The 144,179-nt window shown below is 36.0% G+C and overlaps 1 pseudogene; it reads left to right on the top strand.

Annotated features, from left to right (window-relative positions):
• Nucleotides 1–21,521: 21,521 nt before the first annotated feature.
• Nucleotides 21,522–22,754, top strand: LOC140523899 (phosphoglycerate kinase 1-like; annotated as a pseudogene).
• The last annotated feature ends 121,425 nt before the right edge of the window (nt 22,755–144,179 follow it).

The following is a 144,179-nucleotide window of genomic DNA, read 5'->3' on the forward strand; positions in this document are numbered from 1 at the left end:
TGGCAGGTGGCTGCAGAAGCAGCCTGGGTCCATTGTCCCAGTGGCTCACCTTAAAGCATTGGGTAGAATTGAACAGCTGATCTGAACCTCAGCCCTGAGCATCGTCCTGGGGGGAGGAAGAGCACTAGGATGCTTCTCTTGGCAAAGGATTCAGAAGTCAAGTAATTGGCTGGGAAAATGGTCAAAAAAAGGGGACAAATAAGACCATAGAAGGTTACTTTCTTGGTGAACAGATATTTCTTTCTATCCTTTCAGATGAAGAAGAACAATGCATACTGTCAGAGGAAGTCAAGGCTTCTGCCTCCAGTACTTCCAAAATGAATATGAAATGGGATCAGACCATAAAAGAACGTGAAAAGTGTGTTAGCAGCTTTCTAAAGGAGAACCAAAAAATGCTAAGGAAAACAACACCTTTAGAAATAGGCTAACTCAAGTGGAAAAAGTGATCAAAAAAGCCAATGAAGAGAAGAAGGCTTTAAAAAGCAGAGTTAGACAAATAGAAAAGGAGGTTCAAAAGCTCACTGAACAAAATAGTTCTTTAAAAATGAGAGTGGAGTTCAGGGAAGTTAATGACTATACAATAAACCAAGAAGTTGAAAAACAAAACCAAATGATTGAAGAAATAGAAGATAAGGTGAAACATGTCATTGGAAAAAACTGACCTGGAAAATAGATCCAAGAGAGACAATTGAAAAATTATGGGACTTCTTGACAGTCATGATGAAAAATAGAGGCCTAGACATTATCTTTCATGAAATTAACAAGGAAGCCTGCTCTGATATTCTAGAACTAGAGGGCAAAATAAATATTGAAAGAATCCACAGATAACTTCCTGAAAGAGTTCCAAAAAGAAAAACTCCTAGGAATATTGTAGTTAAATTCCAGAGTTCCCAGGTCAAGGAGAAAATTTTGCAAGTAGCTAGAAACAATTCGAGTATTATGGAAATGCAATCAGAATAACATAGGATCTGGTAGCTTCTACATTCAGTGGTTTAAGACCTTGGAATAGTATGTTCCAGAAACTAAAGGAACTGGGATTAAAACAAAGAATCACCTACGCAGCAAAACTGAGTATAATACTTCAAGGGAAAAATGGTCATTCGATGATATAGAGGACTTTCAAGAACTCATGATGAAAAGACCAGAACTGAATAGAAAGTTTAACTTTCAAACACAAGAATCAGGAGAAGTATGAAAAGGTAAACAGGAAAGAGAAATCATAAAGGACTTTCTAAAGCTGAACTGTTTACATTCCTACATGGAAAGATAATATTTGTAACTTTTGAGACTTTTCTCAGTATTTGGGTAGCTGGAGAAATTATACACATGCGCACCTCCCCCACCCCTCCACATATATATAGACAGAGAATACACGTTGAGTTGAATCAGAAGAGATGATATCCATAAAAAAATAAAATAAAATTAAGGGGTAAGAGAGGAAAATATTGGGAGGAGAAAGGGTGAAATGGAATGGGGTAGACTATCACTCATAAAAGAGATAAGAAAAACATTTTTCAATGGAGGAGAAAAGAGAGGAGGTGAGAGGGGAAAAGTGAAGCTTACTCTCTTCACATATGGCTTAAGGAGGGAAGAATACACTCACTAAATTTGGTATGAAAATCTATCTTACACTATAGGAAAGTAGAGGAGGAGGGGACAAGTGGTGTGAGGGGGCAGTAGAAGGGAGGGCAAATGGGAGAAGGGAGTAAGTAGAAGTAAACACTTTTAAGGAGGGACAAGGTCTAATGAGAGAATAGAAAAAAAGACAGGGCACAGGGTAGGATGGAGGACAATATAGTTAGTCTTACACAACATGACTATTATGGAAGCCTTTTGCAAAACGACACATATATAGGCTGTATTGAATTGCTTGCCTTCTCAGCAGTGATGGGTGTGGAGGGAGGGAAGGAGCGAAGTTGGAATTCAAAGTATTAGAAATCAAAGTTGAGAATTGTTACTGCATATAACTGGGAAATAAGAAATACAGGTAATGGGGTATAGAAATTTATCTTGCCCTGCAAGAAAAGAGAGAAGGTGAGGATAAGGGAAAGGTGGGGTGTGATAGAAGGGAGGGTACACTGAGGGAAGGAGAAATCAGAATGCAAGGAGTTATGGGGTGAGGGAGGGGAGAGATGGGAAGAAAAATTGGAACTCAAAATTTTGGGGAAATGAATGTTGAAATCTAAAAATAAATAAATAAAACTAAAAATGATATTTAGCATTTTATTTTCCCCCAGTTACATGTAAAAACAATTTTAACATCATTTGAAAAACTTTGCATTACAAATTCTCTCCTTGCTTCTCTTCCCCCCCACTACCATTGAGAAAGCAAGCAAATCAATACAGGCTTTACATTTATCATCAGGTAAAACATTTCCTTATTAGTCATATTGTGAAAGAAAATATAGATTTAAAAATCCTCCAGAAAAAAATAAAGTAAAAAAAAGAAAAACATAAGCTTCAAAAATTATGCTGCAATTGTATTCGGACACCATCAGGTCTTTGTCTGGGGATGGATAGCATTTTTTATCATAAGTCCTTCAGAATTTTCTTGGATCATTGTATTGCTAATAGTTGTTATTCATTGCTTATCATTTTAAAATATCGCTGTTACTTTGTACACAATACATTTCAGTTTTTATCAGCTCATGCAAATCTTTTCAGGTTTTTCTGAGAGAATTCTGTTCATCATTTTTTACAGTACAATAATATTCCATCATATTCACATACCTCAACTTATTTAGCCTTTCCCCAGTTGATGGGAGTCCCCACAATTTCCTCTTTTTGCCACCAGAAAAAAAGTTGATGTAAGTATTTTTGTGCATGAACGTCCTTTTCCTTTTTGTTTTAAATCTTTTTTGCAAGATAGACCTAGTAGTGGTATTGCTAGGTCAAAGGGTGTGCCTGGCTTTGTAGCACTTTGGGAATAGTTTCAAATTGCTCTACAGAAAGTTTGAATAAATTTACAACTCTACCAACAGTGTATTAATGTTTCATTTTTGCCACATCCTCTCCATCAATTGCCATTTTCTTTTTATGTCCTATTAGTCAATCTAATTGATATGAGGTAGTTCCTCAGAATTGCATTAATTCATTAGTATATTTAATCCATTATCCTAAAGTGTAGTTTATGTGGGCTAGGTGACTTAAATTCATCATTCCTCTGTTTTCTATCTTGAGTGTCACTCTCCCATTAACCACATTTATTTTGTGTCTTCCAGTACAAAGATCCTTTATCTAAATAAAGAAAAACCAATATAAATTTTGAAAATGAGTATCTCTATCCTCTTTCAAAATTGTTTTAATTTGCATTTCTCCAATCAATAGTGACTTACAGCATTTGTCAGACAGCTATAACTAGCTCTGATTGCTTCTTTCAAAAATTGTTCATAGCTTTTGATCATGTATCCATTGGACAATATTTCTTATTTTTATAAATTGAACTCAGTTCTGTCTATATTGGAGAAATGAGGCCTTTATCATAGAAATTTGTTTCAGGAGTTTTTTTCATAGTTTGTACTACTAACTGTACTTCCCTCCATCATATTCCTTCACCCCAAATTTTATTTGATTACTTTTTTCCTTTTACCCTGTCCCTCATCAAAATTGTTTTGCTTCTGCCTACAGCATCCCACAATGACCCCTCCCTTCTATCACTCTCTGTCTCTTATTCCCTTCCTCTTCTACATTCCTGTAAGGTAAGATAGATTTTTATACCCAACTGAACGTGCTTCTTATTCCCTCCTTGAGCCAATGTTGATAAGAATAAGGTTCACTCACTCCCTTCACCTCCCCCAATTTCTACTCCACTGCAAAAACTTTTCACAATGCTTTTATTTATGATAATTTACCCTATTCTCCCTTTCCCTTTCTCTCTCTCCCAGTAAATTCCTCTTTCTTACTCTTTCACTTTATTTTTGTGGATATCATCCTTTTATATTCAATTCACAGCTCACCTTCTTTCTAGACATGACCCAATTGTGAGAAAGTTCTTATGGGTTACAAGTACCCCATGTGCAATGTAAGCAGTTTAACCTTATTATGATTTCCTTTTTCTGTTTACCTTTTTGTGCTTTTCTTGAGTCTTGAATTTGAAAGTTAAATTTTCTATTCAGCTCTAGTGTTTTCATCAAGAATGTCAGAAAGTCCTCTATTTCACTGAATGGTAATTTTTCCCCTTGAAGGGTTATACTCAGTTTTGCTGGGTAGGTGATTCTTCGTGGTGATCATACCTTCTTTGCCCTCCATAGTATCACATTCCAAGCTCTTTGACCCTATAATTTAGAAGCTGCTAAACTGTGTTATCCTGACTGTGTCTCCATGATACTTTAATTGTTTCTTCCTTTTTAATTGCAATATTTTCTCCTTGACCAGGGAGCTATGAAATTTGAGTATAATATTCCTGGGAATTTTCATTCTGGGATTTCTTCAGGAGGTGATTTCTGGATTCTTTCAATGTCTATTTTACCCTCTGGTTCTAGAATACTGGGGCAATTTTCCTTGATGATTTCTTGAAAGATTGTGTCTAGGTCTTTTTTGATAATGGCTTTTAGGTGTTTAAATAATTTTAAAATGATCTCTCATACACACACGTATATATATATGTATGTATATATATATTCCAGGCCAATTGTTTTTAAAATGAGATATTTTACATTGGCTTCTGTTTTCTGTTTAATTGTTTTGGTTTTCTTTCACAGTTTTTTGACTTCTCATAAAGTCATTAGCTTCAATTATCTCAATTCTAATTTTTAAGGAATTATTTCCTTCAGTGAGCTTTTGTACCTCCTTTTCCTTTTGACCAATTTTACTTTTTAAAAAACATTTTTATTTAAATAAAATTATTTGTTTGCATTTTTCTGCAATCACTTCCATAAGTCTTAGATTTTTCTCCCCTTCCTTTTCTCCCCAAGACAACATGCAATATTATATGGGTTCTGTTCATAAATTCTTATTAACCACATTTTCATATTAGTCATGTTGCATGGAGGAATTAAAATGAATGATATAAACCATGAGAAAAAAACAAAAGAAAACATAACATAAGAGAAAATTGTACGCTTCATTCTGGGTTCCACTTCCACTATTGTTTCTCTGGATGTGGATGGCATTTTTGCCTCAAGTCTTTTGGGAATATTTTAAGTCCCTGCATGGCTGTGAAGGGCTAAGTTTACCAGAAAAATTCCTCACATACTGTGATTGTTGCTTTTTTCAAAGTTCTCTTGGTTCTGCTCTTTTCACTCAGCATCAATTCATATATATCCTTTCAGGCCTCTCTAAAGTCTTCTAGTTGAACATTTCTTACAGCAAAGTAGTATTTCATCACATTCACATACCAAAGGTTGTTCAGTCATTTTCCAATTGATGGGCATCTCTATGATTTCCAGTCCTTGATCATCAAAAAGAGAGCTACTGTAATTATTTTTGTACATGCGGGACCCTTTCCCATTTCTATGATCCCTTTTGGGGTACAGTCCTAGAAGCAAATATTGCTGGGTCAAAGGGTATGCATATTGTTGTAGCCCTTTGGGTATAGTTCTAAATTACTCTCCAGAATGGTTGCATCAGCTCACAGCTCTACCAACAATGAATTAGTGTTCCAACTCTCCCATATCTTCTCCATTTATCATCTTCCTGTTCTGTCATGTTAGCCAGTCTGATAGGTGTGATGTGGTACCTCAGAGTTGTTTTGATTTACATTTCTCTAATCAATAGTGATTTAGAGCATTTTTTCATATGACTATAGATAGTCATAATTTCTTCCTCTGAAAACTGCCTGTTCATGTCCTTTGATCATTAATCATTTGGGAAATGGCTTGTATTCTTGTAAATTTGACTTAGTTCTCAATGTATTTTAGAAATGAGTCTTTATCATAGACACTAGTTGTAACATTTCTTTTCTAGTTTTCTGCTTCCCTCCTAGTATTGGATGCAGTGGGTTTGTTTGTACAAAAACTTTTCAATTTAATGTAATCAAAATTGTCCATTTTGCACTTTATAATGTTCTGTATCTCTTGTTTGGTCATAAATTTCTCCATAAATCTGACAAGTAAACTATTCCTTGCTCTCCTAAATTGTTTATAATATTAGCCTTTATAACCAGATTATTTATCCATTTGGACTTAATTCTTATGTACTGTGTCAGGCATTGGTCTATGCCCAGTTTCCATCACACTGTTAGTTTACCAAGCAGTTTTTGTTAAGCAGTGAGTACTCATCACAGAAGGTGGGGTCCTTGAGTTTATTAAACAGTAGACTTCTATATTCATTGACTTCTTTGTCTTGTGTACCCATCCTATTCCACTGATATGCCCCTCTATTTCTTATCTAGTGCCAAGTAGTTTGATGACTGCTGCTTTATATGAAAATGTGAGCTTTGGTAGGGCTAGGTCACCTTCCCTAGCATTTCTTTTCATTAATTCTCTTGATATTTTTACCTTTTGTTCTTCCAGATGAAGTTTGTTATTGTGTTTCCTAGCTCTAGAAAATAATTTTCTGGAGGTTTGACTGATATGACAATGAATAAGTAAATTAATTTAGGTAGAAGTGTCATTTTTATTATATTAGCTTTGCTACCTATGAGCAACTGATGTTTTTCTGATTACTTACATCTGACTTCATTTGTGCAAAAGTGATTTGTAATTGTATTCATATAGTCTCTGTGTTTGTTTTGGTAGGTAGACACCCAGATATTTTATATTCTCTACCATAGATTGAAATGAGATTTCTTTTTCTATCCCTTGTTGTTGGGCTCTGATAGTAATATATAGAAACACAGATGATTTACATGGGTTTATTTTGTAAGATGTAACTGTCAAATTTGCTTATTATTGTAAGTATTTTTTTTTTTGATTCTCTAGGATTCTCTAAGTATATCATCATATCATCTGGAAAGAATGACAACTTAGTTTCTTCTTTCCCTGTTCTAATTCCTTCAATTTCTTTTTCTTCTTTTCTTGCTAAACTAACATTTCTAGTAACGTATTTCATAACAATGGCAATAATTGACATCCTTGTTTCACCCCTGATTTTATTGGAAATGCATCTAGCCTCTACCCTAGCTTCTTCCAAGTAAATAATGATTGCTGATTGTTTTAGGTAGATATGGCTTATTATTTTTAGGAAGGCTCCGTTTATTCTTGTGCTCTCCAGGGTTTTCAATGGAAATGGGTGTTGTACTTTGTCAAAAGTTTCTTCTGCATCTAATGAGATAATCATATGGCTTCTGTTAGATTTGATGTTGATACGATCAATAATGTTGACAGTTTTCCCAATATTGAACCAGTCCTGCATTCCTAGTATACATACTACCCAATCATAATGTGTTGCTCTATCATGATAAGTTGCTGTATTCTTTCTGCTAATGCCTTATTTAAAAATTTTGCTTCTATATTCATTAGAAAAATTGGTCTATAATTTCCTTTCTCTACTTTGACTTTTCCTGGTTTAGGTAACAGAACCATATTTGTATCATAAAAAGATTTTTGTAGGACTCCTTCAGCAATTTTCCCAAATAATCTATATAATATTGGAATTAACTGTTTCTTAAATGCTTGCTATAATTCACTTGTAAATCAATCATGCCCTGCCTAGGAAGTTCATTCGTGGCTTGTTCAGTTTCATTTTCTGAGATGGGGTTATTTAAGTATTTAACTTCCTCTTCTGTTTATTTGGACAATTTATTTTTTTAACATTCATTCATTGCACTTGGATTGTCATATTCATGGGCATACAGTTGGATAAAGCAATTTCTAATTATTGTTTTAATTTCTTCCTCATTGGGGGTGTATTCACCCTTTTGATTTTTGATATTAGTAATTTGATTTTGTCTTTTTTTGAATCAAATTTACCAAAGGTCTATCACTTTTATTGTTTTGTTTTCTTAAAACCAACTCTTAGTTTCATTTATTACTTCAATTGTTTTTCAATTCCAATTTTGTTAATCTCTCCTTTGTATTTCATTGTTTCTAATTTGGTATTTACTTGGGGATTTTCAATTCGTCCTTTCTCTACCTTTTTCAGCTGCATGAGCAATTCATTGATCTCCTTTTTCTCTATTTGATTCATGCAGGCATTCAATGATATAAAAGTTCCCCTTAGAAGTGCTTTTGCAGCATCCCGTGAGTTTTGGTAGGTGGTCTCCTTATTCTTATTCTCTCGAATGAAGTTATTGATTGTTTCTATGATTTGTTGTTTAACCTACTCATTCTTTAGGATAAGATTATTCAGTTTCCAATTAATTTTTGGTCTATCTTTCCATTGCTTTTCATTACATATGATTTTTATTGCATTATGACCTGAAAAGGATGCATTGACAATTTCTGCCTTTCTGCCCTAGATTGTTAGATTTTTATGCCTCAGTCAATTTTTGTATCTGTGCCACATGCCACCGAGAAAAAGGTATATTCTTTTCTACCTTCATTCAATTTTCTCCAGAGTTCTATTCACTTCCTTAACTTCTTTCTTGTTTGTTTTGAGGTTATATTTATCAGGTTCAGAGAGAGGGAGGTTGAGGTACCCTACTATTATAGTTTTGCTGTCTGTTTCTTCCTGTAACTACCTTAACTTCTCCTCTAAGAATCTCAATGCTAAAACACTTGCAGCTTATATGTTTAGTAATGAAATTGCTTCATTGTCTGTGGTGACTTTAGCAGGATATAATTTCCTTCCTCATCTCTTTTAATTGAATCTATTTCTGCTTTTGCTTTGGCTGAGATCAGGATTGCTACCCCTTCCTTTTCTACATCAGCTGAAGCATAATATATTCTACTCCAACCTTTTACCTTTATCCTATGTGTATTCCCCCTGTTTCAAGTGTGTTTACTGTAAACAACTGTAGGGAGAACTTTACTTTCAGTTCGGATTTGCTCCCACAAATGACACGTTCAGTCACAATAATAGGGAAAATAGATTTTAATATTCAAATGCAGCAGTATAAAGGCTTCTTACAGTAACATATCCAGCAACATGCAATAAACACTATACACATGACTATAATCAGAATAATAATCAAATAAGCATTAAATGAAAGAAAGAGAAAACATCACCAATTCAGGGAAGCACCAACACCTGAATTTTCTCAGCTGAGGAATCCCGGGATACAGCTTTCAGGGTCTGAATTGGGAGCAAGTAGTCCAAGGCAGAGCATCCTCTCCATGGGTGAGATTCCGAGGACTTACACTAATCAAGGAGAGTTTATAGGGACCTAGACAAAGAAGGCTTTTGGCCAACGGCTCCACACACTGTTCCAAGATGGTCGGGCACATGACCATGGGAATACAGATGTTTGTCCATCAAGGAGATATCATACGGGGGCCACAAGATATAAGTTAATTAATCATATACTGGAAGGATTAGCCAAATCTTCCAAGTATTATCTACGTGTTCCGGGAGTGGCTAGTTCCCGGAACATTAATACATGGCCAACTCACATATGTTATATTCCTTGAGAGGCCATCAAAAGTTCAGAGTGAACTTCAAGGGATATGAAATATTCCTTCAACAACATATTGTTAAATTATAGTTTTTAATCAATTCTACTCTCTGTCTCTGTTTTATGGAAGAGTTTATTCTATTCAAATTCACAGTTATGATTACTATTTGTTTATTTCTCTCCATCCTATTTCCTCCCATTTATGCTTTTAGTTTTCCCTTCTCCCTTCCCCTCCACAATAGACTTTTAATTTTTGGCCATCACATCCCTCTGTTTCCCTTCCCTTCTATTAGCCCCTCTCCCTTTTATTTCCCTTTTCCTTTGATTCTTCTCCTCTCTCTTTTCTTTCCCCTTTCGGCTCCTACTGCATATAGGGCAATTTAGATTTCTATACTTAATTGAATTTGTTGTTCCTTCTTTGAACTAAATTAGATGAGAGTAAATCTCAAATAATGCTCATCTACCACACCGTCTTTCCCTCTAAAATAATATGCATTTTTGTGTCTCTTCCTGTGATATAATTTAGCTTTTTCTTCCTCCTCCTTTTCACTCTCCCATTATAATCCTTTCTGACCTGTAAATCACATTTTTTATCATCACATCATTTATTTTATATCCACTCCATCTATCTATGTATATCCCTTTTAAATATCATAATAGATATACAGTTCTCTAGATTAACAAGTATTGTCTTCCCTTATAGGGATGTAAACAGTTTGCCCATAGTGAATAACAAGATTTTTTTCCCCTTTTACCTTTTTATGCCTCAATTGAAACTTGTATTTGAAGATCAAATTTTTTATTAATCTTTGTCCTTTTCATCAAGACAGTCTGGAAACTTCTTGTTTCATTGAATGTCCATCTCCTTGCCTGAAATGTTATGCTCATATTTGCTGGATAATTGATCCTTGGTTGCAGTCCAAGTTCCTTTGTATTGTGAAATATCATATTCCAGTCCCTCCAGTCTTTTAATGTAGAAGTTGCAAGGTACTGTGTGCTCTGGAATGCAGTTCCTCATTATTTGATTTGATACTTTTTAGCTCCTTGCAGTATTTTCTCCTTAGCTAGATAGTTCTGGAATTTTGCAACAATATGCCTTGGTGTTTTCAATTTGGGTTCTCTTTCAAGAGGTGAGCAGAGGATTCTTTTTATGATCTAGGACCTCATGGCAGTTTTCCTTGATGATTTCTTGTAAGACACTGCCCAGGCTGTTTTTTTTTTTTCATTATGGCTTTCTGGGAGACTGATAATTCCTAGATTTTTGTCTCCTGAATCTATTCTCCAGGTCAATTATTTTAAAAATGAAATATTTTACATTTTATTCTATTTTTTTTTTCATTTTTTAGATTTGGTTTCACTGATCCTTGATGTCTCAGAGAGTCATTAGCTTCTACTTGTCCAATTCAAATTTTTAATAAATTGCTTTTTAAGTTAACTTTGGTGTCTCCTTTTCTATTTGTCCAGTTGTTCCTCTTAAAAAGTCTTTTTCTCCATTTAGGTTTTGTACCGCCTTTTCCACTTGTCCAGCTTTCCTTTTTATTTTTGTTTTTTTTTTTTAATTTAACTTTTAACATTTATTTTCACAAAATTTTGGGTTACAAATTTTCTCCCATTTTATCCCCTCCCCCCCCATACCCAAGCATTCTAGTTGCCCCTGTGACCAATCTGCTCTCTCCTCTATCCTCCCTCCCTGCCCTTGTCTCCGTCTTCTCTTTTGTCCTGTAAGGCCAGATAGCTTTCTTAACCGCTTAACCTGTATTTCTTATTTCCCAGTGGTAAGAACATTACATTTGATCCTAACACTTTGAGTTCCAACTTCTTTAGCTCCCTCCCTCTCCACCCCTTCCCCTTGGAAGACAAGCAATTCAATATAGGCCAAATCTGTGTAGTTTTGCAAATGATTTCCATACTAGTTGTGTTGTATGGGACTAACTATATTTCCCTCCATCCTATCCTGTCCCCCATTACTTCTATTCTCTTAAGATCCTTTCCCTCCCCATGAGTGTCGGCCTCGGATTGCATTCTCCTCCCCATTCCCTCCCCTCCATCCTCCCCCCCACCCTGCTTGTGGCCCTGTCCCCCACTCTCCTGTATTATGAGATAGGTTTTCCTATCAAAATGAGTGTGCATTTTATTCTTTCCTTTCATGGAATGTGATGAGAGTAGACCTCATGTTTTTCTCTTGCCTCCCCTCTTTATCCCTCCACTAATAAGTCTTTTGCTTGCCTCTTTTATGAGAGATAATTTGCCCCATTCAACTTCTCCCTTTCTCCTCCCAATATTTCTCTCTCACTGCTTGATTTCATTTTTTTTTTAAGATATGATCCCATCCTCTTCAAATCACTCTGTGCACTCTGTCTCTATGTATGTGTGCGTGTGTGCATGTGTGTGTGTGTGTACTCCCACCCAGTACCCAGATACTGAAATGTTTCAAGAGTTACAAAAATTGTCTTTCCATGAAGGAATGTAAACATTTCAACATTAGTAAATCCCTTATGACTTCTCTTTGCTGTTCACCTTTTCATGGTTCTCTTCATTCTTGTGTTAGAAAGTCAAATTTTCTTTCCAGCTCTGGTCTTTTCATCAAGAAAATTTGAAAATCCTCTATTTCATTGAAAGACCATTTTTTCTCCTGAAGTATTATACTCAGTTTTGCTGGGTAGGTGATTCTTGGTTTTAGTCCTAGTTCCTTTGACTTCTGAAATATTCTATTCCATTCCCTTCGATTCCTTAATGTAGAGGGTGCTAGATCTTGTGTTATCCTGATTGTATTTCCACAATACTTGAATTGTTTCTTTCTAGCTGCTTGCAATATTTTCTCTTTCACCTGGAAATTCTGGAATTTGGCCACAATGTTCCTAGGAGTTTCTCTTTTTGGATCTCTTTCATGCGGTCTTCTGCGGATTCCTTGAATATTTATTTTACCCTCTGGTTCTAGAATCTCAGGGCAGTTTTCCTTGATAATTTCATGGAAGATGATGTCTAGGCTCTTCTTTTGATCATGGTTTTCAGGTAGTCCCAGAATTTTTACATTGTCTCTCCTGATTCTATTTTCCAGGTCAGTTGTTTTTCCAATAAGATATTTCACATTATCTTCCATTTCTCGAATCTTCTCGCTATGTTCTGTGATATCTGTCTTTCCCATAAATTCCTTAGCGTCCATCTGTACCATTCCAGTTTTGAAAGATCTATTTTCTTCAGTGAGCTTTTGAATCTCCTTTTCCATTTGACTAATTCTGCTTTTGAAAGCATTCTTCTCCTCATGGGCTTTTTGAACCTCTTTTGCCAATTGAGTTAGGCTAGTTTTCAAGGTGTTAATTTCTTCACCATTTTTTTGGTTCTCCTTTAGCAGGAAGCTGATCTGCTTTTCATGCTTCTCTTTCATCCCTCTCATTTCTCTTCCCAGTTTTTCCTCCACCTCTCTAACTTGATTTTCAAAATTCTTTTTGAGCTCTTCCATGGCCTGAGCCCATTGGGTGGGCTGGGGCACAGAATCCTTGATTTCTGTGTCTTTGCCTGATGTTAAGCACTGTTCTTCCTCATCAGAAAGGAAGGGAGGAGGTGTCTTTTCTCCGAGAAAGTACCCTTCAATAATTTTATTTCTTTTCCCTTTTCTGGGCATTCTCCCCAGCCAGTGGCTTGACCTCTGAATATTCTCCTCACACCCACCTCGCCTCCTGATCCTCCCAGCCAGCGTTTGGGGACTGGGATTCAAATGCTGCTTCCCGCCTTAGGGCTTTTGGCGGGGGCAGGGCTGCTATTCAGTGTGAGAATTAATTTCAGATGGTTAGGTTGGGGCAGGGCCGCCTCTCAGGCACCGTTCCCTCAGGGGGTTTATGCACAGACCTTCCCCAATGGATCCATGCTCCCGCCCGCTTGGGGAGCCCCTGTCTGCAGCCGCCTCTCAGCTTCTATCTCCCGGGGGGGCCTGAGCCATGGGGACACCCCACTCCCCTCTCAACCCGCCAAAGAGACTCTCTCACTGACCCCCATTACCTGTGGGTGGAGGGATTTGTGCAGTTGCTGGATATCCCGTCCCTAAAGCCTGCTCAGATCTGTACCTCTCGGAGCCGCGGCCACCGCAGGGCTGGGCTCTGCGTCTGCAGCGCGACGGACCTTTTGCGAGAGGTTTGCAGGTCCCTCTGAGGGTGGAGGGACCGGCATGGCTGCTGGAGATCCCGTCTCCGCAGCCCGCCCCAATCCCTTCTCCACAGTGTCGCGGCGGCCGCAGCGCTGCACTCAGCTCCCAGTCCCGGCGCCCAGTCCACAGCGCGAAGGAACCCCTGCGAGAGGTTTGCAGGTCTCTCCGGAACAGAAATCTCCCTCGCTCCAATATTCCATGGCCTCTGGGTGCAGAATTCGCCGTGAGTTACTCCCCTCTAGCCGTTCTGTGGGTTGTGGGTTCGGAGCTATGTGTATGTGCGTCTTTCTACTCTGCCATCTTGGCTCCGCCCCCCAGCTTTCCTTTTTAAGGAGCTGTTCTCTTCAGTAAATTTTTTCCATATCTTTAAAGTCGTTGGACATTTTTACTTCTATTTCTCCAATTTAGCTTTTGAAACCTTCTTGAGCTCTTCCCAAGAGTGCTCTTTGGGCTTCAGACCAGTTAATATTTCGTTCTGTGTTTTCAGATGGCAGTTCATTCTCAATATTGACTACTTCTGTATTTGTGTTTTAGTCTTTATTCCCATTATAAGATTCCATGGTCTCTTCTTTTCTGGTTTGCTTCTTGCTCATGATGATGGCTTTTGTTTTCTGGCTTTTAAAGTGGATCTCTTTTTCTGGGCAACAAGGTGCTCTGCCCAATAATTCTTTTACTGAGAACTTGAGGTTTTGTGTTTTGTGGCCTCTGGTTCTTTCAGCTAGAATTTAGAATGCTGAAACTTACCTGGTGCTGAGATGGCCTGTGTGCCAACGCAGAAACCAGGTGAAATTTTCTGAGTTTCCCCACACTGGAGCTTGCTGGCTGAGGTGTGGGGGAGGGGTGGTCTGGCTACAAGATGTCTCCTCTCTTGATCTAGAGCACAGGTAGGCTCAGTGGTTGGTGAATCCTGTCTGTAGTAATGTTTTCAGGTTCCCCTTCCTGTGATAAAGGACACTTGGGGATCTGGTATTGGTGCTTAGGGCTCTACCCCCTGAGGTTCAGAATCTCATCCTGGTTCACTGAGGTGGGACTGTTTGTGACAGCTTCTGTCCTGAACTGGCCCCCTTCAACCATAACAAGAGGGTCTCTCCTTAATTATTTTCCTGGCCTCTTGAGTTGTGTCTGTTTACCCATTTGGCTGATCCTGCTATTTCAGGATTTTCCTGGGGAAATATTCTCTGGATTATTCAAGGATACAAGGGAATGGGGAGGAGCACTTATAGATCATTCCACTTTCTTGGCTCCTGGAAGTTCAAGTAGGTGACTTCCACACATTTAAACTGTGGGCTGATCATCTCAGGAGTGGCTGCTACTATTGTGGAACATCCTGCACTTCTCTTTCATTGAGTTCTGCTGGACTCTTGTCCTTAACTGATATGTTTGAGGATCTGCACTGCTCCATCTGCTTTAGTCTACTTTGATGGTTCTGTTCAGCTCTGCTATGGCATCTGTGCTAGTGCAGACTGTGTGCTCTGCACTTTCCAGCCTCATGTAACAAATCCTTCCTTCAACCTTTCACTGTGTCCTGGGCTGGAAATCTGCCATACTCTGTCTCTTAGTGGATTCTGCCACTCTAAAATTTGTTCAGATTCTCCTTTTAGAGCTACCTAAAGGATTTTGTGGTAGAGCTTAGGTGAATATGTGCTCTCACCCCCCCATCTTGGCTCCACTCCCAATTCTACTTTTTAAGGACAGTTTTCATGCCTCTTTTTCTGTGTAGCCAATTCTACTTTTTAAGGCATTCTTCTCCTTGTTGGCTTTTTGGATGTTTTAGCCTAGGCTGTTTTTTAAGGTGTGTTTTTCTTCAGTGTGTGTGTATGTGTATGTGTGTTTTTGTGTGTGTGTGTGTCCTTTACCAAGCTGCTGATTTGTTTTTCATGATTTTCTTGCATCACTCTCATTTCCCATCCCAATTTGTCCTCTACCACTCTTACTTGATTTTCAAAATCAATTTTGAGTTCTTCCACGACCTGAGTCCAATCCTTATTTTTCTTGGAGGCTTTGGATGTAGGAGCTCTGACTTTGTTGTCTTCTGAGTGTGTATTTTGATCTTCCTTGTCACCATAATATCTTTCTGGGCTCAGAAATTTTTTTATTTTTTGTTGTTTGCTTATTTTCTTTGCCTTATGCTTGTCTTTCAAACTCTTTGTTAAAGTAGTGCTCTGCTTCCAGAGTACAGAGTATACTGTCCCATGTTTTAGGGTTTTTGTATAGCTGTTCTGAGATAATTATAGGGACCTGTAAGTTTTTAGTTCTTCCAATTTGGTATGATGTAAGGAGAGGTCTTTACTAATCTCTGGCCTGCGATCTCTTCTGTGAGTGACCACAAGCTTTATTTTCTTCCCTGGAACTGTGAGAAAGGTGCCCCTCTACCGTGGCCACAATCTCTGGTGTTCCAGTGCTCCTCCTTGCCCTGGAACTGCCCCCTAGGACTGTGAACTGGACCCAGGTATGGGCACAGCAATAGAGTTCTGTCTCAGTGCTAACAATCATATCTCTGTAATTTCCTTCTGACCAGTTGTTTCACCCCCTTACCATCTGTGGGCTGAGAGTCCTGGAAGTAGCTAGTGTTGCTCTTGATTCAGTGACTCCTAAAGACTGCTCCTGGTTTGCTGGACTAGGGCTATGCTGACATGGCCTGCACTAAATTTTGTTCCACTCTCACCCTGGTGCGACACTTCTTTCATGTTGAATCTCCAAGTTACTTTTGATATCTGTGGGATAAGAAGTCTGGAAAGTGCTACCGTTGCCACTGATTCAGTCATCCTGAGGCCTGCTGCTGGTTTGCTGAGACCAGGTCTGCCCTGGCTCCAGCCTGTGTTCCTCTCTCACCCTGGTGCATCTGATCTTTTTTGCTGAACTTTTAAGTTGTTGTGGGATGGAAATTTGTATCACTCTATCTTTTTCTGGGTTCTGCTATTGTAGAATTTGTTCAGCCATTATTTAAAGGTATTTGGAATAGGTTGGGGAAAATCTCAGGCTAATCCCTGCCTTTCCTGGATTGTCTTGGCTTCACCTCAGTGAAAGGCTTTAAATACTAGCCTTATTTTTTTGTACTTAAAACTAGAGGTAGTTTGGAGTCATTTAGATTTCTTTCAAGAAGAATGAGACACTCAGATGAGTCTTTTAGGTATATTGGATAGTCATTGTTTGAAAGTTAGATTGAAGAGAGGAATGCCTGGAAACATATTTTCTCTTCTCTAGATTGTCATGACACTATTCTCTTCCAGTTCTTTTTCCTGCCAGCTTAATTCTCAGTCTCTTTTGCTGGATTTTCCTTCAGAGAATCCTCACTAAGAGTAGGTCTTCCCCACCCTTCCCTTTCTTTTTTTTCCTCTCTACTTTCTCATTATTGATATCATCACCTCCCATAGATTCAATTATTATAACCATGGAGATAATTTTCAGATCTATTTATCTAACCCCAAATCCTCTTCCTACATCTAGTTTTACATAACCAACTACTTTTTGGATTTCTTGAATTGTTGAATCTTCTAGAACTGAAATTTGCTATGTAGAGAACAGAATTTATCTTCAAAACAAACCCTCCTCTCTTTTGACTTTGACTTTTATTGTACAGTGCAACATTGTCCTTCCATAATCCAAGCTTACAGTCTGAGTATCATGGTGGATTCCTAACACAGCCCACACCTCCAATTTGTTACTGAGTTTTGTCAAAATATCTTTGTATATATCCCCTTTTTTCCCACTTACACAGCCATCAGCCTGGTATGGTCATCAATTCGCATTTGTATTATTAAAGTATGCTTGTAGTTCCTCCCTGTCTCAGGTCTCCTACCACCACAGTCTATCCTCCAGTTCATGCTCTCTACCCAAAAAATTGCTATGGTTCCCCATTACCTCCAGAATAAAATATAAAGTCCTTTTTGGTTTTTAAAACTTTTCAAATTCTGGCATTTTTTTTTTCTTTTTCAGTTGTCTTCCACTTTATTCCTTTCCAAGTGCTCTTGGATCCAGCAGTATTAACTTTTACTGTTCCTCATTCATTTCTCTTCATCTCCTAAATTTGTGCTTTTTCACTGGCTCTCACATGCCTGTAATGCTCTCCTTACAGAACTGTACCTCTTAAATCCTCTTTTTTTTTTTTCAAAACTTATATCAAACCCTACTTTCTACTGGAGGACATTCCCACTCCAACCCCATCTCAGTTGCTAGTGTCTTTTTCCTTCCACTTATACTATACTCATCTAATATTTTTATATGTTGTCTTCTCCCTTTGAACATGAGCTCCTTGAAAACATGGGAAATGTTTTTGTATTTATTTGTACAATATCTAACAATTGAGAGAGTGTAAGAATGAGGTAGTAGTTGATAAATCCTGCTGACATTTTTAAGGTGTTCTGCCTGAGAGAGAGAAGATATATAAGATAACATGTTATTAGAGAAGGAGGATTAAGTAAAAAATATATGTTTTTGTTTAATTAAATGTGGACAAGATATGAGTATATGCATAGGCTTCAGTGAAGGAACCATTGGATAAGGAGAAACTGAAGGTGAGAGAAAGAGGGGAATGATAAAGACTATACATTGGAAAAGATAGAAGGAGATAAAATAATGAAATCAAGTGAAATGGTTAACTTTGGCCAGAGAAAGGATATTTTTTTCCCTCCACAGACTGAAGCAAGGAAAAGAAAATGTTGATCAGGATTTTGAAGCCCAAAAGTATAGGATAGGTTCATTATGTTGGAAGAGGTTCTTCATGAGTTCCTGTAACCAATTTCCTGGTGATATGTCAAAGCACTCTAGATTCTAGAATCTGGATACCCTAGTTAATGCAAGATTCCAGATCTAGAAATCCAGATTCTAGAGTAGTTGGTTATATGACAGAAACAGTGACATTGGGCTGGTCTTGAAAATAAATAATTAAATCTGATCTTACAGGACTTGTCAAAGCTGGTCCTTTCTGCAAGCATAGCTTTAAGAAACTCAAGGTCACTTCCATATTGCAGTAAGATAGCAATGGGAGACTTACTCAGAAGCATATGGTGATTTGCATGCTTTTATTCATTATTCTTCCCAGGTAAAAATGTAAGCCCAATGGAAATGTTAGTTTGCATTTCAGGGGACCCAAAGAAGTCAATTTCTAGGTAAAGTGAGTAGAATGAAATCTTTTGTATCATTTTTTTGCTACTAGAAATAAAAATATTTAACCAAACTACTTTCTAAGAAAAAATAATCTGTGACAGAATCTGCATGCTATTTCTTGTGTATAGAACTAGAGAGGTGCCTCGTTAGGAGGAGGGGAGGAAAAGTTAAATGAAAAGAGAATGATCACAGTGTTACCTAAATTATTGATACTTAGGCTAAATTATGGCATGTATTTCTTAGTTTTCAATTATTTAAGGTGCAATAATGGGAAAATTAAAAAAAAATAATCATTCCTTGAATTAATTTTACATTTTGCAAGGAAACCAAGTTCAAGTTAGCTGGTATTTAATAACACCTTTGCTTGTCTTATTTGCTTATTTTGGATGAATCATTTTTTAAAATATTGTTGTAGATTGTGGATTCAAAATTTATGGGACTTTACCAATGTGTCAGTCAGTCCATTCAGTTTTATTGCTAAGAGATAGCATAGCAACATGATCTGTTCTTCCATGGCGATCTATGAAGTGAATAGAATAATTACATCTTCTGTGTTTTGGTCTGTTCTATAAACATATTATTTTTGTAAAATAATAGTTTTCAAAGCATAAGTATTATAAGTATTATCTCAGTTTATCCTCCCAAGAAACCTGGGAGATAGGTACTATGGCTTCCTCATTTATATATAAGAAAACTGACGAACACAGGTTAAGTGATTTGCTAAAGGTCAAATTGCTATTATCTGAGGGCACATTTGAACTCAGGTCTTCCTGGCTCCAACAGTGCCCCATCCATGTTGCTAGCTAATTGCTATACAATGCATAGATACAGACAATTCTATTCATTAATATAGCCATTCTTGACAATATCTCTCCTAAATGAGATTTTATTTTGGATTGATTTTTGCAGTCTGAAAATTATTGGGACTAGCTGTCAACAGTTTGAAATTACAAGATAATTGTTAACTCATCACTTTAGTTTTGGAGTAATTGAAACAAAGTTCATACCTACTAGTTTAAAATAAACTTTTCCCTTAAAACAACCAATGCAAATTTAAATTAATGGTAATATAACTGATATTTTCAGTGTGACTCAGTGATGAAAGCCAGTCTCTAAATTGGATGATTTCAAGTTCAATCACTTATAAATACTGTGTCACTCTGGCCCAGTCACTTAACTTCTCAAGACTATAAAATTCAGGTTAAGTGTTAACCTACATTGATAGAGGGAGTTTCCTCACTTCAGAGTTTCCTATACTCATAAAATCACTGGTCTGGTCCATAACATTCACAAGGAGGCATCATGATTTGGTGGATAAAGACCACCTTTAGAGTCAGGAATAGCCTTGTTCCAGAATTCCTCCCCACTGCAAACCTGCCCTCCACCCCACCAACTGTATATTGGCTGTATAACCCTGGCCAACTCACTAAAATTTTCAGAGTTCCAGGCAACTCACTATGACTATAGCCTCCAGAATAATTAAGGATAAACATTAGTAGAGTGAGTTTCCTCACTGAGAGTTCCCCACAAATTGTAGGTGCACACTTTCCCCCTGAAAATAATAATAATTAGGGTGTCAAGTTGTAGTCGATAGAAAGTTAGCCTTATAGTTAAGAAGTCTTTTGTTCAGTATCTACCTCTGACACATATTGTCTCTGATTATAGGTGTCTTTTTAATACCTTATTCCCTCACATACTCTTTAGTGTAGTGGTACTGGTTTTCTTGCTATTCCAAAAACAAGAGACTCCTTTACCTCTCTCAAATCTGGGCATTTTCTCTGCCTGTTTTACATGCTCGGAATGTGCTTTATCCTCATATCTATCTCCTGGTATCCTTCAACTTCTACCTAGAATTCCATCTTCTACAGGAAGACTTTCTCAGTTCTTCTTAATTCTAGTGTGTTCCTTCTGATAATTATTTCTTATTTATCTTGCAGACAGCTTGTTTGTAAATATTTGATTGCATGTTGTTTCCCTTATAGTTTGTGAGATCTATGGGAACTGATCTTTCTTGTAGCCCTCCTCCTTACCCCAGTGCTGGCACATAGTGTGCCTTTAACAAATGCTTATTGCCTGACTTACTGATTTATGTCTCAGCAGACCAGACAACTCCTTAAATATTAGCATTTCAGATGAATTGCCAATCTTTCTTGGTGGAAAGCTTTTCAACATTATTATTTTCATATACAGATGAAATCCCAAGCCTGACCTAAACAATAATGCTACTACTAATAATGAGGAAAATATATTCCAGTTGGTTGCATTGTGAAATTGGAAAATGATTACATAGAAATATGAATCCACCAAACCTTTTCAACAAGATTTTAAAATGTTGAGTATGAAAAAACCCTCTTTATCTCTTTTTCCTCATTTCTATTTAAAAGCTATCATTTACTCAATGACTCTTAGACTCTTTCTACTTGAGCATTCCTGCCACTGGACCTTATAAAATCAAATCTATTTTTTTTTCTCTGCCTCCTTTAGTCTTCTTCATCAGCACTCTTATTTGACATATGCCCTGCCCATCATTCTGTTACTGACTTACACTGCCTACAAAATGCATTATACTATAATCCACTATAGTGTGCAAATAGATTCTCCAATAAATTTATTCTCATTCAAGTGTCACTACAACATCATTTTGGAACAAATCTTAAATTGCTTTTCTTATATTGTGACCCTTACCTTAAACTCAAAATCCTTTCAGATGTAAATACTTATAAAAATTGGTTCTTGGCAGTAGGCGCTGACCCTGGTGTGCAGAGCACTTCCTAACTCCAGAAAGCTGAGCTCCAGCCACCGCCACCACCCTGCCTAGCCCTTCATCTCCTCACCGCCAACATGTTTCTTTCTAGCAAACTGACCTTGGACAAGGTGGACCTGAAGGGGAAAAGGGTCACCATGAGGGTGGATTTTAATATTCCTATGAAGAACAAAGAGATAACTAACAACCAGAGAATCAAGGCTGCTCTTCCTAGCATCAATTACTGCTTGGATAATGGAGCCAAGTCTGTTCTGATGAGCCACTTGGGCTGACCTGATGGTGTCCCCATGTCTGACAAATACTCCTTGGAACCTGTGGCTGTGGAGTTCAAATCCTTGATGGGCAAAGATGTTCTGTTCCTGAAAGATTGTGTGGGTCCAGAAGTGGAGCAAGCCTGTGCTAACCCACCTAATGGTTCTATCATTTTGCTGGAGAATCTTCACTTCCGTGTAGAAGAAGAAGGAAAAGGCAAAGATGCTTCTGGGAGCAAGATCAAAGCTGAGCCAGCCAAAATGGAAGCCTTCCAAGCATCCCTCTCCAAGCTGGGGGACGTCTATGTCCATGACGCTTTTGGAACTGCTCACCGTGCCCACAGTTCCAAGGTGGGAGTGAATCTGCCCCAGAAGGCATGTGGTTTCCCCATGAAAAAGTAGCTGACCTACTTTGCCAAGGCTCTGGAGATCCCTGAGAGGCCCTTCCTGGCCAGCTTGGGTGTAGCTAAAGTTTCCAACAAAATCCAGTTGATCAACAATATGCTAGACAAAGTCAATGAGATGATCATTGGTGGTGGGATGGGTTTCACCTTCCTCAAGATGCTCAACAACATGGAGATCAGAACTTCTCTTTTTGATGAAGAGGGGGCCAAGACTGTCAAGGACCTGATGGCCAAGACTGAGAAGAACGATGTCAAGATTACATTGCCTGTTGACTTCGTCACAGCAGACAAGTTTGATGAATATGCCAAGACTGCCAAGCCACACTGGCCTCTGGCATCCCTGCCAGATGGGTGAGTTTGGACTGCGGCCCTGAGAGCAGCAAGAAGTATGCAGAAGCCATGGCCCAGGCAAAACAGATTGTATGGAACAGCTCTGTTGGAGCCTTTGCTCGAGGAACCAAATTGCTAATGAATAATCTGGTGGAGGCCAATAAGAAGGGCTGCATCACTCATTGGTGGTGGGGATACTGCCACTTGCTATGCCAAATGGAACACTGAGGACAAAGTCAGCCATGTGAGCACTGGGGGTGTTGCCAGTCTGGAGCTGCTGGAGGGCGAAGTCCTTCCTGGGGTGTCCGCCCTGAGCAATGTCTAATGGATGCCACTTTCCTGCCTGCTGGTTCCTGTACACAGACCTTCCAACATGACCCTGCAGTGCTTCCAGTCCCTTTCCTTGGCATTAGGCAAGTTTCTCCCTCAAGACTCAACCAGTGGCCAGAAGATGGGGCAATGAGAACCCCAGAAGCAGCTCAACTCACCTTGTTGGTTCCTGGGTGTGCCTGTTGTCAGATCTCACTTGAACTTCCTTAGTGTGTGTAAACAATTGTTGTGATCTGTAGAGTATATATGTATATATATACATATATATGTATATATACACATACATATATATGTATATATATATATATAAATTTTGCCTTTAGAAAGAAAAATCAAAGCTAAAACCACTGTTAGCCATACTGTCTTGAAATAGTCTGTTCTGTTCAGCTTTCTTAGCAGATGTTTTTGTCATTACACACACACAGTATGGAAACAAGAAGAAGTTCCAGTTTGGGGTGGGGGAGAAGGTTGACCTGTTAAATAAACATTTCATAAAAGTGCCAGCTCAAAAATAAATAAATAAAAAGTGGTCCTTGTGAATTCTTTGTGTTTTATTTGCTCAATAATGCACTAATTTCATATTTGTAATAGTAATTTAAATGAAAAGATCTTTCTCATTCATTAATAGCTTCATATGATCTGCTTAAATTACCTGGAAGCCTAAGTCACATGTGGTGGGAGGAGCTTGCTGAACAGTCAGAACAGGAAAGGTAGAGCAGAACTGGGGGGAAGTGAGTGAGCATGGTTAGGCACAGGGGAGAGGCAGGCATAGCAAGGCTCAGGCTCCTGAATGTTTGCTTGTGAGGAGGTCCCAGCAGAGGGGAAATGTGGAGAGGCTTGAGAAGGGCTTTGTTCCCTGCAGTGGTCATTAACTTATTGTTTGCTGTGATGGATATAGTTTGCTGGCTCTGGAATTTGGCTTTCTGGTGTCTAAATAAATGTTTTTCTTCTGCCTTCTGTGTGGAGAGTATGTTATACTTTGTTTGAGAACTATGCTGGCATATTCATAGTCACCACCAGTGCTGTGAATATTGCTTTGGCAAAATGATAGTGTTTGTTGGTCCCTTAAGACAGAAAACCAAATGACAGTTGAATTAGCTTGGCCACCCCTGGAGGACTAGTGTATAATCTTTTGGGGAAGGAAATGCAGCTTATTCTAAGAAGACAAGCAGAGTAGGGTGAGGAATAAGTCATTTTGAGTAGAACATCAGTGTTCATAACCTACTTTTGAAAGTTCCAAAAGAGAGAACTTAAAGAAATAGATTTTTCATCTTGGCGAGAAATACTATTTGGTTATTAGTGGTCTGGATGTTCAGTGTCAATGTACAGTGATTGAAAATGTATACTGCATTGAAAGAAGGAAGGCATAATATGTAGGATTAGGAAGATGATAGTACCACTGTACTCTTTCCTGAGCACATCACATTTGAAATATTTGGTTCAGATTTGGGATGAAAGGGGGTTGAGAGGCATTGATAGCCATTCAGAAGAGAGTTACCCTTATTTTCAAATCCCAACAGCATGTAATGTGTAGATTTGAAGATTGTAGAAATTGAAAGATTTCTGGGGGAGGGGTTTCTTAAACTGACAAAATAATTTGTGAGAGACATGATAATTGCTTTCAAGTATCTAACAAGGGACACAGCGTGCCTTGGTCATGTTGGGTTTCATTTTTAATGATATTGTACTGAAATAAAACAACAAAATCAGATGATGAGTGATAGATAGATAGATAGATAGATAGATAGATAGATAGACAGATAGATAGACAGATAGATAAAGCAAGCATATGGAATACTAGTTATGTGCTATTCACTGTCATAACCAAAGGTAATAATTCAAGGGATAATTATAGTTGATATACATAATATTTTATGGCTTTTCAAAGAGAGATAAGCCTGCACCCAAAAAGGTCATTGTGTCTTCTATGCTGAGAATGGAGAGGGACGTGTCTTAATATATTCATACTGAGGCGGGGTAGAAAGGGGATGTGAAACCCCTACAAAGATCAGGGTACCAGGGGAAGGTTGTCTGGACAAGAATTCATGGACTCAAGCACTGTTGAGGTCAAGGGAAAGGTTTATTATGCTTTTTAGCAGGCAGGAGTTCTTAGGGAACCTGCAACCTTAGAGGAGTACAGGTAAAGGTTATATAGCATATTCTATAGTGAAACATGTGCCAAATATGCTAACTAGGGGTTTTAAGGTAGGATTAGGGAGTGGTTAAGGAGTGGCTAGTTCTTACAGGAACATGTATTTTACCTAGAATTCATTGGGAAATAGCCCAAGTGGGGGCTTCCTGGAGGTAAGGTTTTAGGCCTGAAACGTCACTAAGTCAACCAACAGTCAGTGCTGTCTCAGAAATACCAGATTGCTCTCATCAATATCTTGTTAGACAAGATAAATGTAAGGGAGTATAGGTATGCCTAAGTCTAGGATGCATATGAATGGTCAGTGAGTAGTGAATGTTGTTATGACCCAGTGCACAAATAATTATATAAGTTGTACAAATTCTTAGAACACAATGGCTTGAATAATACAAAACCCTTTTTCCTAAGCAGTTAGGTGACCTTGTGGATAGACCAACACATGTGGGTCAGGAAGATTTCATTTCAAACTCTGACTCTATGACCATAAACAAGAATCTTCATATCTGTTACTATCTGCTTCCTCTTCTATAAAAATGGTCTAATTGTAGCAGACACTTGTAACAACAACGACCCCAGCAAACACAGAAGGGCCTGCTGTACAGGTTCTTAGATCTGCTTTTCTAAAAGGAAAGCAGCTTTTGAGGGGTCAAAAATCACTTTATTTTTTTATGATGTTTTTTTAAAAAATATTTATTTATTTTTAGTTTTCGACATTCATTTCCACGACATTTTGAATTCTGAATTTTCTCCCCATCTCTCCTCTCCCCCATCCCAAACAGCAGGCATTCTGATTACCCTTTCCCCAATCTGCCCTTCCTTGTATCACACCCCTCCCTTGTCTTATCCACATCTTCTCTCTTTTCTTGTATGGCAAGATAGATTTCTATACTCCATTACCTGTATTTCTTATTTCCCAGTTGTGTGCAAAAAAAAAATTCTCAACATTCATTCTTTAAATTGAGTTCCAACTATTTCCCTTTCTCCCTTCCCACCTATCCTGACTGAAAAGGCAAGCAACTCAATATAGGCTTTATATGTGTAGTTTTGCTAAAGACTTCCGTAATACTCCTTTTGTGTAAGACTAACTATATTTCCCTCCTTCCTATTCTGCCCCTTATTTATACTAATCTTTCTTTAGACCTTGACCCTCCAATAAAATGTCTACTTCTAATTAGTCCCTCCTCCCATTTGCCCTCCCTTCCATCATCCCCTCGCCCCACTTATCCTCTTTTCTCCTACTTTCCTGTAGTGTAAGACAGATTTTCATACCAAATTGAGTGTGCATGTTATTCCCTCCTTAAGCCAAATATGATGAGAGTAACCTTCACTTTTTCCCTCTCACCTCCCCACTTTTCCCCTCTGTTGCAAAAGCTTTTCCTTGCCTCTTTTATTAGAAATAATTTGCCCTATTTCATTTCTCTCTTTCTTCTCCCAATATATTACTCTCTCACGGTTCATTTAATTTTATTTTTGTGGATATTGTCTCTTCCTATTCAACTCACTCTGTGCTCTATGTCATCTATATGTGTGTGTGTGTGTGTGTGTGTGTGTGTGTGTGTGTATAATCCCTCCAACTACCCAAATACTGAGAAAAGTTTCAAAAGTTAGAAATATTATCTTTCCATGTAGGAATGTAAACAGTTAACTTTAGTAAGTCACTTATGATTTCTCTTCCCTGTTTACCTTTTTATGCTTCTCTTAATTCTTGTGTTTGAAAGTCAAATTTTCAATTCAGCTCTGGTCTTTTCATCAAGAATGTTTGAAAGTCTTCTATTTCATTGAATGACCATTTTTTCCCTTGAAGTATTATACTCAGTTTTTCTGGGTAGGTGATTTAATACTAGTTCCTTTGACTTCTGGAATGTCATATTCTAAGCCCTTTGATCCCTTAAAGTACAAGCTGTTAAATCTTGTGTTATCCTTATTGTATTGCCACGATACTTGAATTGTTTCTTTCTGACTGCTTGCAATATTTTCTTCTGAACTTTGGAATTCTTGAATTTGACTACAGTATTCCTAGGAGTTGTTCTTTTCGAGTCTCTTTCAGCAGATGATCAAATGGATTCTTTCAATATTTATTTTACCCTTTGGTTCTAGAATATCAGGGCAGTTTTCCTTGATAATTTTATGAAATGTGATGTGTAGGCTCTTTTTTTATCATGGCTTTCAGGTAGATGCATAATTTTTAAATTGTCTCTCCTGGATCTATTTTCCAGGTCAGTTGTTTTTCCAATTAGATATTTCATATTGTCTTCTATTTTTTCATTCTTTTGGTTGTTTGTAATTTCTTGATTTCTCATAAAGTCATTACCTTACCTCTGCTCCATTCTAATTTTTAAAGAATTATTTTCTTCAGTGAGCTTTTGAATGTTCTTTTGTGTTTGGCTAATTCTGCTTTATAAAGCCTTCTTCTCCTCATTGGCTTTTTGGGTCTTTTCTGCCAATTGAGTTAGTCTATGTTTAAAGGTGTTATTTTCTTCAACATTTTTTGGTCTCCTTTAGCAAGTTGTTGACTCACTTTTTATAATATTCTTGCATCACTCTCATTTCTCTTCCCAATTTTTCCTCCACCTCTCTTACTTGAATTCCAAAATCCTTTTTGAGCTCTTCCATGACCTGAGAACACTGCAGATTTATTTTGGAGGTTTTAGATGCAGAAGCCTTGACTTTTATGTCTTCCTCTGATTGTATGCGTTTTTTTTCTTCCTCATTTGAAAGGATGGAAGTAAATACCTGTTCACCAAGAAAGTAACCTTCTATAGTTTTATTTTTTCCCTTTTTGGGGCATTTTCCCTGCCAGTTACTTGACTTTTGAGTCCTCTGTCAAGAGGAGGGTATACTCTATGGACCTGTAAATTCTCAATTCCTCCAAAGTGGCATAATCAAGGGAGAGGAGTTTGCTTCTCTCCTGGCCTGTACTCTTGTCTGTGAGAAGGATTCCCTCTCCAGAGCCTCCAGTAGCTCCACAATACCAGTCAGTGCTCCTCCTCACCCCAGGGCCACCACTCAGGGCAGTGACCCAGATCAACAGTTCGACTTTAGGCTGAGGGCTCCAAAAATGGACTCGGCAGCCACCTAGGTCTGGGGCTAGGGTTGGAGAGCACCCTGCTCCCTTCTTTTCTAGGTGAAAGAACTTTCTCACTGTCCTTTGAAGCTGTCTCTGGCATTTGTGGGTTGAGGGTTCTGGGTAACCCAGCTGCTGCAGGTGGTGCCCTGAAAACTCTTGCAGTCCTATCTCTATTGCACCACATGACCAAGGCTGGGTTGCACTTCACTCTGAGTCTGGTGCAATAGGCCTTTCCTGTCTGCCATCCAGGTGGCCTTGGGCTGGAAATCTCTTTCACTCTGTCGTTTTGTGGCTTCTGCTGCTCTAGAATTTGTTTAGAGTCATTTTCACAGGTATTTTATGGACTGTGAGGGGAGGGCTCTTACAGGTCATCCTTCTACTTTCCTATTGCTTTCAAAGGAAATCACCATTCTCATGCTCACCCAGGCTTATAATTTCATCATCATCTTCAACTTTTTTCTCACAATCACTCCACAGTATCCAATTCTTTGTGAAATCTTGTGTCTAACTCCAGAATATCTCTTGTATATTCCCCCATCTTTTCACTCACACAGCCATCCTCAACAATCACTTTAATGAAATATGTATACCAACAGAGAAAATACAAGCAGAGAAATACAGACCAACAGATAGGGCTTCCAACTGTCTGACCTTAAACAATACATACATTACAGATCAACAGATGTATCCAGCTATCTGACCATTACATACATGCATAGTTACTAAAGAGAGAATCAACAATATCTAAATTTTCAAAGCCAGGGAACAAAATGAGACACAAATAATAACTATGTATGCTAACTTTATAAGCCCTTGCCCTAATTGTCTCCACACTATTACTAAGAATTGAAGGACCTTAACTTATTGTTGTTGGTCTAAAGTTCTAAGCCTAATAGCTTAATTTTACACTTGACCTCAGATGCTCCCCTAACAACAATCTATAACGTAATAGATCTAGTATTAAGTTTACAAACCTCTTGACTATGGGAAATTACCACCAAGAAAAGAGACATTGCAGGGAAATAATATCTCCCCAACTTCATGTCAGCTCCAGGCAGGAGTAAATTGTCAACCTGCATTGAGTGAGGCTTAGAATCTGACAGGTGTCAGTGGAGAAATTTATTCAGGAGAATGCTACCTCAGCCCAGGCTGAACAGCTGCTCTCCCACCCTTCCCATGAGATCACCTTTTGCAATTCATACCAGCATCTCATAGGCTTACTGGCATCATGGATTGCAGATTCAGACCACCTTTTTTGCTGTCCATACCTGGAGTTAGACTCAGAAGAACAGCCACTTAATAGTCCCATGGCATCTTAAAATAGCAAGTTCCAATAACCAGGTTTCATATATGATTATAATTTCACATTGGCTAAGGAACATCTTTTGAGGCAAATCTTAAATGGCTTACATGCCTTTCTATACCTGTTCTAGTTCCTGCTTAAATAACAATCATAAAATCAAATTTACCATTAAAATCTTAACTTTTTCATCAATGCCAAATTTTACTCAAAGTTACCTGCCTCTAGGAGACTTAGACTAAAATTCACTTCCCCAAACTAAAGATGTCCATGATTTAGTCTCAGTAATTAATTCAGTCAATTGTTTTAATGCTAATTGCTTTTATATCACTTTGTAACATATCCAATTTTTCTCCCTATCTCTCCTCTCCCCCACCCCCTAATACTTTGCATTCTGATTATCCCTTCCCTCAAAGAGCCCTCCCTTCTATCATACCCCACTCTTCCCTTATCACCATCTTCTTTTTTCTTGTAGGGCAAGATAAATTTCTATACCACATTACCTGTGTTTCTTATTTCCTGGTTATATGCAATAATAATTATCAGCTTCAATTTCTAATACTTTGAATTCCACGTTCTTTCCTTCCCTTCTCTCAATGTACCCTCCTTACTATCACACTCCACCCTTCCCTTATCTTCATCTTCTCTCTTGTCTTGTAGGGCAAGATAAATTTCTATACTCCATTACCTGTATTTCTTATTTCTCAGTTATATGCAGTAACAATTCTCAACTTTGATTTCTAATAGTTTGAATTCCAGCTTCATTCCTTCCCTTCCTCCCTACCCATTGCTGTTGAGAAGGCAAGCAATTCAATACAGGCTGTATATGTGTCGTTTTGTGACATGTTGTGTAATACTAAATATATTGCCCTCCATCCTACTCTATCCCCCCTCATTTTTTATTCCTTCATTTGACCTTGTCCCTTCCCAAAAGTGTTTACTTCTAGTTACTCCCTTCTCCCATTTGCCCTCCCTTCTATCATTCCCCTCACCCCACTTGTCACCTCCTCCCCTGCTTTCTTGTAGTATAAGATAGATTTTCATATCAAATTTAGTGAGCATGTTATTCCCTCCTTACACTATATGAGGAGAGAATAAGCTTCACTTTTCCTCTTTCCCCTTCTCTCCTCCATTGAACAAGATTTTTCTTATCTATTTTGTGAGTGATAGTCTGCCTCATTCCATTTCTCCTTTCTCCTCCCAGTATTTTCCTCCACTCCTTAATTTTTATTTTATATCCTTTTTTGTGGATACTGTCTCTTCTAATTCAACACAGCCAATACTCTCTATGTGTGTGTGTGTGTGTGTGTGTGTGTGTGTGTGTGTGTGTGTATGTACAATCCCTCCATCTACCCAAATTCTTAGAAAAGTCTCAAGGGTTATAAATATGTTCTTTCCATGTAGAAATGTAAGCAGTTCAACGTTAGAAAGTCTTTTATGATTTCTCTTTCCTATTTACCTTTTCAAGCTTCTTTTGATTCTTGTGTTTGAAAGTCAAATTTTCTATACAGTTCTGGTCTTTTCAACATGAATCCTTGAAAGTCCTCTATATCACTGAATTACCATTTATTCCCTTGAAGTATTAAACTCAGTTTTGCTGGGTAGGTGATTCTTGGTTTAATCCCAGTTCCTTTGACTTCTGGAATATCCTATTCCAAGCCCTTCAGTCCCTTAATGTTTAAACTGCCAGATCCTGTGCTATCCTGATTGTATTTCCTCAATTCTCCAATTGTTTCTTTCTAACTGCTTGCAGTATTTTCTCCTTGACTTTGGAACTCTGAAATTTAGCCACAATATTCATAGAAGTTTCTCTTTTCAGGTCTCTTTCAGGAGAAAATGAGTGGATTCTTTCAATATTTATTTTTACCTCTGGTTCTAGAATATCAGGAAAGTTTTCCCCAATAATTTCATGGAAGATAATATCTAGGCTCTTTTTTTGATCATGGCTTTCAGGTAGTACCATAATTTTTAAATTATCTCTCCTGGATCTATTTTCTGGGTCAGTTGTTTTTCTAATGAGATGTTTCACATTATCTCCCATTTTTTCAAACTTTTGTTTTTATTTTCTAACTACTTGGTTTATCTCATAGTCATTCATTTCCCTGAACTCAATTCTCCCTTTCAGGGAACTCTTTTGTTCAGTGAGCTTTTGAACCTTCTCCTCCATTTGGCTAATTCTGCTTTTTAATGCCTCCTTCTACTCATTGGCTTTTCGGACTTCTTTTTCCAATTGAGTTAGCCTCTTTTTAAAGGTGTTATTTTCCTCAGCATTTTTTTGGTTCTCCTTTAGCAAGCTGCTAACTACCTTTTTAAGCTCTTTTATTGCCTGAGATCAATTTAAGTTCATTTTGGAGGTTCTGGAGGCAGGGATCTTAACTTCCTGTGACACTAAGCCTTGTCCTTCCTCATAAGAAAGGATGGGAGGAGACACCTTTTCACCAAGAAAATGATCTTCTATGGTCTTATTTATTTTCCCTTTTGGAGGCATTTTCCAATCCAGTTACTTGACTTCTGAATCCTTTGTCAAGAGATTAGACTCAGCTGCTCAGTTCTCCTGGGCTTTGGGTGGGGGTGGGGCCATCCCTCAGGGCTGGGATTTAGATCAACTGCTCCCTACCACCAGAGGCTTTAAGCTAAGCTGCTTGAACAATGGATCCAGGTTGCTTCTAGGCCTCCTTAGCTGCCTAGAGTCTGTTGTTGTAACCTCTGCCATCACATGAGGCTGTTTCTGGAGAAATCCCCATTCCCTCTTACCCAACTGGGAAAGCCCTACCCAAATGACCTTTGGAGCTTTCTTTTTTGATTGTGGGTTGAGGTATCTGGGACCTTCAGTTCTAGGAACTCTGCCTGGAGGTCTGTTCAAGTCCTGTTCCTCCCAGTGCTGCATGGCCAGGGCTGTGCTCCACTCTCTTCAGCGTCTCATAAGATAGACCTTTCCTGTTGGGCTTCAGAGTTACCTTTGGCTGGGAACCTCTGTTGCTCTGTTCTGTGGCTTCTGCTGCTATAGACTCAGGTGAGAGTCCTTTTTACATGTATTTTGTGGGCTGTGGTGGAAGCATTAGAGCATATGTGTCATTATTTGCCATCTTGGCTCCTCCCCCAACTATTTTTTTTTTAAATTATTAAATGGCATTCATTCTTGGAAGGGGATAGTGCTCCCTCCCTAATAATAAAGAATAGTGGCGGTGAACTAAAAGGTGAAATGAAACCAAGTATCTTTCATGCTGATAAAATGATACTTTTTCAGCCATTCAATAACACATTTATAGTCTGTGTAAACTGTGATTGGAATCTGGTTCATTCTAGATTCCCTTCTTTGGACCTTGGAGGATTTCTTCCTTTTAACAGTTTATAGTGGTTTTTCTTTAATACTTTTAAATCTTAAATTTGTTTGGGTTTTTAAATTAATATTGTATCTAGTTCTTCCCTTTTGGTACAAGATTTATCATAACTTTAAGTTGAGTGCAGTGATATGACCAAGTTTTCATCTGTCCCTTTGTCGGGGACTTGAACAAAATTGAATCATGAACAAAAACAACCATAAAACCAAAAAAACCAAAAAAACAAAAAAACTGGTAAGAACTACTCTAATTTTCAGTTAAATGACAGGCATTTTGAAACCATGGATTTTATTGGGGAAAACAAAAAAGCAAGTTTTGTTATCCATTTGCAAGAGTAAGAAAAGTACCTGGACATTAGGGATTTATAAAATAGAACTGACCCTGTGATTCTGGTGGTATAGAGAACTTTCAAGAGAGGAAATTTTCTCTATAATTGCAAGCTTCTTTGCAACTTATGATCATAAAGAGTTGCCTAGAGAACTTGGAAATTATATGATTTACCTCCAGGGTTGCATAATCAGGATGTTTCAGAGATGAGACTTGAACCCATATATTCCTAAATTCATGACCAGCTCTCTATCCAGAGATAAAGTTGGGAGAAAGGAACTGCAGATAAGCATTATTATACTAATTAAAGAATGACCCAGACATGTGCCTAGGTGATTCTCAGATCAAGGCATAAGATAGAGAGTATTAAGGAAGCAAAGTCTGAAACATGTTAGCAGGAAACTAAAACCCATTCTTGGCAAAGGCTTCAGAGTCAGGGAAGGTAGATGTAGCAAGAGGAGTGAGATAGTAAATTAGAGACATATTGAAAAGTGAGAGGAATCTGTAGGAATTAGAATACTTTTTTTAGCTCATTTCCCTTATTCCATAAAATATCCCTGATTCTAATTCTTTTTGGGGACCTAAAGTGTACAGCACTGGCTCAACCAGGGTGTAATAAAGACTATGGTGCCCATTGACACTAATCTCCAATTTCTTCCATCTCTCAACTTGAGGTTTGGCCAGAAGATGTGTGTACCGATGTCCAGAGAACCACAGCTGGAAATTTTAGATTATAGAATCCTATGGGAGTGAAGAAGCAAAGTTCAGAATCTCCTATTCATTTTTTGGGGAAATACATTCACATAATTATGAGATTTAGAACTAAAAGTAACCTTAGAGATTCTCTATACCTATGGTCATTAGTCCTTTTAGTGTCATGGACCCCTTTGGAAGATGTAGTGGATCCTTTCTCATAATATTTATTGGTTACATTTATAACTGAAGGAAATGCTAAATTTTAATTCCAGATTAGTGAAAATAAAGATGTATCATTTCCTAATTAAAGAACACAGCATGTCTGAAATCTCTCTGTGGATCTGATGGAAGTCTATGGATGTCAGAATGAGAACCCATGATCTAGACCAACACCTTATTTTATATTCAATATCATGTCTATTTCTTTTTATGTTTGTTTTTTAATAGAAGGGCATGCAAGGGATGATTTTTATCTTGAAACTAGTCAACTATATTCTCAATAGCTGCCTCCATCTCTCTCCCATCACTCCCTTGGACTCTAAGCAAATCCCTGAAGATTTCTGCTGAAATTCTTAACTGGGAAACCTACACATACAGACTTCCATGTCCACCCTCCCCACAAACATACACACACACATACATGGACACATACACACATATGCATGTATATGTAAATATACGTGCATGTACACATGTAAGTATGCATACACCTGTATGTGCACATACACATAAATATATTGTGCATGTATATTATATATACGTATATATATATATATATATATATATATATATATATATGTATGTATCTAAGCATGTATGTATATATCTTTTCTCTACAGTGTTACCAACAACTGCCCCCACATCCACTGTGGTTGGATCTTACTGTTTCTGTGCCATGTCAGCTTTGCTCCTCCATTTTTAAATCTCCTGCTGACACATCAGAATGGAAGAAAGAATGGTGTGGCATTATTTCAAGACTTTGGCAGAGAGTCTGAACAAAGTTAACGTCCCCATCCCCCTGCTACCTGCATCAAGTATACTAGAAATACTTGTGTATTCTGTCTGCATTTGTAAGACTGAGTCAGGTATAAATGTGTTTGCATGTGATTAGCTGACCCAAAGGAGTTCACACATTCATTATTGTACCAGGCACATAGTAGGCACTCAATAAATGTTTGTGAAATTGAATTTTCTTTCTCCCCCTTTACACTTTTAATTATAACCTAATATTTTACCTTATTTTCAGAGGCATGGTTTTGTTCTTTACCAGATTTTATTACATGCTGAGAAAACCAAAATGAATGATGGTTACTAAATTTTCAGCTCCTGAATTCAGTAGTAACAGTGTGCCAGGCCTAGAGGCCTGAGGGCTACCTGAGTCTTCCCTTACCTCTATCGGAGGTCTTCGGTTGGCCAAACCAGATGCTCGTATGAGAGAAAGGATGTTCCAGAGTCGAACAAGGGTTGAGCTTTATTTCAGGGTCTAGTTACAAGTGCAGGGGAATTCTTCCTTAGGAGGGAGCGACGAATCTCCCAAGGAGGCAAAGATCTTACAATAAGAGATTGGAAGTAGAAGTGTAAGTGGGGAGAGAGGGGGAGGGGAGAGAGGAGAGAGGAAAAGCAGAGCCTTGTTGTCCTGTCCGCTCCGCGCCCCTCCGCCCAAGAGAGCTTTCAGGCTTTCCTGATCCTACTTAAGCTCTCCAGCAGCATAGTTTGCATCTGAATACCGTGCTGTTAGATAACAATAGTGTGCCCAGATCCGGGACAATCTCGAGGGTGGGGAGAGCTCTCTCCCATCACGTTTCTCATGGGAAGAGGCGGAAATACACGAGATAGCTCGGTTCACCTCGATTCCCAGTCGTTTCCTGGGGGGGCCTCGTGAGAACGCTAAGATTTAGAAGTTCCCACCTTTACCCGCCTGAGACTGTCCACCTGGAATTGAGCTTCCAACCCCAGCAACAGGGTAAATTTTGGTGACCTGTTAGAAGTTTGGTATATATGGTATATAGTGCTATTACTAGGTTTAGGACCAACATCCATCTTTTACACAAACAATTGTATTCACGATTTTACTGAAGATATGAAGTTCTTTTTTTTTTTTTAACATTTTATTTGTATTTTTTGCTTTTTTCCCTCCACTTTAATAGTATTTTACTTTTTTTTCTTTTTTTTCTTTTTTTCTTTTTTTTCTTTTTTTTTATTTAACTTTTAACATTTATTTTCACACAATTTTGGGTTACAAATTTTCTCCCCTTTTATCCCCTCCCCCCCCATACCCAAGCATTCTAGTTGCCCCTGTGACCAATCTGCTCTCTCCTCCCTCCCTGCCCTTGTCTCTGTCTTCTCTTTTGTCCAGTAGGGCCAGATGGCTTTCTTGACCCCTTAACCTGTATTTCTTGTTACCCAGTGGTAAGAACATTACATTTCGTCGAACACTTTGAGTTCCAACTTCTTTGGCTCCCTCCCGCTCCTCCCCTTCCCCTTGGAAGACAGGCAATTCAATATAGGCCATATCTGTTTAGTTTTGCAAATGATTTCCATACTAGTTGAGTTGTATAGGACTAACTATATTTCCCTCCATCTTATCCTGTCCCCCTTTACTTCTATTTTCTTATGGTCCTTTCCCTCCCCATGAGTGTCAACCTCGTATTGCATTTTCCTCCCCATGCCCTCCCCTCCATTCTCCCCCCCCACCCTGCTTGTGGCCCTGTCCCCCACTCTCCTGTATTATGAGATAGGTTTTCCTATCAAAATGAGTGTGCATTATATACTTTCCTTTAGTGGAATGTGATGAGAGTAGATCTCATGTTTTTCTCTTGCCTCCCCTCTTTATCTCACCACTAATAGGTCTTTTGCTTGCCTCTTTTATGAGAGATAATTTGCCCCATATAACTTCTCCCTTTCTCCTCCCAATATTTCTCTCTCACTGCTGGATTTCATTTTTTTTTTAAGATATGATCCCATCCTCTTCAATTCACTCTGTACACTCTGTCTCTATGTATGTGTGCATGTGTGCATGTGTGTGTTTGTGTACTCCCACCCAGTACCCAGATACTGAAATGTTTCAAGAGTTACAAATATTGTCTTTCCATGTAGGAATGTAAACAGTTCAACTTTAGTAAGTCCCTTATGACTTCTCTTTGCTGTTCACCTTTTCATGGTTCTCTTCATTCTTGTGTTAGAACGTCAAATTTTCTTTCCAGCTCTGGTCTTTTCATCAGGAAAATTTGAAAGTCCTCCATTTCATTGAAAGACCATTTTTTCTCCTGAAGTATTATACTCAGTTTTGCTGGGTAGGTGATTCTTGGCTTCAGTCCTAGTTCCTTTGACTTCTGGAATATCCTATTCCATTCCCTTCTATCCCTCAATGTAGAGGGTGCCAGATCTTGTGCTATCCTGATTGTATTTCCACAATACTTGAATTGTTTCTTTCTAGCTGCTTGCAATATTTTCTCTTTCACCTGGGAATTCTGGATTTTGGCCACAATGCTCCTAGGAGTTTCTCTTTTTAAATCTCTTTCATGTGGTTTTCTGCGGATTCCTTGAATATTTATTTTGCCTTCTGGTTCTAGAATCTCAGGGCAGTTTTCCTTGATAATTTCATGGAAGATGATGTCTAGGCTCTTATTTTGATCATGGTTTTCAGGTAGTCCTAGAATTTTGACATTGTCTCTCCTGATTCTATTTTCCAGGTCAGTTGTTTTTCCAATAAAATATTTCACATTATCTTCCATTTTTCGAATCTGCGCGGTATGTTCTGAGATATCTGTCTTTCTCGAAAAGTCCTTAGCGTCCATCTGTACCATTCCAGATTTGAAAGATCTATTTTCTTCAGTGAGCTTTTGAATCTCATTTTCCATTTGGTTAATTCTGCTTTTGAAAGCATTCTTCTCCTCATTGGCCCCTTGCACCTCCCTTGCCAGCTGAGTTAGGCTAGTTCTCAAGGTGCCAATTTTTTCAAGATTTTTTTGATTCTCCTTTAGCAGGGAGCTGATCTGCTTTTCATGCTTCTCCCTCATCCCTCTCATTTCCCTTCCCAGTCTTTCCTCCGCCTCTCTAACTTGATTTTCAAAATTCCTCTTGAGCTCTTCCATGGCCCGAGCCCATTGGGTGGGCTGGGACACAGAATTCTCGATTTCTGTGTCTTTGCCTGATGGCAAGCATTGTTCTTCCCCATCAGAAAGGAAGGGAGGAAGTGTCTTTTCTCCGCTAAAATACCCTTCAATAGTTTTATTTCTTTTCCCTTTTCTTGGCATTTTTTCCAACCAGTGGCCTGACCTCTGAATGTTCTCCTCACACCCACCTCGCCTCCTGGTCCTCCCAGCCTGGCGTTTGGGGACTGAGATTCAAATGCTGCTTCCCGCCTTAGAGTTTTTGGCGGGGGCAGGGCTGCCCCCCGTTAAATTAAGGGCAGTGTTAAATTAAGTTTAGGTGCTGAGGTCATGGTCAGGGCCGCCTCTCTAGCTCAGTTCCCTCAGGGGGTTTATGCATAGACCTTCCACAATGGATCCAGGCTCCCGCCGGCTTGGGGAGCCCCTGTCTGCAGCCGCCTCTCAGCTTCCATCTCCTGGGGGGGCCCGAGCCATGGGAGCACCCCACTCCCCTCTCAACCCGCCAAAGAGACTCTCTCACCTACCCCCATCAGTCACCTGTTGGTGGGGGGGCTTGTGCTGCCGCTGAAGATCCCGTCTCTGGAGCTCTCCCAGATACGTGTCTCTTGGAGCCGCGGCCGCTGCCACCACAGGTCCGGGCTGGGCACCGCGTCTGCAGCGCGACGGACCTTTTGCGAGAGGTTTGCAGGTCCCTCTGTGGGTGGGGGGGTCCCGCGTGGCCGCTGGAGATCCCTTCCCCGTAGCCCTCTTGGATCTCTTCCCCTTGGTGTCGTGGCCGCGGCGGGACTGCACTCTGCTCCCCGTCCCAGTGCCCAGTCCGCGGCGTGAAGGACCCCCCGCGAGAGGTCCGCAGGTCTCTCTGGAGCAGAAATCTCCCTCGCTCCAATACTCCGTGGTCTCTGGGTGCAGTATTCGCCCTGGGTTAGTCCCCTCTGCCGTTCTGTGGTTTGTGGGTTCGGAGCTATGTGTATGTGCGTCTTTCTACTTTGCCATCTTGGCTCCGCCCTCAGATATGAAGTTCTTAAGGAAAATAATTTGAACCAAGTTCTGTAGTAAACTGTAATAACAAGGCATACAAATGAGAGAGCTCTCTTGTAATTTAACAGTAAAATCTACATCTCTCAAGTGGGCTTTATCTAACAAGTGACATCAATTTGGTAAGTATCTGTTACTTTCAATTGGGTATCTGGTGTTTGTTTGTTTGTTGTTTATTTATTTTTGATACCAAACCCCAGCTTCCTGACAGCTCTCCTCTTGAGACTTTCATCAAAATGAGATATGTTTCTTATGAGTTGATTGTGGTAAGCAAAAAACTAATAATGGGGACCAATGAAACTAAGAAAATACTTGTCTATAGTGCATTGGATGGGACAGAGTATTAAAGGCAAAATATCAAGTGAGGCTTTGGAGAATACTGTTATTGCAAGCAATACAGAGAAATCCAAGATTAGCAGCTGAGAGTTACTTCAGAGTATGACAATTACACTGCTACTCATGTATTCTGTGTGTTTATGCCTGACTCTAATGGCTCTCTAAAACACAATTAACTATTTATATATCTTTTATTCAAACCTTTTACTTCTTCAGAAGGAACTGACTATCCACTTTTAAGCACAGATTATACATTGCCTTGTTTTTTCCTTCCACTTTCCACTCATTTGTTAACCCCATTATTCCATCATTTTTATTTCACAGAATAAAAATAAGTGTATCAACAAATACATTAGCCTTTTCCTTAACTCTTTTTCCATGATTTTTCTATAGCACTTGGCACTAATTCAAATCTTCTCTCTTGTTATTTTCTGTCTTGAGGCTCCATCACACTGAACTGTCTTGCCTTTCCTCCTACTTTTCCAAGTTTTTGACCTTTGTTTCTCTGATCCTCTTAATTTGTTGTTCATTAAGGCTTTGTCTTTGAGTCTTCCTCTCTATTTTCTTTCCTTCACCTATCACAACCAATCCCTCTATAATACCTGCTTTGGCTGCCTGCATCCCTTCTGTACTTACTAATTTATTTAGTACCATTTATGGCATTAAAAGTGCTACACGGTCTGCAGCAAGGAGGAGTAAATATAACAAGCTATGGAATCATACCTTCAGTGTTTCAGCAGAAAGACATATTTAAGTGTGATGCCACTCTTGTTTTGTGTTCTAATTCTGGGTATTGTGCTCTTTCCTTGATCCCGTCTCAGTAGATTCCTCCACTCTGTATACCTGTTTCAGAAGCTAAATACTTGTTTCCTGAAGCATACATTCCTACTTTTGAGTTCGTATCATTTCTTCTGTGTTTGTTCCCTGCTAATGGAATTAAATTTAGACAGCTTAGTCTGCCATTAAAATATCTCTCACAAAATGGCATCAGTTTCTTTCTGTACTTATGTCCTACTACTTCTGGACATGTATCCTGTCCCCTATCAAAACTGGACTGTCATTCAAAAACAAGTATTTTGGGGGCAAACTGCAGGATTCTTTTGCTTCTGAGTTTTTGCTTACACTATTTCTTCCACTTAGAATGGCATCCTTGTTATATCTACATGCTGTAATTCCACTCATCAAGGTCCATTTCAAATGCTTCCTTATTCCCATATTTGTTCTTAATTTCCTCCTAACCCCAGTGTCTTTAATCTCATATCCTCCTTCACCCTCCTCCATCATATTGCTTGAATTTCTTCTGTCACATTTACCGTAACTGCTTGGTTGAGGTATTTTATAGATATTTTTGTACTTTCCTAACTCCCACCACTAGATTGTAAACTTTGAGAGAAATACTTGATCCTACACAACTTTATGTTTCTTAGAGTGACTTGAAAATAATAGACTTTAATTTAAGGTAGTTAAATTAATCACAAGTTTAGCTTTACTTCATGAAATAGACTTTATTTGTGCAAGATTATTTTTTAAAATTTTGTGTTCCCTCATAGCTTAACTGCATTTTGTCACACTTCCAAAAGATTTTTTTCCCTTTCAGCTTTTGTCTAATAAACGTTGCATCTCTTATCTCTCTTGTTTAGAACTTGGTATTCCCTTTCATATATGCAAGATAAGGTTGAAAGTTGTGTTCATTGTTGGCCTTCATTCTTTATGTTTTTGGCATTTCTTCACAAATGTTATCAAAATCAATACAATCTAATCAAAATACATGTCTTCTGTGATCACAGTTGTAGATAACCAAAGAATGTGTTCTACAAGATAAGCAATGTTATATATTTTACAACATTGAAGCATATCTGAAAGTTGTCTGCCTATGGTTCTTCTAAATGCATCTGTGGAATTCATTAATAATGAAGATGTGCAGATCCAAAAGGCAATACCTGAAATTTTACTTTCTGAAAGATAATCACATTTATCTTTAGAAAGGATGGAACACAGGTGTTGATTTCGTATGGCACAGAAGGGGTCCTCCAGTGATTTAACAGAGTTAATAGGAGGAAAATTTTTTATCAAAGTGACATATTTCCAATAAACTAACACTGACAAAACAGCCCAAACCACCATGCCATACTATAAAGTATGTTTACTTTGGGATCTTAACCAAATTATTTAACTTTGCATCTGCTGTTACTAACCCTTTACAATATAGTACAGTTTATATCTAAAAAGTCAGGAACCTGGAATTTTTCCACATGAATAAGGCCCCAGAGGTAATAAGTAGTAATAAAATTGTAAAGGACTTTCCAGTCATAAAAAAGGATTTACATATGCTGCCTTTGATCATCGCAACTACTATAAGAGGTAGGTGTTATTATCTCAGTTTTACAGATGAGATAATTGGTGCTGAAAGGGTTATGTGATTTGCTTAGAGTCACACAGTTACTGAGCATCTGAGGCAGAATCTGAACCCAGGTCTTCTCACTCTTTAGCCATTGTATCATATAGGTGCCTAGAATACAATAGGCCACTTTGGATCTAGTATCTGTCCTATGAATTAGAGGAACCTATTCTAGATAGCTTAGAAATAAAATTTATTAAGTAAAATCAGCTTTTTTTCATAGCTCAGAAATGCATTAGATAGTTCATCTAAGGTGAGAAAGGGATACATAAATTTAAATTAAATAATTTAAATATGTAGTTTTCTTTAAGGAAAAAGACCTTACTAGGTAATAGAACCAGCCCTCTGTGAGAAATAAAGAAGGAACAAATATAGTTTTAAAAGTAAGAACTGTGAAAATTCTAATTCTACCCTCCAAAGTCACACAGAATGAGATTATTCTATCTTCCACAAGATATCTCTTCAAATATATTTGAGGAGCGTTATCATGTACTCCTTAAATCTTTTTTCTTCTCTAAACTAAATAAGTCTAGTGGCATATATCTTCCCTCTTATTCACTTTTGCATTATTATTATATGATCAAAGAATTTAGAGATAGAATGAAGGAATCAATGCATACATGAACGAAAGAATAATAAAACATTTATTAAGCACTTAATGTGCAAAACCAGGAGCAACTATATTCAAGCCTCACATCAGATCCATACTGACTAGGGGACCCTGAGTTACTCATTTAATATCTCAAGGCTCTACTCAATTCTCCAAGACCTTGAATTACAGAAAAAGTACAAATTTGCATTGCTAAAGAGTTTCCTTCCCCTTGAGTTTCTACACCAATGAAAATAGAGGTCCATCTTCTCTCTGTTTCTGACTCGGTCTCTCTCTCTCTCTGTGTCTCTCTCTCTGTCTCTGTCTCCCTCACACACTCTCTCTACTCAAGATACAAATACAAAAGTATGGCAGACTCCACTCTTATGATGCTTATATGAAAATAAAAGGCATGTGTAAAAGGGTGCATGGGCAAGACAGATGGAGTTGCCAGTTGTGGTCTTTACAATGAATCTTTTCCTGGGGGAGAAAGTTTCTGGAATCAGAAATATTATGCTGAGACTATTGCTATTCATGGGACTCTTAGATACAGTCTTGGACAGACTTTACTGAGGTTCAAAGGAAATGATCATTTGATGACAGTTTTGATTTGGCCTACCAAGCACATGCTGCCTCCAGATGCTGTCTCTGAGAACACTGGTATTTTTGCTAGCCTGGCTTACTGATTCTAGGGGAAGGAACTTAGTATCCACTCCCTTCATTCTCCTGATCATGCTTCTGTAGAAGACCTTTAACTCCTTAATGTCCAGTCTAAACGGAAGCTCCCAAAACTGAACATAGTAATTAACATGTGCTTTTACCAGAGCAGAGGACATCAAGGATTCTGAAGCTGATGATGTGGAAGTGTTGATAATGTGATTCTAATGGGCAGATAAATAAGAACTTTCTTATTCTCTATCATTTAAGTACATATACATAATTTGAATCTGGCAATATCATCTATCTTATAGACAGAATCATAGATTCACAAAATTTCAGTGTAGTGAAGTGAACTCAAAGTCCATATAGTGCAACCCATGTATAAAAGGAAACCCCACTTTAACAAATCCAGTGAGTGGTATCTAGACTTTATGTTCAGATACCCAAGGAGGGGAAATCTACCACCTAGGTAGGCTATGGTTTGACACTTTGAGGTGTAACTGATTGTAAGGACATTTTTTTCTACCCTCTGTTGTCAACAAAACAAAGCTAATGTCTATTCCATATGGTATATTTAATACATTTTAAATACTTGAAGACAGTTAGTCTTCCCTTCTACAAGTTAAGATGCTAAATTTCTTCAACTAATTTTATGTGGCATTGACTCAAAGTCCTTTGCCATCCTAGTTACCATTCTTTAGACTGGGACTGAGTAAACTGCAACCCTAGAACCACTTGTGTCTCACCACTTATTTTTGTGGACTAGAAGCTAAGAATGTTGCTGTTGTTGTTTTTTTAACACTTTTAAACATATTTATGTAAAAATCATTTTTGGCTTAAAGGGCCTAGTCTTAAAAAGGGTGTGTGTGACTGCCTTTGTCCCTCGGGTCAATGTTTGCCATCCATACTTACTCTGGACAGTCTCCCCTTTATCAATGTTATTCTTTTAAAAGAATTCTTTATTTTAGACAAATATGAAAACTTAAACATATAAGAAAAGAAAAAGAAACTTTATAAACTTAAATATTAAACTTAAATATAAAATAAGAAAAGAAAAAGAAACATGTCATGTACACAGTAGAAAATAAGAGAATATTTTAAATATGGAGCAAAAACTTATCGTTTCAAAAAAAACCTTTATATTAAATAGTGTGCATTAAGTTTAAAGCTTCCCATCTTTTCTTTGCTTCCTTGTAGGTTTTCTTTTGTTCTCTGCTATATACTTTTTACTTTGTTCTTCCCTCGCCCCCTTCCTCCCCGCTACCTACCACCTCAAGGCTACAATTGATCATGGATATGTTTATATAAATAGGTATTGATAAATACATATAAGTATATATATATGTGTGTGTGTATATATATATATAGCATATATATATATACACACATGTATAAACATATACTTTCCCTAAGAGAGTCTACTCCTAAACTTGTTTTTATGTTTGTGCGTATATCTTTTTTCCTACTTCTCCTACCTCCTCTACTTTACTTCTACCTTCCTTCCTTTTACTTAACCTACCCCAACTCCAGCAATCCTTCCTTAACCCTCTCATTCTTCTAAATTTAAACACCCTTTTGTACACTCTTTTTCCTATCCTCTCCCCCTCCACTCTAAAGCTCCCTCCCTTATCCTCCCATTCCCCTAACTCTAAACACCCTTTTAACCTATTCCCTCACCCTCCCCTCTAAAGATCCCTCCTTTATCCTCTCCCCCCTTCTCTATCCCCTTAGGGTTTTTTCTTTTTTTTTTTTTAAATTTAGCAGACTTTTATACTCTTCCAGATGTATATTTTCCCCTCTGAAACCCATTCCAGATGAAAGTAGTTTTACAGAGCTAACAGCCAACTTCCCTAATCTAATTCCTCTGTATTAGTTCTTCCTTTTGCACCTCATTTGTATATGATAATTACTCTTTTACTTATTCTTGAACAGTTTGTTTTTAAAAACATGTCATTCTCAGGTCTACCCCAATCTTTCTTATAAGCTACCTAATTACTAGTAACAGTCTTAGACATAGGTTTTGCATTTTCCATACCTACAAAGCAAACATTCTTTGGTTATTGAGTCCCTTGTAGTTGGTCATTAATATGTACCTTATCTTTCTCTTGGCTCTTATATGACAAATCTTTCTTTGTGTTCAGGTTTTTTTTTTTTTATCAGAGTCCTGAAATTCTGACAGTTCACCAAATATCCATTTTTTCTATTCAAAATTATGCTTAGTTTTGCTGGGTATGATATTTTAGGCCAAATGTCCGGTTCTTTTATCCTTCTGTATACAGTGTTCCAGAATCTGTGATATTTTAGTGTCACCAATGCAAGGTCTTGTGTGATTCTAATTGTGGTACCATCATATGTAAATTATTTTTTTCTTGTTGCTCATAATATTTTGTCATTGATTTAGGAGTTTCAGAATTTAATTATAATATTTCTGTGAGTTTTCCTTGTAGGATCTCTTTCAGGTGGTGATCAGTGGAATTTTTCTATTTCTAGTTTCCTTTTTTGCTCTCATGCTTATTTCTTGTATTATTGTATCAAGACTTTCATATGGTCCAATTATTTTTATGTTTTCTCTTCTTTATCCGTTCTCTAGATCTGTTGTTTTTCAACAGATGAAAAGTTTTGAAAAATGAAAAAAGCTCCATTTTTCAAAAGAAATGGCAAACCACTCCAGTATTTTTGCCAAGAAAACCACAAAATAGAGTCACAGAGAGTTGAACACAACTGAAACAACTCCATAACAACAAGAAAAACAGTAAAACAGGGTCAGAGTGTAAGCAAAATAGAATCAGTATGGAAACAGATGTGCAATTTCATTTAAACAGGAAATTCATAGATGAGGGAACTCCCTTTACCAGTGACATTTGGTATCTTCTTGGTTATTTCCATTCTCAGAGAGCTACCTTCAACAGAGAGAATATATGACTTGCCTAAGGTGAGGCAGACATTATACTGGAGGAAGTACTGGAACCCCATTTTTTTTCTAACTTCCAGACCAACTCTCTATTCATTACACCAAAAACAAATTAAAAGTGACAGTGATTGCTTTGCAGTATTTCTCATTTGAATGTAAAGTACCAATCTTGCTACTTTTCAATAGATTGACTGCTGTCAACACCCCAGACTCCATAATTAACATATTCTCTATGCAGGACTCTCTATCCTATTTTGGATAGTGCTTAAGATGCATAAAGTGAGGATGATTAGCCTTACTCACATATCTTTTTACTAAAGGAAAAGAAATCCCGTGGCCAGCATGATCAGCAAAGGTTAATTTGTGATAAGTTTTTTCTGTCTCCCCCCGCCCCCATCACTACTGTTATTTCATTTATTATCACATCTTAGCCTAACACCTCCTCCGGACCCAAAAGTCTCCATATCTACAAAATGATTCCTATTGATTTTCATTTAACTAAGAAAAACAGAAAAATGTCAAATAATTAGACAATTTGATGAAATGTGAAAATTTGAGTGGAGCAATCAGATAGCCTTCAAACAAGTAACTGAGAAGACCACAAGCTCTAGAGGATTCAGGCTGAGGAAGGTTGATGTAGTGAAGCACTTGAATTTCATTTCCTTATACTGTTACTGAACCAGTAACAAGAACAGGGCATAGAAACATATTTGTATTCAATAATTTAATATATTTATTGACCACCTAGTTTGTAGAAAGCTATATGCTAGTAATTGAAGTGGATAGTGGACTAATTAAGAGTAACAATAATAACTTTTACATAGCCTATTCTGTGTTCTAGGAATTGTGCTTTATGTTCTGCCTTATCATTATTGTTTCATTCGATTCACACAACAATCCTGTGATTGTATATGAATGTAAATGCTATTTTGCAGATGAGAAACTGAGGCAAATAGAGATAAACTAACTTGAATAGAGTCATGGAGGTAGTAGGAACCAGAGTCCACATTTAAACTCAGGCCTTCCTAACTTCAGGACCAGTGCTCTATCACACTGGGATACCTAACTTCCCTAGATATGACAGCCATTGCCTTGAAAATAACACTTATTTTAGCAGGTGAGATAGGACAAATACATCTTTTGGGGGTACATATGTTTTTTATCGGTAGAAGTAGCTCCCCATTTGGAAATTCACTCCCAATATGCACATTGAAAACTAATTTATAATTTGTAGATTCAGAGTACTGCTGATATGATTAAATGATTTGCCCATAGTCAGCAGAGCATCTGTTTTCATGTTCTAGCACATACAGACTGCAATGCTCAATAATCAATCAATTAATAAGTCAACATTTATTGAGCCTGCTATATGTCAGGCACTGTGCTAAGCACTGAGGATATAAAAAGAGAGAAGAAACTGTGCCTGATCTCAAAGATTTTACAGTCTAATAGGCAGTTGGTGATACTGATGACAACAGTTTGACTTTCTTTTGAAAATGCCCCCCATAATTTTTGATCACTTTTTTATTGGAAATGTTTGCAATAATTAGAAATGTTTATTAGAAATACCTTTTTCCTAAAAGAAATTTTAATGGAAACATTCTGCCATCCTTTGAGTTACATTAAACAATTGAATGTATGAGCAAATTCATATAACCATCTATAGTTGTTTGGTCCTTGTCCCCTAACTATGCTTTACTCCAGAAACCTTCTTGACATGCTAAATATTTCCCAACTCCTTTTCATCCCTCTGTCTAGTAATAGTAATGAAATGAATACTATCACTAGTTTTGGAAAGGAAATGTTAAATTAATGACAGCACTCACTATCTGTGATTTCCTGTTCCAAAACACCTTTCCCTGGTCATCACTCTATTACTGTTTTTTTACTCCCTCCTATTAGAATGTAAGTTTCATGACAGCAGGCATTCTTTCTTTTTTTTCACTTGCATTTCCTGAGCTTAGCAGAATGTATGGCATATAGGAATCCCTTAGTAAATAATTTATAATTCATCAATTCATTTAATTATGCCTTAATGGATTTACAACCTCATGGATAAGGAAATTCCCTCTAATGATGCAGATCACAGGCATCTATACACCTGCAAACCATATAATTTTTATCTATTTCCTCCTATTAATACTCAGAAGAAACTCTATCCAGCATTCTAGAGGTTTTTCTCACCTGACCACTATTTATTGATGATGGTGGTGATGGTGATGATAACAATGCTAATCACTGCAGTTTTCGTTGTCCTTGCTGGTGGTTTTCTTCTTGGAGGTTTCTAGACAAATAACTTCAATTTGTTGTCAAAAATCAGGATTAAACCAACTTCAAATTTTCATTAGCAGTCTTTCCCAGGGGCAGAGAGGATGCTCCTAAAGACTTAACCTATGTTAAAGACTTCAGCTTATACTGATTTATTAGGATTGTGATTAAAGGGCTTATTAGGGCACTTTTAGGTCTAAAACAGTGGTATCCTCTAAATCAGGAGTTCTTAACCTTTATTTTCAATTGTATGTACCCCTTGTACAATCTGATGAAGTCAGTAGATATTGTCTCAGAATAATGCTAAGAAAAAGCAAAAAATTATGTTGAAATACAGTGATCAAACTATGCATGCATATATATAGGTGTGTGTGTGTGTGTGTGTGTGTGTGTGTGTGTGTGTGTACAGTTTAATGCTGAAGAACTAGTGTTCTGAAACCATCCACTGCAATTTGCAGAGTTTATCATAATTAATGATGTTAAAATGACTATAGAGATTGCCTTTTTTCCCCTAAAAATTCCAGGAAACTAGCCAGCATGCCTTGTTAGTGTATGTCTGATACATTTTCCAAAATTTCCCCAAGTACTAAATGATGGTGTTTTATTATCTATGGATTTTGGAATGAATAAACTGAAATCGTAATGATAAATGAACTAGATTAAAATCAATTAAGTTTTAAAAAGGTTGACATTGCAAATGTAAATTGAATTGATAATTAAAATTTATATGATAGTCAAAACTGGCATAAGTTCTTCAGATTTAAAGTCAGCTAAATCTTTTGTTTTTGTCTTAAATAATTGTATTTCTCATTTCTATATGATTTCAAAGATTAATACTTTGAGCCTAGACACTCCTCCATCCCTAAAGAAATTTCTGCCTTAAGTATTCCAGAGAACCCTGGGGAAGAGGTACTACATAGCATATTTTGTCTTCATGCAATGGGGACCAGGATAGTTAATGTTTTGTATGTGTGGGTATATTTATACTCAAGTGTATCTATACAAAGATATGTGTATATATACATATGTATATGTATACATATAATATGCACACATTTATATATGTATGTGTGTGTATATATATATATTAGGCCATGTTTAATATTCATCTGTATATAGATAGATGTAGATATAAATATAGATATAGATGGGCAGCTGGAAGGCGGATTAGAAAGAGTACCAGGCCTGAAGTCAGGAAGGTTTATCCTCTGAGATCAAATTTGGTTTCAGATACTTACTAGCTGTGTGACCTTGGGCAAGTCACTTAACCCTGTTTAACTTAGTTCCTGAATCGAAAAATGAACTGGAGAAGGAAATGGCAAACCATTTCATATCTTTGCCAAGAAACCCCCAAAGGGGCTCATGGACTGTCAGATATGACTGAAATAACTAAACAGCAGCAACAATAGATATAGACAGAGATATATTCAAGTATGCCAAAATATCTAAAAGATTGTTAACAGAGGTTTGGATATCTCAACGAAGTATTTATGAGAAGACATGCACAAGGATAAGAATTATGAAAAAACATATTGTTTGGATTGATATCTGCATCAATATGATCATAAACCTGATATATCTATATAGATACTTCAATTATTCAACTAACAAGCATTTGTGCTAAACACTAGAGATACACAAACAAAGCAAAAAACACTTCCTTGCAGTCAAGGAATTTTTATATTAGTTGTCTCATTTGTTGATTTTCTTCTGCCATTTTTTGTGTCACTTTAATATTTTTGGGTTCAGAATCTTAATCTCTTTATAGCTTCTTCTTTTTTAAAATTTATTTGTTTATTTTTAATTTTCAACATTTATTGCCACAAGATTTTGAGTTCCAAATTTTTCCCATCTCTCCCCTCCCCCCCATCACAAGACACTGTACATTCTGATTACTCCTTTCTCCAATCTACCCTCCCTTCTATCACACCCCACCCTTTCCCATCTTATCCCCATCTTTTCTCTTTTCTTGTAGGGCAAGATAAATTTCTATACCCCATTACCTGTATTTCTTATTTCCCAGCTGCATGCAGAAACAATTCTTAACATTCATTCCTAAAATGTTAAGTTTCAACTTCTCTCCCTTCCTCCCTCCCCACCCATCCCCACTGAGAAGGCAAGCAATTCAACATAGGCTATACATGTGTTGTTATGCAAAAGACTTCCATAATAGTCATGTTGTGAAAGACTAACTATATTTCCCTCCATCCTATCCTATTCCACATTAACATCTTCTTCTTTAGAGATTCTCCATCATGGTTGTAATTTTTCCAAACCTAGTTTTCTTTTCTTTTTTTTTTTTTAATTCTGCATTGTGTTCTATTTTGAATAGTGAACAACAAAGCTTTTGATATAACTTTATTCCTGATTTCTTCTTCTATGAATTTAATTTCTTTTTTCCCCAAACAATTCTCTAGTTTCTTTGTTGTTCCATGATTTTGGGAGAGTTAGCAGGATTCTGTTTTTCATCAGGTGTCTTTGGAATATTTTCTTTCATATTTTATTATTTTTGAAGTACAATTTCATTTTGCCTTTATTCTTTCTTTTCATTTTTGGTATCATTTTGATAAGGTTAGCTATGGTAGTGAGCGTTTATTAAAACATAACTTCTGAATGTCTACCTTTTTCATGTATTCCTTGTTACTTTCTGACCCCTCTCCTTTCACTGGTGCTCAGGTTTCCAAGATGACGCCACAAACTGTATCTACTGCCTCTTCTTGGTGGATATGGGAGCCACTAGCTTAGTTCTCTGCCTTGAGTGACCACTGGGAAGACAGGACTGACCAAAGCTAGTTTCCCAGTCCTTGTTCTTTCAGATCCAATGTTCCTACAAACATTGGAATGTTTTCAACTTCCCTGATTCTTCCTTCCACTTTTTTCCTTTCCGTCATTTGGCTGTGAAGAATTAGTACCTGCTGTCGCTATCTTCTGAGTCATATATACTGTAGACAATGGAGGTTCCCAGATGGGGACCCCAGGCACAAATGTTTTTTGCAAACCAGGGTGCTATCTAGGTATTAACGATTTATGGTGTTAATTCATAAGGTACTTACATTATCCCAGGTGCATTGTTTTCTTATCTTCTGGATTTAATTGTTATTACTTTACATCTGGCAAGTAACTGCTTTCTTCTGAGGTTGAACACTTGAAGAGATAGGCAGAAAAAGACAAATTTCCCGTCTTGCTTACTCATATGCATTTTGCTAAAGAAAAATGTGGCATAATTTTATTGAGAAAGTCACAATATTTCATCCACTGAATATCTACTTAATAGTAAGTTTATACATATAATTATATCACCAAGGCAATATTCACTGCACTGGTGGTGACTATGAATATGCCAGTGTAGTTCTCAATTGCAAAGTATAAAAAACTTTCCATATAGGAGGCAGATGAAAAACATTTATTTAGACACTAGAAAGCCAAATTCCAGAACCAGAAAGCAAAGTCTGTCATAGTGACCAAGGAGTTAATAAACATGATCATCACAGGGGGCAGAGACATTCCTAAGCCTCCCCCCACCCCCACCCCTCTCTGTTGGGTCCTTCTCACAAGAAAACACTCAGGAACCTGAGCCTTGCCTTATCTGCCTGCCTTTGTTCTCTCTCCTCTGTCCTGACCTCTCTCACTTGCTCACTTCCTCCTGGTTCTGCTCTACCTGTTCAACAAGCTCCTCCCACCACATGTGATTTAGGTTTCCAGGTGATTCAAACAGGTTACATGGGCCTATTAATGAATGAGAAAGATCTTTCCACTTAAATTGCTATTGCAATAATTTATTATTTAAACATCTCTAGTTTCTTAATATCATATTTGGATGATCAAATTATCTAGTTAAATTTTAAGTTTATTTTCTTCAAGACCCGAATGTAATCTATATTGCTAATAATGTCATCATTTAGCTAAAATGACTTCCTCGATTCTATCTACATTGTTTGAGAAAACAAAGCCATTTCACCAATTATTGCTCTATTTAGATTGTATAATTATTTTGTTATTAACAAAAGAAAAGTGTGGAAAGTTATGTGTGAAAAAAACGGAGTATACAGGAGACATAAAGCCAACCAAAATAAATGATTTAATCCAGGAAATCTTGGAGAAAACATACATACATGCATACATGCATACATATACAGACACGAGAAGCGATAGTATTTGCTATCAAATCTCCCAACTATTGTTTGTAATGGAAGCTTCACTTTAGTGGGCTAATGCCTGTCTTATCACCATGCCTCTCTAAAAATGAGGAGAACACTGATATATTGCTACAGCAAGAATTGCTCTCAAGCTTTGGAGAAAAGTCTTTTGAAACCTGATACAAAGTGGTTTCCCCCCCTCTATCAGACTGCTTCGTGTTACGTGGGCTTCCCCTTTACTATGCCAAAACTGACCATCTTCTCAGGAAATTGTCTATTCATTGGACCTAGAGTATATTTTACAAAAGGACACAAGTTTGGGGAAAGGAAGATGATATTATGGACAGAGCCCTTTGATTCAACTATTGTTGCTTATGCCATTTTAAGCTTGTATATACATGTATATATGTTTGTATATGTGTATGTAAATCCACATACATACTTATATGTTTATGTAATCATATATACCTATGTATGATATTTATGTATATTATATTCATTACATATATGTATTTATAAATACGTTTGTGTGTATATTTTTTTGTTATACATACAAATTTTCTTTTCAATTTACACTGCGAGCCTTAAAGGCTGGGATATCGTATCCATGTTGCAGAGAGAAAACTGGGCTATGCATGCTTCATGATAGTAAGGATCACACTTCTGTTGTTGATGATAATGATTACTAAATTCACCATGAGATACTGTATGGTTCAGTCCTCTTATATGCTAAAAGTTTCTTCTCCCTTCCCCTCCAAAAAAAATAATCTAACATGTTAATGATAATATGCTAGGTTAAAATGGTATGAAAATTTTCTTGTTTTGTGCTCATATTATTAAATGAAAAGATGAACTGGAGTGTTTTATTGTTAGTTCTGTGATCAGTTGGTGTTACATATGAAAGCTGTAAAGGAGCAGAATTACACAATAGATAGAGAACTGTCCTCAAAGCTAGGAGGCCATGGGTTCAACTCTCACATCAAACACATCATGCTTATGTGACTCTCTCTAAATCACTTAACCTCTTAGTACTCCAAGCAATTTTCTAAGAATCTAAGTTACAGAGAAAGTACCAAATTGATATTTTACAATATGTAAACTCCATTAGTAATGAGAACTGTTTTTTTTTTTTTTTTGTATGTACATCCCTAGGGACTAAGGGATTGTCTGGTACACAGTTTGGCCCTAATATTGTTGAACTGAATTTGTCTTTTGAGACCAAAAATTAAAAAGATGTGATTAAATTCCACTTTTTCACTATGAGAAGCAAGATTCCTTTAGCACAAGGAAATTCTAGTGCAGGAACTCACTTCAATAACACAGATTGAAACCTGTTTTGAGAAACTCTAGATACACTTTTATAAGGCACATTTAGTGCCTAAAATAAATTATTTCCTAACCACTCCCTCAGAATACTTATTCTCTTTCAAAGTACAGTTTATGACTGCCATCAAAATTTGTCTTTCCAAATCCTTTCTGCCCCTTTTTTGTTAGTTCTCTCCTGAAATTGTTTAACACTGATTTTTTTCTAGAAAATTATTATTTCACTTCACTCCTACTTATAATGGGAAAGTGTAAGGTCCCTGAGGGCAAGGACAGTATCCTTTTTTCTTTGTATTCTTAGTACTTAGTACAGTGCCACGCACAAAGTTAAATATATGTTAGAGAATTATTGAGTTAATATAAATAGCTGTTTGCTCACTAACTCACATGGAAAACCAGTTTCCATAAAAATAGAAATGAGAGACATGGGATATAAATTTGTTCCTAAATCACTGTCAAATTTTGTGGGACCACTCTGTGTTTTTTCAGTCATTGGACATAGAAACAGAACTTGTTTTAAAGAATATATTAATTCATTTTTTCTTTTGTATCCAAAAAGTTCTCTTCACTGATTGTAGAGATGATATCATGATTCAAGATGCCATTGTTCAGTAACTTTAGAGTCAGAGGACAAGAGTACAAATTTGATTCTGGTACTGTAACAGCAAGCAAGGTAGAATTTTTTTGTTGCTCTTCTGGATTCAGTTTTACCCAATCAAGTGTCATTAATTGAGTCTTGTCTTTGATTGAATCTATCAAGAATCTTTGACTGGAAACTATATATATATATATATATATATATATATATATATATATATATATATATATATATATATATATATATATATATATATATATATGTATATATATATACACATATATATACATACACATATATACATATACACATTATATATATGCATATATATATTATTGCTATCATTATTATTATTATTACTTGGAGAGAGAGGAGAGCAATCAAGAGCAGAGCTAAGATTGAAGAGAAACAATGATGAGCAGGCTACAGGAACTTGCTTGTGGGGACATCTAACAGAAAGAATGTTTGTGATGCTGGCACTCTGTTGATCTGTGTTAATTCTTCAGACACAAGCCCTGTCTATTTATCTGTGTTAATTTATCAGACAGAAGCCCTGCCTGTTGATCCATGTTAATTTCTCAGATAGAAGCCCTGTCTGTTGCTCTTTATGAGTGAATTGATGGCACTGGTAATGTGTATAAATATTGTTGTAGCCTTGTGAAACCTTGTTTTCCTAGAACCAGAAGCTGCAGGCTGGAGCCTTTGGAGCTTGCTGTTAGACAGAAGGAGGAAGAGTTTGGAATGGAATAGTCCCCATGGGCTGAGACAAGGAGCAAGAACAGACAGCTGCCTGCATGTAAATACAGGCAAGCACTGGGAGCAGTCAGCCCATGGAGGAGCTGTGAGATTTGGAAGTCAGCCTCGAGTTAAGATGAGAAGACTGTGCTTGGATACTGTGTATTGATTAATGAGATTTTGCTTACAGTGGCCTCGGGCTAGATGTTGTGGTATTTTCTCCTATCCCTTGAGGATACAACATGCTAGAGAAGAACTTAACCTGGTACCCCCTGACTTTGGGGATGCAATTATATATGCTATGTGCTATATGACATACTGAGTGTTATGAGCCACATGCATATTAAGGATGTTGTTATGAATGTTATGCTTTACTTTATTGAACAATGTTTAGCTTATTGCTGTATAAATACAGAGTTCATTATAATACATGATTACACCCTTAAAATCATTCACAGCAACAGTACTCAGGTGTGCTGCCATGAGTGATTGGCTTTATAGGCACATATTCCCTGTATGACTCTGGGTTGGTCATTTGACCTCTCTGAATCTTGATCTGGGTCTCCCACCATACATGTACTCTGCATTTTCTCGCTTTTACAATTTGTTTTGTAAATATGAGTAGCTCAGAAACTATATAAAAGTAAACTCAATCAATATCATTTAACGAATTGCCTAGTTTATCTAAGCTAATGTGTTATGTCCTATAGATATAGAGAAAAAACAAAATACAAAACAAAATGATCTTTACCCTCAGTGAGTTTAGAAGAATTTAACATATTATTTGAAGCCATGAAATTCTATGAAGGGTTGGAGGTGGTAGTTTGGAAGGAAAATAATCAAATGACTAAATTAATTTTAAGAGATATTTACCAAAGATTGAGATCATAACTAATGAATTATTGATGTTAATAAAACATTTCATGTCTATTACTGAAATAAATACAGACTCTTACAAATTTACATTCAAACTTATTTGCATATACTTCTGTTATATTTTGATATTCTCAGACATTGTTATGTAGTTCCATCTTTATATGTCATTAAGTCATCATTACATTAGGTGAAAATTTATGAAAACCTCTGCTATGTGCCAAATATTATATGAGGCCATAAGGATGCAAAGACAGAAACAGAAAACAGGATCTAGGTCCTCAAGGAAGTTATGTTTTCTCCCTCCCCATTTATTTATTTATCTTTTTGCTTGTTTATTTTTAGTTTTCAATATTCACTTTGGTAAGATTTTGAGCTCCAAACTATTTTCTCTCTCCCTTCCCCCCCCTTCTCAAGATAGTATGCTGTCTGATATAGATTATACATAAATAATCATTTTAAACATTTCCACATTAACTTTGTCATGAAAGAAGAATCAGAACAAAAGGGAAAAACAGGAGAAAGGAGAGAAAAAAGAGAAAATAGTATGCTTTGATCTGCTTTCTAAATCCATAGTTCTTTCTCTAGATGTGGATAGCATTTTCCATCATGAGTCTTTCGGAATTATTTTAGATCATTGTATTGCTAAGAAAAGTCTATCAAAGTTGGTCATTGCAAAAGGTTCTTGTTAATGTGTACAATGTTCTCCTAGTTCTGCTGACTTCACTTAATTAGCATTTATTCCAATAAGTGCTTCCAGGGCTTTCTGAAATCTGCCAGCTTGTTATTTCTTCAAGAACAATAATATACCATTACATTCACATACCACAACTTGTTCAGCCATTCCCCAGTCAATGGATATCCCAAAAGTTTCCAATTCTTTGTTGCCACAAAAGAGCTGCTATTAATATTTTTGTACATATGGGTCCTTTTCCCTGTGAATGACTTATCCACTATGATCAACGATGATCTAAGACAAATCCAAAAACTCCATGGTGAAAAATGCTATCTACTTCCACATAGAGAACTGATGAACTTGAATTAAGACTGAAGGGTACTTTTTCACTATCTTTATTTTTCTTGAGTTTGTGTCTGCATGCATGTGCATTTCTTTTGCACTATGGCATAAATTTTCCTTGACTTTTCACCATCATGAAGTTTCAACAATAAAGCACATCAGCTTGTCACAGATATGCAAAGAATGAGGAAATTAGGAGGTGGAAAATTGAATTTCCTTAACTTCGGTTGGCCCTCCAGATTAAGGAAATTACAGGGCTGAAGTATTTTTAAAACAGCTACACTGACCTCCTACAACCCTGAAAAATTAACAGTTGCAGAATTAACATGGTGATAGAACTAAAGAAAATGAAAAATGAGTCAGAGAGCAAACATATGTGACTACATTAAATGTGAAGAAAAGATATTGGATTTGAGCTGGGTTCAGCTCAATAGATTCTTGGAGCAGAAATTGAGTAGTGAAAAGTAAATTCTCCAGTGTGACATATGACTGATGTTAAATCCACAAGAACAACCGAAGGAAAAAAAGTCCTGATCTTCATGTATTAGCAAGAGAATTCTAACCAATTTTATAATAATGACAATGATAATAACAACAATGATAATAATAACACTAAATAAATTTCTTCCAGAATGTGAAGACCACTTCTCCAAAGCCTTTTATGAAAAACATATATTTCTTATATCTAAAACATGAAAGAATAAATCAAAGAAGGAAATTTACAATTGATTTTAATTTTAAAAATTGAAATAAGTAAAATACTTCCAATCAAACTATAGTAATATGCCCAATAAATAATAATAATAGCAATTAGTTTTATACTAGGTATATAAAAATCTTCAGCATTACAAAAACAATATAATTGATTGCCTTAAAACAAAATCACCCAAACCACATGATAGTCACAAAGCATACAGTAAAACATCTTTGACAAAGTCCAACGCTAATTTTGTTAAACTTCTCACAAAATATACACATAGAAAGATTTGTCTAGTTAGATAGCTAACTACAGACACATATATAAATGTGTAAATAATTTACCTAAAACAAACAAACAAAAAGCATTATAAGAAAAATTTCACCAAATAGTTTAGGAATAAATCAAGGATGCTCCCACTTTTCAATATTATTTGATTTTGGTTCTGGAAATGCTAGCAATATAACAAGAAAAATAGAATTTAAAACCATAAAGATCAGCAAAGAGAATACAAAATCATGTTTATTTCTTCATGACAATGTTTTACTTAGTCCCAAGGAATCAGCAATGAAACCAATTCACATGTCTATTTCCAAGTACAAAATAAACTTTAAAAAATATAGCATTTACATATACTAATATCAGAATCAGGAGGCAATAATAGAAAGTGAACTTGTATTAAAAATAAGTATAATATTTTTAAAAGTTGGGTGTAAGACAACAAAGAACTTTCAGTACTCCTACAAAAACAAATAACCAAAGTATTTGGATTAATAGTCCATACTCAAGGCTGAACAGTTATAACATGGTAAAAATCACAACACTGCCACAATTGACCTATTGCTTTAATTCTATGTCAATCAGATTACCAAAGGATACATTATAGAATGTAATAAGATGATAACCAAAGTCATTTAGGGGAGCTAAACATTCAGAATAGCAAAGGAAAATAACGAACTGGGGGGGGGGGGTCACAGGTAGAAGAACAGTCAGAGATAAAAATATTTTTAAGTAAATATCATCAAAATTCATTTTTATTTGTTAAAAGCATAAAAATAGATTAATGGAAAGGATTAGACAATGAAGTATCAGAAATAACGGAAATAAATAATTCATCTTTCTATAAACCCCCAAATAAAAATTACACAGCAAAGAATTCCATACATTATAAGAACTATTGAGAAAAGTAAAAATCAGTGTGAAAGAAATCAGGTTTATTACAGTATCTTGCTTCAAAGTTCATAATAAATTCAAATTCTACATATGAACTGATTATTTAAGAAAATTTTCATTAAAATAATGCATCTATGTTAAGAAAGTGGTACTGGGGAAAATTACTTTTATCAAATATGTCTTGAAATTTTGATTTCCAAAATATATAGATAAATGAAATTTAGAAAGCCAAAACCATTCTCAAGTAGCAACAGATATTTACAAAGGATATGTGCTAATCATTCTTTCATGATGAATACAGAGGAGCATGGAAACATTTACATGAACTAGTTCAAACTGAAGTATGCAAAACCAGAAAAAAAAAAACAATTTACACAATGATTACAACATAAATATAAAGAACATCACCAGAAAATAATAAAAAGTGAATGTTGTAAAATCATAAAAATACAAGTTTGACCTCAAAAGAAGAGATCGAAGAATATACCTTCACCTGCTTTTTTTGCACAAGAATATGTGTAGGGAAGTGTGGAGGTTGCATGTGTGGAACATTTCATTTAATGACAGATTTTTCCAACATATTTATTGATTCTGATGAATTTCTCTACCTTCTTTTTTTCTTAACAATATTGTAAGGCATAATTCTGTGAGGAGGGATGGGAAGGGATGCAAGAAATTTCAGTGGTATATAAACAAAGTATCTTTTTAAAATGCCAAAATATGGACTTTGTATTTTATCTTAAAGGCATTAATCGACCACATAGTCATAGATATCAAGTATATTTTAACTGAGTAGAACAAGCTTAAGAATGCATATGTAGATGCAGAATTGTACACATAATGTCATGTATCTCAAAGCAGGTGACTGTAGTATTCCTCTATTCTGTGATAAGGGATCTTTTAAAATCACCATTTTTTCCACTGTTGTTTTCTCCCCCCTTAATGCTGTAAATAACACAATTTTGGATTAATATTGCTTTTCCCACCACTAAGAAAATGTACTTATTTGTGAATTTTGTCTAAAAAAAATGATCTAAAATGTCATTTTCTTAAATTGCTGTACTTTTTCCCTCCAAATGAAAAGATTAATGACACACTACTTCTTAAAGTTTTCTAGGTAAGCATACTTTCTCAGCCCTCTTAATTACAGTATTTTAATTATTTTTGTCATTAATGTTACTATTTCTTTCATGCTTATTGACAATATTGTCCTCAAAATTGTACTTTCTTAAAAGAGCCGATATTCATAATAATTGTACCAGGAGTATTTGTAAACTTACAAATTACTAACAAGAGCCACTAACCCTCATTTGTACTAGTCATTGGTACCTAAAAGGGAATTGTTGCCCTTAGAGAGAATGTCAATAGATTAGAAACCCACAGCAATTCTATCATAGATATTTCTTTACGCCCTGAGTTTTTATCAGCAATACCTACATAATTGATAAATGCCTGCATTTCTTACTCATTGGAATCCTTTTAATGTGAAGTGACCTTTTGGCATTGATTTCCAATTCCTTTGGAGCTTTGCTCTAAAAAAATAACTGAAAGGATTAATGAGTTCCTGGAGCTTTTACCCAGCTGGGTGTTGCCAACTGTATAGATCTTCTTTTCAGGCTAGGGAGATGATTAAAACAAATTATGGTCCTACACTGATATAATGAAGCAAACAACAATGAAATAAAGGGCTTCCTTCAAGAAATAACTATTTCTCATTTTGATGAGTATCTCATTTCCTGGACACCAGAAACACTCATCAATCTGCACAGGTCCTAGGGATTCTCTTTTGGCATACGTTTTCCTCTTGGAGAATATTTCTTGTCTCTGAAATTATGAGTTCTCTTCAACACAATCATCATAGTTTGCTCATATACAACCTATTTTACTTTTTGACACACTTCACAGGGCTATCAGTTGAAAGTTTCTTAGAGTTCAGCTGGTTCAACCCACCTCTCCTATTAAATAGATAAAGAAAAAGACCAAAGTCACATGGATAGAATTCAATAGAACTGAGATTCAAAGCTGAGAATGCAAAACTAAGATTTCTGAATCCACTCTAGAGTTTTTGCACTTTATGAGACTACTGACCTATGTACTGGACAGGATTTATGCTATTCCCTCTTAGAAAAATCAGAAATTGTACTTTTTTATTAAAAATGCATATGAGAAATATTTTGAATATGATGTCAGATACAGATTGTACTTGCTTTCCAGGCAAGTGTCTAACTTAAAGGAGGGAATATTATCATGTCTAGTTCTAGATGGGACTTTAGAGACCATATCATTCCCGTATTCCATAAAATATAGGGGCTCTCTATTGCTTCTAAAATTAATATAGAAACTCCTGATTTATCTTTTAAACCTCATCACAAGCTGATCCCAAAATGCCTTACTGTGTTTATTCTACATTACTTTCTTTGCTCACTCTGTGATCCAGTCCAAACACTTTATCTTTGTTTCTCACACATGACCTCTCCCATTTCCTTGCTTTTGTATTAGCCTTCCTCCAAGCCTGGAAGCAGGATTTGAATCTAAGTCATTTAAGTCATTTTTTCCTCCTCTGTACCATACTGTTTCCCAACTGGGCTGATGACTAGATGGTGAGTTTTTTTGTTCATGTTGATGCCGGAAAAAAAAAAAAAAAGGAACATAGTACAGCAATAATCTGGAAAGTCACATAATATAATTCAACCACTTCAACTGGTTATTGTGAGGCTGAAGTAAGATATTAAATGTATATATTTTATGTGTTGCATATATTTTAAATATCAGCTATTATTTTAAATGTACAATCTTTGCAGTTTTAAAAATAGTTCTTTGTACATATTATTTCAGTTAATGATCATAGAATGTCAACTATTCTTTCTTTTCATTGCCATATTTTGCTACTAGGGGCAGCTAGGTGGTGCAGTGGATAGAGCAGCCATTTGTATCAATGACAAATGTTACTTCAATCTGAGAAACACCTCTGGGTGCTGGGGGAGTTACTGCAAGCTCAAATTTGCCAAGCAGCTTGTTATCCTTTGTTTGTCATTGCTCTTTCACCTTCATAAAGCTTAATAAGCCTGGCTGTCCAAATAGGTGATAAAGGTCTGTGTCTGCTTGGTGGTGGTATTATGTTTGACCAGAACAGTCATAACTCCACCAGTAGTTTTAGTTCCAAGGGAAAGAGGAGTGACATCCAACAGCAACAAGTCCTGCACATTCTCAGATTTATCTCCTCACAAAATGGCAGCCTGGACAGCTGCACCATAAGCAACAGCCTCATCAGGATTGATACTCTTGTTGAGCTCCTTGACTTTGAAGAAGTCTTGCAGAAACTACCGATTCATATTCCTTTTGGAGGTTTTTGATGTATGAACTTTGACTCTTGTCTTCCTCTGATTGTATGCCCCAATCTCCCTTATCACAAAAGTAAGATTCTATAGTCTGAGTTATTTTATGATATTTGCTCATCTTCCCAGCCAAACACTTGACTTTCTAACTCAATGTCAAGTTAGGACTCTGCTTCCAGTAGGAGTTGGGTAGGGGTACGTGTACACTCCCAGGCTTCAGGATTTTGTACCAATTGCTCAATCCCCTACCATCTGTGGGCTGAGAGCTCCAGAAGCAGCCTCTGCCACCTCTTCTGCTGCTGCTCCTGCTACTGCTACTACCAGCCAGACTGCGCTATTTTTTCACCCAGGTCCCTCTTTCCCACTGACCTTTTTGGCATTTGTGCATTGAGAAATGCGGAAACTGCCACAACTGCCAATGATTCAGTCCTCTGAGGCCTGCTCTGCCTTGTCTGGGCCTGCACAGCCCATGCTGAACTGCAATCTACTCACTGCCTGATGTGAAAGATACTTCCTGTCAACTTTCCAGGTTATATTGAGCTAGGGATTTGTTTCATTCTGACTTTTTGTGGGTTCTGTAGCTCTAGAATTTGTTTAGAGTAATTTTTTTACAGTTATTTGGTGGGCTTTGATGGAAATTTCATGGAAGTCCCTGCTTTTACTCTGCCATCTTGGTTCTGTCCCCAATTTCCTCCTTTCTAAATGCATATGCAAGCATTTCGTATTTTTTTTTTAAAGTTTAAAATATAAGAAGATAGCAAATTTTATTTTTTCTGGTTTTGTTTATTCTTTTTTTCATTTTAATGCTTATTATTTATTTTTATTTTTCAATACTCATTTCCACAAAATTTTGAGTTCGACATTTTCTCCCCTTCTCTTCTTTCCCCCCACCCCATAACACCTTGCATTCTAATTTCTCCTTCCCCAAATGTGCCCTCACTTCTATCACATACCTCCCTTCACTTATCCCTGTCTTCTCTCTTTCCTTGTATGGCAAGTTAGGTTTCTATACCCCATTACCTGTATTTCTTATCTCCCACTTGTATGCAAAAACAGTTCTCAACATTCATGCCTAAAACTTTCAGTTCCAACTTCTCTCCCTTCCTCCCGGCACACCCATCCCCAATGATAAGGCAAGCAATTCAATATAGGCTATATATGTGTAGTTTTCAAAAGACTTCCATAATAGTCATGTTATATAAGACTAATTATATTACCCTCCATCCTATCCTGCACCCCATTTATTCTATTCCTCTTTTGACCTTGGCCCTCCCTAAATGTGTTAGTTCTAATTACTCCCTTCTCTCATTTGCCTTCCCTTCAACCATGCCCCCTACCCCACTTGTCCCCTTCTCCCCTACTTTCCGGTAGTGTAAGATAGATTTTCATGCCAAATTGAGTGTGCATGTTATGCCCTCTTTAAGCCAAATGTGATGAGAGTAAGCTTCACTTGTGGCCTCTCCCCTCCTTCCTTTTCTCCTGTATTGAGAAAGCTTGTTCTTGCCTCTTTTATGAGAGATAATTTGCCCCATTCCATTTCTTCCCTTCTCCTCTCAATATATTCCTCTCTCAGCCCTTAATTTTGTTTTCTTGGATGTCATCCCTTCTTTTTCAACTCACCCTCTGCACGCTGTCTGTATCTGTCTCTCTATCTCTCTCTGTCTCTCTGTCTCTGTCTCTCTCTCTGTCTCTCTGTCTCTCTCTCTCTCTCTACATACATGTGTGTGTGTGTGTGTGTGTGTGTGTGTGTGTGTGATCCCTCCAGCTACTCAAATACTGAGAAAAGTCTCAAGAGTTAAAAATATTATCTTTCCATGTAGGAATATTGCTGGGGTTGGAAGCTCAATTCCATGTGGACAGTCTCGGGCAGGTAAAGGTGGGAACTTCTAAATCTTAGAGTTCTCACGAGACCCCCCAGGAAACGACTGGGAATCGAGGTGAACCGAGCTATCTCATGTATTTCCGCCTCTTCCCGTGAGAGACGTGATGGGAGAGAGCTCTCCCCACCCTCGAGATTGTCCCGGATCTGGGCACACTATTGTTATCTAACAGCATGGTATTCAGATGCAAACTATGTGGCTGGAGAACTTAAGTAGGATCAGGAAAGCCTGAAAACTCTCTTGGGCGGAGGGGCGTGGAGCGGACAGGACAAGGCTCCGCTTTCCCTCTCTCCTCTCTCCCCTCCCCCTCTCTCCCCACTTATACTTCTACTTCCAATCTCTTATTGTAAGATCTTTGCCTCCTTGGGAGATTCTTCGCTCCCTCCTAAGGAAGAATTCCCCTGCACTTGTAACTAGACCCTGAAATAAAGCTCAACCCTTGTTCGACTCTGGAACGTCCTTTCTCTCATACGAGCATCCGGTTTGGCCAACCGAAGACCTCCGATAGAGGTAAGGGAAGACTCGGGTAGCCCACAGGCCTCTAGGCCTACCAGAATATAAACAGTTCAACTTTCGAAAATCCCTTATGATTGCTCTTTCCTGTTTATATTTTTATGCTTCTCTTGATTCTTGTGTTTGAAAGTCAGATTTTCTATTCTGCTCTGGTCTTTTCATTAAGAATGCTTGAAAGTCCTCTATTTCATTGAATGATCATGTTTTTCCCCTGAAGTATTATACTCAGTTTTTCTGGGTGAATGATTCTTGGTTTTAATCCTAGTTCCTTTGACTTCTGGAATATCGTATTCCAAGACCTTTGATCCCTTAATGTAGAAGCTGCTAGATCTTGTGTTTTCGTGAATGTATTTCCACAATAGTCAAATTGTTTCTTTCTAGCTTCTTTCAATATTTTGTCCTTGACCTGGAACCTCTGGAATTTGGCCACGATGTTCCTAGGAGTTTCTCTTTTTGGATCTCTTTCAGGCAGTGTTCTGTGGATTCCTTGAATACTTATTTTGCCCTCTGCTTCTAGAATCTCAGGGCAGTTTTCCTTGATAGTTTCATGAAAGATGATGTCTAGGCTCTTGTTTTGATCATGGCTTTCAGGTAGTCCCATAATTTTTAAATTGTCTCTCCTGGATCTGTTTTCCAGGTCAGTTGTTCTTCCAACGAGATATTTCACATTGGCTTCTATTTTTTCATTCTTTTGGTTTTGCTGTATAATTTCTTGGTTTCTCATAAATTCTTTAGCTTTCATCTGCCCCATTCTAATTTTTAAAGAACTATTTTCTTCAGTGAGTTTTGAACTTCCTTTTCCATTTGGCCAATTCTGCTTTTTAAAGGAATCTTGTCCTCATTGGCTTTTTGGACCTCTTTTGCCAATTGAGTTAGCCCATTTTTAAAGGTAGGTGTTATATTCGTCAGCATTTTTTGGGGGGATCTCTTTTAGCAAGCTCTTTACTTGCTTTTCATGATTTTCTTGCATCACTGTCACTTCTATTCCCAATTTTTCCTCCACCTCTCTTACTTGATTTTCACAATCCTTTTTGAGCTCTTCATAGCCTGAGACCATTGCATATCTATTTTTATGGTTTTACTTGCAGAAGCCTTGGCTTCCTGTTATGCTATGCATTGTTCTTCCTCAACCAAAAGAATGTTCACCAAGAAAATAACCTTCTTTAGTGTTATTTTTTTTTTCCATTTTGGGGGCATTTTCCCAGTCAGTTACTTGACTTTTTAGTCCTTTGTAAAGAAGAGGGTATCCTCTGGGGACCTGTAGGTTCTCAGTTCCTCCAAGGTGGCACAATCAAGGGATAGGAGTTTACTCCTCTCCTGGCCTGGGAGCAACCAAAAAGTTTTCTGTCCAGAGTCTGTGAGTAGAATTCCCTCTCCACAGCCATCTCTAGCTCCACCACACCAGTGCGCCTCCTCATCTCAAGGCCTCATTCAGGGCTGAGATTCAGATCAGTGGTTCAATTTCCCCAGGGGCTTTAGGTGGAGGGCTCCAAAAGTGGACGCTGCTTCCAGCGGTCCAGACCATGTTCTCTTCTTCTGCATGAAGGAGCTTTCTCACTGATCTTTGAAAGTACCTTTGGCTTTTGTGGGTTGAACAGTTTGGCAACAGCTGCTACAGGTGGCTCCCTGAAGCCTATTTTGGGTCCTATCCCTGCTGTGCTGCACGACCCATGGTAGGCTGTGCTCTGCTCTGTGCCTGGGGCAATAGACCTTTCTTGTTGGCCTTCCAAGGTATCTTGGGCTGGAAATAGCTTGCACTCTGTCATTTTGTGGCTTCTACTGCTCCAGAGTTTGTTTAGAGTCATTTTTAAAGCTATTTTATGGTCTGTAAGGGGGAGCTTTTTCAAGTCTGTCTTTCTACTTTGCCTTCTTGGCTCAGCTCCTATTTTTATTGAGATAGCAATTTTTAAAACAATAGAATGAGTATGTTTATTGCCATCCAAAATGAACATGAATATAATGTTTTCTCTTTTTTTTTATTTGTTCCTTACTCTCTATGGTTTCTTCAATGTATATATTCCCATCAATGTTTTTAACTCAAAAGTTATCCATGCCTGCTCTTCTTTTGACATTCTTATTGACACTTCCATAAACCCTATCCAACCTATGGAGGATCTTTCTCACTTTCTTCTGACCTCGCCAAAACACTTGCAGAATGCAACCATTCATAGTTCAAAACAGTTGGTTTATAAACTATAGTTAAAACAAATATTGTCATTATAAAATTTAGGAAAAATAATCCCCATGGCATCTGAATGTGTCACATCTTTGAAGAAAAAAGAGGAAGCAAAAGTTTAATCAGTTGGCTTTTTAAAATATCAGTATTTTATTCATCAAAGACTTACCAAGGGAATTTTTTACCTTGGACAAAAACATGCTGCCTGGCATATTATTATCCTGGGAGAAAGTCCATTTTGCCAGATGTTAGCTATTTTTCTGTCTGTTTTACATAAAATAAAATGTTTCCAGTTAATAAATTATCAAAGGATATCAGTAGACAGTTTCCAAAGGAATAGGCCCAATGCCATCAGAAGTCAAGGAAAAGATCCATATCACTATTAAAAGGAGAAATGCTAATTAACATAACCATTAGGTTCCACCTCATACCCATGAGATGACCAACACAGGATAAAAATGAGAAGGAAAAGTGATAGATTGGGTTGCAAGAAAACAGAAATATTTATGAACTATTGATGGAAATATAAATTGATGCATTCATTCTGGAAAGAAATTTGGAATCATGTCCAAAAATTTATTTAACTGTTTTCTTAACTGCTAAATGATAAGAAAAAGTAGAAAATGACTCATACGTGCATGCTGAGACTGACTCCCTACTTGCAGTCATAGACAGGGGTAAGTTTTTTTTTTTTAATTAAGTAAACTAGAATAATCAGGCACCATTTCTAAATATATGATTATCTCTAGAGGCATACTTAAAAATATTTGAGGACAACTTGGGGATATTGTTTTCTTTAGATGCTTATTCAAAGGGGGAAAGATGGTGATCTTGAACTCTATTGTCTCCTCTTCTTCCCTCCCCTCCTCTTCCCTTTCCTCTCCTGTCTTCTCTCTTCTACTTCTTTTCCCTTTTCCTCCCTCCTCCAATTCCTCCTCCTCTTCTTTCTCTCTTTCTCACTGTCTCTCTTTGTCTCTGTCCTTGTCTCTCCCTCTCTCCCACCTCTATCTCTATGACGTTTTTCTTTGTCTCTCCTTGCTTTTGTGTATCTCTCACTCCTTCTGAATCTGTCACCCTTATAACAAAACTTTTTATTGGCTTTATCATATTATTCCAATGGTTCTGTGACATGCTCAATAAAGGTATTACCCTCTAATAACATCCACAATGTGTCATGCAGTGTGCTCTTGTAACACACATACACACTCACACACATACATGTATATATATATATCCATATATACACATTGTATATCATATTTATAATATAGTGTTTGTTATGTTCAAAAGCTCACTGAAGAAAATAGTTCTTTAAAAATTACAGTGGAGCAGATAGAAGCTAATGACTTTATGAGAAACCAAGAAATTATAAAATAAAACCAAAGGAATGAAAAAATATAAGACAATGTGAAATATCTCATGGGAAAAACAACTGACCTGGAAAACAAATTCAGGAGAGATAATTTCAGGTATTGGTCTACCTGAAAACCATGATCAAACAAAAAGCTTAGACATCATCTTTCATGAAATTATTAAGGAAAACTGCCCTGATATTATAGAACCAGACAATAAAATGGAAAGAATTTACCAATCACCTCCTGAAAAAAGATGCCAAAAGGAAAACTCCTAGGAATATTGTAACAAAGCCTCATAGTTCCTAGGTCCAGGAGAAAATATTACAAGCAGCCAGAGTGAAACTATTCAAGTACTTTGTAAATACCATCAGGATAACACAGGATTTAGCATCTTCTACCCTGAGGGATCAAAGGACTTGGAATATGATATTCCATAGGTCAAAGGACCGAGAAAAACAACCAAGAATCACCTACCCAGAAAAACTGAGTATAATACTTCAGGGAAAAAAAATGGAATTTCAGTGAAATAGAGGACTTCCAAGATTTCTTTTTGAAAAGACCAGAGCTGAATAGAAAATTTTACTTTCAAATACAAGAATCAAGAGAAACATGAAAAGATGAACAGGAAAGAGAAGGCTTAAGGAGTTCACTAAAGTTGAACTTTTTCCATTCCTACAAAGAAAGATGTTATTTGTAACTCATGAGATCTTTTTCAGTATTAGGGTAGTTAAAGGGAATATAGATAGATAGATAGATAGATAGATAGATAGATAGATAGATAGATGACAGATAGATATAGATATAGATATATAGCTATATGTGTGTATTGGTATATATGTATATGTACATGGGTATATGTGTGTATGTATATGTATATATGCATATATGGATATAGATATACATAGAGGTCACATGGTGAGCTGAATATGAAGAGAGAATATGTATAAAAATAGAATTTACTGTTAAATGGAATGTACTTGGAGTAAGAGAAAGGAAGAGGTAGAATGTAGCAAATCATCTCACATAAAAGAGCGAAGAGCTTTTACAATAGAGGGGAAGGGGGATGGGATGAAAGGAAATAAGTGAGCCTTACTCTCATGGTATTTGGCTTAAGGAGGGAATAATACACACTCAATTGGATATGGAATTTTTTTTTAACTTGCTGGAAGGCAAGGGGGAAGGAAATAGGAGAGGAAGGATAATAGAAGGGACAGCAAATTGGAGAAAGGTATAATGAGAAGCAAATATTATTGTGGAAGGACAGGTCAAGGGAGAGAATGGAATAAATGGAGAACAGGATAGGAGAGAGGGAAATGTGGTTAGGTTTTTATAACTTTTATGTAGTTTTTACAACTATTATAACTACTATGAAAGTGCTTTGCATTGTTACACGTGTATGTCCTATATGGAATTGCTTGTTTTCTCAATAAAGGTGGATGGAGAGAGAGGGAGAGAATATGGAACTCAAAGCTTTAATTCTGAATGTTAAAAATTGTTTTAGCATGCAACTGGAAATTAAGATATACAAGCAATGGAATATAGAAATCTATTTGGCCGTACAGGATAATACAGGGGAAGGGGGATGGAAGAGGGGTGGGTAATAGAAGCGAGGACTGCAGAAAGAGGTGGAAGGGGTTTTTGTTGTCCTGGGGTGGTCACTGAGGAGAGCTGGGGAGAAAATTTTGAATTCAAATTCTTGTGGAAGTGAATGTTGAGACATGAAAAATAAATAAATTATATATTAAAAAATTATGTTTGTTGTCAATTAATCAGTAAGTATTTATTAAGCATCTACTGTGCCAGGCATTGCTAAGCACTATAGATAGACAAAAAATAGTCCCTGACCTCAAGGATCTTATTTTGTCCTTCATCATTCAACACATGTTTATTAAGCACTTATAATATAGACTAAATGGGTATTTCACCAAAATTTCCATGAATTTATTTGTCCCAGCCTCATTTTAAAAATTATTTTGTGAAATAATGTGCTCACAATATGTCACCATTCTCCTCTCTAATATTTTTTAATAAGTTTATATTCTAAACCAGTGCTGTCCCTCTTGATTTGTTGCATCTCTCAGTTTAACAAAAATATGAAATATTTTTCCTTAGTGAAACAATCTTTGGACTTTTTTATTTTGACTGTCACAGAGGAAAAATCAAATTGATTTAATACATCTGTAACAATATCTGTTAATTTATCGACTTCTTATTATATAGCCTGAAAATTTGTTCTCTGGCGCTACCATTGCCCTTGTACAGGCCTACATCACTTCATGCCTGAACTATTGCAATACCCTACTGGTTGGTCTCACTATATCAATTCTCTCCCCACTCCAGTCCAACTTTTACTCAGCTGTCAAACTGGTCTTCACAAAGTAAAGATTTAACCATATTACCCTTCTTTCCCCACATTCAATAAAATCCAATGACTCCCTTTTACCTACAGTATCAAATGCAAAATCCTGTTTGACTTTTAAAGTCCTTTATAACCTAGACTCCTTTGGATCCTTCCAGTCTTATTATTATATACTCCACTCCCAGTATTCTGTGTTCCATTGCCTTTCCAGGTGTCAATAACATTTATTAGAAAAAAGCAGGGAATACTGCTTTTGTAGCACTTGTAGATGCTGTTGCACAAACACATTGCCATGAAGAGTGATTCCCTTGACAATGGTTGTAAGGACCAGACTGGAAATAGGGCTAGTAGTCAAGGATGCACTGGATTTTTAGGCCTACTTGCTCACTAGTGGCAGTTGGTTGGTGATTGTTGTCAATGATGGTGGGGATGTTAATCCCCTTCTCCACAAGAGTTGCTACTCTGGATGATAATTGTGGAATCTGGGCTATAAGTATGAGTCAGTGGCCTGGGGCAGAGAGAGAGGAAAACATAGAATTGTTATTTCCACTGTCTTGGATGCATTGTCCTGGATTTTCTCTACTAGATTCTGAGGGATTGTTAACTCATTTTTAAGGTGATTCTCTTTCTTCCCTTTATATAGTCTCTCAGAATCTCATCCATTTCTAGCACTTCAGGATTTGCCTTTAAGATAATTTACATATATACCATTATGCCTTTTTAGGAGCAATATCTAAACTCCTTCCCACCTTTCATGCAAGTTAGTCTGTTTTCTTTTTTCTATAAAGATACTGATGCAAATTTTTAACACTTGGTTAACTCAGCAGGAAAAGATAATTCAGGATATTTATGTCACTTTTAAAAATTTTATTATTTTTCTTACATTTTAAGTTCTAAACTGTATTTCCTCTTCTTTATTCCATACAAGTTTTCCAATGTTTTTCTAAAATCAACCTGCTCATCATTTTTTGCAACAATGTTCATGTCACTTCATCTCACCTGACAACAAAGGAACTACAACGAGCTGGAGAGGTTCTGAGATGTTTGGTTAGTGGATCATGATAGGAGATTCACTCAGTGTAATCAACTCAACCTAACCTCAAATGCATACTCTTGATTAATATCCTCCATTTATAAGTTTGCAAATGATTGACATGTGTCTTGTTTTGTCTCACCATTGAATTTAAACTACCAGGGGACTGGTCTGAGTGATACTTTTCCCCAAATAATGTCTCATGAAGTATACCATGATTTTATATGAATCTAATTATTTCAAATTTTGCATTTTCTAATATTCTAATCATCTACTATTTTTTCTAAGAAATATGTATTTTCTAATTTTAAACTAACTATATCAATACCCAGACTTTTTAATTATAATAATATCTTTAAGATTGTACTTCCAACTTGAACAGATTTAATTAAGCATATTGATATATTGCATGAATAAAGATTTGTTTATTGATATATAGCATAACATTTCAAGAACTGGCTCTGCAAATTTATAAAGCATTTTTTTTCTCTCATTTGGTCACCTGGATGGAGACTGAGAACTTCCACCAAGCCTAAATTATCCTAAAATTTGAATCTGTGACAATATGTGTTAGTAGAAATATGAGAAGCACGTTCAAGTTGTCACATATTATCTAGTGGATTCATTTCAAGACAATTATCCTTTTCCCCATTAGAAAACAATAATCAAACAACAACGGCACAAACATATCAGAAGTTGGAGTAAACAAGACTTAATTAAACCTGGTTCATTTTCAGTGAGAAAAAACATAAACAAATTGTTGAAACCACAACATCACTGTCACCAAATCTGTGCTACAATGCTAAAACAGTTGTAGAGGGACCTTGGCTTTTGAACACCTTTAATAGGCTTCCTTGAAGTTTTAATTAGTGAGAGAGCTAAGCAGTAGCTGACAGCTGATTGAATTTCATGGCTTGAGATAAAGTCAAAGTAATTAAGATTCAAGAAGAAAACATATTCTTTACAACACACTTAATCAGCCAGCCTTGATTATGTCCAAGGAGAGGAGCAAGACGTATCCTTTCTCTTAGATATACATTTTTTTTCTTTCATTTCTGATGGGGAAGCAGATGTGAAAACATTATATCAGAATTCAACTGTTATGCAACATGTAATCTTACAGAGTGTCCTTGGACAATGATAGGCCAATTAAATAGCCCAGATTTCTCAGGCAATATACATCACAGTCAAAGCTTCAACTTTCAGTTCTTCCTTTGAGGTCATCTTTATCCTTTATGTTACATTACCAAAGTGTACCTTTGAAATAATGATGAATCATTTTGTATCTTTTTGCAAATGGTAAACTCTTCTGCATATCTAGAAAATGTAGGTTCCATATAGTTTAAAAACATTAATATTAAAACATAATTTGTGAGTGAGAGGATCACCTTATTGAATGCATCATTCTTTTGAATAAAATTTATTTCCTGTCTTATCTTCAAAAATAAAAAAAAATAGCCCTTAGCCAAAATATTAGTGTTCTTTTGACTCTATTTAGAGTCCACATATTTTTTATCTTGATAGTCTAATTCTGACTTAATTTTTTATAACACTTTATTGTCAGCACTTAAACATTTCCTTGCCTGGACTAGGAATAATGAATGAGAGAGTTGAAAGATTTGTACATCATATAGGATCCCTAAATCACATATCATGAACTCTTTCAGAAAAGAATTGTCAGTCACTGGGCATCATGAGTATCAAATAATATCACTCACATGCACATATGTGAAATAGATTACTTTTTAGGATGGAATTTTGTTGATGTGAGAGTTTTCATTAAATCAATTATTTGCATATAGTCACTACAAATCAAAGATCAGGATTTGTAAAAAAACAAACAAAAAAAAAACAAGAAGAATAATAAATATGGGGTCTATGATTAAAATAACTCAATTCAAAACTATTTAATAAATAATTGCCTTTTTTAAAGATTACTCAGAGGAAATCAATAAACATCAGCTTGTGCTTTTTAGTCTCAGAAAAACTTTTGTGAGTCCTTTATATATGAAATGAGATCATCATCAGTGAAAGTGTTGGAAGGAAAAAAATAATCTTTCACTAGAAATATTCAACAATGGATCACATCTTTGACATTTCACAAAATAATAATAACAATTGTGTAGTGCTTTAAGGTCTACAAATGTATTTATAACTCATCTCATTTGTTTTAACCTGAAGTATAGATGATAAAAAAATCTCATCATCTTTAGTATTTATAAATTATGAAACAAAAACATTTGATTTGGTAGAATAAATTTTTCTCTTTAAAGATTATTTTTCTTTTAACTTTTAGATCTAAGATATTGGGACAGTTCTCCTTGATAATTTCTTGAAATATGACATTTAGGCTCTATATTTATAATGACTGTCAAGGAGACCAATAATTCTTCAATTATCTTTTGTTGTTCTGTTTTCCAGGTCAGTTATTTTCCAGATGAGATATTTCACATTTTCTTATTTCTATTTTGCCTTTTTTTATTGTTTCTTAATATTTCATGGAGTCATTAGCTTGCACTTGCCCAATTCTAATTTCTAAGTAATTATATTCCTCAGTGAACTTTTGTATCTTTTTTCCTATTCAGTTAATTGTGCTTTTTAATCAGAATTTTTACTTTTACTTCTCATTTTTTTAACTTTTTCTTCCAGGTCAATCTTGTTTTTAAGATGTTATTTTCTTCCATATTTTTGTGCCACTTTTACCAACATATTAATTCTTTTTTTGTGATTTTCTTGCATCACTCATTTCTTTTTTTTAATTTTTTTCCTCCACAAATCCCATATCTGCTTTTAAACTCTTGCAAGAATTTTTGTTTGGCTTGTGTTCAATTAGTAATGTTTTTTTTTTCCCCTTAGAAACTTTCCTTGTAGCTATTTTCATATTGTTGTCTTCTCCATTTTTGTCTAGGTATTCCCTGCCAGCATAGTAACGTTTTTTATAGTCAAGCTATTTTTTTTTTTTGGTTGTTGTTGTTTGCTCATTTTTCTTAGCCCATTTCTTGCTTTTGAACTTTATGTAAGGTTGAATCCTCCTTGTGTGGGAAAGCAGTGTTCCAGGCTTTAGACTTTTTTGTATTACTGTTTTCCCAACCTCATTTTAAAGTTCTCCAAGTTTTCAGCGCTCCCACCATGATACACAGACAAGTTGTGGCCACTGCTCTCCTGATGTATGCTATGATCTTTATACAAGAAAGGACCTTGCTTTTTTGAAGTTACAAACATTAGAGTTCTTCTTGGTTGTGGAACTGTGATCAGGTCCCCTGTTCTTCAGCCACAAGGGCTGGTGATCCTCTCTTCCTTGTAATTGTGACCATGAAAACTGCTCCTTCATGACCAACCATAAGAATTCCTTTCTGTTCTGGAACTGCAACCCAAAATTGCATATGGGCAATGCAGTTGGCTATAAGTGCCAGCTACACCAAGTATCAGCAAATGGTCTCCTGTAATCTCTTTCTGACTACTTGTCTGACCCCTGTACTGTCTTTAGGCTTAGAATTCCTGAAGCTGTTTTGGGGACTACAGCTGTCCCAGCTACCTCCAAGGTCCTTCTGTTGGTACTGTCTTCCTATGAGCTCCAGGCTTGTCCTCACTTCACTATTACATACCTTCCTTGTTGACCTCCTAAGTTTTCTTGGACTGGAAAAAAATATCTTACCCTGACCTTTTTTCAGGTCTACACTCAAAAACTTTGATTTGAAGCATTATTTTAAAGTTATTTAACAGAGAATGTTGGGCTAGTTCAGCTGGTTTGCTGCCTATCCTCTGCCAAGTTGGTACTGCTCCTAATGCTTGCTTTTTTTTTTTTGAGATTTTTGTCATTTTTCCTTAAAAATCATTGAAGTTCTTTTGAAAAATATGACACTAGAAATAACCCTGTTTAAAAACCATATGTTCATAAATATCAGGTGAGACATAATGCTCAGCAATGAATGCTCAGTAAAGTTGTTTGCAACTCTATTAGAAGACATACACATGGTGAAGCCAAGATGGCAGAGTGAGAGTTACTACTCACCTAAGCTCTTAGATAAACTTCTTCAGATACCTCTAAACAGAGAATCTGATGGTATTTTGGAGGAACAGAATCCAGTAGGAGACAGACTGTGGCAGATTCACAGTCCAGGACAAATTGGAAGGTCAATGGGAATGATCTGTTCCATGGAGCTGGAGGAGCACAGAGCACACAATGCACAGGCTGTACCAGTGCACCCCTGTCATAGCAGGGTCAAGAAGGAAGCCTCGGGAGGTCTGAGGCAGCCCCTGCACTGTAAAATCTCAGGCATATCAGCCCAGGATGGGAGTCCAGTGGACCCAAGGAAGCGAGAGTTACAAAGCCCCAGGAATCTGCAGGGGCGGCTCCTGAGACTATCAGCTTGCAGATTAAATGTTTACAAATCACATACTTGAACTTCTGGGTCCCAAGATGATAGAGCAATCAGTAAATGCACTACCCCTTCCCTTGTTGACCTTGAAAGGCCCATAACACATTTCTCCAGAAAAATTCTGGAACAGTGGGATTAGCAGAAGGGGCAAAATATCTCTTAGCATGTGAGGCTAGGAAAATCACTAAGGAGGGTCCCTCTTACTGTGGCTGAAGGGTACTAGTGCAGGACTAGAACTGTCACACACAGACCCAGCTCAGCAAACCGGGAGGATATCCTGAGCCCCAGAGGGGTAGAGCCAGCTACCGCCAATACCAGGACCCCAGGGGTGACTCAGCACCCCAGGAGAATCAGGAAGACACTAGGGCAGACAGGGTTCACCAACTGCTGAGCTTGCCAATGCTTTAGCTCAGCAGAGGAGACCTGCTGTAACCAGACCACCCCTCAACTACAATTAACAAAGCTACCTCCAAGACAACTCCTGGGAAACCCAGAAAGACTTCATCTGGCCTCTGCTTTCTCAAGCCAGCCAACTCAGCACAAGGTAACTTGCAGAAGTTTATCTCCTAGCTGAAAGAAGCAGAGACCACAACACACAAAGCCTCAAGTTCAAGGTACAAGAGCTGTGGGACAGAATCCCTTGTGCCCTAGAAACAGAGTTCTACTTTAAAAGCCAGGATGATCATCATCATAATGAGTAAGAAGCAAAGCAGAAAAAGAAAAGACCATTGAATCTTTCTATGGGGACAAGGACCAAAACACAAATAGCAAAGATGTCAGCATTGAGATTGTACTCCCAACTGAAACTTCAGAAGGGAATATGAACTGATCACAAGTATCAAGAGAACTCTTAGAACCGTTGAAGAAGAATTTTTAAAGCCAAATTTGAGAAATAGAAGAAAAAACTGGCCAATGATTTAAAAATATGAAAAAAGAATTCACTGAAGAGAACATCTCCTTAAAAAGGAAAACTGGACAAAGGGAAAAGAAAGCACAAAACCTAAATGGGAAAAATGGACAAATGAGAAAGGAAGTACAAAAACTAAGTGGAGAAAATAACGCCTTAAAAAAATTGTTGGACAGATGGAAAAGGAGATGCAAAAGTTAACTGAAGAAAACAATTGGATAAAAATTAGCATTGGGCAAGTAGAAGTTAATGACTCTATGAGATATCAAGAATCAGTCAAAAAGAATTAAAGAATGAAAAGATAAAAGAAAATGTAAAATATTTAATTGGAAAAACAACTGAACTGGAAAACAGATCCAGGAGAGAAAAATCTAAGAATTATTGGTCTACCAGAATGCCATGATGAAAAAAAGGAGCCTGCAAAATATTTTCCAAGAAATCATCAAGGAAAACTTCCCAGAAGTCCTAGATTCAGAGGGTGAAATAGACATTGAAAGAATCCACTGTTCACCTCCGAAAAGGGATTCCAAACTAAAAACAAAAGGAATATCGTTGCCAAATTCCAGAACAATCAAGTGAAGGAGAAAATGCTCCAGGTACCCAGAAAGAAACCATTCAAATATCGAGGAGCTACAGTCAGGGTCACACAGGACCCTACATTAAAAGATCAAAGGAATTGGAATATGATATTCCATAAGGCAAAGGAACTGGAACTATGACCAAGGATCAATTACCCAGAAAAGTTGAGCATAATATTCCAGGAAGCAGATGGACATTCAGTGAAATAAGGGATTTTCAGACCTTCCTGAAAAGCAGGTCAGAACTTAATAGGAAATTTCATCTTCAAACACAAGTATCAAGAGAAGCATAGAAAGGCAAACGTTATTCAATATGAGCATACTGTTTCCATCCCTATAAGGAAAGGTGATACCTATTAATCTTGAGAATTATATATTTAGAATGATATATGAAAAGGATACACATAAATAGAGGGGGCAGGTATAAAGTAAATGCTGTGATGATAAAAATGTGATTTAAAAGTGCAAGGGATGGTAACAGGAGATGTGAAAAGGAGGAGGAAGGAAATGGTAAATTACATAACAGGAAGAGGAACAAAATTATGTTACAATAGAGGAGGAAGGAAATGGTAAATTACGTAATAGGAAAAGGCACAAAAGTATATTACAATAGAGGTAAAGATGGAACAAAGATGGGCATTGTTTGATATTTACTCTCATATGATTTCGTTCAAGGAGGAAAAAAATAAGTATATAAATTTAACTAGCTCTATAGACAGTAGGTGGAGAAGGGGGAAAGAAAAGGGAGGGGAGGCTAAAAGGAAGGGAAGAAGCAGTAAGGGTAAAGGAGAGTAAAAGAGAGTGAGGCTGAAAGAAGGAAGGGAAGACTGTGACAGGTGGTAGTCAAAAATTAAAACTATTGTGAAGGGGAAGGGAGAAATAAAAGAATAAATAGGGGGAAAAAGGATGGAGGGAAAGACACAGATAGTAATCATAACTGTGAATGTGAATGGGATGAACTTTCCCGTAAAACAGATACAGATAGCAGAATGGATTAAAAATCATAATCCAACTATATGTTGTATACAAGAAACACATTTGAAATGAGGGGACATGCAGAGGGTAAAGGTAAAAGGATGGAGTAGAAAATATTGTACTTCATCTGGTGTAAAAAAAAAAAAAGCAGCAGTAGCAATCCTAATCTCAGGCAAAGCAAAAGCAGAAATAGATCTAATCAAAAAGAGATAAGGAAGGAAACTGTATCCTGATAAAAGGCTCTGTAGACAATGAAGCAATTTCATTACTAAACATATATGCTCCAAGTGGTATAGCATCCAAAATCTTACAGGAAAAGTTAAGGGAGTTACAGGAAGAAAGAGACGGCAAAACTATGTTAGTGTGGGACCTCAACACCCCCCTCTCTGAACTTGATAAATCTTACCTCAAAATAAACAAAAAAGAAATTAAGGAGGTGAATAAAATGCTGGATAAGGTAGATATGATAGATCTCTGGAGAAAATTGAATGGGAATAGAAAGAAACATATCTTTTTCTCAGCAGTACATGTCACATATCCAAAAACTGGTCATGTACTAGGGTAGAAAAACCTCACAATCCAGTGCAGAAAGGCAGAGAAGGTGAATGCATCCTTCTCAGATCATAACGCAATAAAAATTATATGGAATAAAAGGCCAATGAAAGATAGACCAAAACTTAATTGGAAACTAAATAATCTAATGCTGAAGAATGAGTGAGTGAAATAATAAATCACAGAAACAATCAACAACTTCATTTAAGAGAATGACAGTAATGAGACAACCTAGCAAATCTTATGGGATACTGCAACAGCAGTTCTTAATTGAAGTTGTATATCTTTGAATGCCTATATGAATTAAATAGAGAAAGAGGAAATCAATGAATTGGGCATGCAGCTGAAAAAGCTCAAAAATGAACAAATTGAAAATCTGCAAGTAAATACCAAATTAGAAATATTGAAAACCAAAGGAGAGATTAATAAAAATGAAATTAATAAAACTATTGAACTAATAAATACAACTAAGAGTTGGTTTTATAAAAAAAAAAAAGCAATAAAATTGATAAAGTTTTGGTTAATCTGATAAAAAAAAAGAAAACCAAATTACCAATACCAAAAATGAAAAGAGTGAATTAACCTCCAATGAGGAGGATATTAAAACAATAACTGGAAGTTACTTTGCCCAACTTTATGTCCATAAATTCAATAATCTAAATGAGATGGATAACTGTTGTAAAAACTATTAATTGCTCAGATTAAAAGAAGAGAAATTTGAGTACTTAAATAACCCCACCTCAGAAAAACAAATTGAACAAGCCATCAATGATCTCCCTACGAAAAGCTTCAGGGCCAGATGGATTTACAAGTGAATTCTATCAAGCATTCAAAGAAGAGTTAATTTCAATAATATATAGACTATTTGGGAAAATTGGGGAAGGAGTCTTCCCAAATTATTTTTATGATACAAATGTGGTTTTGATACCTAAACCAGGAAGAGCCAAAACAGAGAAAGAACATTATAGACCGCTTTCTCTAATGAATATAGATGTAACAATTTTAAATAAGATTTTAGCAAAAAGAATACAGTAATTTATCATGAGAATAATACATGATGATCTCTAGGATTTATACCAGGAAAGCAAGGCTGGTTCAATATTAGGAAAAGTATTAGAATTATTGATCATATCAACAACAAAACTAACAGAAACCAAATGATTATCTCAATAGATGCAGAAAAAGCTTTTTTTTTTTTAAATTTTATTTTATTGTTATTATTTTTTAATGTTTTACCATCATTGCCATAAAATTAAGATTTTTATCCCCCTCACACCTACCCCCCGCAACCCCCCTCCCTTCCCATGACTGCATACAATTCTATATAGGTTCTACATATACTTTCCTACTGAGTACATTTTCACTATAGTTATGCTATGTAGTCGAACTAAAATAAATTGAAGAAATCACATAACAAATCGAAACATGATACACAAAAACACACACACACACACACACACACACACAAACATGATCCACTACACTCTCCGAATGACTTCCATATTTCTTTCTCTGAGTGTGGAAGGCATTTTGCCTTAGAAAACCACCACTGGAATTTTTTTTTTTTTAATAAGTTCTTGCGTTATTACAAAATTCCAAGTCTACCAGAAAAAACTCTCGCACACTGTGGTCGTTGCTGTGCACAAAGTTCTCCTGGTTCTGCTCCTTTCACTCAGCATCAGATCATATAAGTCTTTCCAGGCCTCTCTGAATTCTTCTTGTTCATCCTTTCTTATGACACAATAGTGCTCCATTACATTCATATACCATAATTTATTCAGCCATTCCCCAATTGATGGGCATCCCCTTGACTTCCAGTTTTTGGCAACTACAAAGAGTGCTGCTATAAATATTTTTGTACATGTGGGACCCTTTCCCATTTTTATGATCTCTTGGGGATACAGTCCTAGTAGCGATATTGCTGGGTCAAAGGGTATGAACATTTTTGTAGCCCTTTGGGCATAGTTCCAAATTGCTCTCCAGAATGATTGGATGAGCTCGCAGCTCTACCAACAATGAATTAGTGTTCCAACTCTCCCACATCCTCTCCAGCATTTATCATTTTCTTATTCTGTCATGTTTGCCAATCTTATAGGTGTGATGTGGTACCTCAGAGTTGTTTTGATTTGCATCTCTCTAATGAAAAGTGATTTAGAGCATTTTTTCACATGATTATAGATATCTTTAACTTCTTCTTCCAAAAATTGCCTGTTCATATCCTTTGACCATTTATCAATTAGGGAATGACTTGTATGATTATACATTTGAGTCAATTCTTTATATATTCTAGAAATGAGGCCTTTATCCCTGAGTTTAGATGTAAAAATTCTTTCCCAATTTATTACATCCCTCTGAATTTTGGTTGCATTGGGTTTGGTTGTGCAAAAACTTCTCAGTTTAATGTAATCAAAATGATCCATTTTGCATTTCATAATGCTTTCTATCTCTTCTTTAGTAAAAAATTCTTCCCTTCTCGATAAATTTGATAAATACACTATTCCTTGCTTTTCCAGTTTATTCATGGTATCAATCTTTATGCCTAAATCATGTACCCATTTGGACTTTATTCTTGTGTATGGTGTCAGGCATGGGCCTATGCCTAATTTCTGCCACACTGTTATCCAATTTTCCCAGCAATTTTTGTCAAACAGTGAGTTCTTATCCCAGAAGCTGGGGTCATTGGGTTTATCAAACAGGAGGTTGCTATATTCCTTGCTTACTGCAAAAAAAACCATCAAAAATAGTCTATATAGTCTATATAGTTTTGGAATTAGCTGTTCTTTAAATGTTTGATAGAATTCACTTGTGAATCCATCTGGCCCTGCAGATTTTTTCCTAGGGAGTTCATTGATGGCTTGTTCAATTTCTTTTTCTGAGATGGGGTTGTTTAAGTATTCAACTTCCTCTTCTGTTAATCTGGGCAATTTGTATTTTTTAAAATATTCATCCAACTCATTTAGATTTTCGAATTTGTGGGCATAAAATTGGGCAAAGTAGTTTCGAATTATTGTTTTAATTTCCTCTTCATTGGAGGTGAGTTCACTCCTTTCATTTTTAATATTAGTAATTTGATTTTCTTCTTTCTTTTTTTTAATGAAATTGACCAAAGGTTTATCAATTTTATTAGTTTTTTCATAAAACCAACTATGGGTTTTATTTATTAATTCATTTTCTTAATTTCAATTTTATTAATCTCTCCTTTGGTTTTCAGTATTTCTAATTTGGTATTTATTTGGGGATTTTCAATTTGTTATTTTTATAGCTTTTTCACCTGCAAGTCCAAGTCATTGATCTCCTCTTTCTCTCAGAAAAAGCTTTTGACAAAATACAACACCTATTCCTATTGAAAACACTCGAGAATATAGGAATAAATGGAAGTTTCCATAAAATAATAAGCAGTATCTACCTAAAACCTTCAGCAAGCATTATTTGCGCTGAGGATAAGTCAGATGCATTTGCAATAAGATCAGGGGAAAAACAAGGATGTCCATTATACAACTATTATTCAATATGATGCTACAAAATGTTAGCTGTAGCAACAAGAAAAGAAAAATAGTTGAATGAATTAGAATAGACAAAGAAACTAAATTATCATTCTTTCCAGATGATATTATGACATACTTAGAGAATCCCAGAGAATCAAGGAAAAACAATTTGAAATAGTAAATAATTTTTGCAAAGTTGCAGGTTACAAAATAAGCCCCCACAAATCTTTTACATTTCTGTATATTACTAACAAAGCCCAATAGCAAGAGATAAAAAAAGAAATCTCATTTAAAGCTAGGGTAGACACTATAAAATATTTGGGAGTCTACCTGCCAAAACAAACCCAGGCACTACATGAACACAATTATGAAACACTTTTTGAACAAATAAAGTCAAATCTAAGTAAATGGAAAAAATATCAGTTGCTCATGGTTAGGCCAAGTCAATATAATAAAAATGACAATTCTACCTGAATTAATTTACTTATTCAGTGCTATACCAATTAAACTATCAGATAATTATTTTCTAGAGCTAGAAAAAATAATATCAAGATTCATCTGGAAGAACAAAAGGTACAGAATATCAAGGGAAATAATGAAGGGAAGGTGTCTTAGGTCTAACAGATCTCAAACAGTATTATAAAGCAGCGATTATCAAAACTACTTGGTCCTGCCTAAGAAACAGAATGGTAAACCAGTGGAATAGGTTAGGTACTCAAGACACAGTAGTCAGTGAAAATAGCAATCCACTGTTTGATAAACTGAAGGACCCCTGCTTCTGGGAAAAGAAGTCACTATTTGACAAAAATTGCTGGGAAAATTGGGTAACAGCATGGTGGAAACTGGGCATAGACCATTCCTGACATCATACACAAGAATAAAGTCCAAATGGGTACATGATCTAAGTATAAGGATTGATATTATAAACAAATTAGTGGACGAAAGAGTAGTGTATTTATCAGATTTATGGAGAATGGAAAAATTTTTTACTAAACAAGAGATACAAAGCATTACGAAGTGCAAAATCGATAATTTTGATTACATTAAATTGAAAAGTTCTTGCACACCCACACCCAATGCAGTCAGAATTAGGAGGGAAGCCAAAACTTGGGAAAGAATTTTTGCCCTTAGTGTCTGTGATAACGGCTTCATTTCTAAAATATATAGAGAGGTGAGTCAAATGTACAAGAATACAAATGGTCAAATGATATGAACAGGCACGTTTCAGAGGAAGAAATTAAAGCTATCTATAGTCTTATGAAACAATGCTCTGAATCACTATTGATTAGAGAGATGCAAATCAAAGCAACTCTGAGATATCACATCACACCTATCAGATTGGCTAACATGACAAAACAGGAAGATGATAAATGTTGGAAAAGATGTTGGAGGGTTGGAACACTATTCATTATTGGTAGAACTGTGAGCTGATCCAATCATTCTGGAGAGCAATGTGGAACCATGCTGAAAGAGCTACAAAAATGTGCATACCCTTTAACCCAGCAATATTACTTCTAGGACTGTATCCCCAAGAGATCATAAAAACAAGAAAAGGTCCCACATGTACAAAAATATTTATAGTAGCTCTCTTTGTGGTGGTCAAGGACTGGAAATCACAGGGATGCCCATCAACTGGGGAATGGTTCAATAATTTGTGGTATATGAATGTAATGGAATATTATTGTGCTATAAGGAATGATGACTTAAGAGAGGCCTGGAAAGACTTTTATCAACTGATGCTGAGTGAAAGGACCAGAAACAGGAGAACTTTGTACACAGCAAAAACCACAGTTTGCAAGGAATTTTTCTAGTAGACTTAGTACTTCATTGTAATGCAAGGACTTAAAAAATTCCCAATGGTCTCTTGAGACAAAATGCATTCCACATCCACAGAAAGAACTCTGGAATTTGATTGCAGAATGAAACAGACCATTTTGCTTTGTATTATGTTTTGTTTTGTTTATGATTTCTCCCATTCATTTTAATTCTTCTATGCAACATGATTAAGGTGAAAATGTATTTAATAGGAATGTATGTGTAGAACTTACATAAAATTGAATGTTGTCTCAGGGAGGGAATGGAGAGGTAGGTGGGAAGGAGTGGGAGGGAGGGGGAAAACATCTAAGATATATGGAAGTGATTGTAGAAGACTGAAAACAAATTAAATAATTAAAAAAAAAGAAATACACCTGAGTTAAAATTGAAGATTTCATTGTGTGGTGAGGTACTCCATATGTGCCTGTGTTCACTGCATCATGCTCTAGAGCAATGCAGTGACTCACAAAAGAAACTTATAATCATTTAAAGGAATCTTGTCTCATCATTCACATAGAAAAACTATATAGATAAAGAATACTGCCCAGATTATAATACACATTTGGATGAATAAATTATAGAATTTGCCCATCATTGTGTACATCTTTGCAGAAAGTATAGACGGAAAATAAGTCAGGTCTGGAGTTGAATAGTAAAACAGTTCAAATTGCCTTTGAAAAATTACGTCATTGAAGGATAATCACACCAACCTTCTCATGGGCAAAGGGCCATTTTTTTTGAATAATGGTATAAAATCAATGTTGCCATATGGCAGCAAGATGTAAAATACAGTAATCTCTAAGGAATAAAAATGCATGTCATAGAAAGGATGATGGAGAGAAAAAGATTGGTGTGAGCAAGCAAAAATATATATATATATATATATATATATATATATGTATATGTATATATAATCTTGATGAACCCTGAGAATGAACAAAAGTAAAGTGTATCATCCAGTAATTGAATGATATGAAAAGAAAATGGGTTTAACAAGGAATTACTGATGGACAGCCAAAGTGTTCTATTGGTAACTTCACAATGTATGATAAAATTGAACAAGACTTACAGCATGTTGCGTGGACCTACTGTTCTGAAGCTTATGTGAGTAGGTAAACAATTTCATAGGAATGAGGGCAGGTAGAAGATTCAGTGGATAGAGTACAGAACTTTGAATCAGAAAGACTCATCTTTTTTAGTTCAAATCTCATCCTAGACGCTTACTAGCTATTTGTCCTTGGGAGAGTAATTTAACCCTGTTTGCCTCATTTTCCTCGTCTGCAAAATGAGATAGAAAAGGAAACGGCAAACTTCATATGGGGTCATGAAGAACTGGATACGATGGAAAAATGATCAATGTGTGAACAAGACTCACACAGGACAGATAAGCATGTATAGTTTAGTATGTTCACTATTGATGGGAATGTCCAAATTGATGACATCAGAAATTTATTAAATTATTTGTCATAATTGTGCTTGTCCTTCATTTTTGAACAGGATCATGACATCAAGGAAATGATGACATGACTTTCAGTTGACTTAGATTTGAGTGAGGGAGGGCTGTGCAAGGTCACCAGCCTTACTTTCTCCTCCTGAGTCATCTGAATCCAGTGACCAGATATTCATCAGGATGACTGGAGAATGCCCAGAATGCAATGAGGGACCCTTGCCCTTTTAGGCTAAGGCCTTTATCAGGTACTCAATTAAAGTGAGGGCATGACCATTCAGGAAATAGGCTTTGCCTCTTTAAGAAGTGAATTGAGGGTTGGCCCCTTTAACTGAGAAGAAAACAAAATTAAATTTAAAAAAATGAAATCAAGCTGGACGGGGAAGACCTTCAAGGTTGCTGTTCCAAAGAGAAACAGTTATCATTGACATTCATTCTAAATTCTCTCAAAGACAAGAGGACCCAAGATATAGCCATTAAGTGGAGCTTGACCAGGGACCCATTATGGTTGAATGTATGAGCTTCAAAGTGAACTGAGGGAAGGAAGGAAGAAAGAAGGGAAGGAAGGAAGGAAGGAAGGAAGGAAGGAAGGAAGGAAGGAAGGAAGGAAGGAAGGAAGGAAGGAAGGAAGGAAGGAAGGAAGGAAACCCAAGTTAAATGGAAATTAACCTCCCTTTGGAGAGGAGGAGAGTGAGAGGGAGAGGGAAATCTGAGTTACCCAACTAGCTGGGTCCCCATTCAGGCAGCTTGGTCTACTCACACGTTATATTTGTCCTTCATTTTTAAAGAGGATGACGACATCAGGGAAATGATGACATGACTTGCAGTTGACTTGGATTTGAGTGAGGGAGGACTGTACAAGGTCACCAGCCTTGGAGAAGAAAACAGAACAGAACAAATCAAATTGGAAGGGGAAGACCCTCAAGGTTGCTGTTTCAAAGCAAAACAGTTACCATTGACTTTCACTCTAAATTCAGTCAAAGACAGTCTTTTATAACTGTTATAATATTTGTAGAATGAATGGATGGATGGGTGTATGAATGAGTGAGTGAGTTTTCTTTCTATATTATGGGATCATATTTATTAGGTCAAATTAAATGGATTAAATGGATATAAAATATGTCACCTCAATAGAGTTTATCTGTTTGGTAGTGTGAGGCAGAAATATAAGCACAAGCATTACCATACTTATAGAGTTCTTCTAGATTAATGTCATTTATTTTATTTTTTTTGCTTTTTCACATCTGTATTAGGAATGGCATGGCCATGGGTATAGATTATGCTAGCACCAAAGAAAATAAATGTCACTCTGATTTAGATATATGCACAAAAATATACTGATTGGCTCCATTAGAACAAATTTCCACTTTGCCAATAATGGACTATTTAGTTTCTTGTAGATTGACAGAACAGAGGGAGAGGAAAACACATTTAGGATTGAATAATGCTGTCTGAAGACATTTGCTCTGCACATATCCTGTACTGCTTAATAAAGTGTAGAGAAACAGAAATAAAAAGAGAATTAGAACTGAGAGTTGAGGAAATGATCAAAAGAATGGTTTAGAGAAATGTATGTAAGCACTTCATGAAGTGAATTTGAGTACTTTGGAAAGTATTTGAAGACCAAGTATGACACTTCTGAATTAAGAGAAAAACAATTAAATATGCATCAAAATTGAGATTTTTTTCCTATGTCTTCAAGGCAAAAGTCACTCATATTTATGCAGTATTTTTATGAGTCTCCCACAATGCATTTCTTTGTATTTTTGTAGTTCTTAAAGAAATTTCCAATATTAATTTTCTGTTTTTCCTATCTTAGGACTCCAGTGATTCTAAAGAGCATAGGAATTTCAGAAGTGAACAGAAAAGATAGAACTGTTGGGAACTAAATTATGCTTCTTTTATCTGTTCTTAGAATAGTATGCAATCTATACACAGTTCAGGACTCCAGAGCATCGGAGGTGGCATCAGCTAGGTGGTGAATTGGTTAGAGAATTAAACCTGGGGTCAGGAAGACCCAAGCTTGAATCTTCCCCCCCAAAAATACTTTGTAGTTGTGTGACATTTAACCCCATTCCAACCTCAGTTTCCTCAGCTATAAAATGGCAATGATAATACTATCTGCAAACTTAATGAGATTCAAATGAATTTTAAGTGCTTTGCACATCTTATAGACAGCACTCTTTAAGCTCTGCTACCATCATCATCATCATCATCACCATTATCTTCAACATAAGAATTCCTTAAACAATGATCGACACATTTTGATATTCATTGAAAATCAATGGAGCATGAAGACTGTCCATCAGTTTACTATAAGTTTACTACCTGAATTACCCACCTTTTGTCAATGTGTAACAAGTATTCAGTGAATATTAATAGACATCAGATCCCCAGTCATCAAACTCAAGGGTGTTTGCAACTGAGCATTTGTTGGAACGAAAGTGATTTCTACTTGTATCAATTTAGAAGTTTGCTTTCTTCATCAATTTCCTCTTGTTTTCCAAAAAAGGAACTGATGGCTAGTGAGATGCTGACCTTTCCCATGAATTACATCAATTCAGAATGTTTTTGCTTAATCTCAAAGATCCTTGACAAATCTATTGTTATTTTTCACTATAATTATCTATGTGATGCTTTGCTGTGGTCCAGAACATCTTACATCCAATCTTCTTTTAATCCATTTCCCTCTCCAATTTTCATGCTATCTTTATGAATCCATCCTAATTATTTTTAGGAACTTTCCAGAATGTGAATGATGGGGTTCATTTAAACTCCATAGCAATTTCCAGTTCTGGATTTACATTTTCAATTTTTCATGTTTCTACATTTCATATAGGCTTAGTTTAACCCCCAGCCCTTTCCTTTTTGGTTCAGAACCTCACCTATACTTCTTTAGCCACCTTAGTCACCTTCTCTTTCCATCATTAAAAGATTTATCCCACAATATTTACACTAATACAGCATGGCATTTTAATTTTCAGATGTAGCCTTCTAATAAATACAAAGTAACAATAGTTTTAATACTTTCAAGCTCCAAACATGATTGCTAAAAGTTTTGTGTTTACCACTGTTCACATCTGTTCTTCCCAGCTTATTAGACTTTTCCTGAGGCAATGTAATGTAAACAACCACAGACAACAAGAGTTAAAGATCTCCTTTCCAGCCATTAATAGGCCACAGGTGGAGCCAATTAAGGGAAGCTTGATTAGGGGAGGCTTGTTTTTTAAGAAGGCCCACACCTTTTGTTAATCTCTAATAAGGCACTGGGTCATGAGGGCAGTCATATCCTCCAGCTCTGAAAAGTGTATATATACTCTGAGGTGAGGTTTCACTTTTGGGGCTTACTCTTTGGAATAAGGTTCATGTGCCAGATTAGACTCTAGGTAGCCATTAAGGAGTGTCCCCTGGCTTTAAAAACCTAGATGTTGGTGCTTGTCTCTCTGGTAACTATGTATGTAATGGTAAGATAGTTGAATCTCTGTTGGTCTGTGATGTATGCATTACTTATGGCCAGACAGTTGGAAGTCCTGTCTGTGGGTTTTTATTTCTCTGTTGGTATATGTAATTAAAGAATATTGTTGACCTCTCAAAAATCGTTTTCCTTTTAGTAAAGCAGATCTAAGAATCTGTGCTTATCATGCCATTCTGGATGTGTCAGGGTGCTTACTGCTACAATCATTAACATTGGTTTCCTTTTCCAAACCATACAAAATATAATAATTATACTTAATGTGATTCCAATCATTTTTTAGAGAGGAATTTCAGTCAATTCAACATATTAATTCCATAAGCAGTTATTAAATTTTTATCATGTGCAAGACATTGTACTAGTTACCGTGAATATAAAGGCCCAAATGAAACAATCTCTTCTATTTAAGATCTGTTTTACAGGGAAGAGAGGGAAGAAATCTAGGATTAATGTTAATAAGTAAATACAGAGTAATTTTAAGATAGAAAGACCACCAATACCTGGGAACATCAAGAAATCCTTATAAGGTGTTCCTTTGAAGGAGCCTAGTTATTCTACTGAGGAAAACATCACATAGTAATTAGAAGACTAAACTCATAGTCACCTATTCTAGTGAAATTATGAACTTATCCCTCAGCTAAAATTTATAAACACACTTTATAAACATTGAAATCATTATCTGAGAGTATTTTTTTAATCCTGTAGGGAAGAAACCTATCTCTTCTATAAGTCTATGATCTTATAATCTCCAAGAAGTAAGCAAATTGGAACTGGAGTCAGAAGGATGAGGCTTCAATACAGTCATGTATACATGTCCTGAATACAGTCATGAACTTTAAGGTAGATCTAAGTATCCTCCTCAGTAAAATAAAGAGTATAGACTAAATGACATTTGAATTCTCTTTCACCTCTAAATTTTAAATAGCTATGTGTAAATAGTGAAAGAAATATAAAATATTATTTCTTAATTTTCAGTAACAGAGACTAAAATTTTAGGGATAGAAGCTAAACCTACAATTTTGTTGACATAGTACAATAATGTTCCCTCTATCATTTAAGGTCCATGACATTTCTCTCCTACTTATCATCTTGGAGAGTTACCTAGCACATCTACAGGCTAAGCGACTGAGCACAGGTAGTACAGGTCATATAGTGTCAGTAGTTGAACTCCTGTCTTCCTGGTCAGGGCCAACAGTAAGCCATACTGCTTGTAACTTCACCCATGGTAAAAAAATTTAATGATCAAAATTAATACGAGGTATTCTGTATTGATTTCATTTTTCATACGTGATATCAATGTTGTTTTTAAAGAATTGTAAAACATTTTATATATATGATTCTCATTTGATCCTCAGAGCAATCCTTTACCTGGTTCTAGAAACATTAAAAGCAATGGACTGTTTTGTAAAACACTTCTCTTAAGTACAAACAATGCACTATTTTTCCTTTCTGTTGTAAGTGCTTTGGAAATAGAGAGCTTTCATATTTTTCTCTCTCAACCTGGCTGTGTTAGCAAAATTACAATTGAGACCACTATTGAACCTTTGTGCATACTATAGATTTCATTAAATACACAGTATAATTACCTGGGATGTAGGTTAACATAGAATAATTTGGAGATAATTAAATAAAACATAATCGTATTTTATATATTCTTACACTATATATATATAATTATATTATAATATAACATGTATTATACAATATATTAATATAATACAATTATATATATATAATCAAAGATTGATGTTTATTGATTATACAACTATATACAGAAATATAATATAATTATATATCATATAGTATATAATCTATGTATCACTATAGTTATTTCATTTCTAGCGCATATAGGAGGAATTTCAATAAAAATGGTTTTACAAAAAAGTATTTACACAAAATATTTTATTGAGTATTAAGAAGTGTTACTTTTAGCTGCTTAAAAATGTACCAAATGTTGTGAGATCTGAAATACACTAGTAGAAAATAAATGGTGACAGAGCTAGAAATATTACTGATTGAACATTGGAGTCAGAAAACTCTGAGATCAAGTCATAATTCTGATATTTATTAATTTGTGAGCTAAGATAATCACAACTACTCAGCCCTAGTTCCTTCATCTATAAAATGCTTTTATTTATTGCACCTACCTTTGAGATAAGGATTAGTGAGATAATGTATATAAAGCACTTTGAAAACTTTGAAGTGTTTAAATTGTAATTAGTAGTATTCATAGTAGTAGTAATTAACCATATATACACACATATATGTACATATGCACACATATATTTATATATATATGTGCGTAATCTATTTACATAAGTATTTGTACATATATGTGTGTACATTTATCATTCTACCTTTATCTGTAACAATATGAGCTATATCTATACATTTCCCTGCATGTCATCTAAATCATCTCTCTCTCTCTCTCTCTGTCTCTCTCTCTCTCTCTTTCTTTCTCTCAGTGGTTCATGGGGGACAAGAGGAAAGAAGAGGAAAGAGTAACAAATGATAATTGCACCACAAATATCAAAGCCCATTCCAGTAGTACTGGACTGAGTAAAAGGACTGAGTAAAAAACTGATAAGAGGAAAGAGCAGTCTCTACTCCTACTCTGAATCATTTCTACATGTGTGGTTTTAAAATTTCTAGAACACTCTGTTTTCCACCTTTTAAGATTAATTTTATAAACATTTGTAACCAATCTTGTATTTGTTACATTTACTGTCTACAAAAAAAATAATAAAAATAAGAACACTGAAAACGCCTTCCCTCATTTATCATCATTTTCCTTTCTTCTGTTACTGGGAAGAACTGTAAATCCTAGAGGATTTTGTACCTTTGGCCTTTGATGGTTAGATTTATACATTCATAATACATACATGTTTAAATACATATGCATATATAATACTTAAATCACATGTAATTATATGTACAACCACACCATATAAACATGTGAAATCATATGTACATGTAAGTATAGATGTGTTTATGTAGATACACGCATGTATTCTCTCAGTTTGTTATTTCATTAGTAAAAGAATTTCCCATAATAAAACTCCAACTGCCAAGGTGGATAGATTATTAATAATTTATATTCTTAGAGAATGTCTTTGGGGGCAGAAATTAGTGACTTGTCTGGGATCTTAGACTGGAAGGAAGGTAAACTACATTTCAAATCCTGTCTCAGACACTTAATCACTGAATGACCTGGAGCAAATAATTTAAGCTCTCTCATTCTCATTTCCATAAGCTATGAATTAAGGATAATAATAGGACCCCATCTCACAGGGTTGTTGTCAGAATCTAGTAAGACAGTGTGTACAAAGTGCTTTAAAAGTCATAAAGTGCTCTATAAATGCCGTTAGTATTGTTATTCTCTGTCAAAAATAACCTTTTGTCTTCTATTTTTAAATTATAATTAATTTATTTTAACATTCATTTCCACAAGATTTTGAGTTCTAAATTTTCTCCCCATCTCTCTTCTCCCCCATCCCAAATCACCATGCATTCTGGTTACCTCTTCTTCCAATCTTCCCTCCCCTCTATCATACCCCTCCCTTCCCTTATCCCCATTTTCTCTCTTTTCTTGTAGGGTAAGATAGATCTCTATACCCCATTAAATGTATTTCTTTTTTCCCAGTTGTATGCAAAAACAATTATCAACATATGTTCCTAAAATTTTAAGGTCCAGATTGTCTCCCCTCCTTCCTCCCCACCCATCCCCACTGAGAAGGCAAGCTATTCAATATAGCGCATATATGTGTAGTTTTGCAAAATATTTCCATAATAGTCATGTTGTGAAAAACTAACTATATTTCCCTCCATCCTATCCTGTCCCCTATTTATTCTACTCTCTCTTTACACCTTGTCCCTCCCCTAAAGTGTTTACTTCTAATTGCTCCCTCTTCCCATTTGCCCACCCTTCTATTATCCCACCCATATCCCACTTATCCCTTTCTCCCCTACTTTCCTGTAGTGTATGATAGATTTTCATACCAAACTCAGTATGCATGTTATTCCCTCTTTAAGCCAAATGTGATGAGAGTAAGCTTCACTTTTTCCCTCTTAACTCTCCACTTTTCTTCTCCATTGAAGAAGTTTTTTCTTGCCTCTATTATGAGAGATAATTTATCCTGTTCCATTTCTCCCTTTCTCCTCCCAACATAGTCCTCTCACCCCTTAATTTTATATTTCTAGATATCACCCCTTCTTATTCAACTCATCCTGTGCCCTCTCTGTGTGTGTGTGTGTGTGTGTGTGTGTGTGTGTGTGTATGTATGTAATCCCTCCAACTACCCAAATATTGAGAAAAGTTTCAAGAGTTACAAATATTCTCTTTCCACATGGGAACGCAAACAGATCTACTTTACTAAGTCCCTTGTGGCTTCTCTTTCCTGTTTACCTTTTCATACTTCTCTTGATTCTTGGGTTTGAAAGTCAGATTTTCTATTCAGCTCTGGTCTTTCCATCAAGAATGCTTGAAAGTTCTCTATTTCATTGAATGACATTGTTTCCTCTGAAGTATTATGCTCAGTTTTGCTGGGTAGGTGATTTTTTTTTTTTAATCCTATTTCCTTTGACTTCTGGAATATCATATTCTAAGTCCTTTGATCCCTTAATGTGGAAGCTCCTAGATCTTGTGTTATTCTGAATGTATTTCCATAATACTTGAATTGTTTCTTTCTGCCTGCTTGCAATATTTTCTCCTTGATCTGGGAACTCTGGAATTTGACTACATTATTTCTAGGAATTTTCCTTTTCAGATCCCTTTCAGGAGACGACCATGAATTCTTTCAATATTTATTTTACCCTCTGGTTCTAGAATATCTGGGTGGTTTTTCTTGATAATTCCATGAAAGATGATGTCTAGGCTCTTTCTTTTATCATGGCTTTGAAATAGTCCCATAATTTTCAGTTGTCTCTCTTGGATCTATTTTCCATGTCAGTTGTTTTTTCAGTGAGATATTTCATGTTGTCTTCTATTTTTTCATTCTTTTAGTTTTGTTCTGTAATTTCTTGACTTCTCATAAAATCATTAGCTTCCATCAGCTCCATTTTAATTTTTAAAGAACTATTTTCTTCAGTGAGCTTTTGAACTTCCTTTTTCATTTGGCAAATTCTGCTTTTTAAAACGTTCTTTTCCTCATTGACTTTTTGAATCTCTTTTGCCGTTTGAGTTGGTCTATTTTTAAAGGTGTTATTTTCTTCAGCATTTTTAGGGGTCTCTTTTAGCAAGCTGTTGACTCACTTTTCATGATTTTCTTGCATAGCTCTCATTTCTCTTCCCAATTTTTCCTCCACCTGCCTTTCTTGATTTTCAAAATCCTTTTTGAGCTCTTGCATGGCCTATGATCATTGCATATTAATTTTGGAGGTTTTGGATGCAAAGGCCTTGATTTTTATGACTTCTGATGGGAAGCATCATCTGAAATGATTGAAGATAATACCTATTCTCCAAGAAAGTAACCTTCTGTAGTCTTATTTTTTCCCTTTTATTTGGGCATTTTCCCAGCCAGTTACTTGACTTGAGTCCTTTGTCAAGAGGAGGGCATACTCTAAGCACTTATAGTTTCTCAGTTTCTCCAAGTGGCACAATCAAGGGGGAGGAATTTACTCCTCTCCTGTCCTACCCTCTGGTCTCAGAGCAACCACAAGCCTTTCTGCCCAGGATCTGTGAGTAGAATTCCCTTTCCAGGGCCTCCACCAGCTCCACCACACCAACACTCTCCCTTTCCCCAGGATTGCCACTCAGGGCTGAGACCCAGATCAGCTGCTCGATTCCCCCAGGGTCTTTAGGCTGAGGACTCAAAAATGGGCCCTGCTTCCACCTGGGACCATAACTAGACCATGTTCCTTTCTCATCCAGGTGAAAGAGCTTTCTTACTGACCTTTGAAGCTGTCTTTGGCATTTATAGGTTGAGAAACCTGGGAGCTGCTGCTGTTTCCATGAATTCAGTGCCTTGGAACCTGCTCCGGTATCATCCTTGCCACACCCTGCCAAGGCTGGGCTGGATTTCGTGGCCTGCTCTCCAGTCAAAGACCAGTGTGATAGTCCTTTCCTGTTGGCCTTTCAGGTTGTTTTGGGCTAGAAATCTCTTTCACTCTGTAGTTTTATGGCTTCTGCTACTTTAGAATTTGTTTAGAGTCATTTTTTACAGGAATTTTATGGGCTTTGGGGGAAGAGCTTCTACAGGTCCCTCCTTCTACTCCATGATCTTGTCTCCTCCCCCCTTTTTTCCTTTTTAAAAATATACTTAATATTTTATTTTCCTCAATTACACCTAAAAACAAATTTAAACATTCATTTAAAAAATTTAATTCTGAATTCCCTCCCTCCTCCTTTTTTTCTGCCTCTCATTGAGAAGACAAGCAATTTGATACTGATTATACATGTGTAGTCATGCAAAACATATTTCCATATTAGTCATGTTGTTAAAGAAAACACATACCAAAGCAAAACAAGAAAAATAAACAAAGTTTTAACAATTATACCTTGATCTCATTTTTCATTGTAAATCCTCCAGAATTATCTTGAGTCATTATATAGCTAAGATAACTAAGTCATTCACAATTGATCATCATTAGAATATTGTTGTTACTATGTAGAATGTCCTCCTGGTTCTTCTCATTTAATTTTGCATCAGTTGAATCTCCTTAATTATGCCAACACCTGTCTTCTTATCCTCTCTTCTCTTCTGCTAATGAAAAAAAGTGAAAGCTCTATAATTTTATTGATATGTACAATCATTAAATTGTGAGTTCCTCAAGGGAAGGGACTGTATTTTGCCTCTTTCTTGTGTTATTAGCACTTAGCATTCTGCCTAGAACATTATAAATGCTTCAGAAAATTTTATTGACTGACATAGATCACAATTCAAACCTTTCATGCTTTTCTCATTTCATGAGCACATATGATGAAAATAATCCACCCCGTAATAAATGATTTTCTGTTGAATATCTGCTATAGAATTAGCTATGCTGATTTTGTCACCATATATATATACATATATCAAACCTCTATCTGAAGCCTTTTATTATTTGATCTATATGATATGACCTACAATAACTTTTGTTCTGCTGTCACATGCTTTGAGAACCCAACCTCACTTCAGTATTATAACAAAACTTTGAGTTAGGCTTTGCTAAGAAGAAAAATGACATTATATGTACTTCTAATATTATGTAGAAGGATATTCATCTGCAACAACTCTAAAATATAAAAAAAAAAGATTTACAGTGTAAACGTAAAATTTATGATGTAAAAATTCTTTATAGAGTAAAGAATGCTCAATCTGGAAATCTTAGTGGAGTCAAGGACTTATTAAATCCGAACTCTACTACTCCTGGTATTATTTTAATCAATTATTATTTTCTCTGGAGCCCAAATCTGTAAAATGAGATTGACTTCAGAAGTCTCTTGTAACTCTCAATGTACAGTATTTCAAATAGAGTACTTAAAAAATTCCATTAGATAACTTTTATAGAAAGCGTTTTATTTAGTTAAGTATGATTTCAGCTATTTAAAGGATCAAAGGAGGCAAAATGAAGCTAGAGGGAAGATTTCAATCCACTTCAAAAGCATATAAGTTGAGATTTCCTTTTTTTTGCATGTTTAAGTTAGAAAGCATTGCATTATGCATTATACACATTTCCTAAACACAGAGAAGAAAACATTTCTAGAAGCTCCTCCAGGTCAAAATTTCTTAATCAGAGGTCCATGACCTTTATTTTTTTAGATATATTTTGGTAATTATTTTTCAATATAATTGATTTCTTTTGTAATCCCATATGGTTTTTTTTTCCTTCTGTATTTAAAAACATTCTGAAAAGGAGTCCCTAGGCTTCACCACACTATCAAATGGGTGAATTTGACAAAATAGGACTAAGAACCCTTGTTCTATATGCATACTGGGTGAATTTGTAATTGTGGAAAAATATTTAATTCAATAAACACTTTTAATAAGGGCCTACTATGTAAAGGTTCTGAAATAGGCTCAGCATAGGTTCCACACTATGGGTTAGCATGGAACAAAGATTCTTAGTGATTGAGAGTAGATAGAAGCATCCAGACAAGACAGTATAGATAAAAAAGTAACAGTTGAAGTATGATATCTTGGAGAATGGGAAGAGGAGAGGTATGGTATTCAAAAATGAAGTTTTATTACAGGTAGAGATAAACATTTAAAGCAACTATAATCAAATCAGGTTTTCCAAAGCAGACAGAAACTCAGGAAGAGACAATTTTGAGAGAGATCAACTTTGAAGCAGGAGTTGTAGACAATTCAGATATTCTGAGAAACAGAAGGGATAAAAATGATATTATGGCTAATTAGTATTTCTTCTATGGCTAGAAGTTCTGGTCCTAGATTTGCCATTGATTAAATTTCTGACTGGGCAGATCCATTGACTTCTCTCAGTTTTAACCTTATTTATAAAGTTAGGAACCATGACAATAATATACTCAGCAGTATATTCACTTCTCTGAGACTTGACTGTAGAGTTATTATTATCCACATTTCAGAGATGAGAAAACTGGGGTTCTGAGCAGTTGATTAAATTGTCCATAATCACATAAAAACTGGCTTCTGGGGCAGGAATTGAACTCATTTCTTCTGTCTCCAATACAAATATATTGTGCACTATGGAATACTCCCTAGTAGTGATATGATAAACCATTACTCTCAATAAGACCAAAGAAATAGCAATGTATTCTTTGCCCTTGTTTTACCACCTATAAATATTCATCAAAAAGAGTGCTGAGCTTACAGTTGGCATTCAATAAATGCTTGGTAAGTAGTACTTGACTGTATAAGGAAACTACTTTATAAACAGCAGGCTTAAATTCACCCTGGCTAGCATTTACATTCCAGGTCGTAAAGTATTTTATTTACAAACAAAGCAGTTTCAGGCATCTGAGTGTTTATGCTAGAAAGCATCATAAACCACTCTCTTCCCTAGTGACTGTATTGTGCGGGAACACATTTCCTAAACACATAGAATAAAATAATTTTCACAAGATCCTGTGTGTGTGTATATATATATATATATATATATTCTAGGAGTTTTTGGTCTTGGAAATGAATATTTGACTTACCAAGTTTTATATTAAGAACTCCTTTGATGGACTAGACTCTCAATTAACAAAGACAAAACCTTAAAAGTTTTTACCTTCAAGGAGATAATTTTCTTCAGGAGGAATGCAATGTATGTACTCATAAATAATTTGAAGTTAAGTTAAGGGAAAGCTCCTAGCAACTGGGGACATTGGCAAAATTTGCATGGAGGATTTAACAGCAGACCTGGGACTTGAGATGGAAGAAATACACTCTCTAAAAATATCTTTCATTCTTGTGAAGTATGTTCTGCATATTCAGAGTTCAAAGATGGCTTAGCAGATAAAATGTTGAACCTGTATTCTCAAATCAACCCATGGACTTATGTTTGAAATCATACATAATTACTTTTCTTCTTCTGATAATCTAACTGCGCACTCTACCCTGTTGCAACAAGCATCAGAACAATGAGTTTGCCTAGCTACATTGAAGAGTGAAGTAGGATAGAAGTGGATGAGGGCAGGCTAATTTTTGCCTGAGGTGTCTTCTTCCTGAGGTATTAAGAAATACCAAGGCTGCATAGACTCTGCCTGGAATAGCCACTCTTACCTCTCAGTCCTACAAAAACTACAAAAGCTAATTCAATTCTTCCAGTGAAGAGATGAATAAGAACCTGGGTAGAACTGGGGCAGGCACATTAATTACTCTAGGATCAGTTCTGCATATCTCCCACCCTTGCCAACAAACTACTTAGGGAGAAAACTGAGGCCAGGAGAAAATAAATTCACCAATGTAAGAGAAGACTGAAGCAGTTTGGTACTTTATAAAATATATGTAGATAAATAAATAGTTAGATAGATAGATAGACAGGTAGATAGATACACAGATCTATACACACATATATCAGTAGAAATGCAGGTATACAATATTCATATAGGCATAGATTCATATATGTCTCATTTACATATATGTGCATATACAAACAGGTTCATATACATATCCGCAGAGAGAGAGATGCATATGTACGTGTATCACTAGATTGTACTATATCACTATGTTGGTTTCCTGGACAATGTTTCATATCCATTGAAAAAGATTATTCTGAGAAAAAAACCTGTCCTTTCACTGTTAAACACTTAAAATTGTACTGTCAATTACACCAAAATGGTAATATATCCCTGGATTAGATAGGTATTGATGTCCCTTTCAGTTCCTAAAGTCAGTGATTCTGTGGCTCCAAGGTTGAGGGCCTGGTTGCCTTGAAGAATGGTGATGCTCTTGACAGTTAGGGGAAAATTAGAGGAATGGTGGATTTGCGGACAAAGTTAATGAGGTCCTTTTAGAACATATTGAGGTTGACATATTTGTGGAGTCTCAATAGTGCAGCTGGAAATGCAGCAGGAGAACTCATAATATCTTTGCTTTAGTATGACTGTAGAGTCCATATAGATGAGAATACTACACTGGTAAATGCTATGATACATGTCACTTATGCTCTGTTCCAAACGTTTTTATAACTGAGAAGCAGTATAGAGAAGCAGATAGTGAGTTTGATTTAGAGTCACATATTCTCAGTTCAAATTTTTCCTCTGACACAGATGACTGTGTCTATGAGAAGTCATTTAACATATCTAATTTTCAGTTTCCTCACCTGTAAAATAGGTTTAATAATGCCTTGAATATATGCCTCACATGGGGATTACTATGAAGATCTCATAATATACTGAGAAAAAAAATTTTGCATACTTTAAAATTTTTTATAAATATTAGTTCCTTCACAAAGCTCTACTTTAGACATATTATTGTAACTTGAGCAGTGATATCCAAAAGGCCCATTAAAATAAACACCAAACAACAAACAATTTCAGGTCATGTGAGATTCTCTGACCTCAGGTACTCAAAGCTATGTCCATGAAATAAAAGCCCTGGATTTCCACAGGTTATGTCTATAGATTAAAAGTGCTAGAAAATTAGAAAGGTTCCAATTACTCTTCTTTAAACAGGGAGAATTTGTTTTCTACAAAAAAACTTAGCTAAGTACAGGCAGTATCAACACTGGTTGCCTGAGCACTTACCAGTGCTTTGGCCTTGGCAATATAAGAATAGAGGAAAATACGAAATAGTTGATAATCCTATGGGATAATTTTCTATTTATGTGACAGTGGCACAGTGATAGAAGAAAAATGATGAGAATCATATGGTTTTCACACTGACTATAAACTTTCATTGAGCTGGTGATACTCTAAATATCAGACCCTTGTCAAATGACCAACAAATGGTCATACAAATAGAGGAGTTAATCTTATCAATATAGATATTTTAAGGATAAATAAATCAGAAGAAAGAAGGAAGTCACATCTAAATGGAGGGATGGCTTATAAATTCTATTTGAAGAAGTAAATAAAAGAGTTGGCAGGATTGCTTTCATCACATACTTCTAACATAAAACAAATCATAGTTTCATCAGACCCTTGGTCCATGGTTCAATGTTCATGATAAATAGTTGCAAACTTTCTGTCATATTTTGAAAATAATTACAGCTTATATCAGTATCAGTCACAGAGAAGGAAGAGTAAAAAACTTAGTAAAACTCTAAATCATACACACACACACACACACAAGAACATATATATGTGTGTGTATGTATGTGTGTTGTGTATTTATACATATATACACATATGTATATGTGTGTGTATACACACCCACCCACACAATGTTGATGCCATGTAGTTTCCCACAAATCTGAGAGTATAACAGCCAAAAATATTCCATAAAATATGGATCATGGGTAAAACATGAAACAGCCCCAGGACTGAAGATTATGCAGAAATCTGTGCATAACTTTTCTTTCCTGATTCTTCATACATATCACATTCACTGTCTGTGGAATTACACACATAGACACATAGACATGCTTTTGGAATGTAATTTAACAAATGACTTTGACCTATTTTAACCATACCCTGATGACTAAACTTAGATATGTATTAAAGGAAAAAAGTGTAGTAATTTCACATACAGATTTTAATAATGTTAATAAATTATAAAAAATAAAGTGGACAGAAATTTACAAAACTTAGTTTAAAAAAAAAACACTTATGTTATTGGCACTTGTCATATACTTGCCAAGCAGAAAAATGCATCAGACAAGGGCATAATCTTAGAATATAAACTAATTTGGAAAATCCTATAAGGATAACTATAGAAAGTTATGACTAGTAATATCATAAAACAGAGAGATGGCCTATAGCAAAAGTAGCTATTTTCTTTTAAACTTTAGAGTAAAACCTAAAGTTATAATGAGAGCATTATTGCAATAGAAGAATAACACATGGAAAAAAGATGGAAAATATCTGCAAAGCTTTGGACATGCTTTTTCCATAATCAGAGATTGTAGAGTCAATCCACTTGCTTTCTTATAGTATAATTGCTGCTATGCTTATAAATGAGATAAGTATGATTCAGAAAGGAATAAGTGCAAGAAAATCAATAGCATTTGATCACATTCAAGTAAAGGAGTTCTATGTATCATGCAATGCAAATGTGAGGATATGAAAGGACCAGTTCAAAAGATATATGAAGGAAGAAGTGATGTGAAAAGCATAAAAATTCTTAAATATTATAACTGAACAAAAAATGCCTCAAAGGAAAAAAACCACACCCATTACATTTTATGTTCATTTTCCTATCTATATACAATTTTCATAAGAATGTTCTAGCCGTGTATCAAATATGATCTCTTTAACGCTATTCATACAAAACTCACAGGTTTTTCTAAATGATATTGTACTATAGAAGATGTCTTCGTTATCACACAATTGACTAAAAGATGAAAAGAATGTAAAATTCTATCATGTTCAGTGTTTATTTAACTCTAGTAGAATAAAACATCCCTCCCCACAAATCTTCACTTAAAACAATATAGCTTCAATGGATACATTAAAACAATTCAAGTTTCCAAGAACTTTATAACAGGGATAATCTTGTTTAATGAGTGTAATTAAAATGTTAGGTAAGGAAGACATAAAACAGAAAAATAAAAGCTCATAAAATATTTCCACTGTTTTCTTGAATGAGTGGGAAAAAAAGCTTTTATTATCAAGAACACAAATTTAAATTTGGAAAGAGATTCCTTGTAGATCAGAAGTTCTCAAACTCTCTCTGTGTGTGTGTGTGTGTGTGTGTGTGTGTGTGAATAGGTGTGATAGATACCTTTGACACTCTGTTGAAACCTATGAGCCACTTCTCAGAGTATATGCACTCACACACACACACACACACACACACACATATATATATATATATATATACACATATATATATACATATACATACATACATACACATCTCTCTCTCTATACACATATATATATGTGTATGTGTTCACAAACACATAAAACATATGAGAAAACGTAGAGAACCAACATTAGTGAAAATACTGTTGCAGTTTCTCCCACCAAAGTTCATGTACTCCCTGAAATCTATTTGTGGACTCGTTGGAGGGTGGGGATGTAGGGGGTTCTGTCCATCTTAGGTTAACGGCTCCTGATGTAGATGGTGTGATCGTCTAAATGTTTCTTTTGTGAATGGCATTATCTTCATAATTCCCTAAAAAATTGCAGACTACTGTGAATGTGAATTGATTATTAGATTATTATTAGAATTATCCTTATGCATATTGGATTTGTATCATCAAAATGTTAGTAGAAGCAGGGGAACTAAAACTCTGATAAGGGCTAAGAAATAAAGTGATGGATCAGTGGAATATATTAGGTACATAGTAGTAAGTGACCATATTATTCTAATATTTGATAAACCCAAACACCTCAGCTTCTAGGACAAGAACTCACTATTTGTCAAAAAACTGCTGAGAAAACTAGAAAAATAGCATGGCAGAAAGTAGGTAGAGATCAAAATCTTACACTATTTACAAAGATATGATGAAAATGAGTATGTGACTTAGACATAAAGAGTAATATATAAGCAAAGCTGGAGAGCAAGAAATAGCTTACTTGTCAGATCTATGGAGAAGGGTAGAATTTATGACCAAACAAGAGATAGAGAGCATTATGAAACATAAAATGGATACTTTTGATTGAATTAAAAAGGTTTTGCACAAACAAAACCTGTGCAATTAAGATTAGAAGAGAAGCAGAAAGCTGGGCAGCAATTTTTACACCAATTGTCTCTGATAGAGATGAGTCAAATTTGTAAGAATAAAAATGGTTCCTCAACTGACAAATGATCAAAAGATATGAATACACAGTTTTCACATGAAAAAAATTAAAATTATCTAGTCATATGAAAATGTGTTCTAAATTACCATTGATTAGAAAAATTAAAATTAAAACAACTCTAAAGTACCACTTCATACCTATCAGATTTCTAATATGACAAAAAGGAAAATGATAAATGTTGGAGAGGATGTGGGAAAAATGACACACTAATACACTGTTGCTGGAGTTGTGAACTGACCCAACCATTCTGGAGAGAAATTTGGAACTATATATATATACCCACACACTTTGATACAGCAACCCCATTACTAAGTATGCATCCCAAAGATATTATTTAAAAAAGGGGAAAGAACCTATAAGTACAAAAATATATAGAATAGTTCTTTTTTCATGAGTTAGAATTAGAAATTATGGGGATGCCCATCAATTGGGGAATGGTTGAACAAACTGTGATACACGAATGTAATGGAATATTATTGTTCCAAAAGATATGATGAGAAGGCAAATTTAAGAAATATCTGGAAAGACTTATATGAGCCAATGCAAAATTAAGTGAGCAGAGCTAGGAGAACATCGTACACAGTAACATTGTGATAATTAACTGAGAGACTTCACTTTTCTCATCAGTATAATAATCTAAGACCAAAAGACTCATGATGAAGTCTGAATGGATATCAAAGCATACTATTTTCATTTTATTTTTTTTGATGTTTTTATTTTCTTTTGGTCTGTTCTTTTTCAACATGACTAAAATGTAAATATGTTTTAAAGGATTGCACATATATGACATCTATCAAATTGCTTACTGTCTTAGGGAGGAGGAAGTGGAGTGAGGGAAGAAAACAGGATATTTGGAACTCAATTTAAAAAAAAGTATTAAAAATATCTTTACATGTAAAGTAAACAACTTCCTCATCATTTGGGGTGTTCTTTCTGGGAGAGAATGACTAGACATTGATAAGAATCAAAGAGAAACATCAACTATAGTTTGATTTCATCTCAATTATTGAGGAGTACCTATATTGACAGCATCCAAACCATTTGAATATTTGTGAATAAATGTCACTTACCAGCATATACTTATAAAGACATTGTATTTTCAGTTAAAATAAAGAAAATTTCCTTTGAGAGCTTCAAATCTGATTTATAGGAGAATAAACTATATTGCTGAAGTTTATCTGTACTTTAAAAATTAAGTTCTCACACAGCTTAGGATATGGAAAAATATTCCAAAGCATGTATTTGGAATGAAATATTTAAGTCACTTAATCTCTGCCTGTATTGGTTTCTTTATTTACAAATTGAGGACACTAATAGCACCTATGTCCTAGGGTTGTAATGATGATAAAGAGAGATGATATTTGTATAGCTCTTTATAAGTTCTTTATTAAAAAAGTTCTTTATAAGTTCTTCATAAAAACTCTACATAAATGTTATTGTTGTTATCGATAGGATAATGATAGTGATGATGATGATGATGACGATGATAAACTCTGAGTTTCTGGAGGGCGTATAATTACTTTGGTGTCTGGAGTAGTTGGGAGAGCTGTCTGGTATAGAAATGTTTTGTCATTTGGAGACTATAATAGAATATAGCTTATTCTCTGTAGGGGAACCAATCATGAATGAGTCAAGCAGAGCCTAATGGATTTCCTTCTGGTTACTCCTCAGTGGCTGACAGTATGGAAAATCTTTCCTCCTAATAGTGCTTGTAGCTCTGTACATATGCTCTACCAACAAATTTAGAAGGACTGAGGGAAAGAGTGGAAATCAACTAATTCAAACATTTCTTTTCTCTGTTGTTGCTGTTGTGTGTCCATTCTCAAAGAAATCCATGACATCAGGAAGCCATCTGGGTTCAGGACGTCTGGAGATGGCCCTGATTCAGTGGGAAACCTTGGCTTTTTTAAGGTAAGGTCTTTCCCAGGTCTCAGTTTGACTGAGGCAATATCCTTTTAGTGATTAAGGCTAGATAAGAAATGGGGTCAAATAATGGCCTCTTTTACCTAATCGAAAAACAAACAAAAGAAAATCAGTTTTGGAGGGGAAGCCCTATAAGGTTTTTAAGGAAAGAAATCTAGTACATATTCTGCAAGATATCTAGAGAGGATTAAGTGATCAAAATTTTCATTCTTTTGCCCCACAGGTGAGGGTATGATTTCCTATGTGGAGAAGAGGAAGAGGGAGTACAGGGAGAGGAAGGAGGAAAAGAACATCCATTCCTCATTCCACTTCCTCCTCCCTAAGTGGGGCATCTATTACTACTCTCAGATAAATTTTTTGTCCTATGATAAATTCATAGATAACTGTTTCCAGTTTACTTCCCTCTCCCCTCACCCCATCACTGAGGTCACAGAATTGGCCTGAGCTCACCAAGGAAATTTCGTCTTCAGTTATTTCCTTATGGCATAGCCATTTGTGTTGACATTTGCTGAAAAGCTTAAAACAAACTCTTTAAGTGAAACTCTCAGTTGAGACTAATGGAACAAGGAACTACATGAAATAATAAACATGTTTTTAATTGCTTATTTCTTCCTCTATAATTTATGTCTGTGATGGATGTTGTAACACAAGAATGCTTCCTAAATCCCAAGTAAATTAATATTTGCAGGCATGTTGCTGCATTTATCTTTTTCAAAAATAGTGTGGTTAGTGCTTCCAGAGAACCCTACATTTTCCTCTCTAGTATCTGCTTTACAATACTAGAACAGCTTAAGCAGAGCAAAAGACCACTGTCTCTCTCTCTTTATTTGTGATATGTTGTGATAGAAGTGAGAAATACAATAATTCTCCTTATGTACCCACTCCCCTATGTATATTATAATAACTCTGAGTTGTATAAGTATGAATCAGATCACATCCTTTCTTACCTGGCTCACATTTCAAAAATGTGGGGTTTTTTTGTATTATTAATGAATAAGGACTGTTTTGCCTATATTTGTGAACTATGGAATGAAAGATACCAAATATATTGAATTAACTTATATCAGGTGGGTGTTGCCAGGATAGTAGAAATTTCTCCATTTTAATTAGATTTCTATTTATTAGGGAATAAATCTTCCAAACAAATAAATGAACAAACAAAAATGTAAAGTGGCTAACAAGACACTACTCAGTAATCCTTGGTTCATCCCTGGGTCCAGATTGGGGAATTAGCTCCTGAAATTCCACAAGACCATATCCAACTGTTATACTCTTGTTTTTATAAAGGGTACCTTGCTAAAGTAGATTGAAATTAAATTTAGAAACATGTAGAATATTCATGAGTAAGTCCCATTACTGTTCTTGTGCATTTAAACTCTCCTAATAACTACTTTTGGAGAAATAATTGGCTTGGTCATTCAATCTGAACATGTATTTGATGGTTATTAAACTCAGACACACATCTGCAGAATTCAAATAGCCAAGTTCTATTAAAATTAAAATATGAAACCAGTCCCTCATTAATACTATAAGTGTGCTATATTATAGCAATGTATCATCAGGTTTTGGTGCTCTGTTATTTACCTTGGTGGCTTGATGACCTCTTACCCTTTAATTTGCTTATTCTAAATTGTTATAGGTAGATTTGTAATGAAAAATGCTATCAATGAATTTAATAAATTCTAAGCTAATTTGATAAAAAGTGACTTAAATATGAACATGAGAGAGCTTCTGAATTTAGCAAGATTCCAGGTAGGTCAAAGGACTGGTCAGAATCATATGAACAGGGAATGGGATGTCAATTCCTTCTCATGTCCCAGTTAGGAAAAACAGAAAAACATTGTATATTCTGAGTTCTGGTATAATGACTGCGTATGTCCCTGGGCACTAATCTTGAGAAATGAGTGAGAAATTGTTCAAACATTTAAAGTAGAGATTAAAGAAACCATGGTCATGATTATAATAGTCACACCTGGATAATAATATATATATTATAGAGGAAGACTACTAAGTCTGGTACCCAGGACAAGAACTATGAAAGTTTCTGCCTAGTTGATGTTTTAGAATAAAATCAGATGAAGGTCGTGACACTTCAGAATCTGGATAATTATACTTGTTTCCTGGGAGTACTGAGGGACTCACTAAAAATTTATGAGACTGAAAAATTTTACCCCACCTCATTTTGTACTATTTATTAATTGAGAGTTATATCTTAAAACTGGAATCAATATTTATAGATCAGATTTAGATTTAATTTTGTAGGCCTTAGTATTAACAGTTTATTAGTTTAATTTCCCCACTTCTTTGGCCTACAGATTGGACTCAATCTATCTTACCCCAGAAAGGAGCATGGGGGAAAGAGGGGATGAGTGAACCTGGTCTTAAGATATTCTGTCCAGCCATAAACCTAGCAACAGATGACTTTGTTGTAGGGGATTGCTTGACACAGGAGTTTCCAGAGGATGTCTTTCAATTATGCATTTTCCCTATTGTCATGTGTCCTGAGGATCCCTTCTTGTAAATCTGACCAAATGTAAGCCCACCTTTACCTCTGACAAAGACCAATTACAATCAGTTTAATTTTCATTATATAACTATTTTTAGCATTCTGTATGAACTATTATCTTTATACTGTATAAAAAAGCCTGCTTTAGCTCTCAGAGGTATCCCTGGCTACTGAGGAGTTCAGGATACTAGCAATTGTTTGACTTGCTAATAAATTGATCATACTCAGAACTCTTTGTGTATTTTTCTCTTTATCACAGATTTTTATTGCAACAGATGACATATCAAGTATATGTCAGAGGCAGAACTTAAACCTGGATCTTCCTGACTTTGAGGCCAGCTCTTTATTCACTGCAATCAGTCAGCCAGTCAGTAAATCAATAAACATTTTTAAGTATCTACTATGTGCTGCATTCTATGCTAAGTGCTGAAGACACAAAAAATGCAAAAGACAATCCTTGTCCTCAAGGAGTTCACAATCTAATGGGGGAAACAATAACCAAACAAATATCTATCAGTTATCAACAGAATAAATAGAAAATAATTAAAAGAAAAATGGCATTAGAATTAAGAAGGGTTTGAAAGGCTTTTTGTAAGAGGAAAGTTTTAGTAAAGGAAGTCAGAAAAAGAATTGAATAAAGGTGAAGATAAATGAAGGATAAATTAGAATGAAGAGAGACAAGGAGGGCAGTAGCCTATTGTAATAATCAAAATGTGAGGTGATGAGGGCCTGTACCAGGGTGGTAATAGTACCACAAAAAAGAAGGAGACATATATGAGAAATTAGAAAGATAAAATCAGTAGGTCTTCACAAATGATTGGATATGGTGGGTAAGAAATAGTGAGAAATTAAACATGACACCAAGGTTGAGAACATGAAGGACTGGGAACATGATGTTGTCATTTGGAACAGAGAAATAATAGGGAATTTAGGAAGGGATGAGGGTTAAAGGTGAAAGATAACAAATTCAGTTTCAGACATATTGAGTTTAAAATGTCTACGGGACATCCAGTTTGAGAAGTTGCAAAATCAGTTGAAGATGATAGATTGGAAGTGAGAAGAGAGGTTAGGGCAAGATTGATTTGAGAATCATTAGCACAGAAATGGTGATTAAATACCTGGAAGCTGGAGGAGGGAGGGAGAAGAGAAAAGGATCCAGGACAGAAGTCATGGGATACTTGTAGTGAGAACTTGTGACTTGAATTTACTATTGTAATGTTAATTATGTTAATGACAGTTAAAGATCTTTCCCTCCCATTAATGGACCTGCCCATAAAGGGAAGTTTGATTAGAGGAGATTTATTTTGTAGGAAATCCTACACTTTTTGTTAATTTATGGTGAGGCATTGGTTGTCAAGGATTGTGATGCTCTCTGGCTCTGAAAAGTAAATAAATACTCTGAGGTGAGGTTTTTCTTTGGGACTTACTCATTAGAAGTGTTTGTTTGGCCAGAGGAGACTCTGGGTACCCAGTAAGGAGATCCCTGGCATTGAAAACACAGATGTTGGTGCTTCTCTCTCTGGTTACTCTATATGTATGTAATGGTGAGACAGTTGGATCTGTCTGTTGATTTGTGATGTATGTATTGCTTATGGTCAGACAGCTGAAAGTCCTGTCTGTTGGTCTTTATTTCTCTGTTTGTATTTTCTCTGAAGTTCAGGGTTCTGGCCTTTTACCCTGAACTGAGTGAATGATATATGTACTTGATTAAAGTAGATTATTGACCCCTCAGAAGTTGCTTGCCTTTTACAAAAGCAGATCTAAGAACATGTACACCAGGCCTGCCTGTGTGTGCCAGAGTCTTTGCTGTTACAACAATCTAGCTAAAGAGATTGAGAGGGATCAGTCTAATAGCAAAACAAAGAGAAAGCTGTGTTCTGAACACTTAGAAGAGAATATCAAAGAGAAGAGGGTGAACAGCAGCATCAGAGGATGGGAAGAGTTTCAGAAAAAAGGGGATTGAGGAAAAGTCATTGAATTTGTTCATTAAGAGTTCATTGGTAACTTTTAAGAAAGTGATTTCTGTGGAATGATGAAGTAGGAAACTAAATTATAAAGAGTTCAGAAGAGTGACCTAAAAAAAGGTAAAGGAATCTATCGTAGAAGATCTTTTCAAGAGTTTATCCACAAAAGGGTGAAGGGATAAAGGAGGAGAGTTAGTGGAGATGTAAAGATCAAGTGAGGGTTTTTTTCCCTAAGGTTGAGGGAAGCACATGTGTGTTTATTGCACTGCTGTAGTACTATGATGCTCACAGCAAATTATTATTCATTGCTCTCTGCATCAATTCTCTAGACTCTAGATTCTTCACACCTGGATTACGACAAAAGTACATCTGCTCCTTTCTGCAGAAGCCTTTCTCCATTAAGGTATATCTACACATAACAGCACTAATCTTCTTATATTTATGTATGTATTACTTTTATTTCTTTAAAAACAGAAGAGAAATAACTTCCTCACATGTGAAAATAGAAAAGAGTTGGATGGAAGACATATAGTGACCTTGTCCCAGTAACATTCTGTAACCATGATTTCCACAATGTTCCTGGCATAAATGCCCTGTACATGATGCATACTCAGTTATTAATGTTAATTGACACACAGAGGCACTATAACATAGTGGAGATGTGTTAGATGTAGAGATATGAAGCACCTGAGTTGCCTGACCACTGATATTTAGGTTTTGCAGTTCTGTGGAAAAGTCACTTATTCTCTTTCTAAATCAGTTTCCCCCTCTGTTTAAAATAGCAATAATACTAAATATCTTCTTCCAGTAAAGTAGTAGAAGGATAAAATGAGATAATGTGTATTATTGCATCCATAATCTCAGATATCAACAGGAAAATGTTCAGGGTATGGATAATGTATGATAAAGTAAGGAATCTAATTAAAAAAAGGTAAATTTGACATCATAGGTAACACAGAACCTTGATGGAATGGAACTAGAATATGCCCCTTAAGAGATCATATCTTATTAAAATGAAAAGGAAAGATCAAGGGGAAGCAAGTAGAACTGTATATTAATAAAACATATTCATGTGATGAAGTCCAAACTATAGGAGAGAGGATTATTTTTTTCTATTAAGGAGAATGGTCTTTACAATGAAAAAGACAGATTTAAAACAGTTAATAAGAAGACAAAATAGAAGATAAGGTGGGATTTCATTGGGTGATACTTAGAATCTACTTAGTCGCTCTTATTTATCATAGGTCACTAGTCATATTACTCAATCAATAAGTATTTATTAATAAACATACTTGATGTCAGAAATTGTGCTAGGTACGGAGTATACAAAAACAAAAATGAACTATCCATAGACCTCAAAAAGCTCATATTCTGTCAAAGAACACATCATGTACATCTAAAAATATATTGAAAATAAATACAAACTAAATTTGTGAGTAGATGGGAACAAGCAGCTGAGGGGATTAAGAACCACATAATACAAAAGATGACATGAACTAAACAAAAATATATACAATAAGGAGAATGACAAAAGGAAAGTGTGTATTCTAAACATAGGATTAACCTGTCAAAAGGCAAAACAAGGGGAGACTGAGTGTCACATGAGTAGAACCAAGACCAAATTGGTTCAGAGAGGGAGGGAATAGGAATATTATATAAATAATCTTAAAAAGCAAATTTCAACCAAGTTGTTAAGAGCTTTAAATATGAAACAGAGGAGTTTTTATTTGATTATGAAGCAATAGGGAATCATTGGAGTTTATTGATCAAGGTGGTGACATGGCCAGACATGTGAATTTGGATTATCTTTTCTGGCAATTGTATAGATTAAAAATAGATGAGAAATGTGAAAGACTAGAGGAAAGGAAATTAATTACTGTGGCAAGCTATTGCCGATATCCAGGCAAGAGTTGATGCGCTTGTAATAAGGTGATAGCCATGTTATTAGAGAGAATAACTCTATTTCAGGTTCTGTGACTTGGAGTGTCAGGGGAGGGGAATGTAAGTATTGGGTTGCTGTTATTGAACTTGGAAAGATCATGGCAAATAGATGAAATGTTCTGTTTCATTTAATGGAAGAAAAAGAAAGTACAAATCTATAGGCCAGTAAACATGATTTTGAGTCCTGGGGAAAATACAGAATATATTATTAAAGGTGTGACTAGCTAAAATCTAGAAAAGGATTTCTTCATAATTAAGAGTCAACATTGCTTCAATAACAGATCTTACCAATCAAACGTTCTTTCGCTTCTTGGCCAAGTTACTTAGTTAACAGATTAGGAGAATGCTAAAGATACAATCAAAGGCTTTTTATCAAAGCCTTTGGCAAAATATCTCCTATTATTATAATGGAAAATATAGAGAAATGTAGCCTATTTAATGGTATGTAATTAATTGGATTTGGAATTGGTTAGTGGCTTAATCCACAGAATAGTTATTAGTGTTTGTCATCTTGGAAAACATTATAGTGAAATGGCCCAGGGATCTGTCATTATCCTTGAGCAGTTCAACGTCTTTATCAGTGACTTAGATAAAAGTATAGGTTATTTTATGATAAAAGCCAGAGGGGATAGGGAATATGTTATACGATATAGGATGCAAAAAGATATCAGTAGAACAAATGTTGGATTAAGGGTAAAAAGACAAATATAATAGGAATAAATATAAAATCTTAGATTTCGGTTCAATAAATTATGTCCAAATAACAGATAGATACAGATAGATATCATTTCTTTTGAAAAATATAATATAATAACTACTGAACTGAGAAATCAGTGTGAGTCAATAGTGTGGCATGGCAGTAAAACCAAAAGATGAAATTCATCCTTAGGCTTCTTTGAGATGTAAAGATCCCAAAGCTAAGGATCCTTCTAATACTCTGTCCTAGTCAAAAGACAATTGAAATGAAAAGATTCAAATACAGAGGTCAGCGAGAAACCCATTATCTCAAGTAACTCTTAAAGCCACTTTAGAGCACAAAGAGATTCAAGAAGGCTAGGCAATGAAAAATGGAAACTAAAGGGATGGGTGGGCAACCCCTCCACCGTGGGCTGAACTTTGAACAACAACAGCAAGAGTGCCAGAAACTCCCTGGTTACCTCATCTCCCTGCTCATGGCAGGTTTTCCTTCCATCCCCCTTAAGTTTGGGTCTCCTTGATAGGCATTTCCTTTCAGTAGGAGGCATCTCCATGAAGTAGCTGTCTCCCTGTGTTGGTCCTCTGCTTGGCTGGAGCTGCACCCTCTCCTTAGGAGGCTGCCTCAATTAGGGGCTGCCACTCCCCTCTTAAGCTGGAGTCTCCCTTAAACTGCATCTCCCTAAACGGGAACAGGAGCCTGTTTGGTATGTTGTGTTGCATGTAATAAATGCCTATACTTGATTTGGAGACAGCCTGAGTGAATTTTTCAAGACCATCTTGTATCCCAACATTGTGGGATGTCCCTGAACATCATCAGCAATATTATGTTTAGTTTGAGATGCTGCATTTTAGAAAGGTCATTGATAAGCTGGTGAGTATGCAGATAAAGGCAGTAGAATATGGAAGAGCCTCAGGATTATGACATATTAAAATTATTTTAATTTTTATTAAATTCTGACTTAAATAGCATCTTCTCCAAGAGATAATTTCCATATGCACACATATGTATATGTATGTTATATATGTATATATGTGTATATACACACACACAAAAGAAAAGAGAAAAAAAAAGATGATTATTTGTGGAATCACAAATCTTTGCTTTGTACTGGCTACATGTTTTAATAGATAAGTTCAATACATATATATCTTTACATATACATGTGTATTTATATCTGCATCTATCTATATTGCTTTTCAGTATAGATATTCAATGTATTTCTTTGCATTTCTTTGTTTCCTTTGGGATTTCCCTCTGTACCCTTCTACTTTAAGAGCTACTTCAGTGACTTTCCTCTATCTACCTATTTTTAGCTCATTCATTTATTCACTTGGTTTTTGTTAGCACTCTATCTGATGAGGTTCAGACTCTGGGAACTTCCTTGAGCTCCCCTGGAATTTCCTCACTTAACCTGGCTTTTCATCCTCAAATTGATCTCTTCCTGTATCTCCTCACAGAATCTGGCCTTTCATACACAAATCTGTGATCATTGTCTGTTATCCCTTGATTGCCCTACCTGCTTCCCACCCAAACCCTCCATTGTCTATCTCCTGATAGCCTCCAGCTGTTACCAGCCTTTGATCCTCCTTGGACTTCTCTTCCAGACCCTTCCTAAACCCCTCCTCCCATCACCCTGGACTACCAGACCACCCCCCCATATCCCTCCTATACTCTTTTCTGTATTTAAGTCCCACCTTACCTCCATGAAGGCACTCAGATGCAATCCAGCTCAGACTCTGTCTAGCTGGGATTGTGTCTGGCCCGCTTGTGGATACAAGCATCACAAATGCTTAGGCTCCTTAAGAGGCAACCCAATTTGGCGAATCCTTAATAAACTTTGTTTTCTTTGGCTTTAAGAAGGCTTGAGTTGAATTCATTCAAGCATGAACCGGACCGTCGATATTTTGGGGTCCCTATTGCCCTAAACCTCTTCATATCCAGCTAAAAATTCACTGCAAAACCTCTTTGTTAAAATAAAAATAAGAAAATTCATTCCTTATACATATAAGCATGGTCAGGCAAAATAAATTCTCACATTTTCCCTTTTCAAAATTATGTCTCATTTTGAACTATAGGTCCATCTTTCCTGTCTCAGAATGTGGGAAGAATTCTTCATTATCATTCCCTTGGAGACATAGTTAGTCATTATAATGATCAGATTTCTTCTATTTTCTTCTGCTTTATCTACTATGAGTCCATTTGTACCAGTCTTCCAGGATTTATTTTGTCTGAACTATTCCTTTATTCATTTGTCATGGAACATTACTATTCACTACATTTGTATAATATACTTTGTTCAACCATTTCCCAAAGATGGGCACCCCTTTTGTTTTTAGTTCTCTAGAACAGAAAGAGCTACTAAAATAGGTTTGTACATTTGGGTCTTTGTCCTCTTTCTTTGATCCTTTGAGAGTATAGGCTTTGTAGTGGGATTGCTAGGTCAAAAGTAATATGAAGATTATTCATAGGAACCAGGGAATTTTAGTTTGGAGAGAGCAAGATTAAAGAGAGATCAAAACCACTTTCTGCTAGTATTTGAAGGGCTCTCCAATAGAATAGGGATTGCAGTTGTTCTTCTTGGCCCCAAAGGGGAGATCTGGTAGACAGAGAGAGGTGTTTCAAGGAGACTGATTTAAGCTCAATATAAGGAAAAACTTCCTAAATAATAGTATTAACTTAAAGTAGAATGGGTTAGTCTCTGCCCTACTTGTTCCCCCAAGGGGCTGGATTTCCCTTTGAAAAGATTTGCAAATAAAGGCTGGATAAGCACTTGTTGGACATATTCTGTGTAGATGAAGGTCAGATATGACGGTCTTTGCAATCCCTTTCCAACTTTTAGAGTCTGATTCTATTTAGAGCAAACAGAACATCTTGCCCCTTTAAACCTTTTCATATTTAGCTGATTTTATTTTGTCAACAATCCAGTAAGAGAAATGAGACATAATCACCATGTCTCCTGATTGGAGATTATGAGGAAATATAAAGAAAGAAAAAAGAAAAAATGAAATTTTAAGTGGTTTCCTTAAACCTTAAACAGGACTTTGTTTCTAATAGTAAAGATACTTTTAAAAGTGGATTTATGTGTTTTTCATTTTGATAGTCTTTGCTTTGTGGGAAGGAATGGAGGTAGTTGAATATGTTGGGAAAGCATCAAAACCTATGACTATAGATACAAAATGCTTCCTATTTAGGAAATGGGCCAATGAATAAACACATCTCTCTGCTCTCATTTCACTACAAAAGCATACAACGTATGAACCAATATAATTTGCTTTGACACACCATCATTATTTGTTTAGATAAATTAATAAACAGCACCTTTGGGTGCTGGCAATCTATTCAGGTGCTGTCATGTCTGATTAGAATATCAGCCTAAAGGTAATAAAACAAGAGAATGCATTAATATATGAGGGCTCCCTTTGTTTACTTAATGTGGAACAATTACTACTTATTCATTCCACCAATCACACTTTTCTGTGAATGATTCGCCCTCTTGCTTGCAGCATTAACATGAAAAGGGCCATTAGTCACATTTTATTGTGGCCCACAGCTCTTATTTCCTGTGAGTTAGAGGAGCTGGGGTGATTTACATAGGAAACATGGAAGCTCACTAATCTAGTTTGTTCAAAAGATGTATGATTAGCAATATTAGAATGAGAAAAATATCCCATATGAAGTCTCTCTAAAAATTGAAATCGGAAATATTACATAGAATAATTGTGACAACATTTGACAAACCTACTAGAAAGATATTTCATATCAAATATTAAACAAAGTCATCTCTGGTTATTTATCAATGTTACAAATTTGGGTCTTACAAAACCTCCATTAAGTCAATAAAACTTCATATTAATTTATTTTTTGCATGTTAATTGTAGGAGAGGAAGGGAGAAAGGGAGAAAAAGGGAGATGAGAAGAGGAGGGAAGGGAAGAGGACAAGAGAGAAGAGGATAAGAGAGGACAGGAAAATGAAGAGGGAGAAAAATGGAGAGTAGGGTAGGGTAGGAGAGTAAACATGATATAAAGCTGATTTCAGAGGCAGGAAGATCTATCTATATTTGTTTTGCCTCCTCATATTATCAGATAACTAATGGTGCAGTGGAGAAAGTTGCAGTTAGGAAGACCTAAGTTCAAATTTTGCCTCAGATACTTACTGAATAACTTTGGGCAAGTCACATTATCTTGAAATGCTTAATTCCCTCATCTATAAAATGGGAATAATATAGTAGATCCTTTCAAGGGGTTTTATGAAAATCAAATAGAAAATGTTTAAAATACTTTGTGAACCCTGAAATGCTTTATAAATGGTAGCTATTATTACACTGACTATGACTCTGGGGAAGTAAATGAGCTCTTAGTGCCTCACTACCTGTCCAAGCCTATACATTTCACAACAGTTGTTAAGGATCTGCACTAGTTGAGAGGATAACTTTCCTAGGTGTTCTCTAAATAAATGAAACCACAAGAAATCATATCTCATTAATCACTACCACCACCAAAAATCACAGACTTTGTACATTTATTAGTAGATGTTTTCTGTCAAATATTCTCCATGAAGATACAAATTTTCTTGTATTTTGCATTATCATTCTTAATTATTTCTTAACTGTGTCAGGTAAGACAGTATTTTTCTGTCAACTGAGCATTTTCTTTTCAGTCAGTCAAATATGATTTTCCACAGACAAGACCAATTCACTCATATCCTTTTGGTAGACATTATTTGAATATCCCAGTGTTCAATTCACTTTTCTATTTTGTATTTGTATAGATTGGTCTCCTTCCATGCACTCCATGCAATGGAAACAGGAATAATTTGACATTATCACCCACTTTTCTTTCTGTGATTTTAAAAGGAACCAAATGCTATTTCATTAATTTTTATGATACTTCTCAAGTGCAAAAAAGGGGCAGTTAATATCAAGCTCTTTTTAAATGAGGGAAATAAGGACATAAGACTTTAAAGGAAATTGTTTTATTTAATAAAAACTTCAATTAGTATTTACAAATTTCTGACCACTTTATCTTTGGGATTTGGGACTGAGAAATTAGAATTCCTAGAAATTCTCAGGAAATCCTCAAATTGCAAGTTATTCTGTATTTACATAATTTGCGCGTGAACACAATAAAAAACATCATTTTGTGTAAAAGTGTCTCATGAAAACTTTCAGAGATTTTCTGTAAAATGATATAATAATAAACACATGCTTTATGAGGATGAAGATGATGAATCAATTTATGTGATTTAAAACACATTTGGCAATAAGATTTTGTCTTTTATTATCATGAATATCTTCATCTAGTAGTATTTATGAAGAACTGTGGCTTAAAACAAATATTCAAACACTAGAAATTGCCAATAAATATTATTAGATATTGTTCAGAAGTAAAAATCTTCATATCTCCCAGCAAAGTTAGCAGCACTGAATAGAATCAGGTGATGAAATGTCCAATTTAAGGAGTTATTTTGTTTCTAAAAGTTATTTCTTAGAACACTACTCATCGTATTTGTATATAATGGAATTTCTTAAAAATGTTAACCTTAAGGTCATTGACTTTGACTTCCCATCAACATTTTCTACTTTTGTTTTTGTCTTGACATTTTCAAATTGCTTCAAATTAGGATTTAACTGAGCTTCCCTCTTTTCCCAACAGATGGCAAAATCGTCACCAGGTGGTCATGGAAGTAGACAAAGAATCTTTTAAAAGGGTTTAATTCCTTTGAGAAATTAATAACTCCCTGGGCATATTAGGACAGGTAAACAAAGGAAATAATATATTCACTGATATGTTGAGGGCTTTCAGAGAGAAAAGAGGGGGAGTTCATTTAAATTCCAAGTTAAAAAATGTCAAGACTACCATGAAATGTAAATTATGGAACTGACTGGGAGCTAAGCTAAGGTGATGGAGAGAAGCCAGGACGTTGCCTGAGCTCTCCCCAGTTTCCCTAAGAAACACCATTAAATCAAGTCTCTAAATGGATTCTGGAGCCACGGAACCCACAAAGTGATGGAAATAATTTCTTGGCTTAAGATAACTAGGAAGAACTTCAGGAAAAGGTCTGTGTCACTTGGGTAAAAGGGGAGCATGATCCAGCACAGTTGGTGTGCAGAGAAAAAAAGAGTGGGGGACTTTTTGCCACAGCACAGATCAGCAATCAAGGCCTCTCAGTTATAATTCAGAAGGGTAATGGCACAACTGGCCAACTGTGAGGCCTCCAGCCCCAGCAAAGAAGGCAAATTGCCAGCCTTTAAACCTTGGCACTATGGGAGTGAGTAAGCCAGGCCACCACAGTCTAGTGAGCAAGCTGTCAGCACCCGAGGCCCTGGTGTGGAAAGGCAATGACCAGGTCCCTGACCCCAGAACAAAAAACTTGTAACAATGCACTCTGTGCCTTAGGAACACAGCTTAACTTTAAAAAAATGAGCAGAAAAACCAAAAATAGATGCCTGATCATAGAAAACTACTATGGTGGCAGAAAAGATCAAAATGCAAAATAGTAAGTGGCAACAATGTCAAAATGGCTATGTGTGAAGCCTCAAAGGGGAATATGAATTGATCACAAGCCCAAAAATTCCCCTTGGAAGAGCTCATAAAAGATTTTAAAAATTAAATAAGAGAAGTAGAAGAAAAAAGTAGGAAAAGAAATGAGTGTTATACAGGAGAATTATGGGGAAAAGATAGTCAATAAATTGGACAAGAAAGCACAAAAATTGATTGAAGAAGACAACTCCTTTAAAAATTGAACTGACCACAGTTAATAATCATAATTGTGAATCTGAATGGAATGATGTCTCCCATAAAACAGAAGGAGATAACAAAGTGGATTAGAAAGCAGAATCAAACAGTATGTATTTACAAAAAACACATTTGAAGCAGAGAGAAAAGCACAGAATAAAGGTAAAAGATTGGAACAGAACACATTAGCTTCAGCTGAAGTTGAAAAAAAAAGGCAGGAGTAGCAATCCTGATCTCAGACAGAGCAAAAGCAAAAATTAAAAAAAAAAATAGATCTAATTAAAAGATATAAGGAATGAAAATACTTCTTGCTAAAAGGTACCATAGACAATGAAGTAATAGCAATACCAAACATATATGCACTAAGTAGTACAGCATTCAAATTCTGTGATAAATTAAGTGAGTTACAAGAAGACAGAGAAAGAAGTATAAGTTACGTTGATAGGTTTCACCCATTTAAGCAGGAAGACAGTCAGATATACAAACAGAGGCTTAGACTGAGTATGATGGAATGATTTTGCACCTTTTTCAGGTAAAATGGAGGGATAATTATTTACCTTAAAAAACTACATTAAGGATATTTAGCAGCAAAATAAAACGGACGTTGTTGGACTTTGAATCAAGAAAATCATATATTCTGCTTCAGATACTCAGTGTAAATGTGACCTCAGGTAAGTCATATAACATTTCTGAGCCTCAGTACATTACCTGCAAAATGGGAATAATGAAGTATTTCCCTCACAGCATTATGAGAATGCAATAACAAAAATGTAAGTAAAGTGTTTTACCACGCTTACGTAAAGTGCTATGTAAGTATTATTTATCACTCTTTGGATTACTATACATTTGGAGAGTTTAGCTGATATGGATATTTGACACAGTTTCAGAGGTCAAAGGCAATACTATAATGTGTCTAATTCATGCATATGTATATATATGTGTATATATATGTGTGTGTGTATACATACATACATATGAATTATGTAATCCTAAGTGAACAGGTATCTGGCACCATGGATCACTCATTCTATGACAATAAGACTAGCCTCTTGGGGCCCTCCTAGCCCCAGGCTATTTTGCCTCTGCGTATGTTCTTTGGTAGAATTTGGCTCATTGAATAAGAAAATTCAAGTCATAAATATTCAAGTTTTGAATATGTTCCTGTCAGTTGTATTTTCTCCTTAAAGCTTATATTTGAATATACTTTTCAAAAGAAATGAAAAAAGAGACATTTTTGTGATTCTTAGCATCATACTTATAATATGTTATTATTAAACTCACTCACAAGGGAGCATCAGTAATTGCTTTGGAAACAGTAGTCTGTATTAAAGAGGGATTTAACTACACAGATCTGCTCTCTGTAAATGGGGGGAAAGATAAATAGTTCAATAAAAAATAAAACAAATATAGAATATTTTGGTGACTGGATTGACTGGAACACATTTGAATTTAAATATTTCCTGTGAAATAAAACCATTTTTGTCACTCATAGAAACAGTACAAATGCATCTTTCTGTGTGCATGTGAGTGCCCCTTTTGGGGAGTTTATCCCAATGAGAGTTCAAAAGTTGGGTATAGGAGGGACCAAACCATGTTTCAAAGTACTCTGAAATCTTAAAACTGTTACTCATGAAATCTCATCACATCTTTGCCTTTTGATAGTCAGCCAGTACACACATTTACTGAAAGAAAAAAAATATATGTATTTAAATGCCAGTAAGACATTTTACACTAAGAATAAAATAAATATTACAAGAATTATAACAACCATATTCATTAGTATCATGATAGTGACAAAACATTCTTTCCACAAATCTAGGGTATGGTCCCCTAGAACTATACTTTGCATTTGCCATAAGAATGGAACACACACAGAGTATACTATACCTTTTGGAAATATATGTGGCCAAGAAAACTCATACCGCCTACACTGCAGTTGTTATATGGTACTGCTAAGCTTAGGTTTTTTTTCTTTTTCCCCTGTAATGATGTTCTCATACTGCTCCTTCTTAGCCCCATTTCTCTTTTGGGTATGTCTGCACTGATCAGTAACCTGCCTTCTAATAGCCAGAGCCAGTTCTCTAGACTCACAAAGCTCCTCTTATCTTCTGTATTGCCTGATGGTCTACTTCCTTTTGGAAAGAATGAAATGAATGAACAGAAAGCAGCTTACCTGCTTACCATGTCTCAAACAACATATTAAGTGGTGGGGACACAAATTGAAAAAGAAAACAATGTCTTTGAGAAGTATATATTTAAATTATAGAAATTAAGCCTGAGAATTTGACTCTATTGAAAGACATTATGACCTTGTAGGAGAAAGTGGGGAGAGAGAAAGAAAAGGAACCTTCTCATTGTCCAGTGAGACATGATTTGCTCTCATGTCCTGGGCTCTCTTTCAGAGCTCATGTCCTATCTTCCTTCTCAGTTCCCAGAACTCCTATCCTTTAGAGTTGCCTTTTGTCTTGAATCATACTTTATAGAGTGTATCTTGTTTTAAAAATGCCAGTACATTGGTACCTGATCCTTTGATGGACACTCTCGCTAATTCTGTCAAACTTGACTGAAGAACTGTACACTTCTTAAAGGGACAGTTTCTTTGTAAAAACCTTAAACATTCCTTATATTTCTATATAATTTTACCAGGAGGGTTATGGGGGTGGTAGATAAGTTGTGTAGGAGTATCCTTTTCAACTTCCCCCCAAATTACATTTTTATCTTATCCTCTTTCTCCTATAAGTCAGTCATGTCCTTAAATGCATTCCTACTCCCACAGAGTTTCTCCTCCCTCAGATACCTCATTCCCATCCGAAATTACATAAACTTGAAAGTTGCATAACCACTTGAAACAATCATACCCACATACCCAGGCTTCCCTTTACAAGCGATGATATAGAATTGAGAAATAGCTGGTTTAGTTTAGTGTTGCATGATTCTAGTGACTGTGGAGTCAAACAAAATTAAAAAGATCTAATGATGATAATGGTGGTGGTGCTGGTGATATATAATAGACGTTTGTTTACTTGACCATATGATGTCATTTCCAGACTGGTATATGATAAGAATGTGACTATAAAATACCCCTTTAGACACAGAAGGGATGATGGCACAAGGACTGTAGAATATTATCAAAACATGATCCCCAATTACCACAAGAACACTAGTAATTATTATTTCCTTTCAGGTTTTATAATATAAGGTCTTCATTTTTTCCTGTTCTCTACTAAAACATGATTATCCTCCTGAGTGGCTCCCATTTTTTTTTTTTTTGATGTAATGACATAGACAACTCAGAACCCAATTCTCTTCTTTCCTTAGAAATTTTTTTTGTTTTTGTTTTTAAGCTTAGTGTGTTGGTTTCTAATTTAAAGTAGATATTCTTTGTTTTAAAAGGAGAATGTCTTTTAGGTAGTGACTATCATCCAACCTGCCTACTATAGCTCCTGGCTAACATCTGTGGATTTTGCTAAAAACAATAAAAAGTTAAAGACTTGCCTTTTCTAGAGTACAAGCTGATTTGCTGCTTAGAGTCCCAGATATTCTCTGGTCATGACATATGGGAATATCTAAGGTTGATCTGATTAAAACCACTGAATAATGAGCACACAGTCTTAGCAGGCAAGTTAATGTCTCAGGTCCAAAGTAGACAATAGCATGGGACAGATGCATTTTAGTTTAGCTCAGATGTTTACTATTAACTTGACTATAGTTATAGAATTCTTTGCCGTTAAAAAAAGAACTGCCAATGTTTATTTATAGTCACCTCACCATCTCAAATATCAATAGAAACCAGATATCACAGATTGGCCTAAAAAAAGGAAAAATCATGGTATACCCTCTTGCACAGCCTACCTCTATAAATGAAGTAGGTACCCTGATTTATCTTTGACATGGTTTTTATATCTTAAACTATGATAAAAAACATATTAAAATCATCCAAGGCTAGAGTTTCAAAACTCATATCAGACTATGTCTGCAGAATATAAATCATATCAGAACTCAGTCAAGGAGGCATTCTGCAACAGTGAACAGGGTGCTAACTTTAAAGTCAGAGGACCTGGATTCAAAACCTGGCTCAGCCTGAAATTTTAGGCAAGTTACTTGATATCTCTCAGTCACAGTTTCCTCATCTTTAAAATGAGGAAGTAGGGCTATTTAAGCTCTAAAGTTCTTTCAAGGTTAAATAAATAATGCTAATAATTTTTTTTAGGCTATTGAAGTTAAGTGACTTGCCCAGGGTCACATAGCTAATAAATATCTGGTAGTGGTTGTCCTTCATTCTTGAAGAGGACCAAAATGACATCACTGTACTAGAGCCAAGTTTCAGTGTGTGTAACTGTGGCTGATAAGAGCAATAAAAGCTCAGAATGCTCTACTACAGGTCAGGTATAAATAGTCTATGAGAACACTTGTAGTGGGTACTTGAAATTTATGCATCCTGCATTTCTTTTGAGCCATTTCCATTCTGCTTTGCTCATAGAGCACAACACCTTCTCTGATGTGGGCACATAATGCTGAGCAGGCCTGTGCCAGTGTCTCCCATGTCACACAATCAATTCCAAAGTTCTTAAGCAAGACCTTGAGAGTGTCTTTGCATTGGTTGTTCTGACCACCATTTGAATGCTTGCCTCTATAAGTTCTCCATAAAACAGTCTTTTTGACAAACATATGTTTTGCATTCTATCAACATGGCCAGCCCTTCAGATTTGCACTCTCTGAAGCAGAGTATGAATGCTTGGCAGTTTATTTCGAGCAAGGACCTCAGTATCTGCTACCTTATCCTTCCAGGTGATCATCAAACTCTTCCTAAGACAATTTAATGATGGCATGCTGGCCTGGGTTCTAGATAGAAGACAACATTCTCGTGCCTTCCCAGTCACCAATGGGGTGAAACAAGGCTGTTTTCCCATGATTTATAATATACTGTTTTCAGGCATGTTGTCAAATGCTTTCAATGACGATGAACAGGGCATCAAGGTCATCTACCACAATGATGGTAAATTCCTCAACTTGAAAAGGCTACAAACCAAGACCAACCAAAGTAGAAGGATTGTTGGTGCATGATTTTCTGTTTGTGGATGTTTGTGCACTCAATGCAGCCTCTGTAGCTGAGATGCAACAAAATATGGATCAATTTTCTGCTGCTTGTGCTAATTTTAGCCTAACACTTAACACTTAAGAAAACACAGGTGCTCCATCAGCCACAACCATACCATCTGTACGTGGAACCATCTGCTATGGTAAATGGAGAAGTTTTGAATGCTGTGGATAAGTTCACTTACCTTGGTAGTATACTTCCCAGAAACATATACATTGAAAATGAGGTTGAAACATGCATTGCCAAAGCTAGCTTGGTGTTTGGGAGGATCCAAAGAAAAGCATGGGAGAGAAGCAATATTATATTGACTACCAAAATGAAGGTCTACAGAGCCATTGTGCTGACTTCATTGTTGTATGCCTGTGAAACCTGGACAGTATACCAGTGCCATGCTAGGAAACTGAATCTCTTCTATTTGAATAATTATCTAAAGCTGTATTTGAATTCTGGTCCTCTTGACTTCAAAGTGATAGTCTATCCACTCTACCACCTAGCTGACCCCTCTAATCCTAGAATCTTGAGATCAATATCATCTCTCATACCAATTTAAAATCAAAGCAGGTGGTACCCCAAGGTTTGGGAGAACTTTAGGAAGCAAGAGGATAGGGTGGCGGAAGCTGTGGAAGAGACCTGGATTTGAATACCACTGTAGATCTCTGCTACCTCTATGACTCCAAGAAAGTTACTAAATCTCTCACCTGTAAAATGAAATAGTAATCATAATGCCTACCTGATAACACTTTTCAAACTTGACAGTGCTTTGTAAATGGTAGATATTTTTACTTATGATGCTATTAAACTTTTCTCCATTAGCTTCTTTTTGCTCTTATTTAATGTCCTTTAGTTGCTTCAAAATTGAATCCTATAAACCACAATTTCCAATTTTAGATCTTTAGAACAGCTTTAAAGAAGTGAATTAGTACATATCTGTAAGGCAAAATGATACACAAAGGAAACTAAGCAAATCAGCACAGCCTAAACCCTCCAACTGGAAGAACACCAACCTAAGGGATTGAATTCTTTTTGCTTTCTCCTTGAAGAGAGATAAATTAAAAGAAATGAATGCTGGCATGCCAATTTTTTAAACCAGGATGTGCCAGAATACTTAGTTTATGTTAATGGGGAAATAACTTTGTATAAATGTTTCCTAACAGCATAGAGAACACTGGAAAAAAAAATGTAGAATCTTGAGGGAGTTAAAAAGAAAAGTTCCTGATGATAAGAACAATATGTTCTTAACAAAAGTTGTGACAAAATTCTTATTTATAAAATTACAAACCAACATTTAGGCATTTAATCAAATAATAAATAAAATCAGACTATTAAAGATATCTTCTAAACAGTTCTTTCATAGGTAGTATAAATTGAGAATTATTCTTTGAATTCCCTAAGTAAAAACCTCTTTAAAAGAAAAGAATTCTTCCCTCTATCCAAATTCCAACTCTAAGTAGCTGACAGGAAATAAAATGGTGGTTTTTTTCAAAGAAGTGTGTGGTGATTAGGATGGCAATATGTAATACTACTATGGATCCATGATCTAATTGATATGAATTTTTTTTCAATTGTGTATATTCCAACCCATTCATACCTCTCCATCTTCTATGATTCAGAACAGGTCCCTCCCATAGGTTTGCAGTCCAATAGAACTCCACCCAAAGAGCAGAGGGCATCCTCATCATCCTCATTCTCTCTTGATTTTGAAAGAATATCAATGGAGCACACAGATTATCCCTTGACTTGAAATGTGAATAGTGTATTTCAAAAAAATAAAATCTTTGATATCATCCAAATGAGGGAAAGAAATCAAATAATTAAAACCAGTATGTCTGTTGCTTTAGGACCAGATAAGTTCAATTTTGAGAATCTCATAATTCAGAGGGTTAGATTGCAGGGGATGATTTTTTTTCTCTTCCTGTGCAGCTTTTATCCTATATTCAAATCATATCTCTGACCTTTTCTGTCTGTGTACATTTGGGCAAGACACTTAACTTTTTTTAGTTCTAAGGTTTGTTTGTTTGTTTTTTTTTAAATGAAATTGTTGGAATAGATGACTTCTAAAGTTCCTTCTGAGATGCATGAAGCTATTAATTTCTCTTGATCTCTAGCAAACCTTTGGAAGAGAGTTTACTCAATGTACCTGAGAGCTTACTTGAGATCCCTTGATATTGTATGGATTCCTGTTGTGCTCATGAGACTACCCATCAAATATCTCTAATTTCACTACATGATTAATCAACCCCCTTTACCTTTCATATATTTCATTAATAATATATTTGATCTAATCCTAAAGAATGGGTGGGTCAAATAACAAATCATATAAATAATCAATAACTTCATCAAAGATAATGACAATAATAAGATAAGATACCACTTATGGGATGCAGTCAAAGGAGTTCTTGGGGAAATTTCAAAACTCTAAATGATTACATGAATAAAACAGATAAAGAGGAGATCAATGAATTGAGCACGCAACTAAAAAAGCTAGAAAAATAACTAATTAAAATTCCCTGATTACATAACCAATTAGAAATTCTGAAAACCAAAGGAAAGATAAAAACAACTGAAATTAAGAAAACTATTAAGCATACAAAGGAAATTAAAAGCTGGTTTTGTGAAATAAAAAACACAATAAAACAGATAACCTTTGGTTAACTTGATTAAAAACAAGAAAGAAGAAAACCAAATAACCAGTATCAAAAATAAAAAGGGTGAATTCACCAACAATGAAGAGGGAATTTAAACAATAATTAGGAAAACTGATAATAATTTGACAATAATAATAAATCTGACAATCTAAGTAAAATGATGAATATTTACAAAAATATAAATTGCCCAAATTAATAGAAGAGGGAATACAATATTTGAATATCCCTGTTTCAGAAAAATAGAAATTGGACAGCCCTCAATGAACTCCTTAAAAAAATCTCCAGGTCCAAATGAAATTAGAAATTAATTCTGCCAAACAATTAAAAGATTAACTAATTAATTATATTACCATATAAACTATTTGTAAAAAGTGGCAAAGGAGTCCTACCAAATTCTTTTTATGTTATAAGTATGGTGTTGATATCTAAACCAGGAAGAGCCAAAACGGAGGGAAAATTATAGACTAATTTTCCTAATGAAAACTGTTGAAAACAATTAAATATTAGTTAAAAGGTTTTAGCAACTTCTCATAAGAATAAAACACTATGATGAAGTGGCAGTTACACAGGGAATGCAGCGCTGGTTCAATATTAGGAAAACTGTAATCATAATTGAACTTATCAATACCAAAATTAACAGAAATGATTTTGGTCATCTTAATAGATGCAGATGAAGCTTTTGACAAAATATGGCATTCTTATTAAAAAAAAAAAAAACACTAGTGTGCATAGGAATCAATGGAGTTTTCCTTAAAATGACAAGTAGCATCTAATCTAAAGCCATTCCTAACATTATATGTAATGAAGATAAGCCAAAAGCACTTTCAGTAGAATCAGGGGTGAAATAAGGATGTGCATTATCACCACTGTTATTCAATATTGTACTAGAAGTGTTAGCCTTAACAATACGAGTAGAAAAAAGAAATCACTGGAAAAGGTTAGGTACATAAGACACAGTACTTGATGACTATAGTAATCTACTGTTAGATACACCAAAAGACTCCAGCTTCTGAGATAAGAATTTAGTATTTGACAAAAACTGCTGAGAAAACTGGAAAACAATATGACAGAAACTAGACAGTGATCAACATTTTACACCGTAAACCATGATACTATAAGCAAATTAGGAGAACTAGGAATAGTTTACCTCTCATATTTATGGAGAACAGAAGAATTTATGACCAAACAAGTGATAGAGGACATTATAAAATGCAAAATGGAAAATTTTGATTTCATTAAATTAAAACATTTTTGCACAAAGCCAGTGCAACCAAGATTAGAAGGAAAGCAGAAAGTTGGGAAACTTTTTTTTTTTTTTTTTACTGCTTGTATCTCCAATAAAGGCCTCATTTCTAAACTATATAGAGGACTAAGTAAAATCCACAAAAAGACAAGTTATTCCCCAATTGATAAATTGAACAGATAGTTTTCAAATGAAGAAGTCACTATTGATTAGGGGCAAATGCAAATTAAAACAACTCTGAGGTATCACCTCACACATCTGAGACTGACTAATTTGACAAAAAAAAAAAAAAAGAAAATTATAATGTTGGAGAAAATGTAGGAAAATTGGAACACTGATACAATGTTGGTAGAATTGTGAACTGATTCAGCCATTCAGAAGCACAATTTGGAACTATAGCCAAAGGTCTATTAAACTGTGTTTACCTTTTGACCCACCAACAGGACTACTTGGTCTGTATCCCAAAAGATCACAAAAAAAGGAAAAAGTACCCACATGTACAAAAATATTTATAGCAGCTTTTTTTGTAGTGGCCAATAAGTGGAAATTGAGAGGTGCTTATTAATTGGGGAATGGTGGGAGAAGTTGTGGTATATGAATGTAATGGAAATAATATTGTTCCATAAGAAATGATGAACAGGTCAGTTTCTGGAAAATGTGGATTTATATGAACTGATGCTGAGTGAAGTGAGTAGTACCATAAGAACACTGTCCACATTAACAACAACATTTTGTGATGACCAATTTTGATAGACTTAGCTCTTCTAAGCAATAGCATGATCCAAGACAATTTCAAAAGACTCATGTTGGAAAATGCTATCCACATCCAAAGAACTATGGAGTCTAAATGCAGATCAAAGCACTCTATTTTCTCTTTTTTTCTCATGCTTTTTCACTTTTTTTCTGATTCTTTCACAACACAATTAATGTGGAAATGCATTTAATATGTTAGTACATGTAGAATCTATATCAGATTGCATGCTTTCTTGGGAGGGGAAGGGAAGGAAGGAGAAAAATTTGGAATTGAAAAGTCTTTAAAAATGAGTATTGAAAACTTAAAAAATAACATATTTGACATAATTTTCTTGCCTGATTCTGTGCTAATGATATAACCTACCACCACTCACTATTTTTATTGAGATACAAAGATAAAGTAGGACGTAGTCTCTTTCCTAAACAAACTCCTAATTAAATGGAGGACATATGATGCAAGCAAGTAATTCTGTTCAATTCTAAGGAAAAATGTTATAAATTCAAAGTCCAGGACTCCAAAAAGTGCTATCTGAAATCTGAGAAGGGAGAGTCTGTTTTCAGAGAAAATTTCATGGAGAATGTGCCTTTGAATGCAATGGATTTTAACCAATGCGAATGAAGGCCAAACTCACTTTAGTTTTGGGTGGCAGTTAAATAAAGTCATAGATACTGGTAAGGTTAGATAAAATGGGAGGAGTGAGTAATTCAATTTAGCTAGCATGTGGAGAACGTCAAAGGGAGCACTGTCTCAATAAGATTGAAGGAATGGTTTGAAATCAGATTTTGGGGAACTTTGAATGCCAAGCTAAGTGCCTAGATCTTATTTGATAGATTACATTGAGTGACTGTGGGAATTTGAGTAGATGTGATATGATCAGAGGAACATCCGAAAAAAAAAAAAGAAAAAAACTAGTCAGGGTGTAGTGTGAAGTATGGATTAGAAAGAGGAGGGACCAGAAACATGATGAAAAAAAGGAAAGTTTTACAGCGGTTTAGATGAGAGAAGATAAGTTCTTGAGGTATAATAATTATTTTAACAATGGAAAAGATGATATGAAGGTAATAATAAAATATACATGACTGGATAGGGAGCGTGAGGGACAGGAAAGAATTGAAAATGATTCTAAAGATTTTAGTCTGGGTGACATAAAATAAACAGAAATAGATATTAAATAAGAATCAAAAGTAAGTAGAATCTGTGTCATTCATTATGATTTTATGCCCAGCAGCTAGCATAGAATCTGGCATGTACTAAGTGCTTAATAAAGTCTTGTTGATTGCTTAATATTAATTTCTTAAATCAAAAAGTCTTAATTAATTATCTATTATGAGTGAAGTATAATACTAGTAACTAGAAATACAAAGATAAAGTGACAAACTTGTAAAAAGTCAGTTTTTTACTAGGGAAAAACACATAAGTAGATACAGTAACATTATATTTATATCCAAAGTAAAAATGGGGGCTGTGCATGCTAATAACTGAGGAGATCAGGAAAGATTTCATGTAGGAGGGAGCACTGAGTTTGATCTTTAAAGGAATCTAGGCAATCATGTGGTAAAATATATCCTGGAATTGTACCAGATCTTGTTTTCTTATTTAATTTATTTTTTATTGGTGAACTATGATTGATCACAGAAGACAAAAATAAATTTACAAAGCATATTCCCTAAAATCATATAAATAAAGCGACACGAAAGAGTAACTGCAATTGATGGCACCTTCAAGTGTTAAAATTGTATATTCACTGTGATTAAGTGATATATAATGTCATTTATTCTGATTAACCTGAGTTTCATTTTTGTTTGTTGTCTTTAAAAAAAAATTAATAGATTATAAAGGTCTTTTATGGAAGGTGCTAAGTTCTTCATAAACAAGTCAACCAAGTTTTGTTTTCATCTGATCACTCTGGTATATTTCCTCATGTTAGCATCTCCTGTGGGAAACATCTCCCCTTCCTGCCTTTTTAAACAAAAGAAAAAAATATGACCACTTACACACTGTCTTTTATTTCCAGTGTTCCCTAGGATTATGTTGACCTTGCTTACCTTCTCTTTCTTTGCTTCCCTTTAAGATTGTTTTTACTTAACCTTAATTTCAGGGAATAAATGATCATATGACTCAGTGAGGAAGCCAGAATCAATTGGGCCTGCGGAGGTGTGTTAAGTCCACAGGGTGATCTGAAAGTGAAAATTATGCTTTCCATTATAAAATATTACTATGAAGTACTTAAGCCTGAAAGATGTACTAAATTTTTACAGAGCACCACTGTTGTGAATCTATATTTTAAAGGACTGGAGTTTTTGTCTGTTACTGAATAAATTTTTATCCCTGAACAGAAATATAGCTACAGGAGCTCATAAATATGCTCTTTCCTTGTCCTGGGAGCTGATGAGATTTATCTTAATAAGAATCATAGGTTAGAGGCAATGACATAGAGTAACTTATAGTGATTAGGAGTATTTAGTTGTGAACTAGGAAAAAAAAAACAAAATATCATTCCTTACATTAAATGACATCTTTGTGGTGATCATTATAACACTAAATAGATTGTGAGATATCCAGACACAGAGAAAACTGTGTAGGGTTTTTTGTTCTCAATTGGACAGGCAGGGTTTTATGTTCTACTCAGGCACATTATCCATTTAGAGGGGATTTTGCTATTGGCAATATCATAGCTAAATGTAAACGTAAAAGAAAACTGCATTTTCCACTTGCTCTTTTCCCTACCATTTAAAAGAGATGAGTTTTACCCACAGTTGCATTTTTCAGTTCAGCAGCCCCAGTATGTATGTTGTTAAAGATGAATTGATGAGGTATTTAGAGTTAATGATCCAAATCCTATATTGCCATGATATTCACTGCATTAGTTTAAGAAAAGATATATAATCCCATGTGGTTGAATTTTTATTGATGCTTGTGATCGAACCACATCTTCCAAAGGTCATCCAGGTACTATAACTATGTCTCATATTAAATATAAATAACACAATGAAGTCCATTCCCTGCTCCTTAGCAAAACAATTGACAGGGTTTTGCTTTCTGCTTGCTCTTTTGCAATTTACCTGATAGTGGCTGGATGTGGTCCAATGCACATTCTCACCCTCACTGTACTCCCAGCTTTTCTGTTTTTGATAATTGCTTTTGCTCTGAATACGTGTCATTTTTCAAACAACTTGTTATCTGCTTGAATGCGAGCATATGGGCATATTATAAAATGATAATTTCTTAAACAGGTCACATCTCAGCAAGCACTCTGCAATAGATGAAAGGTACAATATGTATTTTACTTACAATTGGATAAAGACCAGAGAAATAGCATATGAACATCATCAATGACACGCATGACAGGAAAAGAAGGTAGCCTATGAGGAATGACTGATATATAGGCTCTATTCTCTATTGGTGTCCATGTAATATCAAAAGAATGAAATCCTTGTAATATCAAAAGAATGGATCCTCTGTGCTAGATTTATAGGAAGATGTGTAGGAGAGCTGTACAATGTAGATGGGTTACAGTATGCATCATTGTGAAGCGTGTCTATTGTAGTATAAAGGAAGTGGAAGGTTGGGAAAAAAAAGAGATGTTTTTTATTTCATAACAGAAAACATATAAAGAGTTTGTTTCATATCATGAAAGTTCTATAAATACATTATAAGTTTGTAATTTTATCTTGTGAACTCAGATCTTCCAAACATACTCATTAGAATTTCAGAGTATATAAGTCCTCCTACAATCAAAAAGTAATTTAAGATATGCCATCCCAAAGCATACCTTTTATATACTCCTAAATTTGTAAGCATTACATTTAGTAAGGAGTAAAAATTCACTTTAAATATATGGGTTTTATCAAACAAAACAATCATAATTAAAAGTGAATATATATAATTGACATTAATTTGTAATCGTAGTGATATGGTATCAAAGATTTTTGCTAAATTATGCTATCAGTGACTAATCCATCTCAAACTCTGTGTAAAATGAGAGCATTCACTGCTTAATTTTGAATTCCAAACCATTCATCTATATTTGGTTGTTGTTATTGTTACTGTTGTTGTTGTTTTATGTGTGTGTATGTGAGAAAGAGAGAGAAAGAGAGGGGGAGAGAGAGACAGACAGACAGAGACAGAGAGACAGAGAGAGAGAGTGCAGAGAGACAGAGAGAGTGCAGAGAGACAGAGAGAGGCAGACAGAGACAGAGGCTGTTAGGAATAGAAATAAAGAGAGAGAGAGACAGAGAAAGACAGAGAGACAAACAGCAAGAAAACTATTAAGGAGTGAAACAAAAAAAGGGGTTGAATTTGGGAAGAAATAGTAGATGAAAAGGATAACCAGAACTTGCCACATATGTCAAGGTTTTAGATGCTCATATCTTGGTAGTGTTGTGATAACTCAGCTATCAAGGAACTCAGTAATTGCAAATCTATTTTTTCTCAAAAGAAAATATACTCTGTTATAAAATAATTACATTACTGGGCAGAGATAGAGAGAGAGAGAGAGAGAGAGAGAGAGAGAGAGAGAGAGAGAGAGAGAGAGAGAGAGAGAGAGAGAGAGAGAGACAGAGACAGAGACAGAGAGACAGAGAGAGACAGAGAGAGAGAGAGAGGAAGAGAGAGAGAGAGGAAGAGAGACAGAGACAGAGAGAGAGACAGCAACAGAAACAGAGTTTGAAGAAACTTAAAAGTAGAAGGAAATTTAGAGGGTAGCCTATTCAGAAATTTGACAAGTGAAGGAACTAGACTCTACAGAGGTCAGATATATTGCACAAGGTTATATAGCCAGCTGGTGGAATCACTGGAACTAGAATACAGATATTTTGAATCTTGTAGCACTTTCTCCACTATACTATGCTTAAGAAAAGAGGGAACAAGGAAACAATTTCTCTTTCCCAAACTACCCTGGCCTAAAACTGATGTCTGCTTTACTTGAGGGGGGAAAAAGAAAAAAGATAGGCTGCCTCATGTGGTGTGAGAGGAGAATTTCTGAGTTTTCCAACCCAATATATGACAACAGATTAGATTTCAAGTATTAGAGTTATTGGCAGAATTTCATGTCATGAGGGTACATGTGCTTGTCCATATGATCTGAGAATAGTTAATCAGAAATAAGAAGTTAATATGAAATGTTTTTGCATGCTTTTTTAAATGGAGATTTTGAGCTCATTTTTACCATACTTCTCCACAACCAACTACTTTATACAAAACCTTAAAGAAGGAACAAGAGATAGGGTCCTTACTGATCTTTGATAATATTGAAAGTTTTTGTTGTTTGTCCTTTGTGCTGAAAGAGGACTAAAATGTCATCACAATGTTGGGGTCAATGTACAATGTGTCTGAATGTTGATGATCATACCAGTATGAGCTCATTAGGCTGTACCACAGGTAGGGAGCAAATGACCATTTGGGAGGGAGATGTCTCTAAATTTGCGTATCTCACATTTCTTTCAAGCTAAGGTATTTCTTCTTTGTACATAGAGCATAGCACCATCTTTGATGTGGGCACTCTATACTGGATGACCCTGTGCCAATGTCTCTTATGTCTCATATTGATATTAAAGTTCTTCAAAGAGACCTTGGGAGTGTCCTTGTATCACTTCTGACCACCATGTGAATACCTACCTTGTATGAGTTCTCCATAAAATAGTCTTTTAGGCAAATGTACCTTTGGCATTCCAAAAATGTGACCAGCCCATCAGAACTCTGTTGTCTCTAGTAGAGTTTAAATCTCAAGTTCATCTCAAGAGAAGACCTCAGTGTCCAGTATCTTTTCTTGCCAGATGATCTTCAGAATCTTTCTAAGACAATCTAAATGGAGGCAGTCCAAATTATCTCTCATGACACTGGTGGACTGTGTAGATTTCACAGGCATTCAACAGTGAGGATAGTACAACAGCTCTGTAGACCTTCAGTTTGGTAGTCAGTCTAATACCTCTTTTCTCCCCCACATTCTATTGGAGCTTCCTATGCTGTACTAGCTCTGGTAATGCATTCCAGTATCATTATCTATATGCACATGCCTAGAAAGCATACTGTCAAGTTGAATGAACTTATCCACTGCATTCAAAATTTCTCTATTTGCTGTAACCAGTGTTTTCACTCTTTTGTTTTCAGTTACTTGTTAGGTCAAAATTAGCACAAAAGGCAGGGAATCAACACATATTTTGTTGCATCTCAGCTTCAGAGACTGCACTGAGTGCACTATCATCTGAAAGCAAAAAGTTACACACTAACTCTCTTTTCGCTTTAGTCTTGGCTTGCAGCCTTTTCAAGACAAAAAAAAAAAAATACTGTCAGTAAGGTAGTCGACTTTAATGCTGTTTTTGTCCTTGTTGAAGGCATCTAACAACATCATGCTAAAAACATCATTCTAGAAAGCATGGGAACAAGCACACGGGCCCAGTTCCACTACATGGATGACTGGGAAAGAATCATTATCTTCCATTATCCTGAACACATACAAACCTGCCATCATCCTCTGAATTCAATATAATCATTTATGTTGTTTCTTCCCATCTTGTCCACAAAGATATCATGAAAGACTTATTTTAATGCCTTATTGAAATCTAAGTATATGTGTTTAGGTGTCATTTCCTTAATCCTTCAGTGTACAAGACCTATTAAAAAATAAAAGTAATGGATATTATCTGTCAAGATCCATACTGAATGAATCCCTGTTGTCTCCTACCAATCACCACTTCAAGGTGTGTTCATAGGCTATTTAATTATCTTTCCAAGGAGTTGGCCAGGATTGAAATCAAATTCATTAGTACAGGAGTGGGAACTATAATGGTAATTTAAGGTTAATGGTGGGTAGGGGAAAGAGTTAAAGATCCTCCCAGCCCATCAGTAGGCCTCAATAAAGTATTATTAATTTCTGTTGAGGCACTGGGTCACAGGGTCCTGCCCTCCAGCTCTGAAAAGTGTATAAATACTCTGACTTGAGGTTTGACTTTGGGGCTTACTCATTGGAAGTGTTTGGTCAGAAGAGACTCTGGGAAGCCACTACGAACTCCCCCAGCTTTGAAAACCCAGATGTTGGTGCTTCTCTCTGGTAACTATGTATGTATTGCTTATGGTCAGACAGTTTGGAAGCCCTATCTGCTGATCCTTATTTCTCTATTTGTATTTTCTCTGAATTTCAGGGTGCTGAGTTTTACCTCTGAACTAAGTGAATGATATATGTACTTGAATAAAATGATGATGACTCTTCAGAAGTTGCCTTTCCTTTTAGAAAAGCAGCTCTAAGCACCTGTACAGCAGCCCTCCTGTATATGGCAGAGTACTTTCTGATACATTATGGTATAGTCTCAGCAGGATTTGCAAACTAAAAGGAATGTATGGTGCTTTGTGGGACTGGGATAATTGTCTGTTGTTTCTCAGTTGTAGAGGCTATAGTTCTGGGGAGCCCCAGGAGGTGGGGATGGACAGAGTCAGGGCTCTGGTGGATTAGCCCAGTTCTGGACTGTGCTAGAAAGGTGAAGGTCCAGAAAGTGTATTGTATTCAGAGCCCAGGCAGGAGCAGAGAGAGCTTAGAACGGAGCCCTACAGCAGGAGTAGAAAACTGCCTGCCTACTAACCCAGCACAAGTGAAGAATGGCCTGTGTGCTTAACTGAGTGAGGTGAGAGCAAAACAGAGAACTGCCAGTGAGCCAACCCTGGAGAGGTGAGCCATGGAACTGGAAAGGATAGCTGCCTGGGTACAGACCCAGGTGGGAGCTGGGAACAGCTGGCTTCTGCTAGAAGAAGAGGAACCCAGGAGCTCAGAGTTCAGCCCTGGGGCAAGATGGGGACTGTGCAGCAAGGCAATACGTGTGCTTTTTTGCAGCATCCTCCTGGGACAGGGACCCAGGGAGTGGAGTTGCCTATGGTGGGTAGAGGGAAGTGCCATGTACTCCCAAGGACCCCACCCTGATGGCTTTGTTGCTCAGCCAACTCTCAGGACTTGGAAGTGGAGGATGGAGCATTGTTAAGACTGGGATTTGGCTCATTAGAGCCTGCACCTGAAAGTACCTGCAAAGGCAGCATGGGGAGAAGGAAACACCTCCAAGAAGGACTTTATTTGGATATTTTATTTGCATTGAGGAAAGGAGAGCTGGTTGCTCACTCTGCAAGTATTGAACCCCAAAGAATGATTTTATGTTATGTTATGTATTCTGCAAATGTGACGTTCTTGATGTGTTTGTGGAAATTATGTTGTATTTACTTAAGAAATGTTAATGCATATTGCCTATGTAATGGACAAGAAAGATCTTGGGGCCCAATGTAATGGTAATTTATAGGTTAATGGTGAGTGGGAGGAAGAGTTAAAGATCTTCCCCACCAGTTAATAGGTCTCAATACCTTTTGCTAATTTCTATTTTGTTAATTTCTATAGGTCCTGCTTTCTAGCTCTGAAAAGTATACAAATACTCTGAGGTGAGGTTTTACTCATTGGAAGTGTTTGTTTGGCCAGAAGAGATTCTGTAAGGCCCCGAAGGAGCCCCCTGGCTTTGAAAACCCAGATGTTGATGCTTCTCTCTCTGGTAACTATGTATATATTGCTTACGGTCAGACACTTGGAAACCCTGTGTGTTGATCTTTATTTCTCTGTTTGTATTTTCTCTGAATTTCAGGGTGCTGATTTTTTCCCCTAAACTAAGTGAATGACATATGTGCTTGATTATAGTGATTGTGGACCCGTCTAATGTTGTCTCCTTTGAGAAAAGCAGATATAAGAACTTGTATAGTAGCCCTTCCTGTGTATGTTGGGGCCCTTGCTGATACAGGAACCTGCAGCCTAGAGGCCATTTGTGGCCTCGTAGGACCTTGGGTGTGGCCTTTTGACTGAGTCCAAGTTTTACAGAACAAATTCTTTTATTAAGGGGATTTGTTCTGTGAAGTTTGGATTCAAAGGACTGAACCTGAGGACCACATGTGGCCTCAAGGCTGAGGGTTCTCCATCCTTGCACTAGTATATAATTTGCACCTAGCACTTTTCTAATTTTTTAAAAACGGGAATATTTGCCCATCTTTAGGCATATAACACATCTGTTTTCTAAATCTTTCAAGATTACTGATAGGAAGTCGGCAATCAAACATTCTTTCAGTGCTCTGAGATATTATACCCTGATGGCTAGTGATTCAAAATCCTTAGAGACCATTATGTTCTTGGTTTTTTACATAATAACTGTTTCATCATGGAACAAGTTTGTTGTATGTATTTCAAAATGCTCATTATTCCAGTAGTATTTTTATTCTAGTTTGCATTTTCTTAATACAAACACAGTATTTTGTTGTGTTGGTATCATTATTAGCTACATTCCGTTAAGAAAAATAAAATGACTTTCATATTGCTTTCAGTGTAGTTGAGATTTTGATGAAATTCCTCACAAAAGGCTATAGACAAAAGGGACATTTTCAAAGGAGTTCTTTCATGTAGGCAAAAACTTCAGTCGTAGAGAGTAACACAGCATCTCTTCTATAGTCATAAACATGTTGGTTCCATTATAACTTTCTCCCTCTTGGAATTGCTTCACATTTATTTACTTGTCAAGTCAAGCCAGGAAGCAAATTGTAACAGGTTACTATTCTCTATATTTAAAGGGAAAATACAAAGAAAGCAAAACAAGTTCCTTCCTTCAAGGAGGTCACATTCTATGGTAGATATTACATCCAAATCCCTTTGTACAAATTAGATATGTACAAATATTTTGGTGGTTATTTCAGAGGGAAGACACTAACATTATCCTCCCAGTATAATATAAGTTCTTCAAGGTCAAGGACTTCTCTGTTTTAGACTCTATTTGTCATTCCACTGATTATGCATGGTATATGGCCCAGATTTGCAAAGTCACTGTAATGTGACTTTGCTTTCCCTGCCCCTTAATAGGCCCATGTGACCTGCTTTGTGCTTTGGCCCATTCCCCAGGTTGAGTCCTGTGAAGCTGATGGTGGGAGGAACTTGGTGATCAGTTGGAGAAGGAAGGGTGCAGCAGGAACAGATTGAGGTAGAGCTAAGAGAGGGGCAGCAGGAAGAGCAGAGCAGCCAGCCTGGTAAGAGAGAGACATTTTGTCTAAGGGAGCTTGTTTGTGGGAGGCCTGGGGGAGGGAAAGCTTGGGGATGGTGGTCCTCCCTCTGTTGGAAATGTGTACAAACTTCCTTGTTACCATGGTGGAATTTGCTTTCTGGCATCTGAATGAATATTTTGGTTTTGTCTTTGAGGAAGACAGTTTATGTTTTGTGAATTTACCATGGAAATATGCCTGCATATCCATAGAGGCTGCTGCTGGTTTTGCATTGGTACTACAGCCACCATTGTGAAAAACAAATGAGGAAGCTCTCCAATGATACATATTAATAAGAATTCTCTAATTTATATTCTTAGGTTGTTGCTTGGAGTGCTAAAAGGTTACCTACATTTATCTACACAGTATGTACTAGATCCAGCATTTGATGCCAGGTTTCCTTGACTTCCAAGATGGCCCTCTAACTACAACACCATACTGTTTTTATCCTTGCACCTAAGTTCTTTTAAAATATTTGTGGAATTTGCATGAATTTTATGAAGCAGATAATACTGTTTTGTATTTTGGCATTCTGACTTGTTATATTTTGAGAAGCAACATCGTGAGTTCAAAATACTACGTTTGTGGGTCAGAGGACCTGAGATCAACTCTTATGTCCATCACAAACTATCTGTGTGATCTGGTGCTAGTTATAACTTCTCTAGATGTTAGTTTTCTTTCTGTAAAATAAGGGTATTGGATCAGATGACCTCTGTGGATCCTTCTTTATGAAAATCTATGATACAATGATTTCCCTTTTCATCACCCTAAATATAAGAAATTAAAATTTGCCTATAGCTAAAAGAAATGTGGGATGATAGTAATTCTTTGAAAAAAATATATTTTGAAGCCAAGAAAATTATAAATAAGATACAGTGTCAAATATACTGGTGAATTCTCATGACACATTTGTGAATATATAGTGCTTTCTGCTCTCATGATGTCCTGCTCCCTCCTGCTCTGTTTGAATAGAAAGTGACTGGAGATGATAAAATTCAATTTCACTAATTGCTGGCCCTCACTGGGGCATTTGCATTTTTCAAAGAAGGTCAGCATAATAATTCCTGATTCCAAAGGAAGTAAAGGCCAGTAGCAATGACAAGATTCAGGATGCTGTAGGGGAGATATGTGAGGAGATGGGGTACCTTCCAGTGGGTCTTTCTAATTATGTCACCTGGCAAGCATCTATCCCATCCACATTTGGCAATCTAGAGATTGCACTGAACCCTGTGAGTCATTATTTAAGTTATTTCAATCCCTTTAGGAAAAGAGTTGATAATTAAGAGAAGAAAAAAATATAGTGGAAAAAATGTAGAAGTTAATTTTTGGGCTTACTACTGTAACAGCAAGCAAAACAGGATCTTTTGTTGTTTGAGTTTTAGACAATTGAGAGCCTTTGGGTCTTGCTTTTGATTGAATCAATGAAGATTCTTTGATTGAAAACAGTGTGTGAGTGAGTGTGTGTGTGTGTGTGTGTATTATATATATATATATATATGTATATGTATATACATATACATATATATATATTTGTAGAGAAAGAGACAGAGACAGTGACAGAGAGAGACAGAGAGAGATAGAGAGAGACACAGAGAGAGACACAGAGAGAGAGACAGAGAGAGAGCGGTCAAAAGCAGATCTGAGAGAGAAGTGACAATAAGCATGCTAGGGTAATTCATTTGTTGGGAGGTCTAACAGAAAAAAATGTTTGTAATGTTGAAGTCCTGTCTGCTGATATGTGTTGATTTCTCAGGCAGAAGTCCTGTTTTCTTGTCTGTGTTGATTTCTCAGAGAGAATCCCCATCTGTTAATCTTTATGAGTGAATTGAGAAGATGGAACTGGTAATGTGTATAAATATTGCTATCGCTCTATTAAGCCTTGTTTTCCCAGAAACAAAACTTGCAGGCAGGAGCCCTTGGAGCCTCCTGTTAGGTAGAAGTAAGAAGTTTGGAGTAACACAGTCCCATGAGCTGAGACATGGAGCAGGAACAGAGAACTGCCTATGTGTGAACCCAGGCAAGAGCTGGGAGCAGTAAGCCCATGGAGGTTTATGCATAGAGGAAGTCAGCCTCGAGTCAAGATGAGAGACAACTTTACTTGGGCACTGTGTATTGATTAAGAAGATTATTCTTTCTGTTAGCCAGGGGTGGATGGTGTGGTATTTTGTGCTACCCCTTAAGGATGTATCATGCTGGGGAAGACCCTAACCTGGAATCCCCTGACTTTGGTGATGCAATGTTATAGGCTATGTGCCTTATGACATACTGTGTGTTATGAGATACATCTGTGTATCAGATGATACGTTTTGCTTAAGGATGTTGGATAAATGTTATGTTTTACTTTAATGAACAATGTTAGTTTATTACTGAACAAATAGAGAGTTCATTATACTGTGAGATTAGACCCTTGAAATCATTCATAGTAGCAATCTTCAGATGTGCTGCCATGACTGGCTTTGCACTTACCCATCCAAAGATAAAACATTTCATATTAATTGTTTCCATGCATGATCATCCTTAATTCTACTCATATGTCATACCTGAGGAGAAAAATAAAGAAATTAAAATTTTCCTATAGCTAAAAGAAATGTGGGATGATAATAATTCTTTGAAAAAAAATTTATTTTGAAGCCAAGAAAATGATAAATCAGATACAGTGTCAAACATACTGGTGAATTCTCATGACACATTTGTCAAGGATTTTTTTCCTACTATAAATCAAATGTTCATGAGGTAACGTTGAGACAAAAAAAAAAGTACAGTGGTTATAGAATCAAAGAACCTCAGGCAAAATCTTGCCTCTAACATTTATTATTCTTTGACCTTGGCCAAGTCAACTAATATTCTTGAGCCTCAATTTCCTCATGTGTAAAATGAAGGATCTGAACTGTGTCCTTTGACATCACTTCCTATTCTGAGTTTATGATATCTATTACATGAGTAACTTACTCTATTCAATGAGTGACATAAAGTTGGGAATGCTATTGAAATGCAACCTCTCATAGGATGAGAACACCCAACAGTCAACTGGTTAATATTATAATACAGAAAATCAGAAAACAGTTTCATTACCAAAGTGATCAAAGTTTTTCAAAGCCTCTATACTTGGTGCCTTACAATATTATATCTTATATTTGAATAAGTAATCTAGTATTTCTATTTTTATCCTTTAACCTTCTACAGGTTAGTGTCACACAAATATTTTGAAATGTAACACAATCCAAAATTCCCAAAGTAACTGAGGAAAAACTTGAGAATGATCTGATTTGGTTGAGATGACTTTTTGCTAAAGGCCCTCACCTAGTTCAAAATTTTAGTAGAATATAAGAACTTTGAATGCAAGGTCTGCTTTACTTTTTCTTTTTCTATCCTTAGGGACAAGCAAAAAGCAAACACATAAAAATGATTATTGAAATGAATTATTTAAGTAACTGGTCTTGTTTTTTGATTATATTAAATGTTCCATAATGTGATGATCTACACTTCTTCAGGTTATTTATAAGAAGTGGCAGGGATTGCTGTGTCAATTAGCCTCTGTTTCTTGCTTTTTATCTTTACCCACAAACATCTTCCATGTTCACAATTCCTTGATCTCTTCAAGGTTTAGGTCAATTCATGATTTCTTCAACAATTAGTATCCCTCCTCTGAAATATTTCCAATTTTTTTTCTTTCTTTTATACTTACTCATCTGTGTACATGTTCTCTGTCATATTGCTGCTATCCCTTCTTTCAGTGGATAGATTCCTTAATGGCAGAGACAATTCCATTTTTATATTTGGTTGACAGAGTTCCTGCCTACTTATTTTGTACTATAATGGAAACTGAAAACTGAAAAAGAGAAAAAAAAAGAAAAAGAAAATGATACGCTAGATTGAATTAGGTTGGAGGTGGGATAGGAAGAAGGCAATGAAAATTCTGCAGTTAGGTAGCCATTGTGGTTTATTTGTATGTATGTTCAAGTTTTTTCACCTGAACCCATTTGTTATTAAAATAGAAGATAGAGAATGTTAAAAAAAAATCTGCACATTATTTATAGAAAGAACAAGCCAATAAACTTCCTGATGTCTTTACTCACAAATCCTAAGACCAAAACACAGTCCTCTGTATGTGTGTTCGCCATAAGTGTAATGTAAGCATTTCCCTTGACAAATACTGTTTCCACTTTGCATTTTATCCCCAGTGTTTAGCACAGTGAGTAGCATTTAATAAGGCTTTAATCAACATTTTTTGTTCATTTGCTCATTAGTAGGAAACTATTTTTTTTTTGCCCAGTTTAAGATAATTGTGATTAAGATGAAATATCTGAGAAAAAAAAAAGACATACATGATTCCAGTAAAAGCATGCATGATTCACTAATCTGTACCACCAGTACAATATTCACAGCACCTACCATAGCCAAGAACATCTCACCACAATTCTGAATCATGAAATATGAGGGACTCTCCACATGGAAGGCAGAACCAAAACATTTATTCAGACACCAGAAAGCCAAATCCATCACAGCAACAAAAATCAATACACAATAACAATGCAGAGAACAACACCATCCCTAAGCCTTCCCCTTACTAGGCTTCCCCCAAATCAGTTCCATTAAACAAATCACAAGCAGGCTCCCTTAAATAAAATCACAAATAAGCTCTTTCCCTCACACTAGCCAGCAGCCTGCACCCTTCCTAGCTCCAATTGCTCTAAAGATTTACTTCCTCTCAGCTCTGCTCTAGCTCTGCCTCTTCCTGTTCTATCCATCCTTTCCAACCAATTAAGCAGACTCCTACCACCATAGATTCCCTGTGACTTGGACTCATGTAACTCAGGATTCCATGTGACTTAGGCAGGCCACATGGGCCTGTTAATGAATATGAAATATTTCCCCATTTTAATTTCCATTACATCATCCCTTTCTCATATTGTAATTTTAATAAAATGGCATCTTCAATTTAAAGATAGACTGAGTCTATGACTCCTGCCAATATCCACCAGCATTATGGCTAAAGCATATTGCTACATGACCAGAAGGCACACACCACATAATCCTAGATGGAAATATTTGCTTCTCAGTAATGCCTGAGGGTGTTAAATTAAAACCAAATTCCTCTTTGATTATTGGAAATCCTCTTTTACATTTATAGATGTAAAAGGAAAATGGAAAAATAACACAAAACAACAAAAATCACTACCAACCTTGTAATCAATCAAAATGAGCAAACCACTTCTACTTTAGGCATTTTCCAAATAAAAAAAACAAGATAAATACAAAGGGATGACAGAAAATAAAAAGTAAAAAATGTTTTGATTTATACTCTGAGTACATCAGTTTTCTATCTAGACAAAAATATTTCATATCATGACTTCTTTGGCATTGTGGTAGATCATTGTATTCATTAGAATGCCTAATTCTTACGTAGCTGATTACCTTTTTATAGTATTCCTGTACTGTATAGCTTGTTCTCCTAGTTCTACTTATATGACTTTGCATCAGTTCATATATATTTTTCCCAAGGTTTTATGAAATCATACCCTTCTTCATTCCTTACAGTATAAGAGTATTCCATCACAGTCATATACCATAACATGT

The sequence above is a fragment of the Notamacropus eugenii genome, chromosome 2 (genome assembly GCF_028372415.1).
Source record: "Notamacropus eugenii isolate mMacEug1 chromosome 2, mMacEug1.pri_v2, whole genome shotgun sequence".
Classification (NCBI taxonomy): domain Eukaryota; kingdom Metazoa; phylum Chordata; class Mammalia; order Diprotodontia; family Macropodidae; genus Notamacropus; species Notamacropus eugenii.